This window comes from Symphalangus syndactylus, chromosome 13, assembly GCF_028878055.3.
Source record: "Symphalangus syndactylus isolate Jambi chromosome 13, NHGRI_mSymSyn1-v2.1_pri, whole genome shotgun sequence".
Lineage (NCBI taxonomy): Eukaryota > Metazoa > Chordata > Mammalia > Primates > Hylobatidae > Symphalangus > Symphalangus syndactylus.
Window position 1 is genome coordinate 32,929,424 of NC_072435.2, and position 135,561 is coordinate 33,064,984.

The 135,561-nt window shown below is 43.8% G+C and overlaps 2 protein-coding genes across 4 annotated transcripts; one reads left to right on the plus strand and one right to left on the minus strand.

The window, feature by feature from the left end:
• The first annotated feature begins 2,785 nt into the window (after positions 1–2,785).
• Positions 2,786–61,142, plus strand: ADGRE1 (adhesion G protein-coupled receptor E1). Of its 3 annotated transcripts, XM_055240206.2 has the most exons (21): positions 2,786–2,846; positions 5,741–5,803; positions 13,839–13,982; positions 16,931–17,086; positions 17,210–17,329; positions 20,518–20,664; positions 22,454–22,594; positions 22,680–22,826; positions 25,082–25,170; positions 27,315–27,398; positions 33,096–33,273; positions 35,687–35,806; positions 37,409–37,608; positions 39,408–39,578; positions 42,344–42,538; positions 44,024–44,259; positions 45,938–46,004; positions 53,224–53,315; positions 55,828–55,996; positions 56,121–56,225; positions 58,710–61,142. In XM_055240206.2, the coding sequence occupies exons 1-21, from the start codon at positions 2,816–2,818 to the stop codon at positions 58,713–58,715; spliced, it is 2,661 nt and encodes an 886-aa protein (XP_055096181.1). In that variant the 5' UTR covers positions 2,786–2,815; the 3' UTR covers positions 58,716–61,142. The 3 variants fall into 3 exon arrangements, with proteins under 3 accessions (XP_055096181.1, XP_055096182.1, XP_055096183.1); XM_055240207.2 differs by lacking the exon at positions 42,344–42,538; XM_055240208.2 differs by lacking the exons at positions 16,931–17,086; positions 17,210–17,329; positions 20,518–20,664.
• A 9,594-nt stretch (positions 61,143–70,736) lies between these two features.
• Positions 70,737–118,669, minus strand: LOC129461240 (putative adhesion G protein-coupled receptor E4P). Its single transcript, XM_063615825.1, has 17 exons — positions 118,617–118,669; positions 110,315–110,400; positions 108,168–108,218; positions 105,995–106,117; positions 104,564–104,716; positions 101,602–101,642; positions 100,955–101,090; positions 97,524–97,631; positions 94,780–94,964; positions 92,549–92,713; positions 91,467–91,661; positions 83,959–84,194; positions 80,369–80,435; positions 79,690–79,781; positions 76,316–76,496; positions 73,870–73,965; positions 70,737–72,595 (listed from the first exon to the last, which is right to left on the minus strand). The coding sequence occupies exons 2-17, from the start codon at positions 110,346–110,348 to the stop codon at positions 72,470–72,472; spliced, it is 1,989 nt and encodes a 662-aa protein (XP_063471895.1). The 5' UTR covers positions 110,349–110,400; positions 118,617–118,669; the 3' UTR covers positions 70,737–72,469.
• Positions 118,670–135,561: the final 16,892 nt, after the last annotated feature.

The following is a 135,561-nucleotide window of genomic DNA, read 5'->3' on the forward strand; positions in this document are numbered from 1 at the left end:
AACACGTGGGGCTTTTCTTTCTAAGAATTTGGGGATGCTCTAGGCACCTCCTTTGTAGCTTGCAACAGATGCTATCAGTGGCTGCCCACACCTATAACCTAACGACACATTAATATGCCCTAGCTTGACACTGATACGGGAGCTAGAAAGAAGTTATTTAGGCAGAGAGTGAGGGCAAGAGAGTCCTCGGTAAGGTTTCCCTTTTAATAAAAAGCAGCCCCCAAATCTTTTTTTTTTTTTTTTTTTGAGACAGAGTCTTGCTCTGTCGCTTAGGCTGGAGTACAGTGGCGCAATCTCGGCTCACTGCAAGCTCCGCCTCCCGGATTCAAGCAATTCTCTTGCCTCAGCCTCCCGAGTAGCTGGGATTACAGAGGCGCGCCACCGTGCCTGGCTAATTTTTGTATTATTAGTAGAGACGGGGTTTCACCATGTTGGTCAGGCTGGTCTCAAACTCCTGACCTTGTGATCCACCCGCCTTAGCCTCTCAAAGTGCTGGGATTACAGGCGTGAGCCACCACGCCCAGCCAAATAATTTCTTTTCTAACAAAGAGCAGTCTGAAAAATCAGCCTGCAGACATAGAAAAGCAAGCTGGAAGCTTGGTCGGGTGAATGCCGGCAGCTGTGCCAATGGGAAAAGGCTACCTGGGGGCCAAGCGTGTTCAACATGCAGGCTTGCGCCATCTTCCCTTTTCTTTATCAACCATGTGTATAGTAAAGGAACAGGCAACATAGTCCTGGCCAGGTAGAGACCCCATCTGCATAATAAAATATTAGGGTGGGCAGCCAGCTTCTTTGTACTCTATATAAACGGCACACCCGGTCCAACTAATCTTTGGGCCCTATGGTAAATCAGATATCACCACCTAAAGCTCAGCTATAAAACCCTGTCCATTGCACCTTGAAACTGGAAGACCCACTTGGGAGCCCCCTCTCTCTGCAGGAGACAGAGCTTTTCTCTTTCTTTTGCCTATTAAATCTCTGCTCTTTTTTTTTTTTTCTTTGAGATGGAGTCTTACTCTGTCACCCAGGCTGGAGTGCAATGGCACGATCTCGGCTCACTGCAACCTCTGCCTCCTGGGTTCAAGTGATTCTCTTGCCTCAGCCTCCTGAGTAGCTGGAATTACAGGCATGAGCCACCACGCCTGGCTAATTTTTGTATTTTTAGTAGAGATGGGGTTTCACCATGTTGCCCAGGCTGGTCTCAAACTCCTGATCTTAGGTGATCCACCCATCTCAGCCTCCCAAAGTGCTGGGATTACAGGCATGAGCCACTGTGCTCAGCCTAAACCTCTGCTCTAAAACTAATTTTTTGTGTGTCTGCATTTTATTTTATTTTATTTTAAGACGGAGTCCCACTCTGTTGCCCAGGCTGGAGTGCAGTGGCACGATCTCGGCTCACTGCAGCCTCCGCCTCCTGGATTCAAGCAATTCTCTGCCTCAGCCTCTGGACTAGCTGGGATTACAGGTGCCTAACACCACACCATGCTGGCTAATTTTTTGTATTTTTAGTAGAGACGGGGTTTCACCATCTTGGCCAGGCTGGTCTTGAACTTCTGACCTCGTAATCCACCCTCCTCAGTCTCCCAAAGTGCTGAGATTACAGGTGTGAGCCACGGTGCCCGGCCATGTCTGTATTTTTTATTTCCTTGGCGTGAGGCAACGAACCTTGGGTATTACCCCAGATGTATGACACTGCTTCAATATCTGCCAGTCACTACACTTTGTTATCAGTGGGATTATATCAACTGGAGCCCATTCTATCTGTTCGGAGGCCAGGCCTGAAGTTTCAAGGGGTTGACACCCTCTAGGAGCAAGCCTCAAGTCAACCCATGACTGACAGTAGGTGGGATATAAATACCTTAGCTCCCTCACTCCTCAGTTGGAATAACTGAAGAGTACGTTCCATGCCGCTCCCCAGATGTACCTGGGGAGGTTAAGTTCCACTTTCTCACCATGTAACTTGTTTGAAGACACACCCAGTATTGGCTCTTTGCCTTCCTGTTTCACTTTCTCCTTCTCCAGCCGGTGTTTTCTGGGGCCACCTTCTTGATAAACTACTTTTGCTAAAATCCTTGTCTGGGGGTCTGCTCTTGTGAGACCCTAAGATCTTACCAGAGAGAGGAAGCTGGGAATGGGGTGGAAGTGTTGCTGTATAGTCGTCAGACAGAGGTGAGATCTGAAGGAAAATAAGATGGTTAAAGCTCTTGACTCTGGAGCCAGAGGGTCCTGGGTTCAAATCTCAAGTCTGAGAGATCTTGGACAAGTTATAACTCCTCTGCAAGTCTCAGTTTCCATTTTGTTGGTGAATGGAGGGAGGGAAGGGAATTCCTACTTTACGAGGTTAACATGATAATGGAATTACACTTTGTTGTCAATGTGCCTAGCACAGTGCCTGGTACATGATGGTCGTGATGGCTGTTTTTATACAGGAGACTGGGAAGAGACCCTAAAGGCTGAGATTTGCTTCACTGGAGGCAGGAAGAGGAAGCTCCCTTATTGGGTGCAATGAAAGAAGATGTTGAGAGATGGGAGGTAGATGTTGATGGGAAAGAAAAAGGGAGAGACGGTGGGAAGGAGAGAGAGAGAGAATGATACACGTTAGGCAGATTAACTTCTCTTTATTGTGGAGAAAGGGGGAAATTAGGATTTTCTAGGCTGTCTTTTAGTGGCAGCAACTCAGCAAAAAGGGCTATGATGACTGGGCAGCATTGAGCAACTCTGGCTGCGGCTTCCCCTCTTCCCATGCCTTCTGGTTACTGAAAACCCAGGGTTAGTAGAAAAGTTTCTTCTCTTTGAATGACAGAACCACAGCATAATGCGTGGCTTCAACCTGCTCCTCTTCTGGGGTGAGTGTGAGGCTGAATGGGGGGCTAGGGGAGGCCTGGGTTGGAAATAGGCTTCAGGAGAAATGGGAGGGCCATGGATGGTCCAGCCAAGAGATCATAAGTCCAGGCTGGATACTGCAAACACCTTCATTCGGGGAACCTTTGACAAAATTCCATAGCTCAGGGAAGTCCATCTGTCAGGATAGATTTTTCTCTATAGTCATTCATTTGACCTGAGCACGTCCTGTGTATCAGTTGCTGTTCTATGCACTAGAGGATATAGCAGTGAGAAAAAAAGACTAATTTCCTGCACTCTTGAGGCTGATAGTCTAGTAGGTAGGAGCAGAGAGGAAAGAAGGCACAGATGATCATAGCCCAGTTAGCACTGCTGTAACTTCTTTAAACAGAGTATGTATCTAACTGTGAAAACATTTCTATGACATTGGGTCATTATTAGTCCTATTTTGCAAATGAGAAAACTGAAGCAAAAGAGATAAAATAATTTTCCCAAGGCCACTTAGTCAATAAGGGGTAGAGGCAGGATTTCAAGCCAGGCAGTCTGACTTCAGAGTCTGTAAGCTTTTCCACTACACTATGTTGCTCCAAATAATAAGTAAACATAGGAATTTCAGGCAGTGATAAGTGCTGTGAAAGAAGTTGTTATAGAATGTGGTCGGGAGTTATGTTGGAGGGAGAAGTCTGGGGTTGAGGAGAGGCAATTCGAGCTGAGTCCTGAATAATGAGATAGACCCTTCCTGTGCTCTTATTTCTCTTTCTTCAGGTGTCAGTTTGTCTCAGTCTTGTTTATCTTCCATGTTTCTGGTTTTTCTTCTATGTCTTCTGTGTTTTGGTCATTGGATCAAATTTAGGAATGGAGGATATTGGGGACATATTCTAAGTAGCATGTATGGGTTTCCTCTGCTGTCGTACAATGGATCCCTATTTTACCAAGGAGGAAACTGAGGCACAAAGAGATTAAATAACTTCCTCAAGGCCATGCAATCGTTAATTGGTAAAGCCAGATTTTTAAACCCAAGCATTTTGACCCCAGACTTTGTATGCCTAAACAGTATGCGGAATTACCTCTAAAATAATTAATGAATGAGCAAAAGAATTTTTGTTGGTAATAATAGATAGAATTTGGGAGTTTGGATCTGTGAGACTTGCTGACTGGCAGGCTACATTAGAAGAAATAGGTGGCCTGTGGACATCAAATGTAGGAATGCAGAGTTGTTATTTTGGGGTGTTGGCAATGTTATTAACCATTAACACTCCCTATTCTGCCCTGAAGCTAATCAGCAAAGAGTTGTGATAATGATAGTGATGATAATGATGGTGATGATCGTGATGGTGGTGGTGATAATAGTGATGATGAAGATGGTGATGATGATGGTGATGGTGATGACAGTGATAATGAAGATGACAGTGGTGATGATGGTGTGATAATGACCATGAAGATGGTGATGATGATAATGGTGATGATAGGGATAATGATGATAATGGTGGTGATGATGGTGTGATAATGACGATCAAGATGGTGATGATGGTGATTATGGTGGTGATGGTGATAATGGTGATGATGATGATGGTGATGATGAAGATGATGATGGTGATGATGACAGTGATAATGATGGTGATGATGATGGTGCAGGAGACCTAAATGCTGCAGGGCTGCATTGCCTTTAAACAATAATAAATGGGCAGGGCGAGGTGGCTCACGCTTGTAATCCTAGCACTTTAGGAGGCTGAGGCAGGTGAATCACGAGGTCAGGAGATCGAGTCCATCCTGGCCAACATGGTGAAACCCTGTCTCTACTAAAAATACAAAAATTAGCTGGGCGTGGTGGCACGTGCCTGTAATCCCAGCTATTCGGGAGGCTGAGTCAGGAGAATAGCTTGAACCAGGGAGTTGGAGTTTGCAGTGAGCCGCGCTACTGCACTCCAGCCGGGTGACAGAGCGAGACTGCATCTCAAAAAAAAAAAAAAAAAAAAAAAAAAGAAAGAAAAGAAAAACGAATTGCCCTACCCTCTCATGAAATGTTAATACTATAGATATACTGTATATCTATATATGTATTTTCTGTATATACATATGTATCTTATACATAAAAGAGTAAGCTTAAAAAGATCTCTTCCTGAGAACCAAGTTTGAGTCCTTTGAGGAGATATCATCCCTTTTGAGAATGCATGCTTTAATACATGTTTTTGAAAATCAACTGGAGCTTTTTTTTTAGAGACAGGGTCACCTAGGCTGGAGTGCAGTGGCATGATCTTGGCTCACTGCAGTCTCAATCTCCTGGGCTCAAGCAATCCTTCCACCTCAGCCTCCTGAGTAGCTGGGACTACAAGGTGTCACCACCACACAGCTAATTTAAAAATATATATATATTTTTTGGACAGACAAAGTCTCACTGTGGTGTCCAGACTGGTGTCAAACTGCTGGTCTCAAGTGATCCTCCCAACTTGGCCTCCTGAGTAGCTGGGGCTACAGGCATGTACCACAATGCCCAGATAGCTTTTGTATTTTTTGTAGAGATGGGGTTTTGCCAGATTGCCCAGGCTGGTCTTGAACTCCTGGGCTTAAGCAATCTACCTACCTTGGCCTCCCGAAGGGCTGGGATTACAGGTGTGCACCACAGTGCTTAGCCTGGAACTATTTAATCAAAAATAAAGAGAAGATAAAGACAGACAAAATGAAAAGCAAAAGCAGAGTGCAGAAAACCAGGAACGGTCATTGTTAACTTATGCAAAATAGTGTATGTTTGTTCCTTAACAAGGTTTGTCATCTAGCCTCTTCAAACCTGTTTCTGCGCGGCCAAGCCAGGAGTAATTTTGCAGGTTGAGCCCAAAAGGTTTGTTTTTTGTTTTTTGTTTTTTTTGGTGGTTCATGGTGTTTTTCTTTTCTCTCTTCACAGGATGTTGTGTTATGCACAGCTGGGAAAGGCACACAGGACCCACACTGAAACCAGTGACAAAGGGTAAATTGGCCAGAGAAAATGCAGATGCCTGAAGGGGTGGAGAAAGTTTTCTCCCCAGGAAACATCCCAGGAAGCTGAGCCTCATCCAGATGCTTGCTGGGAGCTAGTTAGCGGCAGGGCAAGGGTTAACATGCAAATCTCCTGATTCTCACTTCAGGCTCTTTCCTTTATGCTTAGAATTGCTGTGTGATCTCAGATAAGTCACATAACCTCTCTGAACTTCAGTTTCCCAAGCTGTGAAATACAGGTAACAATAGGGATGTTGTGAAACTTTAATTCAAAGAGGTAGCTTTGGAAACCACCTGGTATGTAGTATGAGCTTTATAAATGGTAGTGTAGCGAGAGTAGGGATGGAATTTAGTCAAACTACAACTCAATGTGCAAAAAAAATAAGTGACTTCTTTATGTTTTGTTAAATACTCTCATCTTCTATATAAACTCTTGCTGGATAAAGGAAGAAAGAATTGTCAGTTCTTGGTTGTTGATATGGTTTGGCTATGTCCTCACCCAAATCTCACCTTAAATTGTAAGAATCACCTCGTGTCAAGGGCGGGGCCAGTTGGAGATAATTGAATCATGGGGGATGGTTTCCCCCATGCTGTTCTCATGGTAGTGAGTAAGTCTCATGAGATCTGATGGTTTTATAAATGGGAGAGCCCTTGCACAAGCTCTCTTGCCTCCTGCCATGTAAGTAAGACATAATTTTGCTTCTCATGATTGTGAAGCCTCCCCAGCCATGTGGAACAGTGAGTCAAATTAAACCTCTTTCCCTTATAAATTACCTAGTCTTGGGTATGTCTTTATTAGCAGCATGAAAACAGACTAATACAACTGTTCCCAGTGTCTCTGTTTCCTGGTTCTTCTTTGGGCAACTTAGCAACTTAGTCTATATTGTGTTAAGAGCTCATCTTTCACTTTTTTTTTTTTTTTTTTGGAGACAGAGTCTCGCTCTGTCGCCCAGGCTGGAGTGCAGTGGTGCGATCTCAGTTCACTGCAAGCTCCACCTCCCAGGTTCACGCCATTCTCCTGCCTCAGCCTCCCGAGTACAGGCGCACGCCACCACGCCCTGCTAATTTTTTTTGTATTTTTAGTAGACACAGGGTTTCACCGTGTTCGCCAGGATGGTCTCGATCTCCTGACCTCCTGATCCACCCGCCTCAGCCTCCCAAAGTGCTGGGATTACAGGCGTGAGCCTCTGCACTCGGCCATCTTTCACATTTTCTTACCCTTCCCTTGCTCTCTCCAAGATAGCATCCGGGTGTGTGATGCCAAAATAGCAGCTAATGGGATCTTGTAGCCATGAGGTGGGGGAGCAGCTGAGCTCTGGATGGGGTGGTGCATGGTCCCACCTTGGTTGTCTAGCAACCCTCTTGGAAGCTCTGCATCTCCCAGGGATCCATGCAGGAGCTCCTGGTTTCCACGTCCAGGCGATGGGAGATGCAGAAGGGTGTCTTTGGGACACCTCCTAGCCATCTCGCCTCCCTGTTGATTCCAATGCTCTGCTCCCATAGGCGTTGGGTGTGGCAGCTGCAGAAGGCAGGAGGCTTCTCCTGTAGAATTGGAAGCTCCATCTGGCCTCTGTTGAGAGAATTCAACCTCTAGCCTTGATGCCCCTGAATTTACCCATTCCTATCTGAAGGTTTCTGAGGTCACCCCATCTCCACCCAGGTATAGCCCTGATGTGAGTGGGCCAGGGAGCCAGAATCTTCCTGAGTCCTTCTCTCCCCACTCACTCGCTCTCCCTGCTAGCTTTCCGCAGTGTTTTCTCTTCCCATATGGTAGGTACTTTCCTTCCATCATATCCCAAGTCCTCTCTACACCACAGGTCAATGAAAATTCTATCTTCCAGTCCTGCAAGCCTGTCTCTTGATATATATATATATAAAGTGTGTGTGTGTGTATGTGTGTATGTGTGTGTATATAATGTAGTATATATATTTTAATATTAAAAATATGTATTTAAATATATATTAAATATAGCCACTATATATTATTAATATATAAAATATATACATTATATATTAATATATAAATATATAAATACATAAAATATATTTTAGAAATATGATGTAATATACATAATATATATTATATATTATATAATATACATATAAAATATATAATATAATATATAATATATGTTTTATAATAAATATATTATATCTTATTATAATAAATATATTTACATATTATATTAGTATATAATATATAATATATTATATTAGTATATAATATATAATATATTATATTAGTATATAATATATAATATATAATATTAGTATATAATATATAATATATTATATTAGTATATAATATATAATATATTATATTAGTATATAATATATAATATATTATATTAGTATATAATATATAATATATTATATTAGTATATAATATATAATATATTATATTAGTATATAATATATAATATATTATATTAGTATATAATATATAATATATTATATTAGTATATAATATATAATATATTATATTAGTATAAAAATATATATAATACATAAATAATATATTATATATAATATATTATATAGAATATATATTAATAATATATTATATAATATATATTATAATATATTATATATTATATAATATATTATATATAATATATATTCTATATATTATATATAATATATTACTATATTTTTATATTATATATAATATATTACTATATTTTTATATTATATATAATATATTACTATATATTTATATATTATATATAACATATACCAGTGGGAGGTAATTGAATCATGGGGGCAGGTTTTCCCATGCTGTTCTCGTGATGGTGCCTTGTGAATAAGTCTCATGAGATCTGATGGTTTTATAAAGGGTAGTTCCCCTGCACATGCTCTTGCCTGCGGCCATGTAAGACATGCCTTTGCTCTTCCTTCACCTTCCACCATGATTGTGAGGCCTTCCCAGCCAAGCTGAACTGTCAATCAATTAAACCCCTTTCCTTTATAAATCACCCAGTCTTGGGTAGGTCTTTATTAGCAGCATAAGAACAGACAAATACAATCCCAACTTATTTTCTTTTGAAAATTATTTATGTTGTATTTTTTTTAAGACATGAGCTGTCCTTTGTAGAATTTTTTTTTTCTTTTTTTGAGATGGAGTCTCACTCTTGTTGCCCAGGCTGGAGCTCAGTGGGGCAATCTTGGCTCACTGAAACCTCCGCTTCCTGGGTTCATGTGATTCTCTTGCCTCAGCCTCCTGAGTAGCTGGGATTACAGGCACCCACCACCATGCCTGGCTACTTTTTGTATTTTTAGCAGAGATGGGGTTTCACCATGTTGGCCAGGCTGGTCTTGAACTCCTTAGGTGATCCGCCCACCCCAGCCTTCCAAAGTGCTGGGATTACAGGCATGAGCCACTATGCCTGGCCCCTTTGTAGGACTTTTTAAAAAGGGCTTTATTGAGATGGTTGGGAAAATCTTCTCAAGGAAGTGATGTTCCAGTGGACTTAAAGGATGGATGAATTGATGTTACCCAGGCAAAGGGGCAGGGTGGGATAGGGCGTGCCTGGTGGCCAGGACAGTGGGTGCAAAGGTCCTGAGGTTGGAAAGAATTTGGAGGACCCAGCGAAGGTGAGTGTGACTGATGACACAGGGCAGGAGATGAGATGGGGAGGTGGACAGGTACCTAGTCCCACAAGACTGGGTTGTTACTCTGGCCTTGGTAGGTTTCAGTTGTGAGGGAGAGGGCTAGTGGAAGAGGATGATGGGAAACTTACAGCATTAAGAGACCACAAGTGATAAAATGCAGGAAGTCTGCACAGAGAAATATTGCCTCTGCAGATGAAAGAGGAAACTGGAAATGAGAAGAGAGATACCATCTGAGGCCTCATGCAGGGAAGGGAAATAAACAAGGCACATTATAGGAGCAAAGAACTTAGATCTCAAAACCCAGTGTGTAACAAAAACAGGGTGAATAATGTTACAATCACGATAATCCATTCCTTCTGTTTTTACAATACTTTTTAGTTTTTCCATACTCCCAGTTGCTGTTGGCATTATCGTTGGTTCCTGTCTTTTCACTCCTCACATCCAATCCATCGGCAAATTTTGTTAGTGTTGCTTTAAAAAAATCCTGAATTGCATTCCCTCCATTGCTGCCCTCTGGGTTGTATCCACTGACATCTTTCACCTGGACAAGTGCAGTCACCCCCTCCTTGGTCAGTTTATTTCTGATCTTCTATAGTTCGTCTTCCAACCAGTGGCCAGAAGGCTCATGTTAAAACCTTACGTTGTGTCCCTACTCTGCTCGAAATCCTCTCATGACTCCCATCTTGCTTTGACACAAAACCCAACTCCACTATTCACAATAGTCAAAATATGGAATCCACCTCAGTGTCCATCAACAGATGAATGGATGAACACAATGTGGTCTGCATACACAACGGATTGCTATTCGACCGTAAAAAGAATGACATTCCACAATTTGCAGCAATATGGATGAAACTGGAGGTCATTAAGTGAAACAAACCAGGCACAGAAAGACAAATGTCACATGTCCTGACTGATGGGTAGTTGCCCTATTGTGCTACTGAGCGCTAGATCTTATTCCTTCCATCTAACTGTGGTCTTTGTACCAACTAGTCAATCCCTCTTTATCCCCCTTCCCCACTATCCTTTCCAGCCTCTGGTAATTATCATTCTACCCTCTACCTCCATTAGATAATGATGATGATGATTTTTAGCTCCCACATAGGAACGAGAACATGCAATATTTGTCTTTCTGTGCCTGGTTTATTTCACTTAACATAATGTCCTCCAGTCCTCCAGTTCTATCCGTGTTTCTGCAAATGATGGGATTTCATTCTTTCTTTTTTTCTTTTTATTTTTTTGAGATGGAGTTTTGCTCTTGTTGCCCAGGCTGGAGTGCAATGGCGCAATCTTGGATCACCGCAACCTCCGCCTCCCCAGTTCAAGTGATTCTCCTGCCTCAGCCTCCCGAGTAGTTGGGATTACAGGCATGCACCACCACGCCTGGCTAATTTTTTTGTATTTTTAGTAGAGACGGGGCCTTCTTCATGTTGGTCAGGCTGGTCTTGAACTCCCCATCTCAGGTGATCTGCCCACCTCAGCCTCCCAATGTGCTGGGATTACAGGCGTGAGCCATCACGCCCGCCCTATTTCATTATTTCTTATGGCTGAATGATATTCCATTGAGTATGTATACCACATCTTCCTCACCCATTCATCCACTGATAGACACTTAGGTTGATTCCATCTCTTGCATGTACTTCGGATTTTGAAAGGTCTGGCTCAGCTGCTCTCCAGCTGTGTGTCTTTGTGTAAGTCACTCAACCTCTCTGAGTCATGTTTTATTTTCACATATGGGTATTGGGAATGGTGTTCATTGCCTGTGGCTGCTGTAACAAATTGCCACAAACTTGGTGGCTTAAAACAACAAAAAAAACTTACCTATCATTCTGGAGGTCAGAAGTCTGAAATGGGTCCCACTGGGCTAAAATAGAGGCATTGGCAGGGCTGTGTTCCTTCTGGATGCTGTACGGAAGAACTATTTTCTTACCTTTTCCTGTATCTAGGGTCAACCATGTTTCTTGGCTCATGTCCCCTTCCCCCATCTTCAAAGCCAGCGATGGCTGGTCAGCTCTTTCTTACATCACATCACGCTGACAATGCCTTTCTTGGCTTCAGCTTTCACTTATAAAGACTCTTGTGGTTACATTCGTTGCCCTGGATGATCCAAGATAATCTCCCCATCTTGAGATCAGCTTGATTAGCAACCTTAATTCCATCTGCAACCTTAATTCCTCCTTTGCCATGCAGCATAACATATTCACAGGTTTCAGGGATTAGGACGTGGTCCTCTTGGAAGGGTCTGTTATTCTGCCTGCCACAAGAATGACAGCATCAAGTGAGCCTCTTTCCTAGCACCTGGGAGCCTGCTCCCACCTGTGATCTTGTCCTTTTGAAGCTCACAGTGTGGTGGTGAAGGTGGCCATGAAGGAGCAAATCACTGAAACAATCAAGCAGTCACGGTTTTGACGAATTCCATAAAAGAAGAGCTCAGGGAGCTATGGAGGAGTCAGGGAAGGCTTCCTGGAGGAAGTGATGTTAAAGCAAGATCTGAAAAATGAGTGGAAGCTGGCCAGGCAAAGCAGAGGCAGAGGGAACAGCATGTGCAAAGGCCCTGTGGTAGGAAGGCTAGAAATGGAGTGCAAAGAGAAACTGACATGATGAGGCTGAACGATGTGGTTGGGTCTGGTCACTGGGGGCTTTGCAGTTCATGTGGAGTAATTTGAGTTTTATTTCTAAGGAGAACAAAGAGCACTATAGGCAAGGGGTGGAGGTGGAAGATCAAATGTGCATTCAGAGATGACCATGGTGTGGAGTAGAAGATTGTGGAGGACATAGGGTATATAGAAATGTTAAATTCAGAGGAAGATCTGGATCAGGCATAGCCAAGGTGGTGGGGTTAAATGGGTAATTGTCAAATTATATTTGGGAGGGGGGATCAACAGGGCTTGGAGTCTTACTAAATGTGGTGGCTAAACAGGCAAACTGAGGTACAGAGACGTGAAATCACTTGTCCCAAGACTGGATTGGCTAGGATAGAGTGTTGATTGTTTCCATAGAAACAAAATAACTATGAATGAAACAACGCAGATGTTTATTTTTATCCGTCTCATAAATCTCCAACTTGAAGATGGAACAGGGTTGTGGAACAACCCTGCCTAGGAGGTCATTCCATCTCCCAGGTGCCTTTTGCCTTGTTGCCTCTCCAACCTTAGGTATGAGTCTCATCCCCATGGTTGGGAATGGATCACCCCAGTCTGTCCATCTTCCAGCCCGGGTGAAAAGGGAGAAAAAGTGTAGGGTATGCTCTTTCTTTTCAAGGGCATGACCAGACAGTACACACATCACTTCTATTCATTCTCCTTGGCCAGATTTTCACCAGGTGGCCACAGCTAGCTGCAAGAGAAGCTGGGAATGCAGTCCTAAACTGGATGGCTCTATTATTATAAGGAAGAGGGTGGAATGGGTTTGGGGGAACAGCTACCATTCTTGGCTTTGAGGTTTGCTGCTGGAACTTGAACTCAGGTCTGCCTTGTCCCAAAATTTGCACTTTTCACTCTCACACTTTTCTGTCTAGTGCTTGGATGTTCATGGTGTGATCCACGGAGCAACAGAATTGGCATCCTCCGGGCACTTGTTAGAAATGCAAAATCCCTGGCCCCCTTCCCCAGACCTGCTGAATTAGTACCTGATTTTCCAAGATGTTCTTGGAATCCAAGGGGAGGCAGGTGATACTGGTCTGTGGACACTTCGGTTAGCAAGGATCCAGATGAGTGCTTCTCAAACTTCCCTGTGCACACGCATCACCTGGGATCATGTTCAAATGCAGATTCTGATTCAATGGATTTTGCATTTCCATCTAACTCCCAGGCGATGCTTATGTGGCTGACCCACAGACCCTACTCTGAGTAGCAAGGGTCTAGGATCTTTGAGGTACATGATTACATATGATTGGTTGCTGTATCAGTTTCCTAGGGCTGCTTAAAATAACGGAAATTTATTCTCTTGAAGTTCTGGAGTCCAGAAGTGTGAATTCAAGGTATTTGCAGGGCCAGTCTTTCTCCAAAGGCTATAGGGCAGAATCTGTTCCATGCCATTTTTTAAGGCTTTTGTTATTGCTGGCAATCCTTGGTGTTCCTCAGCTTCTAGACATATCACTCTGATCCTGGTTTCCACTGTTGCATGGCATGTCCCTGTGCATGTCTGTGTGTCTCTTCTTTTCTTATAAGGACACCTGTGGCCCACCCTACTCCAGCACTACTTCATCTTAACTTATATCTTAATTACATCTACAAAGACCCAGTTTCCAAATAAGATGAAATTCACAGGTACCAGGGTTTAGGACTTTAATGTATCTTTTGGGAGGAACACAATCCAACCCGTAACAGTCACCTCCATCCTTGTATGCTGGGTTCCCTTGCAGCCTCACTCTAATGCTCTAATCTTGTTTAAACTTTTCTTTATACACTGCCTAGGTAATAACTGTAGAGACAGTACCATGTGCCCAGCTTATGCCACTTGCAGCAACACAGTGGACAGTTACTATTGCACTTGCAAACAAGGCTTCCTGTCCAGCAATGGACAAAATCACTTCAAGGGTCCAGGAGTGCAATGCAAAGGTGAGTTCATGTACCCTCAAACCCTCCAGCATTTGGTAGGAAAATCAAGTCAAAGCTGGCTGGGTACTGAATGTAGGTACTCCCCCAACCCCGCCACTTTTTCTTAAATCTGGTTTCACAATCTATATGTTTTAAGCGGAGCATTAGGCCATTTCTGTTCAAGGTTAATACTGATATGTGGGGGTTTTGTTCCTGTCACAGCATTGCTAGCTAGTATTGCTAGCAAACATGATTTTCTTCCTTTCTTCCTTCCTTGCTTCCTTCCTTCCTTCCTTCCTTTTTCCCCACCCTTCCTCTCTCTGATCATGTAAATAATTCCTGGTCGCTGTAAAATTTCATGGATGGTTGAGTTTCCTCACAATGTGGTGGCTGGATTCCAAGGATAAGCATCCCAAGAGAACAAGGTGGAAGTACATGATATTTTTATGACCTAGTGTCACTTCCACAATAGTCACAAGCATGCTCAGATTAAAGATGGGGATATACCTTCCATTGCTGGACGGAAGAAGTACCAAAGTGAAGCACATATGGGATGGGAGATATTGTTTTACCTTTTTTTTATTGCAAAATACAGTCTTCTATCTAGTATAAGTAAATTTGTAACTCCAATTCTCTGTCTAGATATTGATGAATGTTCTCAAAGCCCCCAGCCCTGTGGTCCTAACTCATCCTGCAAAAACCTGCCTGGGAGGTTCAAGTGCAGCTGTTTAGATGGTTTCTCTTCTCCCACTGGAAATAACTGGATCCCAGGAAAGCCGGGCAATTTCTTCTGTACTGGTAATGCTCTCAGGCTCCCAGGGATGGGTCTTGGGTGGATATCTATCAGTGGGGTGAGTTCATGTATTTCTGAACTGAGGCACCCAATTTCTTACCTGCTCACCCTCTTCCACTGCTTCTCAGATATCAATGAGTGCCTCACCGGCAGGGTCTGCCCTGAGCATTCTGACTGTGTCAACTCCATGGGAAGCTACAATTGCAGCTGTCAAGTTGGATTCATCTCTAGAAACTCCACCTGTGAAGGTATACATGACCATCTCTTTATTATTTACCTACTTAATTAATTAAGGGTCATCTCACTGGAAGACCATATGAGAAAGGGATTTTCTCATGTAGGGATGAGAAAATTGGGGCTCAGAGAGGTAAAAATATATAGTTGCTTATATCTTTTTCTATCCCTTTACTTTGGGCCTGTGGGTGTCTTTACATGTTAGGTAGGCCTCTTGTAGGCAGCACATGGTTGGGTCTTTTAAAAAAATTTTTTATCTGGTTTAACAATTTATATCTTTTAAGTGGAGCATTAGGCCATTTCTGTTCAAGGTTAATATTGATATTTGAGGGTTTTGTTCCTGTCACAGGATTGCTAGCTAGTATTGCTAGCAAACGTGATTTCCTTCCTTCCTTCCTTCCTTCTTTCCTTCCTTCCTTCCTTCCTTCTTTCCTTCCTTCCTTCCTTCCTTCCTTCCTTCCTTCCTTCCTACTTCCCCACCCTTCCTCTCTCTGATCATGTAAATAATTCTTGGTCACTGTAAAATTTCATGGATGATTGAGTTTCCTCACAATATGGTGGCTGGATTCCAAGGATAAGCATCCCAAGAGAATAAGGTGGAAGTACATGATATTTTTATGACCTAGTGTCACTTCCACTATAGTCACAAGCATGCTCAGATTCAAGATGGGGACATACCTTCCATTGCTGGACGGAAGAAGTACCAAAGTGAAGCACATATGGGATGGGAGATATTGTTTTAACATTTTTTTTTTTTTGGCAAAATACAGTCTTCTATCTAGTATAAGCAAATTTGTAACTCCAACTCTCTGTCTAGATATTGATGAATGTTCTCAAAGCCCCCAGCCCTGTGGTCCTAACTCATCCTGCGAAAACCTGCCTGGGAGGTACAAGTGCAGCTGTTTAGATGGTTTCTCTTCTCCCACTGGAAATGACTGGATCCCAGGAAAGCCGGGCAATTTCTCCTGTACTGGTAATGCTCTCAGGCTCCCAGGGATGGGTCTTGGGTGGATATCTATCAGTGGGGTGAGTTCATGTATTTCTGAACTGAGGCACCCAATTTCTTACCTGCTCACCCTCTTCCACTGCTTCTCAGATATCAATGAGTGCCTCACCGGCAGGGTCTGCCCTGAGCATTCTGACTGTGTCAACTCCATGGGAAGCTACAATTGCAGCTGTCAAGTTGGATTCATCTCTAGAAACTCCATCTGTGAAGGTATACATGACCATCTCTTTATTATTTACCTACTTAATTAATTAAGGGTCATCTCACTGGAAGACCATATGAGAAAGGGATTTTCTCATGTAGGGATGAGAAAATTGGGGCTCAGAGAGGTAAAAATATATAGTTGCTTATATCTTTTTCTATCCCTTTACTTTGGGCCTGTGGGTGTCTTTACATGTTAGGTAGCCCTCTTGTAGGCAGCACATGGTTGGGTCTTTTAAAAAAATTTTTTATCTGGTTTAACAATCTATATCTTTTAAGTGGAGCATTAGGCCATTTCTGTTCAAGGTTAATATTGATATTTGAGGGTTTTGTTCCTGTCACAGCATTGCTAGCTAGTATTGCTAGCAAACGTGATTTCCTTCCTTCCTTCCTTCCTACTTCCCCACCCTTCCTCTCTCTGGTCACTGGAAATTTCATGGATGGTTGAGTTTCCTCACAATATGGTGGCTGGATTCCAAGGATAAGCAACCCAAGAGAACAAGGTGGAAGTACATGATATTTTTATGACCTAGTGTCACTTCCACCATAGTCACAAGCATGCTCAGATTCAAGACAGGGACATACATTCCATTGCGTGACAGAAGAAGTACCAAAGTCACATTGAATGAAGCACATATGGGATGGGTGATATTGTTTTAACATTTTTTTTTTTTTTTGCAAAATACAGTCTTCTATCTAGTATAAGCAAATTTGTAACTCCAATTCTCTGTCTAGATATTGATGAATGTTCTCAAAGCCCCCAGCCCTGTGGTCCTAACTCATCCTGCGAAAACCTGTCAGGGAGGTACAAGTGCAGCTGTTTAGATGGTTTCTCTTCTCCCACTGGAAATGACTGGATCCCAGGAAAGCCGGGCAATTTCTCCTGTACTGGTAATGCTCTCAGGCTCCCAGGGATGGGTCTTGGGTGGATATCTTTCAGTGGGGTGAGTTCATGTATTTCTGAACTGAGGCACCCAATTTCTTACCTGCTCACCCTCTTCCACTGCTTCTCAGATATCAATGAGTGCCTCACCGGCAGGGTCTGCCCTGAGCATTCTGACTGTGTCAACTCCATGGGAAGCTACAATTGCAGCTGTCAAGTTGGATTCATCTCTAGAAACTCCACCTGTGAAGGTATACATGACCATCTCTTTATTATTTACCTACTTAATTAATTAAGGGTCATCTCACTGGAAGACCATATGAGAAAGGGATTTTCTCATGTAGGGATGAGAAAATTGGGGCTCAGAGAGGTAAAAATATATAGTTGCCTATATCTTTTTCTATCCCTTTACTTTGGGCCTGTGGGTGTCTTTACATGTTAGGTAGCCCTGTTGTAGGCAGCACATGGTTTGGTCTTTTTTACAAAAATTTTTATCTGGTTTAACAATTTATATCTTTTAAGTGGAGCATTAGGCCGTTTCTGTTAAAGGTTAATATTGATATTTCAGGGCTTTGTTCCTGTCACAGTGTTGCTAGCTACTTGCTTTGTGATCTCAATTGTGTAATTGCTTTATAGGATCTGTGAACTATATGCAAATATTAAGTGGAAGAGCTGAGATTTGAACTCCTGTTAAGGACCTACTATAAGTCAAACAATGGTATCAGAATATAATGGGGTGCACTTGTCTTCAGACCGGTATTTCCCCCAGGGGTCATTGGCAACATCTGGAGATATTTTTGATGGTCCCAACTGGTGATGGTGGGGAGAGGTGCTGTGTATGGCATCTAATGGGAAGAGATCAGAGATGCTGCTAAACATCCTATAATGTATAGAAAGGCCCCCACAACCAAGACTAATCTGACCCTAAATGCCAACAGTGCTGAGGTGGAAAAACCTTATTCTGGGCTGGGCATGGTGGCTCACACCTGTAATACCAGCACTTTGGGAGGTCAAGGCGGATGGATCACTTGAGGTCAGGAGTTCAAGACTAGCCTGGCAAACATGGTGAAACCTCGTCTCTACTAAAAATACAAAAAATTAGCCGGGCATGGTGGCAGGCACCTGTAATCCCAGCTACTCGGGAGGCTGAGGCAGGAGAATTGCTTGAACCTGGGAGGCAGAGGTTGCAGTGAGCTGAGATTGTGCCATTGCACTCTAGCCTGGGCAACAGAGCAAGACTCTGGTTCAAACAAACAACAAAAAAAAGCCAACAACCGCAAGAAGAACGAAACACACAAAACCTATTCTGGGGAGATTCTAAAGTCTAAACTTCAGAACGTTCCCCTAAAAGGTATTTGAATTAATACTTGAAAGTTATCTTTAATCAGCTGGGCACAGTGGCTCCCGCCTGTAATCTCAGCACTTTGGGAGGCCGAGGTGGGCAGATCATGAGGTCAGGAGATGGAGACCATCCTGGCTAACATGGTGAAACCCCATCTCTACTAAAAATACAAAAAAATATAGCTGGGCATGGTGGCGCGTGCCTGTAATCCCAGCTACTCGGGAGGCTGAGGCAGGAGAATGGTGTGAACCCAGGAGGCAGAGCTTGCAGTGAGCCGAGATCACACCACTGCACTCCAGCCTGGGTGACAGAGCGAGACTCCGTCTCAAAAAAAAAAAAAGAAAGTTATCTTTAATCTTTTCTCTCCCTCCACATTAAAGCAGTCATCACATCTTGGGGAATCTACCTGCTAAATACGTTTTGAGACTGGGTGTGGTGGCTCACACCTGTAATACCAGCACTTAGGGAGGCTGAGATGGGAGAATCACTTAAGACCAAGAGTTTGAGACCAGCCTGGGCAACATAGTGAGACCCTGTCTCTACAAAAAAAGAAATTAGAAAATTAGCCAGGTGTGGTGGCACGTGCCTGTGGTCCCAGCTACTCAGGAGGCTGAGGTGGGAGGATCACTTGAAACCAGGAGGTTGAGGCTGTAGTGCACTGTGCTTGCATCACTGCATTCCAGCCTGGATAATGGAGCAAGACCTTGTCTCAAAAATAAATATATAAATAAATATGTGTTGAATTCCTCCTCTTTTCCATCCTTGGTTCTGGCTTGATCATCACTGCAGCAGCCTCCTCTCTAGTCTTGCCTTTTTCAATCTCATTCTCTCCAATCCATCCTCTACACTGCAGCCAGAATGTCCTCACCAAGAGACAAGGGCTCCATCTTCCTGTGTCTAGTGCATTGTTATTCTCCACATTCATTTATGGGATGGTGACTCCATTGAGAAAGGCAAGGAGTGATCAAGCCCTCATTATATCCCCCTGGCTTAGTTTAAGAGATGTTTGAAATCATCTCTGCCTTTGCTACTCCATTTGTAGCGGTGAGCTATCACTGGGTAACAAATTATCTTAAAAAGTAGTGTCTGAAAACAACCACCATATATTTAGCTCTTGATTCCATGAGTTGACATTTTAAGTGGTCTATTCTAGCCAGACCTTTTGGTCTCAGCTGGTCTTGTTCTTGTGTCTGCAGTCGGCTGATCTTGCCTGGGCTTTTGTCTTGTTGCCTCTCCCACCTTAGGTGTGAACCTCATCCCCATGGTTGGGAATGGATCACCCCACTCTGTCCATCTTCCAGCCCAGGTGAAAAGGGAGAAGAAGTGTAGAGTATGCTCTTTCTTTTCAAGGCATGACCAGAAGGTGCACACATCACTTCTATTTATTCTCCTTAGCCAGATTTTCACCATGTAGCCACACCTAGCTGCAAGAGAAGCTGGGAAAGCAGTCCTCAACTGGATTGTTATATTATTACAAGGAGGAGGGAACGGGTCTCACATGTCTGGGGCTCATCTAGGATGATTCATTTCTCTCCCACTTGGTCTTTTGTTCTTCATTAGACTAGTCAGGGGCTTGTTCATATGGCAGAGGTCAGAGGCCCAAGAGAATGAACAGAAACCAACAGGTCTCTTGAGGCTCAGGTTTGGAATTAGCACCTCATTACTTCACTGTCTTCTGTTGGTCAGTGCAAGTCATAATGCCAGCTGTATTTAAGGGGTAGAGAAACAGACTCCACCTCTTAGTGCAAGGTATGGTAAAGTCACATCTCTTACAATCTACATCTTGGGGTGTAAATACAGAGAGAAGTAAAGGACTATGGCTACTTTTGCAATCTCTGATAATTATGTTTTGAAACTATTTGCCACCCTTCTGCTTACATGCAATTGGCTAGAATTTGCTCTCATGGCCATGCCTACTGAAAGAAGGGGCGGGGAAATATGTCCCACTGTGTGCCTGGGAAGAAAGGGGGACATGGATATTGGGGAGCATCAGCCCTGTCTGCTGAAAATCAACACTCAGAGTGCATCTCCTATTTGTAGTCTCTCCTCCTTGCTTTCTCATTTACCTTGACCTGGGTTTTCTCTTCCACTCGTCAGATGTGGATGAATGTGCAGATCCAAGAGCTTGCCCAGAGCATGCAACTTGTAATAACACTGTTGGAAACTACTCTTGTTTCTGCAACCCAGGATTTGAATCCAGCAGTGGCCACTTGAGTTTCCAGGGCCTCAAAGCATCATGTGAAGGTAGGTGAGGGTGTCTTCTGAGAAGTCAGGTCCAAGTCTGTTTGCAAAGACAGCAGTGAGGGGATTAGGGTGGGTCTTGGTTGAGTTTGAGACTTTCATCGGCAAATCTGAAGCCAATAATCATTCATTCACTCATTCATTCACTCATTAAAGAAATACCTCTTGAGCACTTACAGTATATGCAGCACTATTCTAGAGCAGTAAACAGCATCTCCAAATAACATCCCACTGGGCCTTAGGGCTTCCATATAGGAATTTGGAGGAGGGGCACCATTCAGTCCATAGCACCCATGAACAAACAGCCTGTAAGTGACAGAGCCAGGCTATGAACCCAGAATGTCCATGTTCTCAATCCCTCCACTGTGTGCCTCTTTTTTTTTCGTTCGTTTTTTGTTTTTTGTTTTTTGTTTTGGGTTTCTTTTTTTTTTTTTTTTTTGAGATGGAGTCTTGGTCTGTTACCCAGGCTGGAGTGCAGTGGTACAATCTCAGCTCACTGCAACCTCCCCCTCCTGGGTTCAAGCAATTCTCCTGCCTCAGCTTCCCAAGTAGATGGGATTATAGGCATGTGGCACCACGCCCAGCTAATTTTTGTATTTTTAGTAGAGACAAGGTTTCACCATGTTGGCCAGGCTGGTCTCAAACTCCTGACCCCAGGTAATCTGCCTGCCTTGGCCTCTCAAAGTGTTTGGATTACAGGCGTGAGCCACTGCGCCCAGCCTGTTTTTTGTTTTTGAGACAGAGTCTCGCTCTGGTGCCCAGGCTGCAGTGCAGTGGCATGATCTCAGCTTACTGCCACCTCTGCCTCCCAGGTTCAAGCAATTCTTCTGCCTCAGCCTTTTGATTGGCTGGGATTACAGGCGTGTGCCACCATGCCTGGCTAATTTCTGATTTGGGACAGGCAAGCCCCAAAATGGGGTTTAGCTCACAAGGGTTCTTGGCTTTGCCCAGGAAAGAATTCAAGGGCAAGCCAGAGGTAGAAGAAAACAGCTTTATTGAAGAGGCAGTGTTACAGTTCTGTAAGTGTTACAGCTCCCGCAGAGCAGGGCTACCTCATAGGCAGAGAGCAGCAGCTCAGGGCAGTTTTGCAGTCATACTTATACCTACTTTTAATAATATGCAGATTAACAGGTGGTTTATGCAAAAATTTCTAGGGAAGGGGTAGTAACTTTTGGGTCATCGAGTCATTGCCATAGAAAGGGGCAGTAACTCCCCAGTGTTGCCATGGCAATGGTAAACTGACCTAGCACACTGGTGGGCATGTCTTATGGAAAAGCTGCTTCCACTCTGTCCTTGTTTTAGCTAGTCCTCAATTTTGTCCAGTGTCTGAGTCCTTCCTCTGGAGTTGAGTCCTGTTTCCTGCCTCATTACTAGCTTAATATAATAGAAATGTATCACTCTCATAATAATTCAGTATGGATATACCCGGCCAGTGGGCAGCTTTTCTCCACATGGTGATAAAGGAGTTCAATCTCTCTCCATCTTTTGGTTCTTGCATTCCTTAGAGCCTTGGAGTTCCTAGTTTTAGCCAGTTGAGGTGAAAGAGGGAGGAGAGAAGTTACACTCACTTCTTGACCACCTTGGCCCTGAAGTGACATATATCATGGTTCTCATATTCCATGAGTGAAAAGTAGTCACATGACCTCACCTAGATGCAGAGGGTTCTGGGAAATGTAGTCCCTGGCTGGAACGCTATTTTCTAGTGAAACCTGACTCCATATTTTGCAAACGGAAGCGTGATTTTGTTGGTTCATTGGCCAACTTGGCTCCACACCCATTCTGTACCCCACAGATATTGATGAATGCACTGAAATGTGCCCCATCAATTCAACATGCACCAACACTCCTGGGAGCTACTTTTGCACCTGCCACCCTGGCTTTGCACCAAGCAATGGACAGTTGAATTTCACAGACCAAGAAGTGGAATGTAGAGGTGAGCAGAGAGTTTGATGGACAATCCAGAAAAGACATTTCTCTTTGCTCTCATGGGTTTCTTGATATTCTCCAGTTCTTTGCAGATATTGATGAGTGCCGCCAAGATCCATCAACATGTGGTCCTAATTCTATCTGCACCAATGCCCTGGGCTCCTACAACTGTGGCTGCATTGCAGGCTTTCATCCCAATCCAGAAGGCTCCCAGAAAGATGGCAACTTCAGCTGCCAAAGTAATAATCTCTTTGTATGTCTTGGCAATGGAATCTGTTTCTGGCTTTGGTTGGAAATTTCTCACACTACCCAACCTCAGAATCTTCCTCTTAGTGTTGCCTCATCCACATATTCTGTTTCTTTTTCTTCTTCATCCATTTACTCTTTCAACAAATGATTTTTGGAGTACCTATTAATTAATTAATTAGTTAGCTAAACAGGCCCCTGCAGTAGGCACTGAAGATTTGGTCCTGGATATGATAGGCATGATTCTTGTCCTCTTGCAGCTTATAGTCTAGGGAAGGAACCAGAACACACACAGCACACAATTATTTAATTATAACTACGAATGAAACAACAAAAAAAAAGTATGCTTTTTTTTTTTCACCCAGCTGGAGTACAGTGGCACGATCTCAGCTCACTGCAAGCTCCACCTCCCAGGTTCACGCCATTCTCTTGCCTCAGCCTCCTGAGTAGCTGGGACTACAGGCACCCGCCACCATGCCCAGCTATATTTTTTTGTATTTTTAGTAGAGATGGGGTTTCCCCATGTTAGCCGGGATGGTCTCCATCTCCTGACCTCATGATCTGCCCACCTCGGCCTCCCAAAATGCTGGGATTACAGGCGTGAGCCACCGCGCCTGGCCAAAACATAGCGTGCTTTGAAGTGGCTAATACGATATTGATTATGTTCCAAGCAAACAACATTTAAGCAGAAACCTGAAGGAGGAGAAGGACTTCTCTAGAGGAAGAATGGAGATCATGCTGTTCTGGGTTATAGCAGATGCAAAGGTCCTGAGGCTCACACCAAATGAGGACAAGGGGAAGTGGCAGTAGACATATCTGATGAAGTAGACAGAGGTCAGATTCTGCAGGGTCTTGGTGGCTTGTGAAGAAGTTTGAAAGGGCTGGATGCAGTGACATACCTATAAACAGCACTTTGGGAGGCCAAGGTGAGAGGATCACTTGAGGCCAGGAATTCAAGACCAGCCTGGGCAACATTGCAAGACTCTGTCTCTACAAAAGATAATGATAAAAAGTTAGCCAGGTGTAGTAGCATGGGCTTGTAGTCCTAGCTACTCAGGAGGCTGAGGTGGGAGGATTGCTTGAGCCTAGGAGGTTGAGGCTGCAGTGAGCTATGCTCATGCCACTGCACTCAAGCCTGGGTGACAGAGTGAGACCCTGTCTTTTCTTTTTTTTTTCTTTTTTTTCTTTTTAATGGAGTCTCACTCTGTCGCCCAGGCTGGAGTGCAGTGGTGCGATCTCAGCTCACTGCAACCTCCACCTCCCAGGTTCAAACGCTTCTTCTGCCTCAGCCTGCCGAGTAGCTAGGATTACAGGTGCCCACCACCACGCCCAGCTAATTTTTGTATTTTTAGTAGAGACGAGGTTTCACCATGTTGGCCAAGCTGTTCTTGAACTCCTGATCTGGTGATCCGCCCACCTCGGCCTCTCAAAGTGCTGGGATTACAGGGGTGAGCCACCGTGCCCGGCCAACTCTTTCTTTTAAAAAAGAATTTCAGAGTCCTTTCCCCCCCCAAGAATAATAGGGAAACATGAAAGCTTTAAAACTGTTAGATTATGTATTATTTATTACATTAAAAATATGTGTAACTTATTGGAGGCAATGAAGTTTAACAAGCAAATGAATATATCTGATGTATTTCCAAATATAATAAAGATGATATCATCAATGCCGCTGGTTCTCCTATATGTTTCTTCTCCACTTTATCTCCTTGTATCCTCCTTAGAGAGCCGCTTGGAATGTTGTGTTTATTATTTCCCTACTTAAAAAAATATCTTCCCGTGGTATGTACCCCTAAACGATATCTGCCTAGTATTGCTTGTGTTTGGAGCTTTGTAAAAATGATATCATACTACATATGACTATAGATATATGTCTTTTATATGTATGACTTCTCTAATTTGCTCTGTTTCACTCAATAGCAGCCCTCTTAGAGTGTAAGCTGTGCAGGGACATAATATTGAGTGAGAAGTCACACATATAAAAGACATACATCCATAGTCATATGCATGATTGCCTCTAAGAGGCATAATGTTGAGTGAAACAGAGCAAATTAGAAAATTGTGTGTTGTAGTAAACACGTCCTTCATGTTGTAGTGTGTAGTTGTGGTTTGCTCATTTTCCCCCTTGTGTATTAGCATAATAGATGGATTTTAAGTCAGGGAGGGAAGGACATGAAATCAGACTTGAATTTTCATCATATTTTGCTGAGGTTGAAGTTTGGTTTGGTTGCTGTTGTTTTCTTCCTAGGGGTTCTCTTCAAATGTAAGGAAGATGTGATATCCGATAATAAGCAGGTCCAGCAATGCCAAGAGGGAACTGCAGTGAAACCTGCATATGCAAGTATTTTTTAAGATTCCTAGTTTTTGAGGTTTTCTTAGAAGCCATTTAGATAGAATGTTGTTTTTGCAGTTCTAACAAAGGCAAAAGTAATAGTGGCCAAAACCAGACAGCAGTTTATTTTTCTCCTCTGTAACCTGCTGAGTGTAAGCTGTGCAGAGCTCATACCATGGCTCCATTATGCTCTGCCAGCATCAACACAAGACTCCCACTTTGTGGTCCAAGATGGCTGCTCCAGCTCCTGCCCTCACATCTGCATTCCAGCTTGTGGGAAGGGGAGAAGAGGAAGTGAAAAGCACGGTCCTTCTCTTTAAGCGTATGGCCCAGCACCACTTCTGCTTGCACCTAATTGGGTAGAAATTAGTCACATGGTCACACCTAGCTACAAGGGAAGCTGGGAAGAGAGAATATTTGCCTGTCTAAAACTTGAGGATTCTCTTAATAAAAGAACGGGAGAATATATTGGAGTCTTCCTGCCAGTGAAGGTGTTGATGCTGCAACTGAGTAATGTTGGTGTTGGGGTGTTACACAGCCAGCCAGGCCGAAAAGAATTTGGACATCCTGACTGTCTAATGAAGTCATTGCAATGAGTGAAGACTCCATGGCCTCTTTAGAAATCGATGTCACCATTCTAAATATGAGCTTGTAAATTAGCTTTGGGATTCCCACGTGCCTGGACCGCTGTTTTTAAATTGTGGTGAGATACACATAACATAAAATTCACCACTTTAACTATTTTAAAGTGTGCAATTCAGTGGCACTTAGACCATTCACAATGTTATGCAATCATCACCTCAATCTAGTTCTAGAAATTTTTTTTTTTGAGATGGAGTCTTGCTCTGTTGCCCAGGCTGGAGTGCAGTGGGGTGATCTTGGCTCACTGCAACCTCCGCCTCCTGGGTTCAAGCAATTCTTTCTGCCTCAGCCTCCCAAATAGCTGGGACTACAGGCACCCACCACCATGCCTGGTTAATTTTTGTGTTTTTAGTAGAGACGAGGTTTCGCCATGTTGGCCAGACTGGTCTCAAACTCCTGACCTTGGGTGATCCACCTGCCTCAGCCTCCCAAAGTTCTGGGATTACAGGTGTGAGCACTGTGCTCAGCCAAGTTCTGGAATATTTTTATCATTAAGCAGTCACTCCCCATTCTCCCCTCCCACTAGCCCATGGCAAACACTAATCAGCTTTCTGTCTCTGTGGATTTGTCTATTCTTGACATTTCTCAGAAATGGAATCATGCAATATTTGCTCCTTTGTGTCTGGCTTCTTTCACTTAGCATGATATTTTCAAGGTTCTTTAATGCTGTAGTACATATCAGAGAACTCCATTCCTTTTTATGGCTGAATAATATTCCACATGGACCACTGTTCATGCATTTCCTCTTCTTTTAACATCACTGGTTGGCCCCCAAAAATCTGGCCATAAACTGGCCCCCAAACTGGCCATAAACAAAATCTCTGCAGCACTGTGACATGTTCATGATGGCCATAACGCCCGCGCTGGAAGGTTGTGGGTTTACCAGAATGAGCGCAAGGAACACCTGGCCAGCCCAGGGCAGAAAACCGCTTAAAGGGGTTCTTAACCACAAACAATAGCATGAGCCATCTGTGCCTTAAGGACATGCTCCTGCTTTAGATAACTAGCCAGACCCATCCCTTTATTTTGGCCCATCCCTTCGTTTCCCATAAGGGATACTTTTAGTTAATCTAATATCTATAGAAACAATGCTAATCACTGGCTTGCTGTTAATAAATACGTGGGTAAATCTCTGTTCGAGGCTCTCAGCTCTGAAGGCTGTGAGACCCCTGATTTCCCACTTCACACCTCTATATTTCTCTGTGTGTGTCTTTAATTCCTCTAGCGCTGCTGGCTCAGGGTCTCCCCAACTGAGCTGGTTTTGGCAATCACTAAGTAGTTTTGCTATTTGTTTATGTTTGCTTTTTTTATTCGTGGAAGGAAAAGGTGATATGATTCTAATTCTGATCAAGTAATGAGTTTTTATTTCCCTGAGAATTCTAGAGACTCAGGAATTCAGAGCCACCTCATATGATGGGCTTTATGGGCTAATTTGTAGATTACATGCTTGGGGGAATACACCGATTCATGCTCACAAATGCTCTTTTTTTTTTTTTCTGGGATGCAGGTCTCCTTTTGTGCACAAATAAATAACATCTTAAGCATTCTGGACAAAGTGTGTGAAAATAAAACAACTGTAGTTTCTCTGAAGGTAACGATTGGGTCTTTTAAATTGTGTTTTGAGTTTCAAACATCCTGGGCACACTTTGGGTGCAGAAAGATATCTTTATGGCCAGGCGTAATGGCTCACACCCATAATCCCAGCACTTTAGGAGGTTGAGGCGGGTGAATCGAACTCCTGTTCGAGACCAGCCTAGCCAACGTGATGAAACCCTGTCTCTACTACAAATACAAAAATTAGCTGGGCATGGTGATGGGTGCCCATAGTACCAGCTACTCAGGAGGCTGAAGCAGGTGGATTGCTTGAACCCGGGAGGCAGAGGTTGTGGTGAGCCAAGATAGCACCACTGCACTCCAGCCTTGGCAACAGAGTGAGACTCCGTCTCAAAAAAAAAAAGAAAGAAAGAAAGAAAAAGAAAGAAAGAAAGAAAGAAAGGAAGAAAGAAAGAAAGAAAGAAAGAAAGAAAGAAAGAAAGATCTCTTTATAATGAATGGATTGTGAATTAATATTTAATTTTTTATGGCTGTAAGACTTGAAAAATTAGCATACAGTAAAATTACCTTTTTACTTGTATAGTTTGATGAGTTTTCTCACCTGAATAGATTTGTGGAACTACCACTATAATTAGGATGCAGAACAGTAGAACAGTTTAATTATCTCCAAACATTCCCTTGGGCTTCTCCTTTATGGTCAGATACTCCCTCCACCACTAACCTCTACAAATCCCTGATCTAGTCTCTGTCACTGGAGTTTTGTGTTTTGAAAAGTGTTATATAAATGAAACCACATAGTATGTGGTCTTTTGAGACTGGCTTCTTTGACTCAGCATAATGCATTTGAGATGCCTGGATAGTGTGTATATAAACAGTGCCATTTCCTCCTCCTACTACTTCTTCCTTCTTTCTTTTCCTTCCTTTTTACTGTTAATGAGATTCAGCACATTCTCATTGCTGTATAACCATCACCATTATCCATCTCGAGAACTTTCTCATCTTTCCCAAAAAACTCTGCCCCCGGCAGGGTGCGGTGGCTCAGCCTGTAATCCCAGCACTTTGGGAGGCCGAGGCAGGCGGATCATGAGGTCAGGAGATCCAGACCATCCTGGCCAATATGGTGAAACCCCATCTCTACTAAAATACAAAAAAATTATCTGGACATGGTGGCACGCACCTGTAGTCCCAGCTACTCAGGAAGCAGAGGCAGGGGAATCACTTGAACCTGGGAGGTGGAGGTTGCAGTGAGCCTAGATCGTGCCATTGCAGTCCAGCCTGGGCAACAGAGCAAGACTTCATCTCAAAAACAAAACAAAACAAAAACAAAAACAAACAAATAACAACAACAACAAAAATCCCACTCTGTCCCCCCAAAACACTCACTTCCCATCCCCCTCCCCAGCCCCGGCACCCACCATCCTACTTTCTGTCTCTGTGAATCTGGTGACTCTAGAAACCTCCTAGGAGTGACATCACACAGGATTTGTCCTTTTGTGTCTGACTTCTCTCACTGAGTGTGATGTCCTCGAGGTTCGTCCACGTTGTAGCATGGATCAGTGGTTCATTCCTTTTTCATTACCAAGTAATATTCCACTTTATCAATGTATCACCATTTGTTTATCCTTTCATCTTTGAAAGACATTTGGGTTGTTTCCTGTATTTTGGAGATTATTGATGGAGCTGCTATAAACAAACATCCATATATAGTTTGTGTGTGTGCATGTGTATATATATATATATATATATGAGCATAAATTTTAATTTCTCCAGCATAAATACCTAGGAGTTGCTAGGTTATTACAGTTGTTGATATTAAAACCTAGTTTTTCTTTCTTTCTTTCTTTCTTTCTTTCTTTCTTTCTTTCTTTCTTTCTTTCTTTCTTCTTTTTTTTTTTTTTTGAGATGGAGTTTCACTCTTGTTGCCCAGGCTGGAGTGCAATGGCGCAATCTCAGCTCACTGCAAACTCCGCCTCCCGGATTCGAGCAATTCTCCTGCCTCAGGCTCCTGAGTAGCTGTACACGGGATGTGGAACAGATTACAGGCATGTGCCATCACACCCGGCTAATTTTGTATTTTTAATAGAGACGGGGTTTCTCCATGTTGGTCAGGCTGGTCTCGAACTCCCGACTCCGGGTGATCCACCCGCCTTGGCCCCCCAAAATGCTAGGATTACAGGCGTGAGCTGCCATGTCTGGCCAAAACCTAGTTTTTCTTAAGCTTTAAGTTGAACTCATTGACATTGTCATTTTCTTTATAAATCTGGTTATTTTCATCTGAAAATAAGAATAACACTTTTACTTGTAATTTTATTAATTTTAAATTAATACATTTATTCATAAAGTATACATTCCTTCCTAGGGTTTGCAGGTTAAATTCTGATAAATGGTTAACCCTATTTACAAACTTACTTCAATTTCCTCAAATGTTTTATACTATGTTTATAAATATTCCAACTCCCCCCACCCCGTTCCACGCAAATTTCAAGTACCTAGTGAAGAGGATTTACAAATCTAGCAGGCAAAGTCACTTGGGTCCCAAGTGACTCATAAATCCAATTGATCGAATCTATAAATGTAATAATTCAAATTCTTCTAGATATTCAATAAGGTTTATAAGCAGCCACGTTCTCTTAAATTGTTCATATTAAAATAACAAGTCTAATTGCTTTTTGCAATAAAATTATGTGGTTTATTGGTTAGCTTCTCTAATATGTCAAACTGTTCCAACTCTTCTTTTTTTTTTGAGATGGAGTCTTGCTCTGTATCCCAGGCTGGAGTGCAGTGGCGCAATCTTGACTCACTGCAAGCTCCGCCTCCCGAGTTCACGCCATTCTCCTGCCTCAGCCTCCCAAGTAGCTGGGACTACAGGCACCCACCACCACGCCCGGCTAATATTTTGTATCTTTTAGTGGAGACGGGGTTTCACCATGTTGTCCTGGCTGGTCTCGAACTCCTGACCTCAGGTGATCCACCCACCTCAGCCTCCCAAAGTGCTGGGATTACAGGCACGAACCACCATATCCAGCCCCAACTCTTTAAATGGCAGATGTTTCTAGATTGTGCTAAAGATGTCAAAAACTTCTAAATTTAACACAAATCCTACTAATGATGTTTAGTTTGCCTAAAATTTTCTAACTTTCCTGAGGATATAAAATAACTTTCCTAGCTAAGAAGAATAAATTTAACATATCAGAGGGGCGGGATTTGAAGAGATTTCATCAGCTGTAGAATTGAGTCCTATGTTTCCTGGAGATGGTTCTAGTTGAGATGTTTCTGCTATGTCAGTGGGGAGGGGAGTCCCACACCCATACCTTTTGGGGATTACAGAGCTCAGGGCATCCTGTTTCTCTTGGACAAATATCTCTCAAATGTCCCACTTACCCCGTGTTTATTGAAATCCTGTTTTTCCTTTTATCATCTCATTTGGATAGATAGAAATTTGTATTGCTGCTCAAATTTCAGTTTAATTTCCTCTACCATCTGACTGGATTTAATTAATTTAATGCATTTTCCTGCATTTATTAGGTTCTGAATTCCTTTTAGGTTTTTTTTTTTTTTTTTTGCTTGGGTCAGAGTCACATGTGATAGTCCATTTATTGATAATAATCAATAATAAGGGGAATCATATGAATATTACTATTACTATTGTTGTTATTGTTTTTCTTACCTTAATCCTATTCCTCAAACACATCCAGTGTTAAGAGGTAGATAAGTATCTTCCGCTGTCTTTTTACCTTGTAAGCATGTACACACATACACACATAGATACACATACAAATAAACACACACATTACACACATGCACACACACATATACATACAAATACACACATACACATATGCACACATGTACACACACATATACACCTCCCCCACATGCACACCCATGCACACACATATGTACACACATACGCACATATACATATGCACATACACATATAACACATACATACATGCACACATGCACATACAAACACATACACACACACCTCACACACATTTACACACATACACACACCCACACACATTTACACACATACACACATGTATACACACATATATGCATATACCCATACACACAGACATACACAGACATCTACACACAGATACACACATCCACATCCACACACATATACACACTCCTCACACACATACACACGTATATACATATAGGCATATACAAATGTACATACACAAACACACATATATACACACATGTATACGTACATATACACAAACACATACATACATAGGCATACATAGACATACACAGAGATACACACACATGCAGACACATGTACACAACCCAGCACATACACACATATACACACACCCACATATATAAGCACACACACACACACATGCACACACAGTGGCGTCATTTTATTGAGCACTTACTATGAGAGGTTTAGGACAGTGATTAATGATTCAGCCTCTGCTGCCAGAGTCTTGTTTCTCCTTTCAAAAGTCAAAATAATCATAAATAGCCTCTACTTCATAGATATCTTCTACAAATTAAACAAGTTAATATATAAAAAACATTTAGAGCAACACGTGGCTCATAATAAGTGTGTGCTATTTTTATTTCTATATGCCAGAACATAAATACCATAATATAAAATTTTAAATTAAACCAATTGTTTCTAAACCAAATGCAATACTATATACATGATACTCTGTAATTTGCTTTAGCTAACAATGGCTCAGAGACCCTTTTGCTTGTTAATGCCTATAGGTATACTGCAATATTCATTTTAACAGCTGTATGGCTATCTCATTATTTGATTTCATCTTCATTTATTGACCCAGTCTGTAGGGCATTTAGGCTTTCTACAAACTATCCTGAGATGAACATCACTGGACAAGATCCTTGCACAACTTTTAAGTGTTTCTGGAAAGATTAATTCCGGGAAGGGGAATTGCTGTGTCAAAGGGTATATGCAATTTACATGGCTATAGGTACAAACTTATTGCATTGCATAAAGGTTACATCAATTTGTCTTTCTTGCTTGCTTTCTTGCTTTCTTTCGACAAGATCTCACTCCGTCGAAGTGAGAGTGCTGGAGTGCAGTGGAGTGATCACAGCTCACTGCAGCCTTGAACTCCAGGGCTCAAGAGATCCTCCCACTTCAGCCTCCTGAGTCGCTGGGACTAGCGTCATGCACCACCGTGCTTTGCTCTTATTTTAATTTGTTTTTACAGGTGGGGTCTCGTTATGTTGTCCAGGCTGGTCTTGAATTCCTGAACTTCAATTTGTATTTCTTTTTTTTCTTTTTTGAGACGGCCTCTCGCACTGTCACCCAGGCTGGAGTGCAGTGGTGCGATCTCAGCTCACTGCAACCTCTGCCTCCTGAGTTCAAGTGATTCTCCTGCCTCAGCCTCCCGAGTAGCTTGGGTTACAGGCACGTGCCACCATGCCTCGTTAAATTTTTTTGTATTTTTAGTAGAGACAGGGTTTCACTGTGTTCACCAGGCTGGTCTCAAACTGCTGACTTCATGATCTACCCATCTCAGCCTCCCAAAGTGCTGGGCTTACAGGTGTGAGCCACTGCACCCGGGCTGAATTTGTATTTCTAATGGGGCTTCTTGAATCAGAAAAAGGAGCCCGAGTGGATGCCCCTTTTAATTCTCCTTTGGATGGACTCCCAGCCTATTCTTAATCAGAAAAAGGACAGCTGTTATTTCATTAATGAGAGAGAGAGAGAGAGAATGAACAAACACGTCTTTCCTTGCAGAATACAGCTGAGAGCTTTGTCCCTGTGCTTAAACAAATATCCACGCGGACTAAATTCACCAAGGAAGAGACGTCCTCCCTGGCCACAGTCTTCCTAGAGAGTGTGGAAAGCATGACACTGGCATCTTTTTGGAAACCCTCAGCAAATGTCACTCCGGCTGTTCGGACAGAATACTTAGGTAGGAGACACCCTTCGTGGCAAAGTTACACCTAGGTGATGATTTTGAGAGTTGACTTTGGCAATGGGATTTTCCCTGGGTTTCCCACTCATTCTTTCCCCAACTGTTTAAAAACTTTGAATTCACAGCAAAGCAAGTCTAATCATATTAACAACATTGTCCATTCACTGAGCACTTGGCAAAGGCCAGGCACTGTGCTAAGATCATATCATTAATTTATTCTACAAATATTTGCTGATTAGCTGCTATGTGCTGGGCTAAGGTATGACAGTCATAGGCTGTGCTCAAGTACTTCCTGTTTGCCCTGCTGGGCCCATGGTAGAATTGTACTTCCTGGCTACTGTGTGGTTAAGTGGGATTTGGGGACTAGCTCAGGCCAATAAATATGGGAATAGAGTAGTTGCCAGTATGAGACTTTCCAGAACTTTCTTTCCCTCTGCCCATATGAATAGCAGTGCTTCAGGTCACAGCTGCTCCATCTGCTTGGGTCCCAGAATAAAGAAATATAGAACATGGCCTCAAGTCAATTTACAATAGACCCAAAGCATTAATGAGATATAAACACTTGTTATTTTTTAATCCACTAAGACTTAGGGTTGTTTGTTACTGCTGCAAGACTGATCCTTTCCTGACTGATACATACTTGATAGATAACTACTTGGGAATAGTGGGTGCTGCAGATCTTTTACATAAGCACCCCACTCCTGGAAGTAGTTCCAGTATCATTCACATAAACCTACGAAGTTCCAACCTGATGGACACCCAGACGGCCAAGAGGTGGAAATAAAATATTTGGTGGACTCCAACCAGTAGTGAACAAAATTAGCCTCATGAATCTCATATTTTAGTGAGTTGAGTCAGATAATAAACAAACAGATGTCTGGTATACCAAATAGAGGTAGTGCTATTGAGAAAAACTACAGCAGGCTAGGGAGGTTAGAGAGGGTTGGGATTACAGGGAGAGTTGCTATTTTATATAGGGAGATCAGGGTAAGTCTCATTGGGGCAGGGATGTCAGAGAAGAGAGCCACGTAAATATCTGCAGAAAGAGCAAGTGCAGGAATACCTGGAGAATTCAAGGAACAATGAGGTGTGCAGTGTGGCTGAAGATGGCGAGAGCAGTAGGAGAAAGGAAGGGAGATGGAAATGTAGATAAATGTAGAGACTTAAGGTTTTTTTTTTGTTTTTTTTTTTTTGAGACAGGGTCTCACTCTGTCACCTAGGCTGGAGTGCAGTGGTGTGATCATAGCTCACTACAGCTTTGCACTCCCAGGCTCAAGCGATCCTCCTGTCTCAGCCTCCTGAGTAGCTGGGAACTATAGGTGTGCACCACCATGCTTGTCTAGTTTTTAAATTTTTTGGTAGAAGTGAGGTCTTGCTATGTTGCCCACGCTGGTCTTGAACTCCTGAGCTCAAGCGATCCTCCTGCTCGGCCTCTCAAAGTACTAGGATTACAGGCCTGAACCACTGTACCCAGCCAAGATTTTATTTGAAGATGAAAGGACATTGGAAAATTTGGGAACAGGTATGGTATTATCTGGCTTATATTTTACAAGGATACTTCTGGTTCCATTATCTAGTTTATTTTCATGAAGGGCCAATGGATTAGGTCCTGCAATGCTTGTCATGATAGAGATGAGAAATTGGAGGCACAGAGAGGTTAAGTCAATGCCCAAATTTAGGCAGCTAGTGCGTGGCACAGCTGGACCTCCCAGTTACCACCATCTGACTGCAGAACCTGAGCTCTCGTGTACCATGCTAGGCTTGCCCCAATCCCTTATTATTTCTTTTGGTTTTAGAAAACTTATATAAGGCCGGGGGCAGTGGCTCACACCTGTAATCCTAGTGCTTTGGGAGGCCGAGGCGGGCGGATCACAAGGTCAGGAGATCGAGACCATCCTGGCTAACACTGCGAAACCCCATCTCTACTAAAAATACAAAAAAGTAGCTGGGTGTGGTAGTGGGCACCTGCAATCCCAGCTACTTGGGAGGCTGAGGCAGGAGAATGGAGTGAATCCAGGAGGCGGAGCTTGCAGTGAGCCGAGATCGTGCCACTGCACCCCAGCCTGGGCGACAGAGCGAGACTCTGTCTCAAAAAAAAAAAACTTAAGAGTAGAGAGAAGATCATGACTGTTGCCTTCCGTCACCGTTGACTTTGTCCCCATCTTTCCCTGATGCACCCCCTAGGATATGAGAGTTCACTTCTAAGGCTCCAGCTGGGTTACTCATTTATTTGGTGCTATGGTCCCCCTATCATTCATCATGGGACTCAAGATCTTTCCTATGACGAATTGAACTTTCTATTCTTTTCCTTTGCTCGCCACGACGGAGGTGTACCTTTTTTTGGACAGAAACCAAATTCAGGACTGACTTTCTGGGTGAACTCATACGAACTCTCCCTTTCTCTTTTTAGACATTGAGAGCAAAGTTATCAACAAAGAATGCAGTGAAGAGAATGTGACCTTGAACTTGGTAGCCAAGGGGGATAAGATGAAGATCGGGTGTTCCACAATTGAGGAATCTGAATCCACAGGTACAGTTCCTCTCCTGAGAATGCAGGTTATGGTGGATTCCATCAATAAGTATTTATCGATCCCTTTCTAGGTGCCAAGACCAGTGCCAGATAGTTGAGAACCAATGAGGGCAGAAATGGTCCATGCTCTCAGAGAGTTTTCCATGTGCTAGGGAAGTCAAACATTAAATAACCTTATAATACCGGAGTATTGAGACCTTCACTGGCCTATATGATATGTACTGCTCACATTCTGCTGTTGAGCAGTTGAAATTTGTATAAGCCAGGTTGAGAGGTACTGTAAACCTAAAATAAACACTGTATTTTGAAGGTTTGGTGCACAAAAAGAAGGATTAAAACATCTCATTTGTCATTTTTTATATTTAAAATAATTTAAAAATAAAAAATATTTAAAAATTTAAAATATGTAATATTTAAATTTTTTAAATATGCAATATTTAAAATATATTTTAAAATTTTAAAATATCACATTTATATGTTGAAATGATAATATTTGGCTTATACTGCATTAATATATTATTAAAATTAATTTTATCTTTTTTTACTTTTAAAAAATGTGTACTAGAAAATTTAAAATTACATATGTGGTTCATACTATGTTTCTGTTGGACGGTGCTAATCTGTGTCAGGGGTGGCAAACTGTTTCTGTAGAGGGCTCGTTAGTGACTATTTTAAACATTGCAATTAATACAGCCTCTATCACAATGACTTAACTATCATTGTAGTGCAAAAGCACCCATAGACAATATGTATATGAATGTACCTGGGCATATTTCAATAAAACTTTATTTAAAAAAGTAGGTGACAGCCAGATTGGCCCATAGGCCACAGTTTTCCAGCCCTGATCTGATCTATGCACATGATTAATGCCGTGATTAATACTTTCATGTAAAAGCACAGTGTGCAATATGGAAGAGCTATTTAAGCGAAGTCCTGAGGAATAGGTAGAGAAAGTAGGAGAGAGTGTGTTACGGGAAGTATAAGCTATGGCTCCGTGTTGAAAAAAAGCTTGGTATGGTCATGGAACTAAAAGTAGAGTGGGCTGGAGCATCAGGAATGCGGGGGAGAGAGGGAAAAGAATTGAGGGTCGCTGGGCATGGTGGCTCACACCTGTAATCCCAACACTTTGGGAGGTCGAGGTGGGTGGATCACCTGAGGTTGGGAGTTCGAGACCAGCCTGACCAATATGGCGAAATCCCGTCTCTACTAAAAATATAAAAAATGAGCCGGGCGTGGTGGCGGGTGCCTGTAATCCCAGCTACTCAGGAGGCTGAGGCAGGAGAATTGCTTGGCCAGCATGGTCTCGATCCACCTGCCTTGGCCTCCCAAAGTGCTGGGATTATAGGCGTGAGCCACCATGCCCGGCCAGAGGTGTTTTTTTTTAATGGTTCTAGAAGCCCGCTGGTTATTTTAATCTCAGAGCAACACAGTGAGGTGCATGACTCTCTCTCTCTCTCTCTCTCTCTCTCTGTCTCCCTCCCTCCCTCGTGTGTGTGTGTGTGTGTGTGTTTGTGTGTGTGTTTGTGTGTGTGTGTGTTGGGTCTTCCATAATAACAATTGAGCAAACGATTCCCTCCTTTTTTCATTTGGGGAAACCTGCAGGGACCACTGGTGTGGCTTTTGTCTCCTTTGTGGGCATGGAGTCGGTTTTAAATGAGCGCTTCTTCCAAGACCACCAGGCTCCCTTGACCACCTCTGAGATCAAGCTGAAGATGAATTCTCGAGTCACTGGGGGCATCATGGCTGGGGAGAAGAAAGACGGCTTCTCAGATCCAGTCATCTACACTCTGGAGAACATTCAGGTTTGTGAAGAGGTCTCTACTGAGATTCCCGTCTACCTATTGGGAACTCCTCGTCTCTCGATTGCCTTAACTCTCATTTTTTATGGGAAGCTATTGAGGCCGGTAAGCTTCCACAGTTTCTAGTAATTCAAGCCAATTAACAGAAGCCACAGCTAGAGGAATGAGGTCTCCCACTGTTACCAAACAGAACTAGGTCCATTTGCCCATGTGCAACAGAAAGCCAAACACTGAAGCACTGGGTTTTTGTAGAGAGAGAATTTTATTGCAAGGCTGCCAAGCAAGGAGACAAGAGTCTGGCTCAGATCTGTCTTCCCAAGCTGGGAGGCTGGGGCAGGTTTTATAGTCGGTGGGTAATGAGCTGTGATCTGATTGCATCTTACAATGAAGTGATGCAGGGAGGTGTGATCTGATTGGATCCGGCCATGGGGAGTTGCCAGGGCTTGATCTGATTGGATCCTAGATCCTGCTATGTGGTGGTTGCTTCTTTTTTTTTTTTTTTTTTTTTGAGACACAGTCTCACTCTGTCGCCCAGGCTGGAGTGCAGTGGCACAATCTCAACTCACTGCAAGCTCCACCTCCCAGGTTCATGCCAGTCTCCTGCCTCAGCCTCCCGAGTAGCTGGGACTACAGGCGCCCGCCACCACGACCGGCTAATTTTTTGTATTTTTAGTGCAGATGGGGTTTCACCGTGTTAGCCAGCATGGTCTCGATCTCCTGACCCCGTGATCTGCCCACTTTGGCCTCCCAAAGTGCTAGGATTACAGGCATGAGCCACCGTGCCCGCCCTTTTTTTTTTTTTTTTTTTTTTTTTTTGAGATGGAGTTTCACTCTTGTTGCCCAGGCTGAAGTGCAATGGTGCAAACTTGGCTCACTGCAACCCCCGCCTCCTCGGTTCAAGCCATTCTCCCGAGTAGCTGGGATTACAGGTGCCCACCACCATGCCCAGCTAACTTTTTTGTATTTAGTAGAGACGGGGTTTCACCGTGTTGCTCAGGCTGGTCTGGAACTCCTGACCTTAGGTGATCCACCCGCCTCAGCTTCCTAAACTGCTGGGATTACAGGCATGAGCCACCATGCCCACCCTTCTAGTATACATTCTTAAAGCATGTTGTTCTTAAGCTGTTACTAAAAATATTTCTCTGCTTACTTGGTTTTTATATGTTTTTTTCTCCCACTGCACTGTGATCTCCTTGGGGGAAGAGCTGTGTCTGTTTTATTTACTAATGTCTCCCGTAAACAGTACAGATCAAGGCATGTAATAGGTATTCAATAAAAACATGTTGAATGAGGCTGGGTGTGGTGGCTCATGCCTGTAATCCCAACACTTTGGGAGGTCTATGCAGGTGGATCACTTGAGGTCAGGAGTTCGAGACCAGCCTGGCCAGTATGGAGAAATCCCATCTTTACTAAAAATACAAAAATTAGCTGGATATGGTGCACTGCACTCCAGCCTGGGCAACAGAGTGAGACTCTGTCTCACATACACACACACACACACACACAAACCACACATTGAATGAATAAGTGAATGATGAGTGACTTCGCAGAAGGCCTTATTATGGATTTGATGAAAGGAGGAGTTTTCTTCTGGCAACAGGAATGTGAGCTGCCCCATCAGATTGGCCCTCACTGCATAATGAAATCTCAGTATTTTTCCCCATTCCCTCAGAACACACCCTGTGTATTCTTGTTCCCAGTGACTCTTGAGGATGGTCACATTTAATCCATTTGATGGGGATTCTCAGGTGACCAGGGCCTTTGTTTTTTTTTGTTTTTTTTTGTTTTTTTGTTTTTTTTAGCCAAAGCAGAAGTTTGAGAGGCCCATCTGTGTTTCCTGGAGCACCGATGTGGAAGGTGGAAGATGGACATCCTTTGGCTGTGTGATCCTGGAAGCTTCTGAGACATATACCGTCTGCAGCTGTAATCGGATGGCAAATCTTGCCGTTATCATGGCGTCTGGGGAGCTCACGGTCAGTAATGATGATTTGTTCCCTGAGGCAGAGTATCTGCCTCCAAATCCAATGGGAAAATATTGATCAAACATCTGTTGTGTGTCTCCCACGGGGTTGGGTGTTGTGGGATGGAGTCATGGGGACAGAAGGGGTAGGTGATATGCTTTTGCTCCTGCAGAATTTACAGTCTGGTTGGGAGGCCATGAAACTCAAATATACAATGAGAAATAATGACCCTAAATAGGGCCAGGCACTGGAGCAATCACAGATCTTAATGAACACATATCAGGTGTGCTGGGCTCTTTAAGTTAAGTGGTTTCAGACCCATTTCACAGAATGGGTGAAGTGGCCTGTCTAGTCCTGAAGCTAGAAATTGGAGCAGGTGGAATTCAAATGTGTGGAAGTCTCTTTCCGCTAAAACATGCAGGTGGGTCAAGAAGGAATGCTGTAAGAATTCAGAGGTGTTGGCTGGGTGCAGTGGCTCATGCCTGTCATCCCAGCACTTTGGGAAGCCGAGGCGGGCAGATCATGAGGTCAAGAGATCGAGACCATCCTGGCCAGCATGGTGAAACCCCATCTCTACTAAGAATACAAAAATTAGCTGGGCATGGTGGTGCATGCCTGTTGTCCCAGCTACTTGGGAGGCTGAGGCAGGGGAATCGCTTGAACCTGGGAGGCAGAGGTTGCAGTGAGCCGAGATGGCACCACTGCATTCCAGCCTGGCAACAGAGCGAGACTCTGTCACACACACACACACACACACACACACACACACACACAGAATTCTGAGGTGTTTCCAAGATAGCCAATGATAGATCAGGAGGAAACAATATGAAATAAGCCTTGGTGAATGAATAGATTCGGCAGAGAGGAAGGACATCCGCATCAGTGTTGTAGAAAGTATCCTTTCGCCTGGCGCGGTGGCTCACACCTAATCCCAGCACTTTGGGAGGCTGAGGTGGGCAGATCACGAGGTCAGGAGATCGAGACCATCCTGGCTAACATGGTGAAACCCCATCTCTACTAAAAATACAAAAAATTAGCCAGGCGTTGTGGCTGGTGCCTGTAGTCCCAGCTCCTCAGGAGGCTGAGGCGGGAGAATGGCGTGAACCCGGGAGGCGGAGCTTGCAGGGAGCTGAGATCGCGCCACTGCACTCCAGCCTGGGCGACAGAGCCAGACTCCATCTCAAAAAAAAACAAAAAAAGAAAGTATCCTTTCCTATCATGGTAGATCCAAAGTTTAATTCCCTACCAGGGAGGCCATAAGTAAGTGCCATTTCGAGGACCCTGTGGCTTAGGATTTAAGAGAACTGGATCCAGAACAAAACTGACTTAGTTTCAAGTCCTGTCTCTACCACTTTCTAGCCGTGTTTTCTTGGAAAAGTCACTTAACTTCTCTGCACTGAGCCCAGCTCTCTTATCTCAAAAATGAGAACAACAACAACAAAATACTGATAACTAGCATTTATATAGTATGCTTCTGGCACAGTTGTAGTTGAAATGTTTTCATTTAATCCTAAAACAACTCTATAAGGCAGTTACCATTAATATTCTCTTTTTAACAGATGAGGAAACTGAGAGCACAGAGCAGTTAAGTGTCTTGTCCAAAATCACACAACTAGAAATTGGCCAGTTTTCTTTCTTTCTTTTTTTTCTAGACTGAGTCTCACTCTTGTTGCCCAGGCTGGAGTGCAGAGGTGTGATCTCAGCTCACTGCAACCTCTGCCTCCCAGGTTCAAGTGGTTCTCCTGCCTCAGCCTCTCATGTAGCTGGGATTACAGGTGGCCACCACCATGCCTGGCTAATATTTTTTGTTTGTTTGTTTAGTAGAGATGGGGTTTCGCCGTGTTGGCCAGGCTGGTTTCAAGTTCCTGAGCTCAGATGATCCACCTGCCCCAGCCTCCCAAAGTGCTGGGATTACAGGCATGAGCCACTGCGTCCAGCCAATGGTCAGTTTTCTTAACCACTTTGTGACAATATCATAGACAGGTGCTCATAAGATGGTGCCTGGCATATCTTTAACCCACAGAAAGCACTCAGAGACATTTAAAATTAATTTTAAATTAATTATGAATAAATGGCATAGAAGAAGGATTTAGCTTGTCATGTTCCACTCCTGAAGTTGAAGCATTCCTGAATGTCTGCATTATCAGTTGGGATTCAGTACAGGAAGCAAAAACCACCCCAGGTATTTCAAGCAGAAAGGGATTTAACACAGGGAGTTGGGTGCTCACAAAAATCTCCGGGAGGGGATGGAGGAGTTGAAGTCAGGGGGCTGTCACTTCAATTTTGGCTTCAAGATCATCCCCCAATGCAGCTGTAACTCAGAGGTCAGAAATTGCTGCTGTCATTTTGCCACCCCACTCCACCATGAAATTGGGGACTGGACAGTTGAAATGTGGAATTAAGCTCACTCCTGTCTGCAGAAAGCTGATATTTGCCTCCCTTCTGCATTCCAAAACATTCACAGATGTATCTCACTGGAGAACCTAAATTACATCCAGGACCTTAGTTCCGAAGGATTCTGGGAGATGTAGTTTGTGGACATCCAGCCCCAGTAATACATGGAGTAACTCATAGGACAGGACTGGGAATAGGTGCTGGTGGATACCAGTGGATTGCAAAGGATAATGAAGGACAGTATCTAGTTCACTCTGAGCGTTAGAGGGAGAAAAGGCTCCCGAGCTAATTTTGCCCAAGCCAGGGTTTTAGATAACTGTTTTTCCTGCCTGGGGGGATTTTGATCCCATTCTCAGGCCAACTATGGAATTCCTTCCTGACAGATGGACTTCTCCTTGTATGTCATTAGCCATGTGGGCATTATCATCTCCTTGGTGTGCCTCGTCTTGGCCATCGCCACCTTTCTGCTGTGTCGCTCCATCCGAAATCACAACACCTACCTCCACCTGCACCTCTGCGTGTGTCTCCTCTTGGCGAAGACTGTCTTCCTAGCCGGTATACACAAGACTGACAACAAGGTCTACATCGCTCGGGCTGTGTCCCCACCAAGTCCCATCTTCTCCCCACCTGCCTCAGCTCATTCCTACCCAACTCCCTCTATCCCCGTTCCTACCTCAGGGCCTTTGCATATGCTGTGCCCGCTGCCTATAGCACTCACTTCCCAGCTTCTTACCTGCTTGACTCCTTGTGACAGCTCTCAGTTTAAAATTATGTCCCTGATCATGTTATGAATTGTAGTAGTTCCTCCTATTACTTGTTTTTGTTTGTTTGTTTGTTTTTGATACTGACTTTTGCTCTTGTTGCCCAGGCTGGAGTGCAGTGGCACGATCTTGGCTCACTGCAACCTCTGCCTCCTGGATTCACGCCATTCTCCTGCCTCAGCCTCCTGAGTAGCTGGGAATACAGGCATGAGACACTACGCCCTGCTAATTTTTTTGTATTTTTAGTAGAGTCGAGGTTTCGCCATTTTGGCCAGGCTAGTCCTGAACTCCTGACCTCAGATGATCCACTCGCCTCGGTCTCCCAAAGTGCTGGGATTATAGGCTTCAGCCGCCACGCACGGCCCCTCCTGTTACTTTCTAAACCAGAGGTTCTCTCCCTGGGTGCTTTTTCTCCCCAGGGGAGACTTCGCAATGTCTGGAGACATTTTTGGTTGTCACAACTGGAGGAGCGTGCTACTGCTATCCGGTGGGTAAAAGTTAGGGATGCTGCTAAGTATCTTGTAGTGCCCAAGACAGCCCTCCATGGCAGAGAATGATCCTGCAATAATGTTACAAGTGTTGATAATGCTACAGTGTAGAATCTCTACTTCCCTTTTTCTTTTCTTTTTTCTTTCTTTTTTTTATTTTTATTTTTTGAGACAGGATCTTGCTATGTCACCCAGGCTAGAGTGCAGTGGCCGAATCACATCTCCTTATAGCCTCTCAGGCTCAAGCGATCCTCGCACCTTTGCCTCCCAAGTACCTGGGACCACAGGCTTGTGCCACCATGTCTGGCTAATTTTTGTATTTTTGTATAGAGAGGGGGGTTTCATCATGTTGCCCAGTCTGGTCTCAAACTCCTGGGCTCGAGTGATCTGCCTGCCTCTGCCTTCCAAAGTGTTGGGATTACAAGCATGAGCCACCACACCCAGCCAATAAAACTTTATTTACAAGGCAGGCAGCCAGCCCATGGGGTCTAGTTTGCTGAACCCGCCTATTTTCAACCATTTCCTAAAATAGGGTGATCAACAATCAGTTTTCCTAAAACTCTTCCTGTTTTAGAACTGAAAGTCATGCATCTTGGGAAATCTCAGTTCCAGACAAACCAGGACCATGGGTCCCCTTACCAAGAAGTGCTGCTGCCTGTGGTCAAGAACCACTGTGCCTCTCTATCAATGTTTGTGAGATGAATGAGTGAGCTAAGTTTGGGGAATTTCCAGCCGAGGAGTCTCTCTCTTCCTTTCTTCCTCTCGACTTCTCTCTGGGTTGGAGGATCCTGACGTGCATGCTTCTCCCCTCCAGACGGGCTGCGCCATCATTGCGGGCTTCCTTCACTACCTTTTCCTTGCCTGCTTCTTCTGGATGCTGGTGGAGGCTGTGATACTCTTCTTGATGGTCAGAAACCTGAAGGTGGTGAATTACTTCAGCTCTCGCAACATCAAGATGCTGCACATCTGTGCCTTTGGTTATGGGCTGCCGGTGCTGGTGGTGGTGATTTCTGCCAGTGTGCAGCCACAGGGCTATGGAATGCATAATCGGTGAGTGACATCCTCTCTCTTCCTGAAGACCCTGCTGCGAGGGCTTATAGTGATAATGACATGAGCAACAAGAAGAGTAACAACAGTAGCAATAGTTGTGGCTACCATTTATCGAGCTCTTACATTATGTACTGTTGATTTCAGGACCACCATGTGCAGCAGCACAGGTTGTGCACTGCACAAATCCAGGGTCACTACTATTTGAGATTTATGTTCCAGGAAGAGAACATCTGGCTTACCTAACTTGATTATTTTCCTTTTCTTGTGTGTACAACATGGGGGGTGGGGGTGAAAGCGGGAGAGGAATACTTCTGCATGGTGGTGTGTGCCTGTAATCCCAGCTACTCGGGAGGCTGAGGCAGGAGAATCACTTGAACCCGGGAGGCGGAGGTTGCAGTGAGATGAGATCCCACCATTGCACTCCAGCCTGGGGAACAACAGCGAGACTTCATCTCAAAAAAAGGAGGGGGAATATTGGGGTGCTGTTATTGAACATGACGGAATGGTTGTTGTGTTGTAAAAGCAGCTAATGTACACCAGAGACATAATAAAAAGAGGCAATCCTTTCTTCCTCCCTCCTACTCTCCCTCCCTCCCTCCCTCCTCCCTCCCTCCTCTCTTCTTCCCCCCTTCGTATCTCCCTCTCCCTTCCCTCCCTCCCTCCCTCCCTCCCTCCCTCCCTCCTTCCTTCCTTCCTTCCTTCCTTCCTTCCTTCTTTCCTTCCTTCCTTCCTTCCTTCTTTCCTTCCTTCCTTCCCTCCCTACCTCTCTTCCTTCCCTTCCTCCCTCCCTCCCTTCTTTCCTTCCTTCCTTCCCTCCCTACCTCTCTTCCTTCCCTTCCTCCCTCCCTCCCTTCTTTCCTTCCTTCCTTCCTTCCTTCCTTCCTTCCCTTAAATAAACAATTTTATGAAATATCTTGTCTATGCTAGGCTTTGCTCTGAGTGCTGAGTATTCAGAGATGAACAAACACCTAAGGCCCAAATTCTCATGAAACTCATAGTCTAGTAGTGGAAGACAATTTGCAATCACACAAGCAATTAAACAAGGTAACTTATGATAGTGATAGCTGCTATTTTTACAATGCAGTGGGCTCTGCTAGATGGATACCAGGAGTAGAGATAGGATGCCCTATCTAAGGATAGTCAGGAGTGGCTTCTCAGAAGAGGTGACATTTGAGCTGAGATTGATTGATTGATTGATTGATTATTTATTTTGAGACAGAGTTTTGCTCTTGTCGCCCAGGCTGGAGTGCAGTGGCGTGATCTCGGCTTACTGCAACCTCCACCTCCTGGGTTCAAGCGATTCTCCTATCTCAGCCTCCCAAGTAGCTGGGATTACAGGCGTGAGCCCCCACACCCGGCCTGAGCTGAGATTTAAATGATAAGGTGTACCAGTGGAGAGTTCTGCATAGAGGGACATGGGATTACGAAGTTGTGAATTGGGAAATGAGCTCAACCTTGGGCACTAGGTAAACATTTCAGGTACATTTAACCAGGAAGAAGGTCTAAAAGAGGAAGCATGGTGGTCTAAAGGAAACTGAACTGCAACCGGGATCATCCTGAGTGTCATCTGAGCCTCACCGCCCAGTGTTCTCCTCCACTAGGGCATTTGTTGGGACAGGGTTAACTGTAAGGTCAGGACTCTGAGACGAGTGCTGACTCCTCCTATTTCTCTCCATAGCTGCTGGCTGAATACAGAGACAGGGTTCATCTGGAGTTTCTTGGGGCCAGTTTGCACAGTCATAGTGGTAAGCAAATACTACAACAGCCTGGCGAAGTGTGTTCTGAAGGAGGAGCAAGGAGACCTGCGAGATCTGGAATTTCCAGGGGACGTGTGCAGCTGAGAGGGTCACTTATTCTCGTCAAAAGTTCTCCTTTCCAGGCCGGGCGTGGTGGCTCATGCCTGTAATCCCAGCACTTTGGGAGGCTGAGGCAGGTGGATCACCTGAGGTCAGGAGTTCGAGACCAGTCTGGCCGACTTGGCGAAACCCCATCTCTGCTAAAAATACAAAAAATTAGCTGAGTGTGGTGGCGAGCACTTGTAATCTCAGCTACTCAGGAAGCTGAGGCAGGAGAATTGCTTGAACCCAGGAAACACAAAGGTTGCAGTGAGCCAAATTCGTGCCACTGCACTCCAGCCCAGGTGACAGAGGGAGACTCCGTCTCAAAAAAAAAAAAAAATATGAGTTATCGGCCAGGTGCAGTGGCTCACGCCTGTTATCCCAGCACTTTGGGAGGCCCAGGCGGGCAGATCACTTGAGGTCAGGAGTTCAAGACCAGCCTGACCAACATGGAGAGACCCCATCTCTACTAAAAATACAAAATTAGCTGGGTGTGTTGGCACATGCCTGTAATCCCAGCTACTCGGGAGGCTGAGGCAGGAGAAGAGAATTGCTTGAACCAGGGAGGCAGAGGTTACAGTGAGCCGAGATTGCGCCATTGCACTCCAGCCTAGGCAACAAGAGCAAAACTCCATCTCAAAAAAAAAAAAAAAAAAAAAAAAAGAGTTCTCCTTTCCAGTCATTCTTTCTTGAGATTTCGAAGTTAGACAATAATTTCTTTGACTTGGGAATTTTGTTTTTCCTTCTGAAAGGCAAATACCCCTGGGAGGGACCATAATTGTATCCATCTTGTGCACAGGTTCATGAGTCTCTCTGAAGCAGTGTCGTTGTCTGGGGATAATAATATCCAAGGTTCGTTGCCTCATGCTGAGGAAATCAAGGACGCAGACACACACAAGGAGTGAGTTTAAGAGCAGAGGTTTAATAGGCAAAAGAAAGAGAAAGGAGACTAGCTCTCTGTCTCTTGCAAGAGAGAGGGCCTCCTGAATGGGACTTCTGGCCCGCAGCAAAGTGCAACGGATTTTAGACTGGCTTGAGGGGGCGGTGTCTGATTGACATAGGGCCCAAAGATTGGTTGGACCCTGTGTGGCCACCCACCCTGATCTTTTATTATGCAAAGGGGGTCTTTACTTGGCTGGTACCCTGTTGTCTCCTCCTTACTGTCTACATGGTTTACAAAGAAAAGGGAAGACGGAGCTGCCAATTTTTTTTCTTTTTTTTAGACGGACTCTCACTCTGTCACCCACACTGGAGTGCAGTGGTGCAATCTTGGCTCACTGCAACCTCTGCCTCCTGGGTTCAAGCAGTTATTCTACCTCAGCCGCCCGAGTAGCTGGGATTACAGGCACGCACCACCACACCCGGCAATTTTGTATTTTTAATAGAGATGGGTTTCCACCATGTTGGCCAAGCTGGTCTCAAACTCCTGACCTCAGGTAGTTTGCCTGCCTCGGCCTCCCCAAGTGCTGGGATTACAGGCATATGCCACTATGACCAGCTAATTTTTGTATTTTTAGTAGAGATGGGGTTTCACCACGTTGACCAGGCTCCTGACCTCAGTTAATCCACCTGCCTCAGCCTCCCAAAGTGCTGGGATTTCAAGCGTGAGTCTCTGCGCCCAGCCAGAGCTGCCATTTTGAACATGCCTATTCCCCAGGTAACCGCTGTCCTATTGGCACAACTGCCAGCATTCACCCATGCAAGCTTCTAGCTTCCCTTTCTATGTCTATAGCTCGATTCTACCGGCTGCTCTCCGTTAGAAAAGAAAATGATTTGGGAGCTGCTTTTCATTAAAAGGAAAACCTTACCAAGGACTTCCTTACCCTCACGATCTGCCTAAATAAATATTTTTTAACTCCTGTGTCATATCCTAGGCACAGATGTTGAATGAAAGAAAAAGTAAAAAGAAATTAGGAGGAATTGTGGGGGAAGGAGTGAGATGACGGAGGGAAACGGTGGATCGAGGCAAAGGGAGGCCAGGGGATGTTAAACACCCATCTCGTTGCCTCCCAACCTCCATCCAGACTTGACAGCCCTGCCAGATGATGATTCTTCTGACTCTCACTCATTCCCCTATGTCTTTTGTCATATTTTTCGAGGATTAAAATTTTGTTTGTTTTTAATTTTTGTGGGCACAAAGTAAGTGTGTATATTTATGGGGTATATGAAATATTTTTATACAGGCACAGAATGTATAATAATCACACCAGAATCAACAAGGTGTCCGTCCCCTCAACCATTTGTCCTTTGTGTTACACACAATCCAATTATGTTCTTCTGGTTTTTGTTTCGTTTTGTTGTTTGGTTTATTTTTATTTTGAGACAGTCTTGCTCTGTCACCCAGGCTGCAGTGCAATAGCGTGATCTCAGCTCACTGCAGTCTCTGCCTCCCGGGTTCAAGCGATTCTCCTGCCTCAGCCTCCCGAGTAGCTGGGATTACAGGTGCCCGCCACCACGCCTGGCTAATTTTTTGTATTTTTAGTAGAGATGGAGTTTCGCTATGTTTTCCAGGCTGGTCTAGAATTCATGACCTCAGGTGATCCACCCGCCTTGGCCTCCCAAAGTGCTGGGATTACAGGCATGAGCCACTGTGTCTGGCCTCTCCTAGTTATGTTCAAATCTACAATTCGATTATTATTAACTATAGTCACCCTGTTTTGCTAACAAATACTAGATCTTATTCATTCTTTCTATTTTTTTGTACCCATTAACCATCCCCTCTTCCCTGTTCCCCACCCACCCCTCCACTATCCTTCCCAGCTTCTGGTAACTGCTGTTCCACTCTCTAGCTCCATGAGTTCACCTGTTTTAAATGTTTAGCTCCCACAAAGAAGTGAGAACATGTGAAATGTGTCTTTCTGTGCCTGCCTTCATTTGTAATGTTTAATTGACTGATCTAGTTCTTGGGGATGCTTGAAATTATATTCTTCCACAGATGTTTTGTGCTGATATCTATCAGATTTTTTTAATGGGGAGCATGTATTAATTTTCAGGGGTCACCGTAATAAGCTACTGCATGCTGGGTGGCTTGGAACAACAGAGACTTGTTATTTCACAGTTCTGGAGACTTGAAGCCTGAAATCAAGGTATTGGCAGGGCCACGCTCCCCATGACAGCACGAGAGACCCCTCTCAACAGATTTTCCCATTTGATAAGATCACCGGCCAGGCACAGTGGCTCATGCCTGTAATCCCAGCATTTTGGGAGGCCAAGGTGGGTGGATCACCTGAGGTCAGGAGTTCGAGACCAGCCTGGCCAACGTGGCAAAACCCTGTCTCTACTAAAAAATACAAAAAATGAGCCAGGCATGGTGGCAGGCACCGATAGTCCCAGCCTCGAGAGGCTGAGACACAAGAATAACTTGAACCCAGGAGGGGGAGGTTGCAGTGAGCGGAGATAACGTCACTGCACTCCAGCCTGGGTGACAGAGTGAGACTGTCTCAAAAAAAAAAAAAAAAAAGGAACACTAGTCATATTTCAGTCAGATTAGGGTCTGCCCTAATGAGTTCATCTTAACTTGATTATTTCTGTAAAGATTCTATTTCCAAATAAGGTCATATTCTGAGATCTCGGGAGTTAGGGATTCAACATACCTTTTTCTGGAGGCACAATTCAACTCAAACTGGGTACGAACAAGTGGAAACCATTTTTCATAAATGCCTCATCTCACAGCTTCCTGGACTATAAAGATAGTGTAAAATTGAACTCCCAATCCATGGAAGGCCAGAGCTGGGGTTCTTAGCTCTCTGCTCCTCCTTCTCCTCCTCTTTTTCCTCCTCTTCCTCATCTTCCTCCTCCTTGTCCTTGTCCTTTTTTTTTTTTGAGGCAGGGTCTTATTCTGTTGCCCAGGCTGGAGTGCAGTGGTGCAATCATGGCTCACTGCAGGCTCAACCTTTCAGACTCAATTGATCCTCCCGCCTCAGCCACCCAAGTAGCTGGAACTACAGGTGCATGCCACCACGTGGCCCAGGCTGGTCTTGAACTCCTGGGCTCAAGCCATCCTCCCACCTCAGCCTCCCAAAGTGCTGGGATTACAGGCATGAGCCACCGCGCCTGGCCCAGAGTTTTATTTTCTAGTCCACCCTTTCAATGAGAATGGGGTCTTTATTTTATTTGGTGGACTCTACACCTTCTTCAGACCCTAGGGCTTGCCCCTCTGACTCCACAAATGACCATTCAATCTCCAGGGTTTTAGATTCTTGATTTTAGGAAATACCCTTAGGACAGCTACAGCATTCTGGTTCATGACTGCTCTCTCATTTATGGCCTCTGAAGATTTGTTTTTATTTTCTTATAAGCTTAATAGGCTGTCTGTTGGGGCCAGGCACAGTGGCTCACGCCTGTGATCCCAACACTTTGGGAGGCCAAGGTGGGCAGATCACTTGAGGCCAGGAGTTCGAGACCAGCCTGGCCAACATGGTGAAATCCCGTCTCTACTAAAAAAAATACAAAAATCAGCCAAACAAGGTGGCTCACACCTGTAGTCCCAGCTACTGGGGAGGCTGAGGCAGGAGAATCGCTTGAACCCAGGAGGCAGAGGTTACAGTGAGACAAGATGGCGCCACTGCACTCCAGCCTGGGTGACAGAGCAAGACTTGGTCTCAAAAAATAAAATAAAAATAAATAAATAAATAAATTTAAAAGGCCATCTGTTGGGGTTCGTCCAGCATTTTTGGTGTTTTGTAGTGAGAGGGATTTTCAGAGCGAGATTCCTAAAACTCAGAGTTGATCCTGATGCTCTTCTGCGTGAAACTGTTCTATAGCTTCTCCATTGCACTCAGGGTGATGTCCACTCCCTGAGCCTGACACCTCAGATCCTTCACTGCCTGGCCCTACCCAACTTCCCTAGGGTCCCTTTCTGGCTTTTTCCTGCCTGCTCGACCCTCTAGCTGTACCAGCCAACTTTCTACTTCCTTGAAATACGAAGTTCTCCCCTCTAGACCTCTCTCATGGAGGTGGTGGTGATGACGAACAAACCATGTGTGTGAGATGCTTAGTACAATGCCAGGCATTGACCAGAGTGCAGTAAATATTAGGTATGATCAATCATGGAAATAATAATAATGATGATGTTGGCCAGACATGGTGGCTCATGCCTGTAATCCCAGCACTTTGGGAGGCCAAGGCAGGCAGATCACTTCAGGTCAGGAGTTTGAGACCAGCCTGGCCAACATGGTGAAACCCCATCTCTACTAAAAATACAAAAATTATCCAGGTGTGGTGGCCCGTGCCTGTAATCCCAGCCACTCAGGAGGCTGAGGCAGGAGAATTGCTTGAACCTGGGAGACAGAGGTTGCTGTGAACCAAGGTTGCGCCATTGCACTCCAGCCTTGGAGACGAGAGCGAGACTCCGTCGCAATAATAATAATAATGCAATGTTTATCTTACCCATTCCCAAATCTTCAAGGACATTGGGCTTTCTTGGAAGTTCTACTCATCTGGAAAAAACAATTCCCCTGGGGCCGTGGTTCTCCACTGGTGCAGTTTTCCCTCTAAGGGGAAGTTGGCAAAGTGTGAAGACAGTTTTTTTTTTTTTTTTTGAGACAGAGTTTCACTCTTGTTGCCCAGGCTGGAGTACAATGGCATGATCTCGGCTCATTGAAAGCTGCGCCTCCCAGGTTCAAGCGATTCTCCTGCCTCAGCTTCCCCAGTAGCTGGGATTACAGGCGCCCGCCACCACGGCCAGCTAATTTTGTATTTTTAGTGGAGATGGGGTTTCTCCATGTTGGCCAGGCTGGTCTCGAACTCCCGACCTCAGGTGATCCACCCACCTTGGCCTCCGAATATGCTGGGATTACAGGTGTGAGCCACCGCGCCTGGCCAGAAGACATTTTTGGTTGTTACAACTAGAGAGGCGGGTTCTACTGCCATTTAGTGTGTAGAAGCCAGGGATGCTGGTTAACATCCTACCGTGCACAAGGCAGCCCCCTTCTCCCCGCTGCCCCCACGCACCAAGAATGGTCTGACCCAAATGTCAGTATTGCCCTGGGTGAACAGACCCTGCCCCAGGTGTATGTATATCTTGCTCAGGGATGCTTTTGAGGGAGGGCTTTAGAATATAATAAACTCAAGATAATAAACTCCACTCAAGTTTGCAGTCTATGTCCTAACGTACTGGATGCACCTTGGGAAAATAAACAGAGACCGCCCCATTGAGAACCAGCAAAGGCTGTTTATTCCGAGATTTCTGTAGTCCAGCAGTACAAGAGTCAGCTACCATCATCACTTGTGTTGGCTCAGACTCAAAGGCAGGCAGAGAAGTGGGGAAGGTTTATAGAGGAAAAAAAGAGAAGGCTACAGGTAAGGCCTGATTGGAGGCTGTTGCACAGATGGGCAAGCTGTAGGTGGCTAACTAGGAGCAGGGTATCCTGTGTGATTGGTTAGGGGTACCTATTGGCTTCTACCTGTTGGTCCTAAGTTGGAAGTAGGGACAAAAATTAAGGAAGCTGTCAATTATTAACCAAGTCCTGCTGTCCTGGTTCACTTGCTACAGGGGTCATTCTTTGGCTTTCTGGATTGGTTGCTATAAATCGTGGGTCAGAATTCTCCTTTTTTTTTTTTTTCTTTTTTTTTGAGACAGAGTCTTGCTCTGTTGCCAGGCTGGAGTGCAGTGGCACAATCTCAGCTCACTGCAACCTCTGCCTCCCAGGTTCAAGTGATTCTCATGCCTCAGCCTCCCAAGTAGCTGGGATTACAGGTGTGCACCACCACACCTGCCTAATTTAATTTTTGTATTTTTTTTTTTTTTGAGATGGAGTCTCACTCTGTTGCCAGGCTGGAGTGCAGTAGCGCAATCTCAGCTCACTGCAACCTCTGCCTCCCAGGTTCAAGTGATTCCCCTGCCTCAGCCTCCTGAGTAGCTGGGATTACAGGCATCCACCACCATGCATGGCTAATTTTTTTTTTTTTTTTTTTTTTTGTATTTTAGTATAGACAGGGTTTCACCATGTTGGCCAGGCTGGTCTCGAACTCCTGACCTCAAGAGATCCACCCGCCTCGGCCTCCCAAAGTGCTGGGATTACAGACGTGAGCCACCACGCCCGGCCCAGAGTTCTCTTTTTATATGTCTTCTGGCCCTTGTCTATTTGTATATCCAGTCTCTCCATCCTTCTGCTTGACTTTGCAGATCAACTCCATCCTCCTGACCTGGACCTTGTGGATCCTGAGACAGAGGCTTTCCAGTGTTAATGCCGAAGTCTCAACGCTGAAAGACACCAGGTAAAGCCCTCTTTCACCTCCCCTCCTCTTTTAATTTCCTCTTCCTTCTTCCCAGAAAAATTCTTTGAGCACTTTTTGTGTGCTGGGTTCTATGCCCAAGACAGAGGTGATGAGGTCTGTTTAGCATATCACACCATCTAGATCTGGAGTCTTAAAGTCCAGCTCAACTATTTACGAGCTGTGTGACCTTAGGCAAGTTACATAACTTCTCAGAAGCCCATTTGCCTCACCTACAGAATGGGGATATTAACATTGCTTATTTTAGGTGCCTTACAAAGCATTTAGCACAGTTACTAGGAACAGTGAGTGTTTCATATATTACAACTATTAATAAACTTTCTAATTTTTCCCTGTGTATACTTATATGTGCATATTTACAAGAAACTGAATCATGCTATTCGGTTTTTTATGTTTATTTTTCTCTTGAGAATGTCCTGATGATTTCTGACTTAATTAGATATTATTCTACAATATGATTTTCTTGCACAGCGTTTCAGTGTAAATCTGTAGCACACTGTATTTAAGTCATACCATATTCATGGACACTTAATTTGCTTCTATGTGTTTTTGGCTTTGGTTTGTTCTCTGTGTAAACACTACTGCCTTGAGCACCCTTGTAGGTAAATCCGTCCACACTGTGGCTATTTAATTACAACAGTAAACATGAAACTACCCAAATCCAACTGCCTGAAGGGTAGGTTGGACTGTAATGCTTCTAGTACGTGCATCATAAATTGATTTTCAGAAAATTTGTTTCCAATGATGAGAATACCTATTTACTTGCAACATTGTCAACACTGGAGTTTATTGTTTTTGATGTATTTTTTGCTGATTTAATGCATGAAATATTCTATCTCATTATTTTTGTTATACATATTTTATATTAGGGATTTGGGACTTCTTAAATATTTTTATAGATCAATTGTGTTTCCTAACTTCCTCACTCTACTGTCCGTTTTAAGAAATTTCAGCAACCATCGTCTAGGTTTTATTGTCAGGAACCTAATAACATTCTTTGCTTCTTTTTTCTTCAGTATCCAATCCCTTATCCATTTTAAATATGTTCAAAAAGTTAGTACAAAAGTCAAAAAGGAGGCCAGGCGTGGTGGCTCATGCCTGTATTCCCAGCACTTTGGGAGGCTGAGGCGGCTGGATCACGAGGTCAGGAGATCGAGACCATCCTGGCTAACATGGTGAAATCCCGTCTCTACTAAAAATACAAAAAATTAGCCAGGCATGGTGGCAGGCACCTGTAGTCCCAGCTACTTGGGAGGCTGAGGCAGGAGAATAGCTTGAACCCAGGAAGCGGAGCTTGCAGTGAGCCAAGATCATGCCACTGCACTCCAGCCTGGGTGACAGAGCGACGCTCCGTCTCAAAAAAAAAAAAAAAGACGAAAAGGTAAAACAAAGTTGATACATACACATACACATGGCAGAAAATGTAAGCAATAAATTTCACATCAGATGAAATTCACCATTTTAACCATTTTATTTTTTTTATTTTTTATTTTTATTTTTTTGAGACAGAGTCTTGCTCTTTTGCTCAGGCCAGAGTGCAGTGGCGCGATCTCGGCTCACTGCAAGCTCCGCCTCCCGGGTTCACGCCATTTTCCTGCCTCAGCCTCCTAAGTAGCTGGGACTACAGGTGCCCGCCACCGCGCCTGGCTAATTTTTTGTATTTTTAGTAGAGACGGGGGTTTCACCGTGTTAGCCAGGATGGACTCGATCTCCTGACCTCGTGATCCGCCCGCCTCGGCCTCCCAAAGTGCTGGGATTACAGGCGTGAGCCACCGCGCCTGGCCCCATTTTAACCATTTTAAAGCATGTAACTCAGTGGCTTTTAGTACATTCACAGTGTTGTGCAGTGACCACCACTATCTAGTGGCAAATCCTTTTTTTTTTTTTTTTTTTGAGACAGAGTCTCACTCTCGCCCAAGCTGGAGGGCAGTGGCACGGTCTTGGCTCACTGCAACCTCCGCCTCCCGGGTTGAAGCGATTCTCTTGCCTCAGCCTCCTGAGTAGCTGGGATTACAGGCATCCGCTACCATGCCCAGCTAATTTTTGTATTTTTAGTAGAGACGGGTTTTCACCATGTTAGCCAGGCTGGGCTCGAACTCCTGTCCTCAGGTGATCCACCAGCCTCGGCCTCACAAAGTGCTGGGATTACAAACATCCACCACCACACCCAACTAATTTTTGTATTTTTAGTAGAGACGGGTTTTCACCATGTTGGCCAGGCTGGTCTTGAACTTCTGTCCTCAGGTGACCCGCCCACCTTGGCCTCCCAAAGTGCTGGGATTACAGGCTTGAGCCACCGCACCCAGCCTGATTGCATTTTAAATGTCTATAGGATTTGGTTTTCCCACACCTAGGCTTGGAGACCCCACCCTATATTTGTCCACACCTAGGTGGCAAATTGCAGAGTGGCCGCCTCAGACCATTCCTGGAAGCATGGCCTGCAAGGACAATAGCCACGTCCCAGAGCCTTACACGCTGTACACCTTCTCCCCAGGTTATTGACCTTCAAGGCCTTTGCCCAGCTCTTCATCCTGGGCTGCTCCTGGGTGCTGGGCATTTTTCAGATTGGACCTGTGGCAGGTGTCATGGCTTACCTGTTCACCATCATCAACAGCCTGCAGGGAGCCTTCATCTTCCTCATCCACTGTCTGCTCAACCACCAGGTGTGTGGCTGCTGCCCTCCCCATCCCCCTCCTCCCCTACCCCCCTCCCCACCGCATCCCTCCACCCAACATCCCTGTCGCTGGACCATTTCCCTGCATCTGGATGATGTGTCTCCTTCTCCAGGTACGAGAAGAATACAGGAGGTGGCTAATTGGGAAGACGAAGCCCAGCTCCCAGTCCCAGACCTCAAGGATCTTGCTGTCCTCCATGCCATCCACTTCCAAGATGGTGAGAGACTGCATGCTCCCTGCGGGTGCTGGTCAAGGGAGGTGCTGGCCACTCGGTGACACTCAGCTCTGCTATGTGTCGGGTACTGAATGGGAGCTGAGGGTGCCCACTCTAGTTAGATCATAGATGAAGTGTGGAGTTGAAGCCTGGAGATTTATATGTATATATTAGCAGACACACACATTATCTATCTATCTATCTATCTATCATCTATCTATCTATCTATCTATCTATCTATCTATCTATCTATCTATATCTATCACCTATCTATCTGTCTATCATCTCTGTGTCATCTATTTAAATAAAATTTCAAGAATAAATAAGACATACATAATTTATAGCAGAAGATTTACATAGATACATTTGTATATGAATTATGTAACATATATTAAAAATAATACATATTTATATATTATGTTTATAAAGTACATTTATATACACTTATTATATACATATAATGTATAATATTATATACATATAAATGTAAGATGTAAGTTTAAATATAGACACCGGCTGGGTGCAGTGGCTCACACCTGTAATCCCAACACTTTGGGAGGCTGAGGTGGGCAGATTACCTGAGGCCAGGAGTTCGAGACCAACCTGGCCAACATGGCAAAACCCCCGTCTCTATTAAAAATACAAAATTAGCCAGGCGTGGTGGCAGGTGTCTGTAATCCCAGCTACTCATAAGGCTGAGGCAGGAGAATTGCTTGAACCCGAGAGGCGGAGGTTGCAGTGAGCAGAGATTGTGCCATTGCACTTCAGCCTGGGCAAAAAGAGCGAAACTCCGTCTCAAAAAAAAAATTAATATAGATATCTTCACATGTATATTTATATAGAGAAAATTTTTATGTATTATGGATAACATTTATATATGTAGATTTTCAGGAATATTGAAATGTTGGAATGAATATGCAAATGGAGGCAAAGCTGGTTTTCCCACTAGAATGTCTTATTTTTTTCAACAATGTATTCCACGCCCCTAAAATGCTGTCTAGCACACAGTAAGTTCTTAGTGAATATTTCCTGAGTAAATAATAATTCAATAGCTTAGTTTCCTCACTGATAAAATGGGGATAATGGTAATCCTTACCTTGGAAGGTTATACTAAATATTAGATGAACTAGTATGCAACGGGGTTGGAAGAGTGCCTCGGACATAGCGGGATCTCAGGGTCAAGCCTTGCAAAAGTCCAGTGAGGTAGGTATCATTGGTCTATTTTCTTTTTTTTCTTTCTTTTTTCTTTTCTTTTTTTTTTTTTTTTTTTTGAGATGGAGTCTTGCTCTGTAACCCAGGCTGGAGTGCAGTGGTGTGATCTTGGCTCATTGCAACCTCTGCCTCCTGGGTTCAAGCGATTTTCCTGCCTCAGCCTCCCAAGTAGCTGGGATTACAGGTGGCCGCCAGCACACCCGGATAAATTTTGTATTTTTAGTAGAGACAAGGTTTCATGATGTTGGCCAGGTTGGTCTTGAACTCCTGACCTCAGGTGATCCACCTGCCTCAGCCTCCCAAAGTGCTGGGATTACAGGTGTGAGCCACCATGCCCGGCCGGTCTATTTTCATTATGAGGAAACCGAATGTTATAGAGGTTATGTCCGGTGATTTCAGAATGAGCCACAGGAATCGCCCCACTGGAAAAATTGTCCAGATCATGGATGACATATTCTCTTGGCAATACATTTTTAAACATAATGCAGTTTACTATAGTTTTAATGAAAAAGACAGTATAGGTACAGAACATTTTAGAAAACAGTTGTAAGCATTGAAAACAAATAAAATGAAAATTTCCCATTATCCCACCACATAAAGATCCCAGTGAGTTATATTTTTGGATGCAAGCACCTTAGATCCAGTGGCTTAATTAAATAGGGAAATGATTTTCCTTGCAGGAAGTCCAGAATTAGGTGTTGTTAATATTGCTGGTGTTGCTGGTTCTATGCTTAGTGCTGTTGTAAAGTCTCTAAACTAAAAATCTGGGTTTTCCCCAGTTTTCCATTCCACCATCAACATGTTGACATTTTATTGTATTTTCATGGTTGCAATATGGCTGCCACAGCTCCAGACATCATGACTATGTTCAAGTCAAGAAGAAGAGGGATGGACAGGACCAGAAAGCCCTTCTTTAATGTCTCTGTCTTTAACAGTAAACAAAAGCCCAGAAAACCCTCAGATTTCCCTTTACCTAATTGGTCAGAAGTGTATCATGTGACCGCTGATATGGGCAAAAAATTTTGAACCAACAGTTGTTTGGCTTCCTAAAGTCCAGAGTGGGCGCTATCAATGCTGAGGAGGTTGAGAATGGCTTTTGGGTTTTCCAACTCTGCCTGTCACACTAGGGACAATCGCACTTAACATTTTAATGTTTATCCCTCTAGTCTCTGTTACTGTATTTTTAATACTTCTGTCCCTGTAGACATGACCCTTGGAATCACGTTTGTATTAATTCTGCTGCAGACTCTGAGGAAATTCTTTTCTCTCTCACAGGGTTAAAGTCCTTTCTTGCTTTCAAATATGCTCTGGAGCCACAGTTGAGGACAGTAGTTTCCTGCAGGAGCCTACCCTGAAATCTTCTCTTCGCAGCTTAACATGGAAATGAGGATCCCACCAGCCCCAGAACTCTCTGGGGAAGAATGTTGGGGGCCGTCTTCCCATGGTTGTATGCACTGATGAGAAATCAGGCGTTTCTGCTCCAAACGACCATTTTATCTTCGTGCTCTGCAACTCCTTCAATTCCAGAGTTTCTGAGAACAGACCCCAATTAAATGGCATGACCAAGAACACCTGGCTACCATTTTGTTTTCTCCTGCCCTTGTTGGCGCATGGTTCTAAGCGTGCCCCTCCAGCGCCTATCATACGCCTGACACAGAGAACCTCTCAATACATGATTTGTCGCCTGTCTGACTGATTTACCCTAGGATAAAGACTCTTTGTGATTTTAAAGAAATGGTCAGTAAAACTGTAATGAGAGTCCCAGGGAACCAAGATGGCACATAGACAGATAAGCTACTTTGGCACAAACACTTAAAAATAGTTATGTTGGTAAGTAGGGGGATGTTTGATGTAGCAGAATTCTAGCACTTCCTGCAGAGTTGAAGCACTTGGTGACAACAACCTTTGGAAAGTGCTCTGGTTTCCTGGGGTCCTTCAGGTAACCAAGACCTCCCTGTTTTCTGGAAACTTTCTAATGACTTGGCTAGGATTTAGGATTTGCTCTGTCACAGTTATCGCTACCCATCCTTAATTTTTTTTTTTTTTTTTGACAGAGTCTCGCTCTGTTGCCCAGGCCAGAGTGCAGTGGCATGATCTCGGCTCACTGCAAACTCTGCCTCCCGGGTGCAAGTGATTCTCCTGCCTCAGCCTCCCAAGTAGCTGGACTGCAGGCGTGCACCACCACGCCTGGCTAATTTTTGTATTTTTAGTAGAGATGGAGTTTCAGCATGTTAGCCAGGCTGATCTTGAACTCCTAACCTCAGATGATCCACCTGCCTCACCCTCCCAAAGTGCTGGGATTACAGGCATGAGCCACTGTGCCCAGCCACCATCCTTAAATTCTTGAGCTCGGGAGAGAAGATGAAGGTTTAAATGCAGGTATCTTCACTTCTATGGACATTCTAAAACCTTCCAATCCAAAGCGTGGTCCCTGGACCATCAGCATCACCTGAGAGCTTGTTAGAAAAGCAAAGAAGAATCTCAGACCCCACTCCAGACCTCCTAGATCAGAACTTGCATGTTAACAAAATCCCCAGAGGATGAGTATAACCAGGGGTGTCTGAAAAGCACTATTGTAGAACATTCTTCTGTTTGCCATGCTGACAGCAGAGCTTGTCTTTAAAACCAGAGAAAAATGTCTTCCTCTTGACTTGGACCCTTTGCACCTTCTCTTAGAATAACTTCCCTGAAAACTCAATTGATGTCTTCTGTCTCTTTGAGTTGCAGTGTAGTCATCCCCTCTGCTAGGAAGCATTCTTTGAATCTCCTGCAGTAGAATTGGCATTATTTTTGTGTGTGCCAAAAAGCTTCATGCTTTCTCACCCTGTATTATAATTTCTCTTTTTGTTGGGTGTCTCCAACATAGACTGTGAGCTTCGTAAGTACAGGGATTTGCATAAGTAGATTCTCAATAAATATGTTGAATGAATGAATGAATGAATGATTAGAATGATTACTCTTCATTTTGCAGACAGGTGAACTGAAGCTCAGAGAGGTTAAGTGACTATCCCAGGATCACACAGCCACAGAGGCCGTTGAGCTGGGTTTTGAGCTCTTGACCATAAAGCTCCTTCTCCAGATGCTTTATTCCCCTTTTTCTCTTCCTTACATGCCAGGAATACTTAGTTTAGGGTCACAGAGACTAGAATAATATTTACTCTGAGTCACCTAAGCAGTTAGGATTCAATTAGCTCAGTCATATCTTGCACTGGACAATTTGTTAACAACATTAAACTCAGTTGATGGAGGCTCTGTCTTTGTTATTCTTGGCAGTCTAACTTGGGAGGTGGGACACATGTTTGTGAACAAGAGCTCATCTATGGTAAATTAGTCTTCAATGCATGGCTTATCCAGGGTGCTCAATACAGAGGTGACAGTTCTTAGAGATATGGAAGCAAGAGATGGCATTGCTCCTACCCATAGCCAGTTGTCACAGGTCAATGGCATCAATGGGCCTAATGATGGTCTCCAGCTAGCCACATCCCTTTCCTGTAACTCTGTAACTCTCTCCTTTTCTGACTCTGGGGTTGGACTTGAGATTTGCTGCAGCCAACGGAATGTTAGGAAATGTGACTGGAACGTAAGTTTCAAACTCGTACGTGTAATCCTTCTTACCAGTTACACGATTACATCTGCTCACCTTGCTTCCTTACCCCCACCATGTGGACACGCCCAAGCCCACCCGCTGGAGGGACATGAGAAACACCGAATGAAGGGTAAGTCACCGCAGTTACACCGGTGGAGGTTGTCCTCAGCCAGCCACCATGCCAACTTGCTGCTTTAATCACAGGAGACAGCCCAGCCAACATCAGCAGACCTGCTCCGCCAACCCATAAAGAGACTCAAGAGCAGCAAGAAAGTATCAATTTTTAGACACTGAGTTTCAGGAGTGATTTGTTATGAAGCATTTATTTGTAGCAATTGCCGATGGATACAACAACCAAAGTATGGTCATCATTCTGCATTGGACTGCAACAATCTGGAATGTAAAAAGAAAGAATTTTGGTCTCAACTTCTTCTGAGTTATCAGGATAATAAATTCTGTGCTACTTAAATAAAGTTTTTTCCTGATAGAAGATTTGCCTAAGGCTTTGTCTGTCTGTACAACGATGTTACATGTTGGTCTGAAATATACTCACCTTAAGAAGCTCTATATTTCTAAGGTAAGTGGATAAAGGTGTGACCTCCACGCAGGATTTTTTTCGTACTACACACATCAAGCTACACTTGGTACATGTTTTTTTACCCTTGTGGTCTCATATGTCTCCGCTAGAGGGAGAAAGGAGGCAATTTAAAAAAAAAAAAAAAGCGGCCGGGCACAGTGGCTCACGCCTGTAATCCCAACACTTTGGGAGGCCGAGGGGGGCGGATCACGAGGTCAGGAGATCGAGACCATCCTGGCTAACACGGTGAAACCCCGACTCTACTAAAAATACAAAAAAAATTAGCCGGGCGTGGTGGAGGGCGCCTGTAGTCCCAGCTACTAGGGAGGCTGAGGCAGGAGAATGGCGTGAACCTGGGAGGCGGAGCTTGCAGTGAGCCAAGATCGTGCCACTGCACTCCAGCCTGGGCGACAGAGCGAGACTCCATCTCAAAAAAAAAACAACAACAAAAAAACGCATGAGTAGAAGAAATATGTTCTGAAGTTCACTGGTAGAGTAGGGTGACTATTGTTAGCAACACTGTATTGCATATTTCAAAATATCTAGCAGAGAGAACTTGAAATGTTTCCAACAGCTAGAAATGATCAGTAATCAAGATAGTGGACACCCCAAATACCCTGGCTTTATCATTGCGGACTCTGCGTGCACAAAATATCACATGTACCCCATAAATATGTACAGATATTATATATCGAAAACCCTAAATGGCTGCAAATCCCATAAATATAATGTGAAATAACTTTGCTATCTTATAATCCAAATAATTGATTGTGTCCAGAAAATTACAGATCCATTCACTAAAAAAATATTTATTGGCCAGGCGCAGTGGCTCACGCCTGTAATCCCAGCACTTTCGGAGGCCGAAGGAGGTGGATCATGAGACCAGGAGATTGAGACCATCCTGGCTAACATGATGAAACCCCGTCTCTACTAAAAATACAAAAATTAGCTGGGCGTGGTGGCGGGCACCTGTAATCCCAGCTACTCGGGAGGCTGAGGCAGGAGAATCGCTTGAATCCAGAAGGCGGAGGTTGCAGTGAGCCGAGATTGCGCCACTGCACTCCAGCCTGGGTGATAGAGTGAGACTCTTTCCCAAAAAAAAAAAAAAAAAAATGTATTGACCACCTCTATTGTGCTTCCCCCTCAAACACTGAAGTAGTTAAAAACATTGAAACATTGAAAAGTAATTATTTTAGAACCTAAAAAGTATTTTAAATTTAAGTATTTTATAGTCCCCAAACTAGAATTATTAAAATTATACTTTACTGGTTTTAATGGAAGTAAACTCATCAATAACAGTTTTTAAATTGACTTCTGAAAAGAAAAATCATTAAAAAAATATTATTTGGCCATACAAAAGGAGATTCCTGCCATTTGCAACAAGAACGAACCCAGAGGACATTATGCTAAATGAAATAAGCCAGGCACAGAAGGACAAATACTGCACGATCTCATATGTGAAATCTGAGAAAATCAAACACACTGAAAGAATAGAATAATGGTTATGAGGAACAGGGATGAGGTGAGGGAGAAATGGAGAGAAGTAGGTTAAAGGGCACATAGTTGCAGTTATGTAGGAAAAATAAGTTTAGAAATCTAATGTACAGCATAAGAACTATAGTTAATAATATTATGTTGTATTTATTTCATTTATTTGGGTATTTTCTCTATTTTCTTCGTCTAGCTAAAGGTTTGTCAATTTTATCTTTTCAAAAAACCAACTCTTCTTTTCATTGATTTTTTGAATTGCTTTTAGTCCGTATTTTGTTTATTTATGCTCTGAGTCTTATTATTTACTTCCTTTTACCAATTTTTGGCTTACTGTCTTCTTATTCTTCTAATTCCTTGGGGTGCACAGTTGGGTTGTTTATCAGAAAACTTTCTTCTTTTTGAGGTAGGGTGTTTATTGCTATGAACTTTCCTTTTGCTATGTATTAGGGGTTTCTGTATGATATGTTTCCATTTTCATTGGTCTCAAAGTATTTTTAAATTTCCCTTTTAATTTCTTCAATGAGCCATCAGTTATTTAAGAGCATAAGGTCTAATTTCCACATAGCTCTAAGTTTTCCAAGGTTTTTATAGTTGTTGATTTTTAGTTTTATTCCACTGTGGTCCAAAAAGATACTTGATATGCTCTCTATCTTCTTAAATATGTTAAGACTTGTTCTGACCAGGCCCAGTGGCTCACGCCTGTAATCCCAGCACTTTGGGAGGCCCAGGCGGGTGGATCATGAGGTCAGGAGATCGAGACCATCCTGGCTAACACGGTGAAACCCCATCTCTACTAAAAATACACACACACAAAAAAAATTAGCCGTGCATGGTGGCAGACACCTATAGTCCCAGCTACTCAGGAGGCTGAGGCAGGAGAATGGCATGGACCTGGGAGGCAGAGGTTGCAGTGAGCTGAGATTGCGTCACTGCACTCCAGCCTGGGCAACAGAGCAAGAGTCTCAAAAAAAAAAAAAAAAAAAAGACTTGTTCCATGGACACTAACATGATCTATCCTAGAAAATGTTCCACGTATAGCTGAGAAGAAAGTGTACTCTTCAGTGGTTGGTTGAAATGTCCTGTAAATTGTGCTAGACCCATTTGGTCTACAGAATAGTTTAAATCCATGTGTATTTGTTTATTTCTTGACTAGACAGTCTGTCTATTGTGGAAAGTGGGATGTCAAAGTCACCGATGAGTACTGAATTGCAGTCTATCTATCCCTTAGATATAATAACGTTTGCTTTATATATTTGGATGCTTTGGCGCTGGGTGTATATATGTTGATGATGGTGATAGCCTCTTGTTGAACTGCTATATCTTCTTTTTTTTTTTTTTTGAGACAGGGTCTCGCTCTGTCGCCCAGGCTGGAGTGCAGTGGTGCTATCTGGGCTCACTGCAAGCTCCGCCTCATGGGTTCACTGAACTGCTATATCATTAACATTAGGTAATGATCTTCTTTGGTTCTTTTTGTTATAGTTTTTGACTTATCATCAATTTTATCTGGTGTAAGTATGACTACCCCTGCTCACTTTTGGTTTCTCTTTGCATGATATATCTTTATCCATCCCTTCACTTTCAGTCTGTTTGTCTTTAATGTGAGGTGACTCTCTTGTAGGCAGTGTATAGTTTGTTGTTTTAAAAATTTCATTCAGCCACTCAATATATATTTTTTTCTTTTTTTTTTTTTGAGATGGAGTCTTACTCTGTCATCCAGGCTGGAGTGCAGTGGTACAATCTCTGCTCACTGCAACCTCGACTTCCTGGGTTTAAACAATTCTCCTGCCTCAGCCTCCTGAGTAGCTGGGACTACCAGCATGCACCACCACACCCAGCTAATTTTTTTGTATTTTTAGTACAGACGGGGTTTCACCATGTTAGTCAGGCTGGTCTCAAACTCCTGACCTCAGGTGATCCACCCACCTCAGTCTCCAAAGGGCTGGGATTGCAGGTATGAGCCACTGCACCCAGTATTACTCTCTATCTTTTAAGAGGAAATTTAATCCATTTACAGTCAAGCTTATTATTGATTAGTTAGGACTTACTCATGTCATTTTGTTAATTGTTTTCTCATTGTTTTATAGATCCTTTGTTCTTTATTTCCTCTCTTGTTGTTTGCCACTGTGGTTTGGTGGTTTTTCTGTGGTGGTGTTTTGTGTCCCTTCTCTTTCTCATTTGTGTATCTGCTATAGTTTCTTTCTTTGTGGTTACCATGGAGCTAACATAAAGTGTCTTGTAGGTATAATCGACTATTTTAAGGTGATAACAACTTAACTTTGGTTGCATAAGAATAATCTAGGCCTTTTTTTTCCCTCCTCACCTCCAAAAGTTTGTATTTTGATTGCCTTAATTTGTATCTTTAGCTTTTGGGTGTTCCTTAGCTGTTGTAGCTATTGATGTTTTTGACCTTTCTGACTTTAAACCTTCCTACTAGGAGATCAAAAGATTTACATAGCACCATTAGAGCACTGGGATATTCTGAATAGGATTATAAATTTACCTATACTGATGAGTTTTATTCCTTCATACGTTTTCATGATAGTAATTATTTTCTTTTTGTTTTCACTTGTGGCACTCCCTTAAACATTTCTTGTAAGGCTGGCCCAGTGGTAATGAATTCAATCTGTTTTTGTTTATTTGGGAAGGTCTTTACTGCTCCTCCATTTCTGAAGTATAACTTCATCAGATATAGTATTCTTGCCTAACAGTTTTTTTTTCTTTGAGCACCATGAATATGTCATCTCATTCTCTCTAGGTCTACAAGGTTTCTGTTGAGAAATTGGCTGATGGACTAATGAATATTTCCTTGCGTGTGACTTGACATTTTTCTCTTACACCTTTTAGAATTCTCATTTGTGTTTGATTCTTGGCAGTTTGATTATAATGTGCCTTGAAGAAATTTTTTTTTTTTTTTTGAGGCAGAGTCTCTGTCACCCAGGCTGAAGTGCAGCGGCATGATCTTGGCTCACTGCAACCTCTGCCTCCTGGGTTTAAACAATTCTCCCTGCCTCAGGCTCCTGGGTATCTGGGATCACAGGCGACTGCCACCATTCCTGACTAATTTCTGTATTTTTAGTAGAGATGAGGTTTCATCATGTTGACCAGGCTGGTCTTGAACTCCTGACCTCAGGTGATCAGCCCACCTCAGCCTCCCAAAGTGCTGGGATTACAGGTGTGAGCCACCCACCCAGCCAATTATTATTATTTAGTGACAGATCTCACTCCTTCACCCAGGCTGCAGTGCAGTTGGCACAGTCATCACTCACTATGCTTCCAACTCCCGCACTCAAGCGATCCTCCCACCTTAGCCTCCCAAGAAGCTGGAGCTACAGGTGCCCACTACTATGCCTGGCTAATTTTTTAAAAAAATTGTATAGAGATGGGGTAGACAGGCAGTCTCACTCTGTTACCCAGGCTGGCCTTGGAACTCCTGGGCTCAAGCAGTCCTCCTGCTTCAGCCTCTCAAAATGCTGGGATTACATGCATGAGCCACTGCACCTAGCCCCAAATATTTTAAAACTTTTTTTATGAAGGTCTTCATGGTAATCTAGGGTGTTTATGTGTCATAAAGTATTTAATCCCAGTTTGTATCATTTCTAAATTTTCAGTGCTATAAACAACACTGTAATGAACATCTTTGAGCTAAAATTTTAACACTCTACTATATAAGTGACTTTAAAATTAGTAGTGGGTTATAAGTTGGAAGAAATGTATATGTTCCCCTTAGTGTTTGATTAAAGACAAACATTTTTCACTACACAAAGGCTGCCAAAACTTTCCCAAACTGTAAAAAATAAACCATTAGAGGCTGGGCATGGTAGTTCACGCCTGTAATCCCAGCACTTTGGGAGGCTGAGGTGGGTGAATGACTTGAGCCCAGGAGTTCAAGACCAGCCTGGGCAACATGGTGAAACCCTGTCTCTCCCAAAAATACGAAAATTAGCCAGTCTCATAACTGGTCTCTAAATAAATAAATAGATAAAAATTTAAAATAAAATAATTTTAAAAGTAGCCATTAGAAATACAGTAATTTGGCTGGGTGTGGTGGCTCACACCTGTAATCCCAGCACTTTGGGAGGCCAAGGCGGGCGGATCACAAGGTCAGGAGATAGAGACCATCTTGGCTAACATGGTGAAACCCCGTCTCTACTAAAAATACAAAAAATTAGCCAGGCGTGGTGGCGGGCGCCTGTAGTCCCAGCTACTCTGGAGGCTGAGGCTGGAGAATGGTGTGAACCCGGGATGCGGAGGTTGCAGTGAGCTGAGACCACACCCCTACACTCCAGCCTGGGCGACAGAGCGAGACTCCATCTCAAAAAATAAATAAATAAATAAAGCAATATAGTAATTTGAAGTTTACTTAATTTTTGCTCCCAGAAAATTTTTCCATCATCAGTTCTAAGCCATCTGCTTGCCTCCTATTGTGACCTTTCTGTTCCATTTTGCCTAAAGTTATTAACTTTTTAATTGTAATACTTAGTATGTTGGATCAATATCAGATGAGTTCATTGTCTCATTTATCTCTGTAAGTTTACTATCCAGCAGAAGATCGGGGTCACTGATTGGGTTAATAATATTTGTTAAATGAATATATCCAGGAAAGAGAGTGTGCCTATCTACTGCACAGCAACAGAACACTATTCTGATATTCTGTCTCCCGAAGTGATCACTCTTGGTTTTATAAATAACACATTCTGATTTTCAGAATCTTCAAAACAGATCTCTTTTGTTTAATTTTCCAGTAACAATAACACTGTGCTCATTCTATTACTAATATTAATATTTATAAAATGATAATAAGTGATTGAGATCAGGTGTCCTAAAAGCATAGCCTGAGACCAGGATTGTGGTGCCCATGATTTACTGAGGGAGTGCTTGGAGGAGAAAAGTGAGGGAGTCAGGATGGGGTTGGGAAGTTGGAGGGTAAGGCTATGGTCTCAGCTGGAAGTGACTGCAGACCGATGTCTGGGGAGTGCTGGGGCATGAGTCATACCTCAGAGTTGGTGTCACTTTGAGTCAAGGGTCCCAGCCTTATTTATGCCTGTGTCAGTCAATTATTGGCTACATTGCCCCGACAATGGCAGGGCAGCGTGTCACCTCCCAGATGGAGCACTTCCTGTTCAGCTGAAGCCAGTTTCCTGGAGAAGGGGATGGAGGCTGAAAAGGAAATTAGGAACGGGCAGCAACAGTACCAGCTACTCTGCTCATGACCACCAAATATGAAAAAGAAAGCTATGAGTCCCTTAGACACTTGACTGAAGTTCATTGTCATGAGATTTTGAACTGCATTAAAAAAGAGTATTGTTTCTAATGATACTGCAAACTTCTTAGACATTCCAGTAAGCATTTCACTTATTAAAAAAAAAGTTTTTTTGTTTTTTTTTTTGCCACTCACTTAGACTTCTTTTTTTAACATTTATTTTAGGTTCTGGGTTACATGTGCAGGTTAGTTATATAGGTAAGTTGCATGTCACAGGGATTTCGTGTACAGACTTTTTTTAATCATCCAGGTAATAAGCATACTACCTGATTGGTAGTTTTTTGATCCTCTCCCTCCTCCACCTTCCACCCTCAAGAAGGACCTGGTATCTGTTGTTTGTTCTCTTTTTTTTTTTTATTATTTTTTTTGAGACAGAGTCTTGCTCTGTTGCCCAGGCTGGAGTGCAGTGGCATGATCTTGGCTCATCGCAACCTCCGCCTTCTGGGTTCAAACAATTCCCCTGCCTCGGCAGGATACCTGATCCCAGAGAAGTTCGAAGCTAACATAAGATAGAATTCAGTTATTCCCCTAGTTCCTTGTAATTGAATAGAAACATTTTACCAACTTACGTTAATATTATACAATTTTAATCCCTCGATATTGGAACTGCGTCTGACTCACTAACTGAAAACTTTCACATTTTGTGCTATTCACAATAGCACGTTTCAGAGCTATTGTTTTTCTCATTTTTCTTGCTCTAAGTCACCTCAGACATCTGTATTTATTACTGCGACTTTGTCCTTACCTATAAACTAATCCCTAGACCAATGGTTTTCAACTGGGAGCATTTTTGTTCCCAGGTGGCAATGTCTGGAAGCATATATACATACATACATACATATATATATATATATATATTTTTTTTTTTTTTTTTTTTGAGACCGGGTCTCACTCTGTAGCCCAGGCTGGAGTGCAGTGGCACGATCTCAGCTCCCTGCAGCCTCCGCCTCCTGGGTTCAAGCAATCCTCCCACCTCAGCCTCCTGAATAGCTGGGATTACAGGTGTGAGCCACTGCACCCAGCTAATTTTTTTTGTATTTTTAGTAGAGACAGGGTTTCACCATGTTGGCCAGGCTGACCTTGAACTCCTGGTCTCAAGTGATCCACCCACCTCAGCCTCCCAAAGTGCCAGGATTACAGGTGTGAGGCACCGCACCCCCTCTCTGAAGGCATTTTTGATTGTCATGACTGGTGGGGAAGTGTCACTGGCACCTACTGAATAAGGCTAAGCTGCTTCTAAACACCTTACAATGCAAAGAACAGCCCCTTACAAATAAGAAATTATCAGCTGGTGCAGTGGCTCACACCTGTAATCCTAGCACTTTGGGAGGCTGAGGCAGGTGGATCATGAGGTCAAGAGATTGAGACCATCCTGGTCAACATGGTAAAACCCCGTCTCTACTAAAAACAAAAAAATTAGCTGGGCGTGGTGGCATGCGCCTGTAGTCCCAGCTATTCGGGAGGCTGAGGCAGGAGAATCACTTGAACCCGGGAGGCGGAGGTTGCAGTGAGCAAAGATTGCGCCACTGTACTCCAGCCTGGCCAACAAAGCGAGACTCCATCCCAAGAAAATAAATAAATAAATAAATTATCCAGCCCAAAATATCAATAGTGCAGAGTTTGAGACATAATAATTAGGTGGAGGCCAAGAATATTTAATGTATCATTTCTGCCATTCTTGCCTTCACGAATTTTCTAATTCAGGGAGGCAGGATTTACAAACACACATGACATCACTTATGAAACAGCACACCATGTAGAGGGGTAAGTCATGTTGTACAGGCCTGAATAAATTGAGTTTAAAAGATGGATTTATTTGAAAGTCTGAAAAAGAAATTGGTTTTGAAGGAAGCAGAAGCCAGACTGGCTCTTAAAAAAAATGGAAAAGAATGAGAGAGGCAGGAAGGAAAGAAGGCAGCTGACCGGGAGTGGTGGCTCACGCCTGTAATCACAGCACTTCAGGAGGCTGAGGCGGGTGGGTCACCTGAGCTCAGGAGTTCGAGACCAGCCTGGCCAACATGGAGAAACCTTGTCTTTACTAAAAATACAAAATTAGCCGGGTGTAGTGGCACATGCCTGTAATCCCAGCTACTCGGGAGGCTGAGGCAGGAGAATCACTTGAACCCGGGAGGCGGAGTTTGCAGTGAGCCGAGATTGCGCCATTGCACTCCAGTCTGGGCAACGAGAGCAAAACTCCATCAAAAAAAAGAAAAGAAACAGCCTTCAAGTTGGAAGGGAGGAAAAATGGCCAATAGAGGAGTCTGAATTCAAACCTGCAACACCCAGAATACATGGCTTATTTATTCTTTCTTCAACCGCCATGGACCAGAGAGCAATCACAGCATCACTAGGAACTCGGCACAAGGGTTTGTCAGCTGCCCAGGAAGATTGCATTTTACGCAGCCTTTATTCGTGTACATTTGAAATTATGCAAAACAAAAAGTTGCGCTGCATGCACACATTTTGCAACCATGTGAATATCCCTTCATTTTCCCTTTTCCAAAGGAATCACATAACTTCAAAGCCAGCAGGTGGAGTGGATGTACACTATTCTGTTTATATCTATGGAGGAGACATTTGCGTTAATTAAGCAGAAAAGTCCTCAACCCTTTGTCTACAACCCCAGAAGACCTCACATGATTTTCATTTTGTTTTTTTTTTTTGAGACAGAGTACCACGGCCTCCCAGGCTGAAGTGCAGTGGTGCAATCATTGCTCACTACAGCCTCGAATTCCTGGGGCTCAAGCAACCCTAGTGCCTCAGCCTCCTGTGTAGCGGGGACTACAGGAATGTACCACTATGCTTAGCTAATTTTGTAAATTTTTTGTAGATATGGGGTCTCACAATGTTTTCCAGGGCGTCTCAAACTCCTGGCCTCAAACAGTCCTCCTACCTCAGCCTCCCGAAGTGCTGAGATTACAGGCATGAGCCACCGCGCCTGGTTTGAAATTTCTTCAAATAAATGATGATGGCTCTTGCCTATTATAACATTGACAGTCATTAGCATTTAAAATCTTTTTGGAGCTATTCTGTCATAACAATCATCCACACATTTATTAATGTGCTGAAAAACATACCTAAAAACCGGTAACTTTGTAAAAGTAATTAGACATGGTAAAACGAAAAAATGAGTCCGAATGACCCACGTTTTTTGTTTCCAGACATTTGTACTGGGACATGTTCAAGAGGACACTAAGAAAACAAAATGATCTTTAACCCATGTGTACATGTGGGCTCGAAAAGTCTCAGGCAGGCCGGGCTCGGTCGCTCACACCTGTCATCCTAGCACTTTGGGAGGCCAAGGAAGGTGGATTACCTGAGATCAGGAGTTCAAGACCAACCTGGCCAACATGGTGAAACCCTGTCTCTACTAAAAATACAAAAAATGAGCCGGGCGTGGTGGCAGGCGCCTGTAATCCTAGCTGCTCGGGAGGCTGAGGCAGGAGAATCTCTTGAACTCGGGAAGCAGAGGTTGCGGTGAAGGGAGATCACATCACTGCATTCCAGCCTGGGTAACCAGAGCAAAACCCCGTCTCAAAAAAAAATAAATACATAAATAAAAAAGTCTCAGGCAAAAAAAATGGAGAAATGTCAGTGTCTCGGACAAAAGAGCCTGTGCAGTGACAATACACCCCTAAGCTGGGATGATGATGCATTTTCGTATTGCAAAATGCAACACCCTCTTTAATACTGATCCATATGAAAATTGTTGAATTATGTGAATGTGGAGTGTTAATGTAAGATCTTTGGGAGCATAAAATACAGCAAGAGAGGCCAGAAAGGGAACTATGAGCTGAATCCAGATGCCAGTTAGTGAGTTTCTGGCAAGGTGGCAGTAGCTGCAAGAAGAAAATCCACTTCTCCCGCCCACCATCTTTAAAATGCATCCTTCGGACACTTCATTGCACGTGCCACACTACTGGACTCTGGATCTAAGAATTCTCCCAAATGTCTTGTTCTTTCTATGAACATAAAAAGCCAAAATAGGTGAATGAGCCTGGACTTTTCACAGGAAAGCTAGAAATAGTGGCATTTGTCCAATCTATGTGTGACCACAGGGGCGCTGTAGACAAACGGAAAGGTGCAGTAACTTCCGGGTCATTGCCATGGCATTTGCCAGGTCAGTTCACGTTTAGCCAAGCAGCAGAGACGAGATGAACCTGTGGCTGCCGTTGCTTGGTTGAATCTGCAGATAATGTTGCAGTGTCTCCTTTATGAAAGAATTCTGAGGACTTCCCCACTTCTTCCTACTTGCGGGGAAGATAATAAGGAGAAAAGGTGAAAGAGAAATTAACTAAAACTTCTAACTTGCCCAGAGATGACAAGCTAGGATTTCTGTTAGGTCCAAAGCTCAATATCTGACATTACAACTTCCCATCGTCCTCCAAAAAAACTCCACTATCTAATAATGGTTATTTTATTGTATCTTTTCACAAACATTTACAGGGGCTTCCTGTGGTGCCAGGCAGCCTTCTAAGTGCTTATTTGACATCATTTAATCTTCACAATGAGAAGTGCTACCCTAGCTAAGAAGCTCTCTGTCCCAAATAAAGCTCATATCTTTGAAACAGCTCCATGGTCTTAGCATTCAGGCTGCCGCAAGGGGCAAACCCAGTTTCACGAGTCACAGCACTTGGGAATCTGTGGTTTCTGACCAAAAAGAGTCTCTTCCTAGTCCTCCAAATCTAGATAATTTCACAAACCAGAGGTCGTTTTTATCATACACAGCCTTCAAATTTTTGGTCAAGTGCCAGCTTCTTGTAGTCACCTTATTTAAAACTAGAATCCTCCCACCCTGTCATTCCTGGCTGCTCTCCATTGCTCTATTTTTTTCTAAAGCATTTATCACTTTCTAACATACCATAAAATTCACTTTTTGGGGTCTGTTGTCAGTCCCCTCACTCAACTAGCATGTTAGCTCTGTGAGGTCAAGGACTACTGTCAATGGGTCCACTGATCGTTCTCCAGCACCTAAACAGTGCCTGGCACATAGCAGACAATAAATATGTGTTAAATGAATGTTGTTAATAAATTAAACTTTTTTTGTTAAATATCCCTTGGATGTTTGTTGAAGGAAGAAATGAAAAGAGAGAGGAAGAGAAGAAGGGAGTGATAGAAAGAATGAAACAGAGAGAAACGAGAGAGAAGGAGGAAGGGGGAGAAAAAGATAGATGGTATAAAAGAGAGTGAGAAAGAAATAAAATGTAAGGAAGGAGAGGGAAACCAGGAATGAGGGAGAGGAAGAGACTGAGAGAGAGCAAGGAAAAAAGGGAGAAAAGGAAGGAAGGAGGGAAGGAAGGAAGGAGGGAGGGAGGAAGGAAGGAAGGAAGGAAGGAAGGAAGGAAGGAAGGAAGGAAGAAATGGGTGGGTTCTGGTTTTGGTCTCAAAACCCAGAAACTTCAGCTGCATAATACAGGAATCTAATGCAATTTCTCTTTTCTTTCAGATCAAGGAACCAGAAAGCTTCTAGAGGCATGAGACGTCAGATTCCAATAAGGCACTCAGAAGGAGCTGATCTTACCGTTTTGGTTTGGGTAGTAGAGCGAGACATCTCAGTGCTTTCAGTTTCTACCCCTTTCCGCATCCCACTAAACCACTTTTTGTATTCCATTCGAACCTAGAAATTTGAGTAGAGAGGTCCGTGTTACATCCAGAGCTTGGTTTGGGAGAAAGGATACTAAAATGGGAGGCTAAAGATAAAGACACCAAGCCCTACTCTCTAGTTTTCCATATAATCTTGGCCATGCCCATGTTGATTCATTTTATTTAAACTCTAACTTCTCAGTTGTAAAAAAGGTGTGTATTAAATATCAGACACTACAGGACTCAATAGATGATGATGATGATGATGGTGATGAAGGTGACTATTGATGATAGTGCTGGTGGTAATGAAAGTAATTAAGATCATGGTGATGATGATGAAGGTGATGGTAATGGTGATGATGGTGATGATGCAGGTGATAATGATGAAGATGATGATAAAGGTAATGGAATTGATGATGATGAAGGTGATGGTAATGGTGATGATGGTGAAGGTGATGATGAAGATGATGATAAGGTGATGATAGTGATGATGATGGTGAAGGTGATGATGAAGTTGATGATAATGGAATGGATGATGGTAAAAGTAGCAGTGATGATGAAAGTGATCATGATGAGGGTGATGATGCTGATGTTGATGAAGGTGATGGTAGTGAAGGTGATGATGAAGGTCATGGTGATGGTGGTGATAGTAATGATGAAAGTAATGTGAAGGTGATAATGAAGGTGATGGTAATGGTGATGATGGTGATGGTGATGGTGATGATGATGAAGGTGACGGTAATGGTGATGATGGTGATGGTGATGAAGATGATGAAGGTGATGATGGTGAAGGTGATGATTATATAGGTGGTGGTGATGATAGTGATGTTGATAAGGGTGATAATGAAGGTTATGGTAATGGTGATGATGGTGATGATAGTAAAGATGGTGAAGGCATGATAAAGGTAATGAAGGTGGTGATGGTAAAGGTGATTATGATAAAGATGATAATGGTGATAATGATAAAAGTGACTATGGTGATGGTTAGATGATAATGGTGGGGGTGTTGGTGATTATATGATGGTGAAGGTCACCATTTATTGAACACTAGCTATATTCAAAACTCTGTATATGCAATATATCATTTAATTCTTACATAAATGGAGTGAGAGAGACATTTCTCCTACCCACAATTAAAGATGAAGAAGTTGAGACTCTTGCAGATAAATTGATATGCCCAAGGTCACACAGCCAGGACTCAAAACCTTGTCATCTTACTCAGAGCCCTGACGCTAACCATTACAATCACCCATCCTCTGTGATTCCAAGAATTGCCTTCCTCTAACCTCTTTAACATGCTAAAAATGACATTTAAAGATTTAATGCTCAGCATCATTTCACAAGGACAATTAAATTATATTTTACTTCTTCTGTGAGTGAGAAGTACCAAGCATTAAGGCACTGAAAGATTGAAGAGAAATTAATGACATGTTAAGATAGCCTTTTGCCACTAGCGTCTTAACTGCTGGTAGTTTTATTCAACAGCAAAGGGAAAATGCCAGGAAAATTGGTCCTAATTTTCTATGGAGAGTAAAATTGAAATAACACTCACTGAGATCTTAATAACAACACTAACTGAGATCTTAATGTGTGCTAAGGACTATGCTAGGAGTTTGCACTGATTCATTTAAATCTTCAACCCTGTAATGAAGGCATCACCACATTTGCAGATGAGAAAACTACAGATGATGCTCAGAAAGGATAGGCAGTTTACCCAGAGTCACACAGCCACCTACTCAGTGGAAGAACTGGGATTAGACTTGAAGTCTCTTTGAGTTTGTGGTAGATTGTACCACATATTTCAGCATCGCTTCTTGTGGTGCCCCTCACTACAGGAGGATTATTCATCCCCTGCTTGGTGAACTGAGGTATGGCCATGTGACTTGCTTTGACCAATTAAATGAGAGCAGAACAGAGATGCATCACTACTAGGTAGAAGCTTTAAGAGAGCTAAGCTGTGCTTTCCCACAATCTCCTTTTCCTGTGTGATGAAGCCATCAATGTTCTAAAAAGAGGGCCACACCTTCAGCCTGCTCCCCAGAGGAAAGACGATGTGGGTTAAGTCACAGTTATGTAGCACAGGCAAGAAATAAACATTTATTGTTTTAAGTTGCTAAGATTGAGTGTGGGAGGCAAGGGGCTATTTGTTATTGCAGCATAATCCACTTTATCCTGACTGATCCATGCTCTTCAGGATATGTTATGATGCTAAACAGATGAAACCCACAGCATATAGCATACCCCAGCAGTACCTAAACCCTCATCCCCAGATCAAGACAACCCCAAAATACAATTATAAAAGGTCAGGGAAGAGTTAGAACGTGAACAGCCATTCAATTAGACTTTAGGACTAGGCTGATGACAGACAAAATAATTAGCCTTACCTGGCGATTAAGGAGACAGTGTACCACAAAGAGCAACACTCCCTGAAGGGTGTTGATGATGGTGAATGAGTATGCAATGATTGATCCAATCGTCTTCCCTACTTCTTCAACCATAAAAAAACCAAGGCCCCAAGAACAGCCCAGGATAAATAGCTGAGCAATGGCTTTAAATGTCATGACTCTGCAGGGAATAAAAGTAATAATAACTATGATTTACCAGGTATTCAGTACAAGTGCTAACTAAATGCTCTGTGTGCATTCCCTTATTTAAACCTCATGACAGCTTCATGCAGTTAAGTGACACATACAACAAGGTCACACAGCTTGAGGATGAAGCGGAACCCATGACTTCAATCATGGCAAATCACTGAGTATAGTGCTTTTTCCCCACCATTGAAAATAATTTAATTTCTCTGCGTGTCTTCTGCCTAGATTTTTTAGAAGATTTATGGGAAAATGCCTTCTAGAAATTTGTATTAAAAATTTTGAATAATGGTGAATTCCTGACTTTAGAACATAACATAATGTTGGGTTTCTTCACACAAAATATATTGTGTTTCATATAATGGAGTGGGATTGTTGATGGCAGCTGGCTGGGAGAGCTGATGAGTGTGTGTGTGTGTGTGTGTGACCTCACTTTTTACTTTTTGTGTTACCCCCTGGGAATATAAACTCTATGAGGGCAGGGATTTTGGTCTGTTTTACTCACTGCTTTATCTCCAGTCCTTAGAACAATGCCTAGCACATAGTAGATACTCAACAAATATTACGGTTTGTGATAAACTTGCTAATTAGTCCTTCCTGTTCCTGATTTGGTTCCTAGGTTTTCCACAACTGCTATCTAGCTTGGTGATTTTTCTTTTATCCAGCCCTCCTTCCATTTATGCTTACAGAAAGATATATACTTATAGAAAAGACAGAAAACCTACCTATGTCTACATTTAGGAGTCAGCATAATCACTGATATATCAGGATTCTCCCATGACAACTTTCTCTTTGGCCTAAATGGTGCCATATGGCTTCATCCCCACTGACCATAGCCAGTTGCTCCAGAGTACACACCTGACCTATAAGGAGTCAATCAATCCATTTTCCCCCCAGCGAACCAGATTTTCTCTCTTAAGCATTTGAAGTAACAGGCTTGGAGAATGGACCTGTGAGACCCCTTTGGGGTGGCTCTGCCCTGTTCATCAGCTGTGGAAAGTCAGTCTGAAAGGAGAAGAGGACAGAGCCAAGACGCAGGCAAAGGGAACCATAAATATGTGATTTTTTTCTTTGGGATGGAGTCTTGCTCTATTGCCCAGGCTGGAGAGCAGTGGTGCAATCTCGGCTCACTGCAACCTCTGCCTCCCGGGTTCAAGCGATTCTCCTGCCTCAGCCTCCCAAGTAGCTAGGACTACAGGCATGAGCCACCACCACATCTGGATAATTTTTTGTATTTTTAGTAGAGACAGGGTTTCACCATGTTGGCCAGGATGGTCTCGATCTCTTGACCTTGTGATCCACCCACCTCGGCCTCCCAAAGTGCTGGGATTACAGGCATGAACCACCGTGCCCAGCCAGATATGCAATTCGATAGCGCAGTGGTTAATTCTGGAGCTTAGGAGGCAAAGGGACTCAAGTGGATGGGGGCTTCTAACAGATCTGGAACAAGTCTCTCAGCTCCTCTTTCCCAGCCTGCCCTCCTGCCATGATGTCTGAAATTTCTAGAATCCAAGTCCTTCCTATTGAAAGAGCACAATGTTTCCACCATGTCAATACCTTAACCTCGGATTTATTACTTAGGAAATAGACGAGGTAGTTAATCTCTACCCCAAAGTGTGACATTAACCTAGTGTAGCACAACAGGGTAACTGTCTATTCACCAGCAAGAGGAAGAGGTTGGCAGCAGGGCATGGCTGCTGGGGATGAGGTCAGACATGGAGCTTGCTGTTTGCAGTTCTAAGGAAGAAGTGAGCCCTTAGAGGGTAAGGAATTGAGAAATAGAGGGATGGGGAAACATCAAGAAGGGTGGCACTTTGACCCTCAAGAATTGAGGAAACCAAGGTTAAGAAATGTCAGATTCGACTGATAAGTAGAGGAGACTTGAGACAGGGTCTGAAATTAGACAGATAGTCCTTTAATTTTCATGCACATGACTCACCAATGCAAGATCCTTACCCATTCTTGGGTAAAGTGAGCTGTGGGCTCATATGATCAATGAGGATATTAGTAGCATTCACCCCACGGGTTGAAGCTATTAGCATACCATGAAATAATATTGATAAATGTCCAGCATCTATCAAGATTCTATTGAATATTAGTTTTTGTCATCATTATTTTTAATAGTGTGCCCATGAGAATTGAGTTTTAATAGGGTACCCATGAGAATTGAGTTTCTACAACCAAAGAACATGGAGTCCAGGTCGGCATGGTGTGGTTCATGCCTGTAATCCCAGCACTTTGGGAGGCTGAGGCGGGTGGATAGTCTGAGGTCAAGAGTTCGGGACCAGCCTGACCAATATGGCAAAACCTCGTCTCTACTAAAAATACAAAAATTAGCCAGGTGGGGTGGCGTGTGCCTGTAGGCCCAGCTACTCAGAAAGCTGAGACAGGAGAATTGCTTGAACCCAGGAGAATTGCTTGAACCCGGGAGTGGGAGGTTGCAGTGAGCCGAGATTGTGCCGCTGGACTCCAGCCTAGGCGAAAGAGTGAGACTCAGTCTCAAAAAAAAAAAAAAAAAAAAAGAAAAGAAAAGAAAGAAAGAAAAGGAAAGAAAATGGAGTCCAGGGGTATATGGGCTCCTGGTGGAGTGGGAGGAGGATGTTGATACTCTTGGAATTAATTTCATAAGAAGAGTGTGTTATACAAAGGAGGCACTTGATGAATGTTTATTTTTCTTCTTTTTTTTTTTTTTTTGAGACAGAGTCTCGCTCTGTTGCTCAGGATGGAGCACAGTGACATGATCATAGCTCACTGCAGCCTCAACCTCCCCGGCTCAAGTGATTCTCCCTTTGCAGCCTCCCAAATAGCTGGGACTGCAGGCGCATGCCACTATGCCCAGCCAATTTTGTACATTTGTTGTAGAGACAGGGATCTCAATATGTTGCCAGGCTGGTCTGGAGCAGCTAGACTCAAACAATCCTGTCACCTCAGCCTCCTCAAGTGCTGGGATTACAAGTTTGAGTCACTGCACCCAGCATGAATATTTATTGAATAAGGAAATGAAGTTACCTGAAAATCAGTTTCTATTTCTTCTATAAATTGTCCTTCACATACTCTTTATCACGCACCAGGATAATTTATATCATATTTCTGCGTGGGTTGTTTCTTTCCCAAAAGAGTGGTCATGTAGGAATAATGTGTGGGTACCACTGATCCTGATGCCTTCTTACCTGGTGTCCTGAATGGTGGAAACTTCTTTATTGAGGGAGGAAAGTTTGCTTCTCAAAATCCACAGAACTTGGAAGTAGAACACCAGGTTTATCTGTGGGAACCACATGAAAAAAGTGACTTGGAATTTTCTTTTGGAGCCATTTTATACAATCTAATTTGAGGAGGACCTAAGAATCTTTTCCCGAAAGACACAGGTTTTATAAAGATGGTATGCACATATATTCTGGTTTATTACATGCAACACACAGCATATACCCTGTAGCATTTGGTGCTTGATTAGGTGACTATCCAATTTATCATTCAAACTAGGACACTTTGAAAGTGGAAAGGTGCTGCTATTAATGTCTCTACCAGGGAACAGGTGTCATCAGAAAGTTTCTGGCAAACAGGAAACCATGTCACCCTGTGTAGAGATGCCAACAATTAAATATTTGTTGAATGGAATGAATAAAAGCATTTTGAAAAGAAGTCCCAGGAGAGATGACATTATTACACAAAGCAACAAGTGAGCCAGGAGGAATCCAAGGAAAGAAAAGTGAAGACAGTACTTGCAGGAAGAGGGGCTGATCATATTAAGCTGTATTTCTTATCTTCATCTCATTTCCCCTTAGATAAGAAAAACATTTTGTATGCTTGGTCAACCCAACGCGGGCGCACCCATAAATAATTATCACCTACCAAGATAATGACTGCCACTGGCCCCATGAAGCTCCAGATGAATCCTTTATCAAGCTTGAGCCAACAGCTGTTGAGAGAGAGAGAAGCATTAGCTGCCTCTTCCTTGGGAGAAGGCAGAGAGCTTGAATACAGGCTCCTGGGGCAAGATGTGAACAGGGTCGGGAGTTACTTCGCTCAGAATCCTGAATTTTAGATGGAGTCAGATGTGAGTTCTCATTTGATGCAGATGCATGCTCTGAGGCTGAGTTTTTTCAAGTGTGTAATAGAGCTAATCAAAGTACTGGAAAGATTAAATGATGACTGTAGCTCTCTACTGAGGCTTGAAGTCAGGGAATGTCAGTTCTCTGGCTTTGTTGTTCTCCTTCTAAATAGTGTTGGTCATTCTAGGTCTTTTGCCTCCTTTATCTAAACTTCAGAATCAGTTTGTCAATATCCACAAAATAATTTTCTGGGACCTTAATTTGGAGTGTGTTGGATCTATAGATCAAGTTGGGAAGAACTGCCATCTTGACAATGTTGAGTCTTCTTATCCATGAACATAGAATATCTCTCTATTTGGATATCCTTTGACTTTTTTTTATCAGAATTTTGTCACTGCCTTCATATAGAACTTGTAGGAAAGATTAAATAAGATAATGTGCTTAAAGTTTTTGAGTGCAGTTCCTAGCAATGAGTTAACAGTAATAAATGTAGTTAGCAAGTTGATAATGATTGCTATAATGAGAAAGAGAGTAAAAACAATAACTACAGCTATAAAAAACTAACTCTAATTAAGCATATTCCGTACACCAGGTACTCTGTTGTCCAAATAATTTGTATTCTTTCTTGGCTTATGATGGCAAAGGCAGCATACCTTATTTTTAAAAGGAAGCTGAGAGCCTGAATCTCCAACATTCAGTAGGGAGAAAAGCTTCCAAAGTTAAGTTCTATCCGAAGGGTTGCCAATTATGGCCCATGCGTCAGATCCAGCCCGCCACTTGCTTTCACAGGTTTTATTGAAAGACAGTCATACTCATTCAGTTATATATTGTTAATGCTGCTTTCACACTACATGGGCAACATTGAGTAGTCACCTCAGAGACCCTGTGGCCAGCAAAGTCAAACATATTTACTATCTGGCCTTTTATTGAAAATGTTGGTTCCAAATCTTTGCTATTGTGAATGGTGCCACAATAAACATACGTGTGCATGTGTCTTTATAGCAGCATGATTTATAATCCTTTGAGTATATACCCAGTAATGGGATGGCTGGGTCAAATGGTATTTCTAGTTCTAGATCCTTGAGGAATCGCCCCACTGTCTTCCACAATGGCAACCCAAATGTCCATCAATGATAGACTGGATTAAGAAAATGTGGCACATATACACCATGGAATACTATGCAGCCATAAAAAAGGAGAGTTCATGTCCTTTGTAGGGACATAGATGAAGCTGGAAACCATCATTCTCAGCAAACTATCGCAAGGACAGAAAACCAAATACCACAATGTTCTCACTCATAGGTGGGAATTGAACAATGAAAACACTTGGACACAGGGTGGGGAGCATCACACACTGGGACTTGTCGTGGGGTTGGGGTAGGGGGGAGGGATAGCATTAGGAGATATACCTAATGTAAATGATGAGTTAATGGGTGCAGCACACCAACATGGCACATGTATACATATGTAACAAACCTGCACGTTGTGCACATGTACCCTAGAACTTAAAATATAATAATAAAAAAACACCAAATTTCCATCTTCCATAATAGAAAAAAATCAAAAGGGAGTACTTAAAATTGTAAAAAAAAAAAAAAAAAAAGAAAAAGAAAGTGTTGGTCAACTCCTCTACTGTTCTATCTCCAGCATTCTGGCAGGACATAGAGTTCAAGCTGGAAACAAAGCATCTCTTTGACTTTAAGAGGGACAACACTGGGAAGCCGAGGCAGGCAGATCACCTGAGGTCTGGAGTTCAAGACCAGCCTGGCCAACATGGTGAAACCCCGTCTCCACTAAAAAATACAAAAATTAGCCGGGCATGATGGTGGGTGCCTGTAATCCCAGCTACTCAGGAGGCCGAGACGGAAGAATTGTTTGAACCCGGGAGGCAGTGGTTGCAGTGAGCTGAGATCACGCCACTGCACTTCAGCCTGGGCAGGTGAGCAAGACTCCATCGCAAAAAAAAAAAAGGGACAACAGTAACATACATGATGTTTTAGTGTATGCACAACCTACTTCCTAACCCAAGCACCATTAACAAAATATTAACTTCTTCAACTAACTGTTGTGTGCTGAGTTTTGCAAGCTTCATTAGTGAAGCAATAAAACATGGCTATTAAGACTATTTCCTTGAAAATTCTGACTGACTCGCCTTGCAGCTCTGACTTCGGGGAAGTTTATGAAATGCACTCAGGCCCAGGTGTCCTGTGTGTAAGAAAATAAACTGCTGATGTCATAGGGTCATGGTGAGAATGGCATGAGCTACTGCATAGAGGAAGCACCATTTTTGATGCACCATAGGGCTTTGATAGTTTTAATATTGGTGTTATTCTTCACATCTTGGAGATTCATCTCAGCACGTTCCACCTACTCTTTCAGAATCCAAGAGAACGTGTAGCTCATGGGTTCTTAATATAGGGCTCTGAATTTGCTTTTTTTTTTTTTTTTTTTTTTTTTTTTTTGAGATGGAGTTTTGCTCTTGTTGCCCAGGCTGGAGTGCCATGGTGCAATCTCGGCTCACTGCAACCTCCGCCTCCCGGGTTCAAGCGATTCTCCTGCCTTAGCCTCCTGAGTAGCTGAATTACAGGCACCCACCAAAATGCCCAGCTAATTTTTTGTATTTTTAGTAGAGACAGGGTTTCACCATGTTGGCCAGGCTGGTCTTGAACTCCTGACCTCAGGTGATCTGCCCACCTCGGCCTCCCAAAGTGCTGGGATTACAGGTGTGAGCCACTGCGCCTGGCCGGAATTTGCTATTCCTGTCCCTGAATTAGCTGAAGGTTTATTCAAATTTTTGTTTATATGCACATTTCTCTGAGGAAAAGGGCTTTGGTTTTCAACAAAATTCTCAAAAGGATCCAACCTCAAAGATGCTGAGAACCACTGCTCCAGGGATTTTCAAGAGAAAATAGAATTCAGGCTTAAGGAAGGACTGGTTTGAAGTATAATTGGCAATTAAAAGATGGACTAAGGGCTAAGCGCAAAGGCTCACGCCTGTAATCCCAGCACCTTGGGAGGCCGAGGCACGTGGATCAACTGAGGTCAGGAGTTCGAGACCAGCCTAGCCAACATGGTGAAACCCTGTCTCAACTAAAAATACAAAAATTAGCCAGGCATGGTGGCAGGCTCCTGTAGTCTCAGCTACTTGGGAGGCTGAGGCAGGAGAATCACTTGAACCAGGGAGATGGAGGTTGCAGTGAGCCAAGACCTCACCATTGCACTCCAGCCTGGGCAAGAAGAGCAAAACTCTGTCTCAAAACAAACAAACAAACAAACAAACAAAAAAACAAAACAAAACAAAAAGATGGACTAAGAAAACATTTTGATTTTAAGTCATCCAGGAGCCATGGCCATTGCTACTACCATCATAAAGACACACATTATGCTTACTGAGTAAATGTTCCATAATTCTGGGGTCCAACTATTGCTGACACAACAATAATTACAGCTGGGATCCCGTAGCCTACAGGGCACATGAACCTCTTCTTGAATCTGCCCGTGCTGGTGTAGTTGGCCACCCTGAGGTTCCTGACGGTGAGGAAGAGGTGCAGCCCTTCCAGGAGCATCCAGGTGAAGCAAGCCAGGTAGAGGAAGTGCAGCAGCCCTGCAATGATGGAGCACAGCACCTGGAGGGAACAGAAGAATTAGGGGTGTGCAGCAGATGTGGTCTGTACCTGATTATACGCTCAGCACTTAGCATTTCCTGGATGTGGCCTGGAATTTCTATTTGAGCACCTGTAACATTTTGCCTAGGGGCTACACATTTTCTGAGGACTTCTGCCAGCCATTGAAGTCTCTTTACATCATGCATAGAGCAGGGTAGAAACCCAAGGAATACATGTCGTGGGAACAGCCCCCAAATGTATAATAAACAAAAATTGGTAGAATCTACCAATCTAAGACATGTGCTCTACACTGCCCCCTGGAGATCCTCGGTGGAATTGAGCTCCAAATGTCCATAGTGGAAACATCTATTGGCTAGGTGCGGTGGCTCACGCCTGTAATCCCCAGGATTTTGGGAGGCCGAGGTGGGTGGATCACCTGAGGTCAGGAGTTTGAGACCAGCCTGGCCAACATGGTGAAATCTCATCTCATCTCTACTAAAAATACAAAAATTAGCCAGATGTGGTGGCGCATGCCTGTAATCCCAGCTACTTGGGAGGCTGAGGCAGGAGAATCGCTTGAGCCTGGGAGGCAGAGGTTGCGGTGAGCTGAGATCACGCCATTGCACTCCAGCCTGGGTGAAAAGAGCGAGACTTCGTCTCAAAAAAAAAAAAAAAAAAATTTCATGTGCTGATGTTCTAATCCCCAGTATCACAGAAGGTGAGTGTACTTGGAGACAGGGCTCTTCAAGAGGTCGTTAAGTTAAAATAAGTTCAGATATGTGCACCCTAATCCAATACGAGTTATGTACATCTAAAAATAGGAGATTAGGCCAAGGAGGGTGGATCACCTGAGGTTGGGAGTTCAAGACCAGCCTGACCAACATGGAGAAACCCCATCTCTACTAAAAATACAAAAATCAGCCAGACGTGGTGGCTCACGCCTGTAATCCCAGCTACTCTAGAGGCTGAGACAGGAGAATCGCTTGAACCCGGGAGGCGTAAGTTGCGATGAGCTGAGATTGTGCCATTGCACTCCAGCCTGGGCAACAACAGCAAAACTCCATCTTAAAAAATAATAATAAATAAATAAAAATTTAAAAACAGGAGATTAGAGTGCAGACACACACAAAGGGATGACCAAGTGAGAACACAGAGAGAAGACGGCCATCAATAAGCCGAGGAGAGGGGCCTCAAAAAAAGCCAACACTGCTGACATCTTGATCTCAGACCATGAACCTCCAGAATTGGAAGAAATTTAACTTCCATTGTTTAAATCACCCCGTTTGTGGTACCTTGTTATGGCAGCCAGAGCAAACCAATATACTTTTATAGAAGTCATGCTTCGTGATTTCTCATAATTCTCCAGATGTGTTCACAGACACAAAATTTTCCACTCCATGTGCAGAATAAGGCTTCCATTTCTAATCGTGATAACATAACGAGGACGGGATTTACCCTCCCACGTTACACAACTAAATGCTAAATGACATGCATGACATTATGAGTTACAGATATTGGAGAATAGGATTGAATATCTATGTTTACAGTGATCTCTAAAAGGAGGGAAAGGCCGGACAAGGTGGCTTATGCTTGTAATCCCAGCACTTTGGGAGGCCAAGGCATGTATCACCTGAGGTCAGGAGTTCGAGACCAGCCTGGCCAACATGGTGAAACCCCGCTTCTACTAAAAATACAAAAAAAAAAAAATTAGCTGGGCATAGAGGCAGGCACGAGTAATCCCAGCTACTTGGGAGACTGAGGCAGGAGAATCACTTGAACCCAGGAGATGGAGGTTGCAGTGAGCGGGGGCTGCATCATTGCACTCCAGCCTGGACAACAAGAACAAAACTTTATCTCAAAAAAAAAAAAAAAAGAATTTATGAGGCAAAATACAAAAATACCACAGGGTAGGGAGCTACAGTGGGGTTGGGAAGGGGGGAAGGGGAGAGATTGGCAGAGGGTTTGATTACTTATCAGCAAATGCTTGCAAGGAGACTAAGCAAAACTAGGAGAAGGCTCCTAAAAAGGAGTAGGCAGAACAATCTTCTGAGTTCACACAGAACTGGAAATAGCTTGTTCCTATCGTCCCAGTGGTTTGTTCTTCCTATTACCCAATTTTACCTGAAGTGTTCTGTGTGAGGGGAGTCTGCTATACAGATTCCCTGTATGTTAGAGCAGATTTTCTATAAACAGCCTCTCTGTATGTTAGAGTAGACTCTCCTAACATCCAGAATTTCAGGTAAAATTATCAGGAGAGTATTATATCATTAATGGGGCCAAATGAGCCCTAGACGAAACAGAATTCCATGACCACTCTATCCAGTCTTAGAATCAAGACTTGAATGTATCAAACTGTTTCCGAGTCATTTAATTATGTCCCCTCAAACGCCTAAAACTGTTTAAAGAATTTTTTTGAAAAGATACAGCACTAATAATTTAAAATTCACCAAGAATGGCATTCAAACAAAAAATAGCAGGCATGCAACAAAGCAGGTAAATCCAATCAGGTAATATACACACATCCTACTATTTTTGTCTCTCCAGAAACCTTGACTAACACAACCTCTTAACTACCAAATCCAGCAGTCTCTCTACTTGGCATTTCTGTTTGTTTTTGTTTGTTTGTTTTGGTTTTTTTTTTTTTTTTTTTTTTGAGACAGAGTCTTGCTCTGTTGCCCAGGCTAGAGTGTAGTGGCATGATCTCGGCTCACTGGAACCTCCACCTCCCAGGTTCAAGCGATTCTCCTGCCTCAGTCTCCCGAGTAGCTGGGACTACAGGCATGCGCCACCACGTCCGGCTAATTTTTGTATTTTTAGTAGAGACAGAGTTTCACCATGTTGGCCAGGCTGGTCTGGAACTCCTGACATCGTGATCACCTGCCTTGGCCTCTCAAAGTGCTGGGATTACAGGCGTGAGCCACCGCGCCCATCCATCTACTTGGCCTTTCAGCAGAAGCTGATCAACCTAGTTGGCACTTCCTGTCATTCAATGTCCTGGACACTCATCTATCCAGGAATTCTCACCTGCTTATCTTTGAGTCTTCTCGTATATCTTGTGTATCATCCTCCTCCCAATCTTTAGATTACAGGCGTGAGCCACCATGCCTGGCCTGAATTTGCTTTTCCTGTCCCTGAATTAACTGAAGTTTTATTCAAATGTTTGTGTATATGTACATTTGTCTGGGAAAAAGGGCTTTAGCTTTCAACAAAATTCTCAGAGGGATCCAATCTCAGAGATGCTGAGAACCATTGCTCTAGGATTTTCAAGAGAAAATAGAATTCAGGCTTAAAGAAGGACTGGTTTGAAGTATAATTGGCAATTAAAAGGTGGACTAGGCTGGTGTGACTTTTTTTTTTTTTTTTTTTGAGACGGAGTCTCGCTCTGTCGCCCAGGCTGGAGTGCAGTGGCGCAATCTCGGCTCACTGCAAGCTCCGCCTCCCAGGTTCTAAGCCTCTGTGTCCCCATCCGGAATGTGGAAACTGTGGCTCCTACCTCCTGGCCGTCCCTACCTCATAGATGTTTGCAGAGGTCCTGGCACCTGTGAAGACCCTCCTTACCGAGTGGCCTCCATTCTGAGAGCGTGGCTTCAAGGACTCTGGAGAGAATTATGGACAGACCATGTGCGGAGCTCTCCTCCTCCTGTCCCAGCGCCCCCTCTTTCTCTTCCTCCTCCTCCTCCCTCTGCCCCCTGCTTCCTCCTCCATAGAGCTTTATTCTTAATACATTTTACATATCACTGATCATTATTTCTGTAGCTTGAAGTGTCTCCTTCGTGTAGAAAACTCCAATATCCCTTTCTCCTGCTTCAATCTCTCCTGGGCTCAAAATTCCTATTGCCAATTTTCTATTGTATGTCTCAATTCCAGTGTCTGACCGGCACCTCTAACTAACAGATTTAAACCCGAATTCATTCTATTTCTTGCTCCAAGTCTGTTCCTCTTTCTCGCCATCCATCTACCCAACCTCCCAAATGGGAAACCTCTAATTCATCCTTATTTCTGCTTTCTCACACACGCATCACTTCCACATCTATTTGGGCCTCAAGTCTACCAACTCCCCTTACAAACATTTCTAAAATCTGGCCCACTTCCTCTAGCGGGTTCATATTTTTATTTATTTTATTTTATTTTTGGAGATAGAGTCTCCCTCTGTCACCCAGGCTGGAGTGCAGTGGCATGATCTCCGCTCACTGCAACCCTCACCTCCCAGGTTCAAGCAATTATCCTGCCTCAGCCTCCCAAGTAGCTGGGATTACAAGTGCCCGCCACCACGCCCAGCTAATTTTTTGTATTTTTAGTAGAGACGGGGTTTCACTATGTTGGCCAGGCTGGTCTTGAACTCCTGACCTAGTGATTCACCCACCTCGGCCTCCCAAAGTGCTGGGATTACAGGTGTGAACCACCTTCCCCGGCCCATATTTTTATTAACTCCCACTTAGACTATTCATAGCCCTATTGGTATTCTTTCTGCTGCTAGCTTCATCTCACTCCAGTTATCTTTACCTTCAACTTTTGCTGTCCTGAGAAGTATTTTCTGTCATTCCCAGCTTGAAGCCCTTTCCACTGCTGCCTTGAGCAGGGTTAGGAAATCAGTGGCTTTGGGCCAGTTCTGGCCCAGTATCTGTTTTTATAAATAAAGCTTTATTAGCACATGGCCACACACATTCATTTACTTTTATCTGTGGCTGCTTTTTTTTTTTTTCTTTTGAGACAAAATCTCACTCTGTTGCCCAGGCTGGAGTGCAGTGGCACAACCTCGGCTCACTGCAAGCTCCGCCTCCCCAGGTTCAAGCGATTCTCCTGCCTCAGCCTCCTGAGTAGCTGGGATTACAGGTGCCCACCACCACGTCTGGCTAATTTTTTGTATTTTTAGTAGAGGTGGGGTTTCACCGTGTTAGCCAGGCTGGTCTCAAACTCCTGACCTCAGGTGATCCACCCACCTCGGCCTCCCATAGTGCTTGGATTAGGCGTGAGACACCGCACCCGGCCTCAGCCCATGTTTCTAAGCTGTGAACTCTACGGGGAAAGTAACCGAGGTAGTTCCCCTAATCCCCTCATTATTAATGTATTTGCAACACAATGCCTGACACACAGTAGGTATTTTAAGAATCTCCATCAAATGAATAAATAGGTGGCTCAAGCCTGTAATCCCAGCACTTTGGGAGGCCGAGGCGAGTGGATCACAAGGTCAGGAGATCGAGACCATCCTGGCTAACACAGTGAAACCCCGTCTCTACTAAAAATACAAAAAAAAAAAAATTAGCCGGGCGTGTTGGCGGGCGCCTGTAGTCCCAGCTACTCGGGAGGCTGAGGCAGGAGAATGGCATGAACCCGGGAGGCGGAGCTTACAGTGAGCCGAGATCACGCCACTGCACTCCAGCCTGGGCAACAGAACGAGACTCTGTCTCAAAAAAAAAAATAAATAAATAAATAAATAAATAAATAAATAAATAAATAAAATAAGAGGTAGGATTTTAGAGCATTATATAAAAGCATATATTTTCAAGATGACTAAGTCAACTCCATCTTAACCACAGTATTATTTTTACAGTTTTTAAAAACATTATTTGAAAATTTTATCAGAGAAGTAATTAGTAACTTCTGAGCACTTAACTATGGGTGAACACTGATCAAATTGCTTTGTAAGTATTAACTCATATTATTGTCTCAATACCCTGAGACAAAAAAATTTTAAGGGCCAAATTTTAAGCTTTACAGTCAAATCTCTATTGCAATTACACCATTCTGCCGTTGTAGCATAAAAGCAGCCACAGACAGTATGTAAATGAATAGATGAGGCTGTGTTTTAACAAAACTTTATTTACAAGAACAGAAGGTAGGCCAGATTTGGCCTGAGGACTGTGTCTTCCCAACCTCTGCCTATTTTCAAATCAAACACCAAGAGGTTAAAATCTGGCCCCCAAATCTCACAGCTAGTAAAAAAATTGGATTTGAACCTAAACTATTTCCAGAAAATGTACTTACTCTTAACCATAAAACTGTATACTATTTCTCAGGAAAAAAATTTAAATATAAACAGAGTGCTTTTGTAACTTTCTAGCTGTGTGATCATAGTGTTTTAGGGTTAACAGGGGACTTAGAGAACCATCTAGCTTTAAATCTTCCTGGATAATATGATGGCCAGGATCATGATAAAGATAAAAGTGAACATTGTTCTCTGAGTGATTAATTCATAATCTTTTATGTTTTATGTTGCTAAGTTCTTACTAAATCCTATGACTAGGCCCCTGTTTCGCAGAGGAAGTTTAAAAAGGGGAAGCCACAAGAGATCTGTTGTAAAACATGGTGATCATAGTTACATGGTAGCAATGTATGTATTCTTAAAAACTGCTAAAAGAATAGGTTGTTAGTGTTCTTATCACACACACACACACACAGTAAAGCTGAGTATGTGAGGTAATGCAAATGTTAATTAGATCAATTGAGCCATTCTACAACGTATACATATTTCAGAACATGCTGTACAGAAAAAAATATATCATACATATAATTTGTATTTTTCAGTTTAAAAAGTAAATTTAAATAAATTAATTAAAAGGGGAAGTCACTTCAACAGGTCTTACAGCAACTAAGGTGAAGAGCTGCGATTCAAGTGCAGATCAGTGCAGCAAACCCACTGCCCACTAAAAACGTAAGCCTCTTCCTCACCCTCAAATCCAGAGTATAGGTTTGTCACTAGGAAATGGCTTCCCAGACAGAGACCACATTTCCCAACTGCCCTTACGGTTATGTGTTATCATGTGATCATGTGACTGAGTCCTAGCCAATAGAATGTGAGGGGAAGTGATGCACTACTTCGTGATGTGGCACATATTAACCACCCCCTGGGGGACTCAGCCATGTTCTTTTCCCCCTCCCGGTCGGCTGAAATGTGAACACCAGGATGACCTTAGGAGCGGTGTATGGAAAATGACAGAGCCTCCCTCAGCCTGAGGGTGCAGGATAGACACTCTTCAGACCTGTTTGCTCACCCTCTACTGATACATAAGGAAAAAATAACTCCTACTGTGGCAAGCCTGTGACATTCTGGAGTTGATCCTAACAACCGCTAATGTTACCCTATTTAATACCATCAGCCTGACACTCCATCACTTTGCTAAATGGCCCCTCAGAGGCCATTATTCCAACTTATATAGGAGGACAACTGAAATGGAGCTCATACTTTTCCTCTCTACGCCATCACTGCTGACTAATGCCTTGCTCTCCATCTTCTTGTGGGACAAGATGGCTGGATTCATTATGACAATGAGGTAATTTGGGTAAATTACCTACCTCAGGCTCAGTTCTGTTGATGCCCGTCAGGAACAGGAGGTGGGCCAGGAAGAGGCAGAGGGAGAGCTGTAGATGGAGGGAGGTGCTGGTGTTCTGGATGGGCCGGCACAGGAGGAAGGTGAGGATGGCCAGGAAGAGGCACAGCAGAGAGATGGTCAGCCCCACCTGGGTGATCACGGTCAGCACAGGGTCCTCCTGCAAAACACCAAAGGGGAAATCCATTATAGTGTCCAATGGTGTTGTTATGTTCCTGAGGTAGTGTCAGATGGGCTTCCTAGTTCAGTCCCTGAAACAATTGACTTTACCTCTCTGAGACTTAGTGTTCTCATCTTCAATAACACTCATCATGCAGGAATGTTAAAAACCGAAACAACTAGACCAGTGCTGGATACAGCTCTTAACAAATGACTAATGGGAGTTAGTGTATAAATACCCCAGCTCCCTTGCTGCTCAGATAGAATGACCCAGAGATGTGAGTTCTACACTGACTCCCAGAGTCCCCCAGAGGAAATAAAGTCCAGTTACCTATGGTGGTAACTGGCTTGATAATGCTGTCTGCACTAACATCTGTCTTACTTCCATCTCACTGTCTCAGTCCCCCACTAGTGTTTCCTGTAATCCCCTTTCAAGTAAGCTACTACCATTTGGCTCCTTGTCTTAGAATCTTTTTTCTTTTTGTTATTTTTTCTTTTTTTCTTTTCTTTTTTTTTTTTTTTTTTACATGGAGTCTTCATCTGTCACCAAGGCTGGAGTACAGTGGCACAATCTCCACTCACTGCAACTTCTGCTTCCTGGGTTCACCCAATTCTCCTCCCTCAGCCTCCTGAGTAGCTGGGATTACAGGTGTGCACCACCATGCCCGGCTAATTTTGTATTTTTAGCAGAGACGGGGTTTCATCATGTTAGCCAGGCTGGTCTCAAACTCCTGACCTCAAATGATCCACCTGACTCAGCCCCTCAAAGTGCTGAGATTACAGGCATGAGACACTGTGCCCGGCCTTTAGAATCTTTTTGTAAGAAATGCAGAGGATGACTCACAGCTTCTGGGACATACACAGGTTCACAGGAATTAATCTTGGTACCTTGGGGGCAAGAGCCACGAGGACGGCAAAGCTGGACAGATGGAAGCACTTGCATTTGGTATAAGAACCATTGCTGTACACATGAGAGCAGCCCTCCGTGGACCAGCTGCCTCCCTCCAGTCCCTCCCAGTAGACACAGATGTGTTTTGTTCTCTTGTCACCAGGCTGGAAAGAGAATAGTATGAAAGTGGGTCTCTTCCTGGTTTTATTTTTATTTTATTTTATTTTGGGACGGAGTCTTGCTCTGTCGCCCAGGCTGGAGTGCAGTGGTGCAATCTCAGCTCACTGCAACCTCTGCCTCCCGAGTTCAAGCAATTCTCCTGCCTCAGCCTCCGAAGTAGCTGGGACTACAGGTGCACACTACCATGCCTGGCTAATTTTTGTATTTTTAGTAGAGGTGGTGTTTTGCCATGTTGGCCAGGCTGGTCTTGAACTCCTGGCCTCAAGTGACCCGCCTGCCTCGGCCTCCCAAAATGCTGGGATTACAGGCATGAGCCAACGTGCCCAGCCTATTATTTCAACTTTACAGGTTAATCACAATGCACAGTATTGGAAACTGGATCGGAAATACGCTTATAGGGGAGGAGTTTCACATCACCACGCCTGTGGTGGGTTATTCTCCATCTATTCTGCCCTTCTCTGGTCAGCTCAGCACCCTGGGGTTGACCCTCTGAATGGCTTCGCCAGCTTCCTTGCTATTTATAGAACCAAAGAGAGGCATTGGTGAGACTCACTGGGTGAGAGAAGAGAGAGAAATAAAGTATTTCTTCCCTGTGCACTTTCTGCTTTAAGCCATATCCATTTTCTGCAGAGCGATCCCTCATTCCTGCCTCCAGCTTCCATTGAGCTCAAGAAAGCTTCTCCTCCATTGCCTTTTGGCTTCAACGTGAGAATGGCACCTCACTGTGGCAAGCTCTGGATGCCTCAACACTTCATTTCTTCCCAAGCTTTATTGAAGTGTGATTGACAAAGAAAAATTTATACGTTTTGATAGATGTATACATTTTTAAATGATTACCACAATGAAGCTAACACATCCAACACTTCACGTATTTGTGTGTGTGTGTGTGTGTGGTGAATACACTTGCGATGCACTCTCTCAGCAGATCTGAAGTGTACAATACATTATTAAGTGTAGTTACATTGAGTGTTGTACATCAGGCTGGGCGCGGTGGCTCACGCCTGTAATCCCAACACTTTGGGAGGCTGAGGCGCGCAGATCGCCTGAGGTCAGGAATTTGAGACTAGTCTGGCCAACATGGTGAAACTTGGTCTCTACTAAAAATACAAAAATTAGCCAGGCATGATGGCAGGTGTCTATAATCCCAGCTACTTGGGAGCCTGAGGCGGGAGAATCATTTGAACTCAGGAGGCAGCGGTTGCAGTGAGCCGAGATCGCGCCATTGCATTTCAGCCTGGGCGACAGAGCAAGACTCTGTCTCTTAAAAAAAAAAAAAAAAGAAAAAACTATTGGCCAGGCACGGTGTCTCACACCTGTAATCCCAGCACTTTGGGAGGCCGAGGCAGACAGATTACCTGAGGTCAGGAGTTCATGACCAGCTTGGCCAACATGGTGAAACCCCTCTCCACTAAAAATACAAAAATTAGCTGGGCGTAGTGGCACACTCCTGTAATCCCAGCTACTCGGGAGGTTGAGGCAGGAGAATTGCTTCAGCTGGGGAGACAGAGGTTGCAATGAGCCAAGATGGCACCACTGCACTCCAGCCTGGCCAACAGAGCGAGACTCTGTCTCAAAAAAAAAAAAAAAAAAAAATCTTCATCTGTTGACAGATACTTAGGCTGTTTCCGCATCTCGGCCAGTGTGAATAATACTGCAATAAACATGGGAGTGCAGTTATCTCTTTGAGATCCTGTTTTAATTCTTTTGGCCACATACCCAGAAGTAGAATCGCTGGAACAGACGATAATTCTGTTTATAACTTTTTGAGAAGCCTCTGTACTGTTTTCCATAATGGCTGTACCAAATTACATTTTCATCAGCAGATCTACAAGCGTTCCCCCCCTTTTTTTTTTTTTTTTGCCACATACTGATATTTTAAGTTTTTGGTAATAGCCATCCTCACCGTGGTGAAGCCAAATCTCACTGAAGATGCCTCAGCATGTCTCGTGTGTTCTCTCACTTCTGAATTCCATTTCCTACTTGGGAAGCTGACCGCACCTGCTCACCCTTTAAGGTACTGCATGGAGACCAAGTCCTGGGTGTTTCTCACCTGATTATGGTGAAAAGTCAGGAACACAGGTTCAGACAGGGAAATTTTTTCCTTCAAACCGATGGTGCCACTCACAACATGAGAGTTCAGTTTCACTTCCTGCATCCCTTTTCTTTTACTAAAAAAGGATGCATTCAGAATACCCCCAAGAGATTGATACGTGATAAGGGCAACTGCAGTGCTCTCTGAGAAAAAAATGGAAAAGAAATACCGTTAGTGGCCATCCATAGTTTGGAGGGAAAGTACAGTACTGTCTAATGTGAGGGTCATAGGGCAGGCAACGAATGGCTAAAACTGCCCTTGGAAATCCGTTAAATGCCGTTCAATACACTGTGTCGCTTGGGGTGCAGCATTTTTGTCTATATAATATGTATTATAATGCCCCACACATTATAAGCAATATATGTGCAAACTATGCTCTTCAGAGTCCTAAAAATATATACGAGCCCTTGAGCATTACAACCAGAGTTGTGAGGCAAGATGCTTGTCCTCAGAAGGGCACATGGAACTCAGGCAGGCTAAGAAAACCACACTCTCTCAGCCTTCACCTCAAGCTCAGTCTGGGGTACCTAATTTAGTGGAAAGGTATGCAGAATGACACGCTGTATTTAATTAATTCACTCCTTTTCTCTCTCTCTCATCTTATCACCCTTCCTCTCCCTGTCTTCCTTTTCCTCCTCCCCTTTTCATGAAGCCACAGTTTAATGTATAGAGGTTCAGGCCGGGCATGGTGGCTCACACCTATAATCCCAGTACTTTGGGAGGCTGAGGCAGGGAATCTGAGGTCAGGATTTTGAGACCAGCCTGCCCAACGTGGCAAAATCCCATCTCTACTAAAAATACAAAAATTAGCCAGGTGTGGTGGTGGGCGCCTGTAATCCCAGTTACTCGGGAGGCTGAGGCAGGAGAATTGCTGGAACGCAGGAGGGGAAGGTTGCAGTGAGCTGAGATGGTGCTACTGCACTCCAGCCTGGGTGACAGAGTGAGAATCCGACTCCAAAAAAAAAAAAAATCATGGAGGTTCGGTGCACACAGGATGCCCGTATGATGTGGGTGTTCCCCAAATTGCAGTTATCCACGTGCTACCATCCCATTTTTGACCAAAGCTGTTTATCATCTGTATTTCTATTTGCTCCGTTTAAAAAATCTAACTCGGTCGGGCATGGTGGCTCACACCTGTAATCCCAGCACTTTGGGAGGCCGACGCAGGCAGATCATCTGAGGTCAGGAGTTCGAGACCACTTTGGCCAACACAGTGAAACCCCGTCTCAACTATAAATACAAAAATTAGCCGGGTGTGGTGGCATGTGCTTATAATCCCAGCTACTTGGGAGGCTGAGGCAGGAGAATTGCTTGAACTCGGGAGGCAGAGGCTGCAGTGAGCCGAGATTGTGCCACTACACTCCAGCCTGGGCGACAGAGTGAGAGTCATCTCAACAACAACAACAAAAATCAACTCATTTTTAGATCCCTTCCCTCCCTTTCCCTACTCTACAGCTCCCGGTAAGGAGTGAAGATTAATGAATAACCAGGAATTTTTTGGAGGAAATGCAGCAGATATTTCATTTTTAAGGTAACCAGGTTTTTCTCTTTGAAATAGTTCATATGCATTCATTCATTTATGTTTCATGGAAATATTTATTTATCCTCTACTGTGTGCCAGACATTCTAGGAATTATTATACAGCAGTGAACAAAACAGACAAAACCCCTGTCATCAGAGAGCTGATGTCATAGTGAGAGTGATCAGCCACCAACAAATAAATAAAAGAAAAAATACATAGTGCAGGAGCTTTGCAGAGACTTCAGGTGATGAGATAAAGCGTGGGTGAAACACTATGCCATGAAGGTAAAACCCAGCCTGCCACCTGCTTTTGTAAATAAAGTTTTATTGACACACAGCCACACTCCTTCACTGACACATCATCAATGGCTGCTTTCACACTCTGATGGCAGAGTTGAGTAGTTATGACAAAGGTCATCTGGAACAAAAAGCCTAACGTATTTACTCTCTGGACCTTGTAGAGAACATTTGTTTTCCAATCTGTGGTAAAGAACAAGACTGGGTGGCTCTTTTAAAAAGGGTGTTCATAAATGCTTCTCAAGGAAGTGTTCAAGGCAATCTGATGCCATTGAGTGTTACCTTTTCAGACCATCACATGGAAACAGAGCATGCATCAGCCAGTCCCCCCCCCCTTTTTTTTTTTGAGACAGAATCTCACTCTGTCACCCAAGCTGGAGTGCAATGGCACGATCTCAGCTCATTGCAACCTCCACCTTCTGGGTTCAAGCAATTCTGCTTCATCCTCCCGAGTAGGTGGGATTACAGTCATGCACCACCATGCCTGGCTAATTTTTGTGTTTTTAGCAGAGACGGGGTTTCTCCATGTTGGCCAGGCTGGTCTCAAACTCCTGACCTTGTGATCCACCTGCCTCACCCTCCCAAAGTGCTGGGATTACAGGTGTGAGCCACTGTGCCCGGCCCAGCCAGTCCCTTTTAAGGAGGCATTTCAAGGAATCCTTATGCAAACCTTTGTGTATGTCACAAAGTACACACCCCATATGACAGCCCGACTTCTCTTTGCAAAATGCCTAGTTAGTGGTCAAGGAAGATCTTTTTATTCCACCATGTAGAATCTCCCTACCTTAAAAGCTTTGTGAATTCTCACCCCAGGGTTTAATCACCTAGAAATAAAACAATCGTGTAGAATTTGGAGTCAAGATAATTCATCAGAGATACAGTACCTCTCAGGGTTCCTTTTAAAGCATCAGCACAGTTGATATCCATGGTGTTATTTCCAGCTTCCAGAAAAGCGTTCTCCCTTGTCTCATTGCACCTCTTGGTTTCATAGACTGAAAACATTAAGAAAGTCAGTCCTGTTCCCAAGTCTCATGGCTAAATAATTTGCTGAAGAACTCCCTTTTCTGGAAGACCTCCTACTGGTGATTCCATCTCCCCTATGCAAGGTTGGCCACATGGCACTTTCTTCCCATCTTTGGCTGGTAGAAATGGAGTGGCCAAAATGGCCTTAGCAACACACTGGCCACAACCCAAGAGAAGAGAGGAGAAGGGCATGCTTCCCAGAACTGGTACTCTGATAGGCAAGCTAAGCAGTTTCCACAGGACACTTAATGGTACTGGAGTGCCTAGTTAGGGGGGAATGCAATCTTTATAAGCAAGAGTAGCTAAGCATTTAAATGTTTTCCAAAAAAAAAAAAAAAAAGTAGTCACTAGGAACAGAACTTCTGCATTTGAGAAGAATCCTATAAACCTATAAACACAAGAGCTGATCATTTTGTGAGGTCAACCTCAGCATTTTGGGGTATACAGAGTTTGTCTCTGAACAAATGAGAAAGCTGTCCTAGGGGCTATGGCAGACTGCTTATTATCTGTGATCACCATTTACCTATTCTTTCTTTGGATCTAGAACTACTAAATTTAAGCTGAAGACAAGCCATTTTCCAGCTTCCCTTGCAGCTAGGCAGAGCCATGCAACTATTTTCAGGCCAATGGATCAAAGAACAGAATGGCATGCGTCAAGGGAAACAGGCATCCTTTCAACTTCTCTTTTCCCCTTTTCATTGGCTGGTAAAAGGGTGTGATAGTAGAACAACTCTCTTATATCACAAAGTGAAGGTGAATGATGAAGGCAGCAGAGCATAGAGCTGCCACGGTACTGCTACATCAGCCCTGACTCACTTATGCTCAAACTATTCAAGAAATAATGGTTAAGCTGCTGTTTACCATGGTTATACCACCAGATTTGGTATGTTAATTCAGACCCTAAGTTCACATGAAATATTTGCCAAAATAGGCCATCAATCAAGTCTCAACGAATTCAAAAGGATTGAAATCCTACATAATGTGTGCTCAGACAACTCATCAAAAAGAGTATATATCACAACTATTTTTTCCTGGTAAGCTGGTTTAACATATGTACATCAATCAATAGGGTTCATCTCATTAACAGAATGAAATATAAAAACCATCTCAATTGATGATAAAATGATCATCTCAATTGAGGTAGGAAAAAGCATTTGACAAAGTTCAACATCCTTTCTTGATTAAAACCCACAATAAATTAAATGAGGCCATTAACACAAGGAAACCTTAAAAAGCTACAGATATTTGGTAATTCAGCAACACACTTCTAAATAAACCATGAGTTAAATGATAAATTACATAGGAAATGTTTTAATATTTTGATCTAAATGATAATGAAAGCCCAGTATATGAAAACTTGCAGGATGCAGCTAAAGCAGTGCTTAGAGGGAAATATAGAGCTCTAATTTATACCTAAGTTTTAAGCTTTAAATGCATATATTGGGAAAGGAGAATGATTTAAAATTAGTAATCTAAATTACCAAGTCAACAACTTAGAAAATGAAGAGCAAGTTCCACCCAAAGAAAGTAAAAGGAAAGAAATAATAAATAACAAAAAATCAAAGAAAAAGGAAATAGAGTAATAATATAAATAATCAACAAAGCCAAAAATTGGTTCTTTGAAATGATTAACAGATACAAAGGTCAGGAAGAAACCACAGTTCCTGACATAGAGTTCCTAAAACCCTTAGAGTTTCCTAAACAACAGGAACACTAGGAAAATCTTTTGTTCTGATATTTGGTCTTGGACTCAAGTTGCTGACATATAGCCCCTAAGACCATTGTAATTTCCTGAGTGACAGAAGCATGTGACTCAACTCTGAAATCCTTTGTACTTTCTTGGTTATAGAAACATCTTTTATTCTAATGTGGTGACTCTTAGCCAGCTCCTGGATAGCCTCAGGATGGGGGTGGTTGCCAAGGAAACCAATGGTGAGATTAAAGCGTTGGAACTTTCAGTTTCACCCCCATCCCAGATACAGGAAGAGGAGGGGGGCTGAATGTTGAGTTGATATCAATGGCCAATGATGTACCCAATCGTGCCTAACTAATGAAGCCTCCATACAAATCCAAAAGATTTGTTCAGCTGTCTAGGAGATTCTAGATAGCTGAACATGTGTGGGTCCCTGGGGTGGCACCTCTAAAGAGGGCTTGGAAGCTCTGCACCTCTTCTCCCATACTTTGCCCTGTGCATCTCTTCCATCTGGCTGTTCATCTGTATCACACACACACATATAATATATATAAATATATATTTATATTTTAAATATATATATATATTTTTATTTTAAATATATATATATATATATATTTTTTTTGAGATGGACTTTCTCTCTGCTGCCCAGGCTTGAGTGCAATGGTGCGATCTCAGCTCATTGCAACCTCCGCCTCCTGGTTTCAAGTGATTCTCCTGCCTCAGCCTCCTGGGGAGCTGGGATTACAGAAGTGCACCACTATGCCTAGCTAATTTTCGTTTTTTTTGTTTTGTTTTGTTTTGTTTTGGTAGAGACGGGGTTTTGCCATGTTGGCCAGGCTGGTCTTGAACTCCTGACCTCAGGTGATCCACTTGCTTCGGCCTCCCAAAGTGGCGTGACCCACCACATCCAGTCCATTTGTAATATATTTTTAATAAATGGATAAATGTAAGTAAAGTGCTTTCCTGAATTAAGCAAGTCACTCTAGCAAATTACTCAAACCCAAGAAGGGGTCATGGGACTCTAATTTATAGCCTGTCAGTTGGACGTACAGGTTACAACCTAGAACTTGAGATTGGCATTTGAGGGGAAGAACACTTTTGTGGGACTAAGCTTGCAGCCGGTGGGATCTGACACTCTCTTTGGTAGATAATGTCAGATAATGTCATAATTGAATTATAGAACACCCAGCTGGGGTCCACTGAAGAACTGTGTGGTCAGTGTGGAAAAGGAGCCCACACATATTTTGGTGACCAGAGATGAAGTATTCTGTGTTCTTGTTACTGTATGAGAGCAGAGTAGGAAAATAACCGAGGTTTTTTCTATCCCCTAGCCATGGTGGCATAGCGAATATGCTCTTGAATACTTTCCATCATACCAAGGGAAGTTGAAAAGAAGAAGAGAGCTGGTTTATTCTCTTGTCCCTTGAATTTGCATTTTTGAAAATGGAGTCCTTCTCATGTAGAATGTTGGTGTAGAGGGTCTGTGATCCTGAGAGCCCACAGATTTCATCATTCAGAAACCCTGACAAAGCCAGGACCCAGACCTCTTTATGGTCTTTATGGAGGGTCATAAAGACGCTACTCAGCCTCTCTTACCTACATCAAATTCAGAAATTTGACCCTTTCCTGGAGAAGCAAAACTCGTATTCCAGATGCCCAACTCCACGCTTTGAATTAGTTGAGTAGCCCTTCTTGCAAAGTCCTCTCTGCTTCCATTTCTTCTCAGATTTTCCTTCCAAAAAAATTAAGCTAATTAGATTGACTCTTACTGAAATGTAAGAAATAGGGAATATACACAAGTGTTGGAGTGGGGAGCCCAGAAGGCAACAATATTTATTAAGGTGCTACAAGGTGCATGTGGCATTGAGAATCTAGGTGCTTGATGTAGGTCTTTGAATGACAGCTGAGGCACTTTCCCCCTACCCTTGTATTTCTCTATCTCTATGGACATGTGGCACCAGGCACTTCTTGATTGTGGGAGGCTGTCCCAGGCACTGTAGGATGTTGAGCTGTATCCCTGGTCTCCATCCACCAGACGCCAGTCACACACATCACCCCCAAGGTATGACAACCAAAAGTGTCCCCAGACATTGACAGATGACCTTGGGACAGAGGACAAAATTACCCCTGGATAGAACTACGCTACCTTAAAAATCACAGGAAGACATGTTAATGTTTGGGTAGGAGAATGACATAGTTATATGTACCAGCTGTTTCCCAAATCCAGGCTTCACTCCACTCACCCAGATATCCACGTTTGACTGTGTCGTCCCTCGACTGTTCTCTGTGAAAGAAAAGATGTCATTGAAAGAGATATGGGAGAAAATACACCCTGCTTACATCCCTTCTTCCAATCACCCTCAAGTTGAGTCTTTCCCTAATGCTTCTGCAGCCCATTCTAATTCCCCTCTAAGAAGCCTAAAAAGTGTTGCACAGTAGAATTATAAAAGAGAATTAGAATGGGGCTTCCAGTTTCATATTGAGTTAATGCAAAAGTAATGGCCATCTTTGCCATTGAAAGTAATGGCAAAAACCGCCATTACTTTTGCACCAACCTATGACTTTAGTCAACACTGTTTATTGAGCACCTACTCAAAACCAGGCACAACGCTGAAATATATGGATATAGGCTAGGAAAAGAAACCAAGGTGTCCCCTTGTGGAATCTGAAGTCTGGCAGGAAAGTCATTAAGCAAGTTATCATCAATAAATAATTAAGCAATTGCAAGGGATGCTCAATAAATAGAACATGACATGTGGACAAAAAGATGGGAACTGTAGACACTGGGGACTACTAGAGGGAGAGGGTGGGAGGCTGATGACTGAAAAGCTACCCATCAGGTACTATGCCCACTACCTGGGTGATGGGAACATTCATACACCAAACCCCAGAGACATGCAATTTACCCACGCAACAAACCTGCACATATACCACCCCGAAACCTAAAATAAAATAAAACAGGACTTCCCAAAATCAATCAATCAATAATAAATAGGACACAATGGTGTGGGAGTATATAGCAGAGGGTCCCAACACATCAGGGTGACATGGAAGAAATCAGTGTTAATTGAGTTAATATTATAGAAGCAGTTGCCTACACATCACAGTATATAAAGTGCCTTCATATATATTATCTCATTTCAAGGAACACTGAAGGTTGTAGAAAAGGCATATACAGCATAATAGCCAGTATTAACTGATCCGTCCTAGGTGCCTAGGACTGTTAAATATTTCACATACATTAATAATGAGTAGGGGCCAGGTGCAGTGGCTCACGCCTGTAATCCTAGCACTTTGGGAGGCCGAGGCGGGTGGATCATTTGAGGTCAGCAGTTCAAGGCCAGTGCGGGCAACATGGTGAAACCCTGTCTCTACCAAAAATGCAAAAATTAGCCAGGTGTGGTGGCACATGCCTGTGGTCCCAGCTACTCAGGAGGCTGAGGTGGGAGGATTGCTTGAGCCTGGGAGGCAGAGGTTGCAGTCAGCCAAGATCACACTACTACACTCCCGCCTGGGTAACAGAGTGAGACCCCATCTCAAAAATAATAATAATGAATAGGTAAGGTGTATTAATTTGCTAGGGTTGCCATAATATAGTGACACAAATTGGGTGGCTTAAAGCAATAGAAATGTATTGTCTCACAGTTCTGGAGGCCAGAAGTCCAAATTAAGGTGCCAGCAAGACCATGCTCCCTCTGAAGGCTCCAGGGAAACACCTTGCCCTGCCTCTTCTAGCCTCTGGTGGTTGCCATCAATCTCTGACATTCCTTGCCCTTTGGCAGCATAACTCCAATCTTCACCTCTGTCTTCACATGGCCATCTTCCCTGTGTGTGTGTCTCTGTGTCCAAATATGTTTCATCTTATAAGGACACCAGTCATGTAGGATTCAGGGTCCACTCTGATCTAGTATGACTGCATCTTGACTTATTACATCTACAAATACCCTATTTCCAGATAAGATCACATTCACAGATTCCAGGTGGAATCAATTTGGGGAGAACACTATTCAGCCCGTAAGAAGGATTCAGAAATGGCTCCAAATAATCCCTGCTTCTTGGCATTCACATCCTTGGGTAATCTTCCCTTGACTGTGGACTGGACTAAGTGCCTCATTTCTAAGGAACAGAATACGGCAAACGTTACAGGATGTCACTTCTGAGAGTGGGTTATAAAAGACTATGACTCCTGTCTTATTCATGCCCTCTTTCTGGCTATTCTAATGTGTTTGCTATAACAAAGCAAGCTGTAGAGACCCACATATCTAGGAACTAAAGGCTGCCTCCCACCAACCACCGGAAAGGAACTGAGGGTTTCAGTCCAATAGCTCTCAAGAAACTAAATTCTCCCAGCAACCTTGTGAGTAGCTTGGAAGCAGAACCTGCCCCAGTCGAGTCTCCAGATGAAACCACAGCCTGGACAAAAACCTCAGTTGCAAATGTGATAGACCCAGAAGCAAAAGACCCAGCTAAGCCATGCTTAGTTCCTTAACCCAAAGAAACTATGAAACGATACATATGTGTTGTTTTAGGCCATTAAATTTAGGGGTAACTTGTTATGCAGCAACACATAACTGACACAATAGATACTATTGATATTACTACTCCCATTTAAAGATGAGGTATGTAGAAATCAAGTCATTAACTGAAAGCCAGATGGTAAGTGGAAGATTTAGCACTTAAATCCAATCTCTCTTACCCAAAACGTGAAATAATACTGGAATTAAACAAATAAATAAATTGTGGATAGTGAGAGACAGGTTTCTCATTGTTGGAGAAGGAAGCTACAAATAAGGAAAGAGGGAAGGTTCCAACAAGCCTTGATGTTGAACTGGAACCAGAGGTATCAGTGTGAATTCGTCAGATTTAGTAGATAGGTAGATAGACATAAAAAATGAATTTAAGGTGAGTGAGAGATGAATAAATAGAGAAATTCAGAAAAAATTTAGAGGTGTTTTTTTGGAAACTCAGGAAAGAGACCTGTATTGGACACATACATTTGGAAGCATCTATACAGAGATGGTTATTGATGCCAAGACTTGGATGACACCACCTTGGAAAATATCATCAAAGACAACAAAGGAATGACGGACGAGGGTTAGAATGGAGTTTGCACTCTTACCCTGGCCTGAAATTAGAGAACCTCTCAGAGTCTCCCCCAAGTCCCCATCATTTTTCATAGTGGAAATAGGATTTGGAGGTTCTTACCATAACAATCTGGATGATCATAATCTATAATACTAGCCAGCACGTTGAAGATAGGATATTTTACCAAACAGCTACAGATGTAACCTCCAATTTTATTTCTACAATATGCTTTATACTTGCACTTTGCCAGCCCGGTCTCACATTCATTAATATCTGTGAATCAAGAGAAAGTGTTGCTTTCATTTTCATAGAATTATACCATTTCCCTTGCCCATGAAATCTTTATAGCCCAACAATTGTCCATCAATGTTCTCCCTAAGTTAATTTATAAATCCAATGCAATTCCAATTTTAGAAACATCTACATGTATTTTACGGGGTGAGAGACAAGTTGTTACTATCATGAAGGTGCAGCCAGAAAAAACTACAAGGTAGGAACCAGACATTAAAACAAAGTATAAAGCTGCAACTAAACAAAGAGGTACTGATGCATGCATAAATAAAAATAGACTAATGAAATAGACTAGAAGTCCAGACATAGACCCAAGTACCTATGGAGCTTTAGGTGGCTTGGACGGGAGCAGTGGCTCACGCCTGTAATCCCAGCACTTTGGGAGGCTGAGGTGGGCAGATCACTTGAGGTCAGGAGTTCGAGACCAGCCTGGCCAACATGGTGAAACCCTGTCTCTACTAAAAATACAAAAATTTGCTGGGCGTGGTGGTGCGTGCCTGTAATCCCAGCTACTCAGGAGGCTGAAGCAGGAGAATCGCTTGAACCCGGGAGGCAGAGGTTGCAGTGAGCTGAGATTGCACCATTGCATTCCAGCCTGGGTGACAGAGTGAGACTCTGACTCAAAAAAAAAATAATAATAATAAGGCGGGGCATGGTGGCTCACACCTGTAATCCCAGCACTTTGGAAGGCTGAGGCGGGCAGATCACGAGGTCAGGAGATCAAGACCATCCTGGCGAACACGGTGAAACCCCATCTCTACTAAAAACACAAAAAATTAGCCAGGCATGGTGGTGGGCACCTGTAATCCCAGCTACTCAGGAGGCTGAGGCAGGAGAATGGTGTGAACCCAGGAGGCGGAGCTTGCAGTGAGTCGAGATCACGCCACTGCACTCCAGCCTGGGCAACACAGTGAGACTCTGTCTCAAAAAAAAAAAAAAAATCATGGCTTATGCAATGTTTATGTGTCTCGCCTCTCCCAACCACATCAGCCTTCCCTGCTGAATGGACCAGAGCTGAGGTTTAAGCAAGGGACCCACAGACAGAAGGTGCTCTGGACCACAGGCTTATACTTGTGCTCTCCATCTGAAGGACTCAGGGACAAGCACACCTGGCCAGTGGCTGTACTTTGTCAAATAGTCTGCTGAAGAGATATGAGTTTTATTTGGGCTATGGGTTTACGTGTTTTGGGCAGAGGACACATGGAACAGAATAGTTATCACTAATGAGAGATTAAATGAAAACCCCATTAATATTTTTACCTTCACACTTCTCAGAGGAATCATGAAAGTATGTCCTGCCAGACCTGGCCTGAAAGCCATCTTCACAAGTACAGTGGGTGCTGTTGTGGCAGTTGGCATATTTAGGGCATGGTGGACAGGAAGCTGCAGAGAGAATCCATTCATTCATCTAAGAAATATTCAGTATGCATCTACCATGTACCGATGCTGTGGTGAGAAGAATGTCATCTTAGGAATAGCTCTGTCGGCATCCTTTTGGCACCCAGCCCATTGCTGAACACAGCGGAACACAGTGCCCACCCATGTCCCACTTCTGCCACCAGCACCACTTTTGCCAGATAGGTGAACCTCCAAATGCCAGCACCTGTGTTTCTTTCCTTGTGGGCTCACCCTGGCTACCAAAATTCTCTTTGTTCATCACATGGCAGGCTAACAATGACTTTCCTAAGTAGCTCCCTTTATCAATGATTGATAGAAAATAGTGCATTTAAAAAAAAAAGCCAATTTCATTATTATTTAAAAAAAACAGAAAATAACAAGTGTTGGTGAGAATGCAGAGAAAATGGAACCCTGGTGCACTGCTGGTAGAAATGTAAAATGATGCAGTGTCAATGAGAAACAGTATGGCAATTCCTCAAAAAATTCTAAATCAGAATTACCATATGATCTTACCATATGATCCAGCAATCACACTTCTGGGAATATACTCAAAGGAATCAAAAGCAGTGTATAGAAGAGATATTCGTCCACTCATATTCATGTCAGCATTATTCATAATAGCCAAATGTTGTATGTAACCCAGGTGCCCATGAATGAATAAATGAATGAACAAAATGTGGTCCATCCACACAGTAGTATGTTATTCAGCCTTTAGAAAGAAGGAAATTCTGGCCGGGCATGTTGGCTCACATGCCTGTAATCCCAGCACTTTGGGAGGTCAAGGTGGGTGGATCACCTGAGGTCGGGAGTTCAAGACCAGCCTGACCAACATGGTGAAACCTCGTCTCTACTAAATGCAAAATAAATAAATAAATAAATTAGCCGGGAATGGTGGTGCATGCCTATAATCCCAGCTACTTGGAAGGCTGAGGCAGGAGAATCACTTGAACCTGGGAGGCAGAGGTTGCAGTGAGCCAAGATTGCACCACTGCACTCCAGCCTGGGCAACAAGAGTGAAACTCAGTCTCAAAGAAAAAAAAAGGAATGAAATACTGACACATGCTACACCATAAATGAACCTTGAGGACATTATGTTCCATGAAATAAGCCAGGACAAAGCGTCAAATAATGTACGATTCCACTCCTATGAGATGCCCAGAGTCGCTGGATTCATAGAGACAGAAAGTAGAATGGTGGGTGCCAGGGCCTTGGGGAGGAGGAATGGGGAGTTCGTGTTTCATAGAGACAGGGTTTCAGTTCTGCAACTAGAAAGAACACCGTGGGTGGATGGTGGTGATGGTTGCACAACAGTGCAAATGTTGAATGGCATTGACATGTACCCTTGACAATGGTTAAAAAGCTACATTTTACGTTGTGTACATTTTACCACAATTTAGACATAATCATAATCAATAGCTTCCTTACCCATTGAGAGGTATAACTGAGGTGTCTGCTCCATGCCATACCCAACAGCTGCCTCCAGGGATTAAACTCCAGCTGCCCGCATGTAACTTGCTTGATAAAGATCCTATATGAGCTCCTCCCCTTCCTATGCCACTGCCCACTCCCAGCTGGTGCCTCCTAGGATTCCCTCCCAGAACAACGAGTTGCTCTCAGGGTCTGCTTCTGGGGGAACCCAAGCAATGACTTGTGGTGAAGGCGAAGTATTTCCTGGAATGACTCAAGACACAGGTTTGGGGAAAGAAAGAGGAGAGTCTAGCGTCCACCAGCCACGTGACCTTGAGGCAGCCACTTCTCTGGAGGACCCTTGATGAAGTGGGGACAATGTCCATGCTGTCTTTGTGGGAGTGTCATGGAGATTAACTGAGATGGCACCGTGACGTGCTTTGCTATGTAAATGCAGATGATGGTGATGATGGAGACGGGAGAACAGCTCTTGGGATCTCCAAGGAGCCAGAAGAAAGTGCCAGAGACTCCACGCTCTGTCTCTTGAAAAAAGCTCCTTCCCTTCTCTGAAGGAAGCTTCCAGATCCCAATTTCCTTTCCCCTGGCCTTTGGCTATGAATAGACTCACCTCCAGAATTCTTGGCTTCTGATCCTGGCAGAGCCAGTAAGACAGTGAGACCTGGAACAGAGAAAGGAGGGGATCATTCAGACGGGGATCCCCTGGACTCTGCTTGGCTGAAGGCTAGGTGAGTTAGGGGCAACTAACCCTAACTCTTTGCCCAGTCACACATGCAAGCTTCACCATAGCGTCTTCCAGGCAGGTTATAAACACAAGAGTCACAGATTTGGACATCATATCCTTCTGAAGTATGAGAAGTGCATCTGATTGCAGCTGTGTTTCCCAATTTCAGAAAACCCAGTAGCGAATTCAGCTTCTTCTCTACGTCCTAGCACCAAAAGACCGAGTTGGCAATCTCCTTTCTATCAGTCCAGACCTCGAACCGCACACTGTCCAAGAAAAATATAATGGAAACCCCACAGGTCCTTTTAAATTTTCCATTACCGACAATTGTTTGTGTTTTGAGACAGAGTTTTGCTCTGTCGCCCAGGCTGGAGTGCAGTGGCACGATCTCAGCTCACTGTAACCTCCGCCTCGTGGGTTCAAGCGATTCTCCCGCCTCAGCCTCCCAAGTAGTTGGGATTACAGGCACCCGCCACCATGCCCGGCTAATTTTTGTATTTTTAGTAGAGATGGGGTTTCACCATGTTGACCAGGCTGGTCTCAAACTCCTGACCTTGTGATCCGCCCACCTCGGCCTCCCAAAGTGCTGGGATTACAGCCATGAGCCACCACGCCTGGCTGACATGGCCATTTTTATGAGCCAAAACACTCAACACCAATTTTCCTGTGAATGATTTTATTTTTTCAGAGAGAAATATCACTTGATTCCCATAGGGTAGGGGTCAGCAAACTGGACCTATGAGTTGAGATGACTTTTGTATTTTTTACATAAAACATTTTAAGTGGATGGAAAAAATCAAAAGAAGAATAATACTTAATGGCCATGAAAACGATGTGAATTTTAGGTGCCTATGTCTGTAAATAAAGTTTTATTGACACGCAGCCACATCCATTCATTTACACGAGGTCTATGGATGCTTTAGGGCTGGAATAGCTCAGTTGAGTAGTTAAGGCAGAGACCATATGGCCCACAAAGCTGAAATTCAAATTATCTGTCCCTTTACAGAAAAAAAATGTGCTCGCCCCTTACGTAGAGTATGGAACATCACTTACCTGTAAGGTCTCTTAACAAACCTTCCATCCTTAAACTGGATCTGATGCCTCCTATGCAGATTTCTTTTTCTCATCTCTAAGACCCTAAAACCCAGAGGATGGGGCGGGAAGGTCTAGGCTGTAACTTACTGAGCTATGATGCTCCAAGTGCGGACCCACTTGGTGTCAATCCATGTAGCAGATACTCGAAGTGACCCTTTAGCCTACCCCAGAGAGGGTTCCTATGAATACAGATGACTTTCTTTTTCTTTCTTTCTTTTTTTTTTTTTTTTTTTTTTGAGACAGAGTCTCACTCTGTCATCCAGGGCTGGAGTGCAGTGGTGGAATCTCGGCTCACTGCAACCTTTGCCTTCCGGGTTCAAGTGATTCTCCTGCCTCAGCCTCCAGAGTAGCTAGGATTACGGGTGTCCGCCACCACCCCCGGCTAATTTTTTTTGTATTTTTAGTAGAGACAGGGTTTCACCATGTTGGCCAGGCTGCTTTCAAACTCCTGACCTTAAGTGATTCAACCGCCTTGGCCTCCTAAAGTGCTAGGATTACAGGCATGAGCCACCGTGCCCAGCCGCAGATGACTTTCTGTCTCTCTGCAAGAGTGCATTTTTCTGCACCCAACCGGGGAGTAGGCCAGAAATGTGGGAATTACACTTCTTTCTTGGAGGTCCCTAGCAGGACAGCACTCCGCGACCTGCAGCGGTAACTCCCTCACTAACACGCCCTTCAGCAGCTCTTCACCCTTCCTTGTGTGGCTTCCCCATGCCCTCCTTTCCTGGGATCCCCTCCCAAATAAACGATTTACACACACAAGTCCTTGTTTCCGTTCCGCTTTGGGGCAGCCCAGCCTGACTGACTCAAGAGGAGAGCTTCTTCTAGGACAGGCACACGCAGTTATTGCTGGAGAAAATGCCAAATTTGAGGGAGCAAATCAAGAGAGGACACCAGGGGCATGAGGAGAAGGAAAGGGAGTTCTTTGTTCCACTTACCTGAGAGCAGGACCAGGAGGCACCTGCTCCCCATAGCACTGAGACGCTGGGAACAGTCTCTCTCAAGCAGGACGTGGTCAGAGTGCCTGGAATGAATAAACCTCATGAAATACAATTTCTGATGGTCCCAAGTTCAGAAGCCACGTGGCCAATGCTTACCAAAATGTAAGGCTGAGGCAGGATTGCTTGAAACCAGGAGGCAGAGGTAGCAGTGAGCCGAGATCGCATCACTGCACTCCAGCCTGGGCGACAGAGCAAGACTCCGTCTCAAAACCAACAAACCAACCAACAAACAAAAAAACCCCTTTCATCTCTCCCTCTCGTTTGACCCAATAATTCTGCCTCTGGGTAACTCTCTTAAGGAAAAGACCCTGCGAGGAGGATCATAGCGTATTTGGTTATAGGGAACAAGTTTATCACCTAACAAATGCTAAAAAAAATGATGCATCTGATGAAATACCCGGCTGGAATTTAAAATCCTGTTCTATCGCAATCAGCAAGATTGAGACTGGAAAACTCCACAGGACAAACTACTCACTTTTTATTTCTTTTTTTTTTTACATTGCTGTCATTGATTTGTTTATATTTAATTTTTTAATTCATAATTATATATGCTTATGGGCTATAATATGTTTTGACATTGTGGAATGATTTTTTTTTTTTTGAGATGGATTCTTGCTCTGTTGCCCAGGCTGGAGGGCAGTGGCGCGATCTCAGCTCACTGCAAGCTCTGCCTCCCGGGTTCACGCCATTTTCCTGCCTCAGCCTCCCGAGTAGCTGGGACTACAGGCGCCCGCCACCATGCCAGGCTAATTTTTTGTATTTTTAGTAGAGACGGGGTTTCACCATGTTAGCCAGGATGGTCTCGATCTCCTGACCTCGTGATCCGCCCGCCTTGGCCTCCCAAAGTGCTGGGATGACTGCACCTGGCTGACATTGTGGAATGATTAAATCAAGACAATTAACATATGTATCACCTCACATACCTATTGTTTTTTGGTATGAGAACTTTTAAAATCTACTCTTTTAGCCATTTTGAAATATACAATATAGGCCGGGAACAGTGGCTCACGCCTTTAATCCCAGAACTTTGGGAGAACGAGGTGGGCAGATCACCTGAGGTCAGGAGTCAAAGACCAGCCTGGTCAACATTGTGAAACCCCATCTCTACTAACAATACAAAAATTAGCCAGGTGTGGTGGCAGGTGCCTGTAATCTCAGCTACTGGGGAGGCTGAGGCAGGAGAATCACTTGAACCTGGGAGGTAGAGGTTGCAGTGAGCAAAGACTGTGCCACTGCACTCTAGCCTGGGTGACAGAGCAAGACTCCATCTCAAAAAATAAAAAATAAAAGAAAGAAGTATGTACACATGTATTTATATAATATATTTATATAAATTTAAATATATATAAATATAAATACATATATTTAATATATATTTATATAAAAGGTTACTATCTCCTCTGTTTTAGGAAAATGTTAGCATTCTATATACAATTATCTATATATGCATGTATGTGTATTTATATGTGTATATACAAAATCATGCATACAAATGTACAAACATATAAATGCATCAAATGCATGTATATATGTATGATAATTTTGTATTTGCATAAAATATTCCTGGAAGGTACCTAAGAAACTCATAGCATCGGTTGCTTTTGAAAACAAATGTATGATAGGCTTAATACCTAGGTGATGGATTGATAGGTGCAGCAAACCACTATGGCACATGTTTACCTATGTAACAAATTCACACGTCCTGCACATATATCCTGGAACTTAAAATAAAGTAAAATTTATTTATTTATTTACTTATTTATTTTGAGATGGAGTCTCACTCTGTTGCCCAGGCTGGAGTGCAATGGCCCTATCTCGGCTCACTGCAACTTCCGCCTCCCGGGTTCAAGCGGTTCTCCTACCTCAGCCTCCCCAGTAGCTAGGATAATAGGCACCTGCCACCACGCCTGGCTAATTTTTTGTGTTTTTAGTAGAGACAGGGTTTCGCCACGTTGGCCAGGCTGGTCCTCCTTGGCCTCCCAAAATGCTGGGATTACAGGCGTGAGCCACTGCGCTCAGCCTAAAATAAAATAAGATATTTTAAAAAGAGAGAAAGAAAGCAAGTGGCTGGGAAGCCGAGGCAAGGAGACTTTTCAGTTTACCCTCTTCTATCTTTTGAATTTTGAGCCAAGTGAAGATCTTTTCTGTTCAAAACATAAATCATTTCTAACAGAGAAAATAGTGGAAGTACTAGACGTCACTATAAATGAGCCTTTCTTACCGTGTCGCCCAGGCTGGAATGCAATGGCACGATCTCGTCTCACTGCAACCTCCGCCTCCTGGGTTCAAGCAATTCCCCTGTCTCAGCCTCCCGAGTAGCTGGGATTACAGGCTCCCGCCACTACGCCTGGCTAATTTTTGTATTTTTTAAGTACAGACAGGGTTTCACCGTGTTGGTCAGGCTGGTCTCGAACTCCTGACCTCAGGTGATCCACCCACCTGGGCCTCCCAAAGTGCTGGGATTATAGGCATGAGCCACCAAGCCAGGCCTAAATGAGTCTTTCAAAGAAGACTTTAAGGAGCATTTTAGTAAGCGTTTGCCTATGGATATCAATTTAAAATGCAGAAAGCACTCTCCTAAGGTAATGTCGTTGGCCAATTGGGGTTTAAGATAAAACCTCCAGTGCACATTAGCAAAGATGATGTGCTCTGCAGATCTGTTAAGCCTTTCAAAGGCGCTGCCAATGATGATGGAGGCACTGATGGAGAAGATGCTTTAAGTAGTTTGCAGAAAAGTTTCACAAAATGTAAGCAGGAAGGCAAACAACAATTATGTGCAATGCAAACAATCTGATATCACATGCAAACATAATGTCATAGGAAGCTATTAGAACAACACAGGGCTGGGCGCGGTGGGTCACACCTATAATTCCAGCACTTTGGAGGGCACAGGCGGGCAGATCACTTGAGGTCAGGAGTTTGAGACCAGCCTGACCAACATGGTGAAACCCCATCTCTATTAAAAACACAAAATTATCCAGGCAATGTGGTGAGTGCCTGTAATCCCAGCTACTTGGGAGGCTGAGATATGAGAATCACTTGAACCTAGGAGGTGGAGGCTGCAGTGAGCTGAGATCAAACCACTGCATTCCAGCCTGGGTGACACAGCAAGACTCCATCTCAAAATAAATAAATAAATAAATAAATAAATAAATAAACAACCATAGAAAGTGATTATGACGTAGCATTAGGATCAAAAGGAGGTTATATGATTCTGTCATTACACATTGTATGCATGTATCAAAATATATCATGTGTAGCTCATAAATATGTGCCACTATGATGTATCAATACAAAATGTAGGTTATAAAGAAAGTATATAACATGTAAGAGAATTGTAAATGTTAATAGAAGAATGTCAGTATGAGTGATTTTAAATTTCTCTTTATTCAGCTGTAATTCTAAATTATGTACATTGCCCTAGCAATAAAAATAATATAATGAAGCGTTTTAATAAAAGAGGAAACAAAATTATTATTATTATTATTATTATTATTATTATTATTATTATTTGAGCCAGGGTCTCACTCTGTCGCCCAGGCTGGAGTACAGTGGCGCAATCTTGGCTCACCGCAACCTCCGCCTCCCAGGTTCAAGCGATTCTCCTGCCTCAGCCTCCCAAGCAGCTGGGATTACAGGCACCTACCATCACACCCAGCTAATTTTTGTATTTTTAGTAGAGAGGGGGTTTCACCATGTTGGCCAGGCGGGTCTCGAACTCCTGACCTCAAGTGATCCACCCACCTCGTTATCCCAAAGTGTTGCGCCCGGCCACAAAATTACTTTAAAAACTGTTCTTGGGAGGTCTATACTCCTGCTTTGATATATTCATGCTGCTTTGATCTCTGAGTTTGGAATCTGTTGGGGCTGCCTGTGTGTTTATGTGACAGTTCTCCCTCCATGCTTCACTCACAGTTACTTGCTGGCCATACACAGTTAGATGGCTTTAGAATTTGGTGCACAGGCAAACCTGGGTTTGAATCCCAAATCTACAACTACTAGTTAAGTGGCCCTGAGGTTGTGACTTTATCTCCAAGCCTCTCGTCTGCAAAATGTAGCTAAGAAAGAGCACATATTTTACAGTTTCATGCTGATCCAGTGAGACGACCCTTCATCCCTGCTGGCACATGGTAAGTCCTGAATAAAGCTACCTGTGAAGAGAAGTGGGAAGGATGATGGTGGTGGTGGTAGTGGTGGTGGTGGTCATGGTGGATGTGATAGTAGTGGTCATGATGGTAATGGTGGTGATGATAGTGAAGATCATAATGATGGTGGAGGTAGTGATGAAGGTGGCATTTGCGGTGATGGTACTGACAGTGGTTATGATGGTGGACATGATAGTAATGGTGATAGTAATGGTGGCAAAAGTGGTGGTGATGGTGATGGTGGTGATAGTGATGGTGATGATAGTGATGGTGATGGTGGTAATAATGGTGGTGGTGATGATGGTGGTGATGGTGACAGTGGTGATGGTGGTGATGGTGATCGTGATGGTGGTGGTGGTGATAGTGATGGTGATGGTGGTAATAATAGTGGTGATGGTGGTGGTGGTGATGGTGACGGTGGTGATGGTGGTGATGGTGATCGTGATGGTGGTGGTGGTAATAATGGTGATGGTGGTGATGGGATGGTGGCAATGGTGATGGTGGTAATAATGGTGATGGTGGTGATGGTGATGGTGGTGATAGTGATGGTGATGGTGGTAATAATAGTGGTGTGGTGATAACGATGGTGGTGATGGTGATGGTGGTGATGGTGACGGTGGTGATGGTGATGGTGATGGTGGTGGTGGTAATAATGGTGATGGTGGTGATGGTGATAGTAGCAATGGTGATGGTGATGGGATAGTGGCAATGGTGATGGTGGTAATAATGGTGATGGTGGTGATGGTGATAATGATGGTGGTGATGGTAATGGTGGTGATGATGATGGTGGTGATGATGGTGATGATGATGGTGGTAATGATGGTGATGATGGTAATGATGGTGGTGATGGTAATGGTGGTGGCGATGATGGTGATGGCGATGGTGGTGGTGGTAATCATGGTGATGGTGGTGATGATAGTGGCGATGGTGATGGTGGTGGTGGTAATAATGGTGATGGTGATAATGATGGTGGTGATGGTAATGGTGGTGGTGGTGGTGGTGATGGTAATGGTGGTGGTGGTAACAATGGTGATGGTGGTGATGGTAATGGTGGTGGTGGTAACAATGGTAATGGTGATGGTGGTAATGATGGTGGTGATGGTAATGGTGGTGGTGGTGATGGTGGTGATGGCGATGGTGGTGGTCGTAACAGTGGTGATGATGATGGTGGTAATGGTGGTAATGGTAATGGTGGTGGTGATGATGGTGGTGATGGTGATGGTGGTGGTCGTAACAGTGGTGATGGTGGTGGTGGTAATGATGGTGGTGATGATAATGGTGGTGGTGTTGATAATGGTGGTGGTGTTGATGGTAATGGTGGTGGTGGTGATGGTGGTGATGGTAATGGTGGCGGTAGTAACAATGGTGATGGTGATGGTGATAATGATGGTGGTAATGGTAATGGTGGTGGTGATGGTGGTGATGGCAATGGTGGTGGTCGTAACAGTGGTGATGGTGGTGGTGGTAATGGTGGTGGTGTTGATGATGGTCTTGGTGGTGGTGATGCTGGTGGTAGTAATGGTGATAGTGGTGATGATGATGATAGTGATGGTGGTGCTGATAGTGATGGTGATGATAGTGGTGGTGATGGCAGTGATGGTAATAATGAAAGGGGACTGCATGGTTGTGGTGATGGTGGCAAGGATGGTGGAAGTGACAGTAATGCTGATGGTGATGATGGTGATGACAGAGGTCATGGAGCTCTCTCATGTCCCTTCCCTGACCCCAGTTGTAATCACAACTTTGCATGCTAAGGATTGACCTTTTACCCAGTGGTAATGAGAATTAACAAGGGTCCTGTGAAGTCCCCACAGGAACACAGTAGTGGCCTAAGAAGGCCCATCCTATGGAACCCCCTATTCCTAAGCAGGCCAGCTGCACATTATGCATTAGAATCTTGCTTGCAAATCAAATTTTGCTGCAGATGCTTCTCTCATCCCTTCCATTACTGCCTCCTAAAATCACTTATGGAACTTCTACTATGGGCCAAGTGCCTTAAGAACTTTGTGGCTATTATCTTATTGAAAGCTACAACCATCTTGTGATGTAGGTCTTTTTTTTTTTTTGAGACGGAGTCTCTCTCTGTCACCCAGTGGCGCGAGCTCAGCTCACTGCAACCTCTGCCTCCCGGGTTCAAGCAATTCTCCTGCCTCAGCCTCCCGAGTAGCTGGGACTACAGGTGCGCACCACCATGCCTGGCTAATTTTTGTATTTTTAGTAGAGATGGGTTTTCACCATGTTGGCCAGGCTGGTCTGGAACTCCTAACCTCAGGTGATCCACCCGCCTTGGCCTCCCAAAGTGCTGGGATTACAGGTGTGAGCCACCACACCCAGCTGTGATGTAGGTCTTATAATTGTCTCCTCAGTCTTTTTTTTTTTTTTTTTTTTTTTTTGAGACGGAGTCTTTCTCTGTCCCCCAGGCTGGAGTGCGGTGGCGTGATCTCGGCTCACCGCAACCTCCACCTCCTGGGTTCACGCCATTCTCCTGCCTCAGCCTCCCAAGTAGCTGGGACCACAGGCGCCCGCCAGCATGCCCGGCTAATTTTTTTGTATTTTTTAGTAGAGACGGGGTTTCACCGTGTTAGCCAGGATGGTCTCGATCTCCTGACCTCGTGATCCACCCGCCTTGGCCTCCCAAAGTGCTGGGATTACAGGCTTGAGCCACCGCGCCCGGCCTGTTATCTCCTCAGTCTTCAGATGAGGAAATTGAGGTTCAAAACAATGATATCATTTGCTCAAGATTGTGCTGCTAGGAAAATACAAAGCTAAGACTTGGACAGTGTCAGCTTGAGTCCAAAGCCCATGCACAACCACCTCACCAAGGTCATAAACTCCGATGTCTCCCAGGATCTAGACATGCGACATAAATACTTAAGGCCATTGGTGGGAAGTAATAAGGACTGTGGGGAACTGGAGACCAAAGGCTATCTAGAGACACCCACGCCCACTTTTTCCTTAAATACAGAACCAGGAGACCAACCACTTTCAATCTCTGCAGTAGACAATACTACTTCACTGAAATCAATTTCTGTCGTGGGAATCTTGTGTCCCATTGGTGGAGTTATACTTGATTACTTTCTGGATACCTTTCCTCTTTCAACATTTGTCTTCTTTTTAGAGTCATGTTTCTCCACCCTTCAAAACGTCTACTCTAAAATATAACTGGAAAATTCTCAATGAAAAGAACCCCTATTCAGATAAGGGCATTTCTTTGCTGAGGCCTGATTTGAAACAAATTTAACTGAAGTGAGTATTTTGAAAGGAAAAAGGTGGTAAGATTTTTCACAACAGCCGAGGCCTCAGGGAGGCTGATTTGGAGGGGATTTTTGGCCATAACCAATTGTAAGAAAAGAATTTCACATCAGAGAGAAAGAGAGGCAGACACAGAGAACTGAGCCAAGGATCACACACAAAGAACCTCACTATTTGCAGCAACTGATATTTTATAATTATAGTTCTTTTCATTTCTGCTTGTTGCCTTGGTGGTCATTACCCACTAAAGACGACCAGCCTCCTCCTGTGGATCACAACCAGCTGGTTGAAAAAGTTGACATGTAAATCTCTCTGCTTTGATCATGAATAAAGGACAAAACCCTTCCACCATGATAATGACAATGACTGTGAGGCTGGCATTTTAAACACATGTGCTGATGTGTATATTATGGGTGTCAGGTGTGTGAAAAAGCTGTTAATTCACCCTACAGACTTAGGAAACTCGCTCATCTTTTTAGATCTTGTTTTCCTTGTTTTTCATAACGTGTTCGTTGTAAGCTATGTCCGTCTTAGAGTCTTCTTGAATCTTGATCATTTTAGTTCACCTGAAGCCCCTTTACACACCATTGCCCCCTTCTTTGTGCGTGATAAGGCATCCCAGCAGGTTTCAGACTATCACATAACAACACACACACTCCTTGCCCAAGCAGAAGTGGAAAAATGAATGTCAGATAGAAGCCGACACAGCAGCTTTCAAGAAAGAAAGTAACCGGACATGTAATGAGGCCTCCTTGAAAATGTTTCCAGAACCAGAATATTTTTCTTAGATTCATAATCACAAGTAAAACATTTCCTGTTTTCTATAGGAAGATACTACTTACCCTAAAGATGAAAAGTCCTTGCCTCTCACTTAGTCTGGTAGCTTCTCACAACTGACAGAAGAGGAAGTACATCGCTCTTTATCTTGAGCTCTGGTTTCTCAAAGAGTCTTGTGGGTGGAAAAGGAGGCTGCGTTGTTGTTTGGGGAGTTTGCATAATGCAGGGTCTATTAGTTCTCTTTCCATTGCCGTAATTTAAGTGGTACATTATCATGGTGGACCATATCAGAGTGCCTCAGAAAATGAATGGGGAAATGATGATGGTGATCAGTGGGAAATGGAGAGGGATAATGGAGAGTGAAGCCAACTTCCAAGGATATAGGTTCAACTTCAAAGAGGTCCTTTTAGTTTAATTTTCACTACCAGAGTTGAAGGCCAGAGTGCGGAAAGGAGTCAGTGTATCTTTGTATTGCTGAATTTCCTATTCCAGTTGACCAACTTGGGAAAATGACTCATCCATATTCTTGGTCTTTGGGATGGTACCATTTAACAGAATTACACTGATAGACTTGGCTGATAAGATTTTCAACTGGTTTCATTAGGGTGGTATTCTGAAATTGTTGTCTCATTTGTATTAGAAGAATCTTCATGGTTGGGCGTGGTAACTCACACCTGTAATCCCAGCATTTTGGGAGGCTGAGGCGGGCGGATCATGAGGTCAGGAGATTGAGACCATCCTGGCTAACACGGTGAAACCCCATCTCTACTAAAAATACAAAAAATTAGCCAGGCATGGTGGCGGGCGCCTGTAGTCCCAGCTACTCAGGAGGCTGAGGCAGGAGAATGGCGTGAACCTGGGAGGCGGCGGAGCTTGCAGTGAGCGGAGATCGTGCCACTGCACTCCAGCCTAGGTGACAGAGCGAGAATCTATCTCAAAAAAAAAAAAAAAAAAAGAAGAAGAATCTTCGTAAGACCCAGCATGAATATGGCAAATATGCCCTAATTTGGCAAGTCCAAATACACATCAAGCAATTTACTCCTTGTCTTATTTTATTACGTATATGAAACGTGGTCTTATTATCCCTAACGTTAACACCTTCATATTTCTGTTTTCCATTTATTTTTATAAATTCGTAAGAGTAAATGCAATAAATTATGCGAATAATAACATAGATATGGCTGTATAGCTGGGCTGGTAATCACCTCCTCCATGTACCACTCAAAATGTTTGCTGCATCATCTTTTTTTTTTTTTTTTTGAGATGGAGTTTCTTTTGCTCTTGTCACCCAGGCTGGAGTGCAATGGCACAATCTTGGCTCACTGCAACCTCTGCCTCCCGGGTTCAAGCGATTCTCCTGCCTCAGCCTCCCCAGTAGCTGGGATTACAGGCACACACTGCCATGCCCAGCTAATTTTTGTGTTTTTAGTAGAGACGGGATTTCCTCCATGTTGGCCAGGCTGGTCTCGAACTCCTAACCTTAGGTGATCCACCCGCATCGGCCTCCCAAAGTGTTGGGATTACAGGCGTGAGCCACCGTGCCCGGCCTGCTGCATCATCTTTTAAATGACAAATGAAAGACGGATTAAGCCTGCCATTGTCAGCTGTACTGAAGAGAAAATTGTCTGAATGTAAAACTGAAATGCCTAAACCCAAAGGAAGTCCCTGAAATTCTGAGCATTCTGTGTGCTCATAGCCCAATTCTGCACGCAGTAGATTGCACCATGGGATGGAAGAATTCTCCATATTTAAGTATAGTCTCTGGCTCTAATCTTGGCCACGTGACTGGCTTTGGCCAATGAAACAACAGCTAACAGGATGCAAAAAAAAAAAAAAAAAAAATGCTAGCCTGCTGGAGTGTAAGAGGCCATGCTGAAGAAACCAAGGCTTGATAGCCAATAATTCATCACTTTGGTTGCCAATCTGCCAATCACCACATGTGTGGGTAAGGCTGTGTTAGATCATCTATTCAACCAGCATACCCACCAACTGACCACAAACACATATGAATGGAACCAACAAGCCAGCCCAGATCTGAAGAATGACCACAGAATCATGAATTAAATGAAATAGTCGTTATTTTAAGGAAAAAATTTTCAGTGTGGAGAGGATGGTTTGTTATACACCTAAGGCCAACTGAGACACGTCCTGGAATAAGTTATTTGCACTCACGTTGTCAGACATGGTATTATTTAACTTTACCTCCCATCCACAGCTGATTGGAACATGGATTGGTCCATATGGCAAACAACAACTTACGAGATGGCCAAGAAGATAAGTGTACCCTCAAACAGTTCTGTATATTGAATATTGACTGACCAATCCATTCTGCCTGTGTCTCTCTTGAGGGATCCGAACAAGTCCCAGAAAGGGATACAGACAGCAGCGTGACTCATGAGCCGCAATGAACAAATTAAGAAACAACAAAAGCAGAAGCCATTGAATAGGAGAATCTGTTGATGACCTTCCTCTCCAATCTCTATGTTGGGTATCTCACTTTGCCTCGGTAGAGCAGTACAGTACACCGTCACCATCACAGAAACCAGCCCATTTCAAAACCCAAGGAGCAAATGTTCGGTCTAGGAACATTTGATATATCCTGGTCATTTCCCAAACTTTAACAAGCATTTAAGAATTCACTTTGGGCAATTGTGAAAAACACCTGTTCTCCATCCTTCTGCAACTGGCCCTGTGCATCGAGAGGTTTCCCTGTATGTTCTGGATCATGAGGCACTTGTGTGCTCTGCTGTGAAGCTGGATTTGACCAGTGTTAGCCCTGGAAGAAGAAAAGAGAGCTGGTGCAGCTAGAGATAGGGTGTTTACTTCTCCAGCTTCCTCTTCCCCACCAGCATTGCACATTTGGGCAGAGGTTGGGTTTTGCTGCTGCAGGCTAAAGCCCTTTCCAGGTTCTTATAAATGCTCCCTCCCTTCATGCCTTCAAGCCAACGAGTGGTAAGAGATCACCCACATTGCTAATCCCAGGGTGCCCCACCATCCTCTGTTGATTTCCCTTAGCCCCACCCTCACCTAAATAAACAGTCCTTTCATTAAACCCTCCTCATTTAACTCATTTGAGTGGGCAGCTGTTTCTCCCCATGCCACCAATTAATACACACTTCGGTCCTGATTCTGCTTATTCTAGCTTTCTTATCAACTGTCATAGAAGAGGAAACCCTTATTTCAAGAAAAGAAGAAAACACCATTCTTTGACCAACATGTGGAACTGAATCACAAAACACAAATATCACCTCCTCCTTTGCCAATCATTTAAAAGGAATTGTTTCTCAGCAAACTTCCCATGCCTTGAAATAGTGGTGTTCAGTATGTGAATTGGCTGGAAATATGGCGTAGCTGGTCCACTTGGAAAGAATGGGATATAGGAATCAGAGCTTAGAAACTGGGCTCTATCAGAATGGCAGCCCAGACTTGATGCCAAAAAAGTCGTGTTCAGTGGCTCATACATATGATCTTTCTTGCCGGTTCACTGGACACCAATGGAATGATGCCCTTAGATAATATTGTCACCTTTGTTTCTAACAAACCTCTTATGCTAAGTGTGCTTGGTGCCTGAGATGGTATTAAAACACGGCCCCACACTTCCTGACATTATTTTCTGGAGAACTGAAGTCTATGTCTCGTCTTCTTGTATCTGGGCTTTGTAACTTCTTAACTAATAGAACTGACAATAGAAAATAACTCTAGGCATCTTACAGGACCAGATCTTATTTTAAGACACTGGTAGCTTCCTTTTTTTTTTTTTTTTTTTTTTTTTTTGAGACAGAGTCTTGCTCTGTCGCCCAGACTAGAGTGCAGTGGCGTGATCTTGGCTCACTGCAACCTCTGCCTCCCGGGTTCAAGCAATTCTCCTGCTTCAGCCTTCCAAGCAGCTGAGATTACACACTTGCCACCACCTCTGGCTAATTGTTGTATATTTTTAGTAGAGACGGGATTTCACCACGTTGGCCAGGCTGGTCTCAAACTCCTGACCTCATGATCCACCAGCCTCAGCCTCCCAAAGTGCTGGGATTACAGGCGTGAGCCACCGCACCCAGCCTATGACGTTATTTATAAAACCAAGAGTGCACATGTACCCTAGAACTTAAATTATAAAAAACAAACAAACAAACAAACAAAAAACCAAGAGCGATCACTTCCGGAGACAGAATGTCAGAATAATGTTCTGTTGCTGTGCAGTAGATTGACACACGGTCTTTCCCAGATGTACTCATTCAACAAATATTACAAACCCAATCAGTGACCCCAATCTCCTGCTAAGTAATACACTTTCAGAGATGAATCAGACAAGGAACTCGTCTGATTATGATCTAACATGCTGAGTATTACAAATAAAAGATCAATAATAACTTTGGACACAATGAAACAGAAATGTTAAGTCAGGAGGTAACCGATGACTTTGAACTGATGATGGAAAGCTTTTCTATGAGCAAAAATTAAATAAACTTCAAATTAGCCGGGCACAGGGGCTCACGCTTGTAGTCCCAGCACTTTGGGACACTGAGGTAGGTAGATCACTTGAGGTCAGGAGTTTGAGACCAGCCTGGCCAACGTGGTGAAACCCCATCTACTAAAAATACAAAAATTAGCCATGTGTGGTGGTGGACACCTGTAATCCCAGCTACTCAGGAGGCTGAGGCAGGAGAATGGCTTGAGCCCACAAGACGGAGGCTACAGTGAGCTGAGATCATGCCACTGCACTCCAGCCTGGGCGACAGAACGCGACTTGGTCTCAAAAAGGAAAAAAGAAACCCTGTCCCTGTTAATAACTCAAAAAATAGCTGGGCATGGTGGCAGGTGCCTGTAATTCCAGCTACTTGGGAGGTTGAGGCAGGAGAATTGCTTGAACCCGGGAGGCGAGGTTGCAGTGAGCTGAGATTGCGCCACTGCACTCCAGCCTGGGCGACAGAGTGAAACTGTGTCTCAAAAATATAAAATAAAATAAAATAAACTTGAAATTACTAATTACTATATTTATTTTAGAGATACAGACGGGGTCTTGCTCTGTTGCCCAGGCTAGAGTGAAGTGGCATGATCAAGACTCACTGCAGCCTTGACATCCTGGGATCAAGCAATCCTCTCACCTCAGCCTCCTAAGTAGCTGAGATCACAGGTGTCCACCACCATACCTGGCTACTTTTTTGGGGAGGGGAGTAGAGACAGAGTCTTGCTATGTTCCCTGGGCTGGTTGTGAACTCCTGGGCTCAAGCAATCCTCCCTCTTTGGACTCCCAAAGTGCTGAGATTATAGGTATCAGCCACTGTGCCTGGCCAAATTACTATATTTCTAATGATGTATTTTTTACAATTTGGGAAACTTTGGGCAACTTCTGTGTCATCATAGATATGTTTCTTTTTCTTTTCTTTTTTTTTTTTTTTTTTTTAATTGAGACAGAGTCTCGCTCTGTTGCCAGGCTGGAGTGCAGTGGCATGATCTCAGCTCCCTACAACCTCTGCCTCCCAAGTTCAAGTGATTCTCCTGCCTCAGCCTCCTGAGTAGCTGGGACTACAGGCACGCACCACCACTCTCAGCTAATTTTTGTATTTTTGGTAGAGGAAGGGTTTCACCACGTTGGCCAGGATGGTCTCTATTTCTTGACCTTGTGATCCTCCTGCCTCGGCCTCCCAAAGTGCTGGGATTACAGGCGTGAGCCACCGTGCCCGGCCCATAAATGTTTTTCTTCAATCAGACAATAAAAGAGACATATAAATTTCCTCTCACTGATAACACCCTACTGATTTTAAAAGCACTCTAATAGTAGAGTGTTAAAATTATAGCTTGAAAATGTTTTTAAGGCTGAATAATATCGTTAATGGGCCAGGCATGGTGGCTCATACCTATAATCCCAGCACTTTGGGAGACCAAGGTGGGCGGATCACCTGAGGTCAGGAGTTCAAGACCAGCCTGGTCAACATGGTGAAACCCTGTCTTTACTAAAAATACAAAAATTAGTTGGGCGTGGTGGCGCATACCTGTAGTCCCAGGTACTTGGGAGGCTGAGGCAGGAGAATCGCGTGAACCTGGGAGGCAGAGGTTGCAATGAGCTGAGATCATGCCACTGCACTCCAGCCTGGGTGTCAGAGTGAGACTCCATCTCAAAAAAAAAAAAAAAAGAATATATATATATATATATATATATATAGAAATACAGAAATATATTTAAATATAAATATATAATATAAATATATATTATATTTAGTTCATGGTTCATTTTCTTCCCAGAAGTTGATTTTAAAAATATTATCGATGAATTTGCATTAAAACCAGGAAAGAGCTGGGCATGGTGGTGTGCATCTGTATTCTCAGCTACTCAGGAGGCTGAGGTGGGAGAATGGTTTGAGCCCAGGAGGTCAAGGCTGCAGTGACCCAAGATCGCGCCACTGCACTCTAGCCTGGGAGACAGAGCAAAAACGTGACTCCAAAAATAATAAAAAATAAAAAATAAATCTTACAAAAATTTAAAAAAAAACAGGAAATTAAAATTTTAATAATTTTGGTTTGGGGATACATAAAACATTTATACAATGTTTTAAATTCTAATACACTTTCCAATTTTCAGTATTTATTCAACTTATGTTCTGGGAGGATAAGCGTGTTGTACGTGGTCAATAAATCTTTGAGTAAATGGATCTGTATTTTCTTACACATCATAAATTATTCGGATTATAAGAGGGTAAATTTATTTCATGTTATATGTATGGGATTACAGAACCATGCAGTTTTTACTGCGTCTCCTTTCTCCCCCTAGTGGAGACAAATGATACCACAGGGATAACAGAACAGCAAGTGCAGTTTGATGATAGTAAGAAAAATCCTTGTTGTGGAGGTCACAGCTTTAACTACTTACCTTAAACACAGAGTTTTCTGGCCAGGCGCGGTGGCTCACGCCTGTAATCCCAACACTTTAGGAGACCGAGGCAGGCGGATCACCTGAGGTCAAGAGTGCGAGGCCAGCCTGACCAAAATGGAGAATCCCTGTCTCTACTAAAAATACAGAATTAGCCGGGCATGGTGGCGCATGCCTGTAATCCCAGCTACTTGGGAGGCTGAAGCAAGAGAATTGATTGAACCTGAGAGGCAAAGGTTGCAGTGAGCCAAGATCGCGCCACTGCACTCTAGCCTGGATGGCAGAACCAGACTCTGTCAAAAAAAAAAAAAAAAAAGGAAACACAGAGTTGGCTAAGGCGACTATATCTTATTTATTTATTTACCTTTTTCCAGTAGAAGTTTAATATTCATTAGAGGAGTTTTTTTCAGGTGATGGGGGAGAATGGCGGCAAGTAGTAGGATCTGCTGAAGGCAGGAGCTTCACTGTGATGATGGAGCCCCACACCTCGGGTTTCCTGCAGCCCAGGATCTGATAGCAGGCCACGGTACCATCATATATTTTTCCTACAAGGATGGGACGTGGTTGGCCTCATCTCCCGGAGACACCAGGAGCGCTTTCCAGACTCTGGGTGATCAGGGTGCAGCTCCCAGTATGGCCTTAGTTAGTGTCTCCTCCTGACCCATGTTAACGCATGGGCGCCCCATGATGAGGGCTAGTGAGGGCCTCTACCTGGAGTCAACGGCCAGAATTGTGTTTATGAGGCGTTCTAGTTCTATGGAAATGAGAAACGGGATCGCCTGTCATCGTTCACAGAGTATTAGTGTCTTCCTCAGCCCCACAAAAGTCTGCCCAACAGATGGCAGTCCCCGGCCACCATAGTGTAGACAGTGACTCCCAGGCTCCACACGCCCACCGGGGTACGTCGTACTTTTGCCTCCGGGAACAGTTCCAAGGCTGCGTAAGAGGAGTTCCCACCTAAGGGGCTCAGCTTTCAGCCTACGGTGAATCTGGTATCAAAGCCAGAGTCTGTTGTTTCCATGTTGTGCTGAGCCTCCTCAGGGAAGTTCTCTGGCTTCAGATCCCTGTGGAGAATTTCCTTCTGGAAGCCTCACTGCATGGAATATCCTATTTGCTGGAACTTGCCTAAGGCCTCTTCCCCCTTCAAGTAGGAGAATTCGAGGGTGAAGTCGGATAGCTCTCCCGAGCTGGCTTAATCCATGACTAGCAACAGCCTGTTCTCGGTGCCAGCCACATGAGTCTGATGATCTTCGGGTGATTAAGGGCCTTCATCATATGGACCCTGCAGTACAGACCTTGGGGGCTGCAGGAGCCCTGCTGCCCTGTTGGGGTGACCTCCACAGCCATCTTGGTCCCAGTGAGAATGTGCTGGGCCAGCTGCCTTGACCTCTGCAAAGCTGCCCTGGCTGATGACCTTGAGGAACCTATGATCAACAGTAAGGGACTCCTCGGAGGCAGAAGTGGTCCCAAGGCCCTGCAGCATGGTGACCTCCCAGCTACACATCTCAGCTAGGAATGCCAACTGAGAATACTACCCCTACAAACTTTGCTAACGAGAAGCAAGAATGACACGACTGGAGGTGTCTGCTGACATGAGGGTGACCTCTGGTCACCTCCATGCCAGGGACAACGTTCGAGGCCAACTCTACTGTGGCTGCACCCAGGAACCGGATGATGTCATCAGGAATCATCTCTCCCGGCCTCTTGGCTCTGCTGACTTCCCTCTGAGTTGATGTCCTTCTCAGGTGGGCTCTTCCTCCAAGGTGACAAGATGGCACCCACAGCCCCAGCAGCCTAACGGAAATAGATCTCCTCCCGGACGTTTCCAAGACAGCGACCTGACCTTTGCCACTGAGTGTGTCACATGAGCAGGCCTTAGCCAATCACTGTGGCCAAAGAAGATGGGATCAGCCCATTGGCCAGGTTGAGGTCATGTGGCCACTGTCTCCATGGAAACTTGGGAGCTGCTCAGCTGTTTTCAGTTGGGAGACACTGTGGTGGCTGAGAGAGCAGGTTCAGGCTCGAAAGGTCACTACAACTGGATATGCAACTGCAAAAGAATGACTTTGGACACCTACCGCACAGGATATATAAAAAATGAATGAAACAACAGCTAACAAGGGGCCAGAAAGTGCTAGTCTCCTGGAGTATATGATACACAAAAATCAGCTCAAAATCGATCAGTGTCATAAATGGAAACGTTGAAACTAGAAAGCTATTAGAAGCAAACAAAGGGTAATTTTTTATGACCCCATCTAAGGTCATGAAAACCCACAGTGATTTTAGAGATGACACCAAATTACAAGCAAAAAAACAAAAAGCAGATACATTCCAGTTCACTATTTTGTACACTCTGTGAGTTTTAACGAATGTGTAATAACCTGTATCCATCATTACTGTGTCATACAGAATGGTTTCACTGCCCTGAAAATCCCCTGTACTCCACGGCCTCAGAGGTCTGGCGCTGTGAGCCTCATCATTGATGTTTTGGGTGGTGGGGAATGTAGGTGTTTTTCAGTTACTATCCTCTGCTTTAGGTCAGAAAAGAGAGGAATTCCCCACCTAGCCCCATGTTTTCATAAAAGCATAAATAATGAAGGAACCCAAGTTTGCAGGTGAAGAAATGAGTCGTCGGGATATATTGATCCATGGGATTACCATAGTAAAAATAACTAAGAAGTAAGGAAGGAGATCACATTTTAGAACCCAACAGTGCAGCTTCAATTCTGCATGGATCTTGAGCTACTCATTTGGACTTTGTGAATTCAGTGTGAATGTTGCTTCCCAGGCAATGGGGGACGCATGCACTTGCAGGTGCTCGTACACACGGGATTGGCGTGCAGATGTGTGCGGGCCGCACAGGGAATGTTCTGCAGCTGCCCTGGGCCCAGGGTGTGTGAGGCTGCCCCCGTGCCATGTTGAACTTTAAAGGGTGTGATGCATGATGCCGGAATGTTGTTGGCTGAGTCCAGACTGGCATGAGCCCTTCTGATCCTGCTACCTCACACCTTGCCTGGCATCATCCCAAAAGGCGTTTGTGCAAATGGCTTATTGACACGGGCTCCCGGGACCAAATCCACCCAAGAGGAGGGGGTCCCTGGGACCTTGCTATCTGTGGACTTGGATGAAATCATAGTGCCTGGGGGTGGAGAGGATGACCCTCAAGTATGTTTTCCAACTCGTGTTTTTCTTCTAGATGCAGAGCTCCAGGGTACAGAGGATTCCAGATTCTTACAGGGGACTGGAGGAGGCTTGGCTGAAAGGAGTCAGGGCTGAGAGGGTGGGGGAGAGATTTGAGCAGTTTCTCCACTTCACAGCAATAATTCCCCCCCACCCCCACCACACCCCACCACACACACACACACACACACACACACACACATACGATGTATGCATACACCTGTCTGGTGCTGCAAGTTCCCCTTTTGCTCAGACATAGGATTTTGCAGACACTTCTAAGGAAACAAAGATGTTCCCTTTTATTTTTGTCTACTTGCTCCTGAAGTTTCTCCTCCATGTGTGCAATATGACTGATGCCAACTGCTTTCTTTCTTTCTTTTTTCTTTTCTTCTCTCTCTTCATTTTTTTTTTGAGATGGAATTTCACTCTTGTTGCCCAGGCTGGAGTGCAGTGGTGTGGTCTCCGCTCACTGCCACCTCTGCCTCCCGGGTTCAAGCGATTCTCCTGCCTCAGCCTCCTGAGTAGCTGGGATTACAGGTGCCCACCATCACACCTGGCTAATTTTTGTATTTTTAGTAGAGACGGGGTTTCACCATGTTGGCCAAGCTGGTCTCGAACTCCTGACCTCAGGTGATCGACCCCCCTCAGCCTCCCAAAGTGCTGGGAATATAGGCATGAGCCACTGCATCCAGCCTATTTTTTACATTTTAAATCAGGCAATTATAATATATCAAACACCTATATTCCAATCACCCAGAATGGACAATTACTGACATTTGATTATAGTCACTTTGAGTCTTTTAAAAATAACATTTGACAAACAAGTAGTCTCCCACTGGCTCCCCAAACAATCCAGTTTCTCTCCTCCCTGTTTCCCAGGGCAGGCAAATATCATTATTTATTCGGTGTATATACTTCTATTCTGAATTTCATACACATACATTATATACATCCAAATACATATTAATAATATTTAAGCATGTAATAATATACAAAGCACATATATCTGTTAACATTACCTAGCATTGTTTAGTGCATTTACGTTTTTACATATATACAAAATATGTATGCTTATTATGTTTGATCCTATTTTTTGGTTAACTTGTTCTTTAAAGATTAATCCAGCTGGGCCTGAGGCGGGCAGATCACCTGAAGTAAGGAGTTCGAGACCAGTCTGGCAAACCTGGTGAAACCCTGTCTCTACTAAAAATACAAAATTAGCTGGGCGTGGTGGTGGGCGCCTGTAATCTCAGCTACTCGGGAGGCTGAGACAGGAGAATTGCCTGAACCCAGGAGGCAGAAGTTGCAGAGAGTCAAGATGTGCCACTGCACTCCAGCCTGGGAGACAGAGCAAGACCATTAAAAAAAAAAAGAAGAAGAAGAAGAAGAAAGAAAAAGAATCCTCTGGTGCTGGGAATCTAATGCCCTATATTATAATTCATAGCCAAACACAGAGTAATTACTTGTTTGCACCCAGCGTTCTAACCACAGGAAGGGAATGGGGGAAGTGGGTTTTCGCAAGCACATGCCTTGAGGTGCACACCTCCACAGAGCTAAGCAATCTAGTCTGGGAGATAATACTCATACATGCCCAGGAAATGAGGAACAACCAGATAGTACATAATTAAAACACCATATTTTATGATGCAGATGATTTAAGAAATGTGGGAGGCTGGATGCAGTGGCTCACGCCTGTAATCCCGCACTTTGGGAGGCCAAGGCAGGTGGATCACCTGAGGTCAGGAGTTCAAGACCAGCCTGGCCAACATAGTGAAACCCCGCCTCTACTAAAAATATAAAAATTAGCCAGGCATGGTGGCGGGCACCTGCAATCCCAGCTACTCTGGAGGCTGAGGCAGGGGAATCACCTGAACCCAGGAGGGAGAGGTTGCTGTGAGCCGAGATCATGCCACTGCACTCCAGTCTGGGGAACAAGAGTGAAACCCCATCACACAAAAAGAAAGAAAAGGAAGGAAGGATGGAAGGAAGGTAGGAAGGAAGGGAAGGGAAGGGAAGGGAAGGGAAGGGAAGGGAAGGGAAGGGAAGGGAAAGGAAAGGAAAAGAAAAGAAAAGGAAAGAAAAGAAAGAAGGGATGAGTCATATTGCACACATGGAGGAGAAGCTTCAGGAGCAAGAAGACAAAAATTAAAGGGAACATCTTTGTTTCCTTAGAAGTGTCTGCAAAACCCTAAGTCTGAGCAAAGGGGGAACTTGCAGCACCAGACAGGTGCACGCATATATCGTGTGTGTATGTGTATGTGTGTGTGGTGGGGGGCGGTAATTATTGCTGTGAAATGGAGAAACTACTCAAATCTCTCCCCCACCCTCGCAGCCCTGACTCCAGTCCCCTGTAAGAATCTGGAATCCTCTATGCCCTGGGGCTCTGCATCTAGGGTCCTGCATCTAGACGAAAAACACGAGTTGGAAGACATGTTTGAGGGTCATCCTCTCCAACCCCAGGCACTATGATTTCCATCCAAGTCCACAGATAGCAAGTTCCCAGGGACCCCCTCCTCTTGGGTGGATTTAGTCCCAAGCCCATGTCAATAAGCCATCTGCACAAACGCCATTTGGGATGACGCCAGGCAAGGTGTGAGGTAACAGGATCAGAAGGGCTCATGCCAGTCAGGACTCAGCCGACAACATTCCGGCATCACACCTTTTGAAGTTCAACGTGGCACGGGGGCAGCCTCACACACCCTGGGCCCAGGGCAGCTGCAGAACATTCCCTGTGCGGCCCGCACACATCTGCACGCCAATCCCGTGTGTACGAGCCCCTGCAAGTGCATACGTCCCCCATTGCCTGGGAAGCAGCATTCTCACTGAATTCACAAAGTCCAAATGAGTAGCTCAAGATCCATGCAGAATTGAAGCTGCATTGTTGGGTTCCAAAATGTGATCTCCTTCCTTATTTCTTAGTTATTTTTACTATGGTAATCCCACGGATCAATATATCCCGACGATTCATTTCTTCACCTGCAGTATTGGGTTCCTTCATTACTTACGGTTTTATGAAAACATGGGGCTAGGTGGGGAATTCGTCTCTTTTCTGACCTAAAGCAGAGGATAGTAACTGAAAAACACCTACATTCCCCACCACCTAAAACATCAATGACGAAGCTCACACCACCAGACCTCTATCTAAAGCCGTGGAGTACAGGGGATTTTCAGGGCAGTGAAACCATTCTGTATGACACAGTAATGATGGATACAGGTTATTACACATTTGTTAAAACTGATAGAGTGTACAAAATAAAGAGTGAACTGGAATGTATCTGCTTTGTTTTTTTCTTGTACTTTTGGTGTCATCTCTAAAATCACTGTGGGTTTTCATGACCTTAGATATGGATCATAAAAAATTACCCTCTGTTTGCTTCTAAAAGCTTTCTAGTTTCAAGGTTTCTCTTTACGACACTAATCGATTTTGAGTTGATTTTTGTGTATCATACACTGCATTAGACTAGCACTTTCTGGCCCCTTGTTAACTGTTGTTTCATTAATTTTTCTGTATCCTGTGAGGTAGGAGTCCAAAGTCATTCTGCAGTTGGATATCCAGTTGTAGTGACCTTTCGAGCCTGAACCTGCTCTCTCAGCCATCACAGGGTCTCCCAACTGAAAACAGCTGAGCAGCTCCCAAGTTTCCATGGAGACAGTGGCCACATGACCTCAACCTGGCCAATCAGCAGATCTCATCCTCTTTGGCCACAGTGATTGGCTAAGGCCTGCTCATGTGACACACTCAGTGGCAAAGGTCAGGTCGTTGTCTTGGAAACGTCCGGGAGGAGAAGATCTATTTCCGTTAGGCTGCTGGGGCTGTGAGTGCCATCTTGTCACCTTGAAGGAAGAGCCCACCTGAGAATGACATCAACTCAGAGGGAAGTCAGCAGAGCCAAGAGGCCGGGAGAGATGATTCCTGATGACATCATCCGGTTCCTGGGTGCAGCCACGGTAGAGTTGGCCTGGAACGTTGTCCCTGGCATGGAGGTGACCAGAGGTCACCCTCACATGTCAGCAGACACCTCCAGCCGTGTCATTCTTGCTTCTCGTTAGCAAAGTTTGTAGGGGTAGTATTCTCAGTTGGCATTCCTAGCTGAGATATGTAGCTGAGAGGTCACCATGCTGTGGGGCCTTGGGACCACTTCTGCCTCCAAGGAGTCCCTTAATGATGATCATAGGTTCCTCAAGGTCATCAGCCAGGGCAGCTTTGCAGAGGTCAAGGCAGCTGGCCCAGCACATTCTCACTGGGACCAAGATGGCTGTGGAGGTCAACCCAACAGGGCAGCAGGGCTCCTGCAGCCCCCAAGGTCTGTACTGCAGGGTCCATATGATGAAGGCCCTTAATCACCCGAAGATCATCAGACTCACGTGGCTGGCACCGAGAACAGGCTGTTGCTAGTCATGGATTAAGCCAGCTCGGGAGAGCTATCTGACTTCACCCTCGAATTCTCCTACTTGAAGGGGGAAGAGGCCTGAGGCAAGTTCCAGCAAATAGGATATTCCATGCAGTGAGGCTTCCAGAAGGAAATTCTCCACAGGGATCTGAAGCCAGAGAACTTCCCTGAGGAGGCTCAGCACAACATGGAAACAACAGACTCTGGCTTTGATACCAGATTCACCGTAGGCTGAAAGCTGAGCCCCTTAGGTGGGAACTCCTCTTACGCAGCCTGGGAACTGTTCCTGGAGGCAAAAGTACCATGGACTCCGGTGGGCGTGTGGAGCCTGGGAGTCACTGTCTACACTGTGGTGGCTGAGGACTGCCATCTGTCGGGCAGACTTTTGTGGGGCTGAGGATGACACTAATACTCTGTGAACGATGACAGGCGATCCCGTTTCTCATTTCCATAGAACTAGAACGTCTCATAAACACAATTCTGGCTGTTGACTCCAGGTAGAGGCCCTCACTAGACCACATCATGGGGCGCCCATGCATTAACATGGGCCAGGAGGAGACACTAACTAAGGCCATACTGGGAGCTGCACCCCGATCACCCGGAGTCTGGAAAGCGCTTGTGGTGTCCCCGGGAGATGAGGCCAACCACGTCCCATCCTTGTAGGAACAAAAATGTAGGAACAAAAATTTTTAGTAGAGATGGGGTTTCTCCATGTTGGTCAGGCTGGTCTCGAACTCCTGATCTCAGGTGATCCACCCGGCTCGGCCTCCCCAAGTGCTGGGATTACAGGCGTGAGCCACTGTGCCCGGCCCACAGCATGGATTTTTCTTACTATAAACATCAAGCTACACTTGCCAGTCTTTTACCCCTGTGGTCTCATTTGTCTCCGCTAGAGGGAGAAAGGAGACTCAATAAAAACTGCATGGTTCACGGCAGGGCATGGTGCCTCATGCTTGTAATCCCAGCGCTTTGGGAGGCCCAGGCGGGTGGATCACTTGACGTCAGGAGTTCGAGACCAGACGAGCCTGGCCAACACGGTGAAACCCTGTCTCTACTACTACTACTACTACTAATAATAATAATACAAAAATTAGCCGGACGTGGTGGTGGGCACCTGTGAGCCCAGCTACTCAGGAGGCTGAGGCAGGAGAATGACTTGAACCCGGGAGGCAGAGGTTACAGTGATCTGAAATCACACCATTCCACTCCAGCCTTGGGCGACAGTCCATCTCAAAAAGGAAAAAAAAACCGGCATGTTTCTCTGTTCTCATAAATATACTGCAAAATAACTTTGCCCTCTTATAATCTGAATGATTTATGATGTCCAAAAAACAGATTCATTCACTCAGGAAATATTTATTGACCACCTACAACATGCCATTTCCCCAGAACATTAAGGCAGTTCAAAAAATATTGAAAAATGGAAAAGTAAGCATATTAGAACATAAAACATTGTTTAAATATTTATCCCCAAACTATTAAAAATTTTAATTTCCTGTTCTCAAATGTTTGTAAAACCTTTTTTATTTTTTAATATTTTTGGAGTCAAGGTCTTGCTCTGTCACTCAGACTGGAGTGTAGTGGTACGATTATAGCTCACTGCAGCCTCAACCTCCTGGGCTCAAGCGATCCTCCCACCTCAGCCTCCAGAGTAGCTGGGATGCCAGCCAATCCACATTCTGAATACTACTCTTTCAGGGCATGGGAAGTTTGCTGAGAAACAATTCCTTTTACATGACTGACAAAGGAGGAAATGATGTTTGTGTTTTGTGCTTGAGTTCCACATGTTGGTCAAAGAATGGATGATCTAAGATGGTGTTACTCACTCATCTTGTGGTTGGAAGTTGGCAACCAGAGTGATGAATTGTTGACTGCCAAGCCTTATTTCTCTCGCACATGGCCTCTTACACTCCAGCTGGCCAGCAATTTTTGACATCCAGTTAATTGTTGTTTCATTAAGTTTTGTGTACCACATGAGGTAGGGGTCTCACTTCATTCTTTTTCATTTGGATATCCAGTTGTAAGAGCACCATTTGTTAAAAATACTGTTTTTTCACTTTGGGAGGCTGAGGCTGAGGCTGGTGGATCACTTGAGATCAGGAGTCCAAGACCAGCCTGGTCAACATGGTGAAACCCCTTCTGTACTAAAAATACAAAAATTAGCCAGGCATGGTGGCATGCCCCTGTAATCCCAGCTACTCGGGAGGCTAAGGCACATGAATCACTTGAACCGAAGAGGCGGAGGGTTCAGTAAGCCGAGATTGCGCCACTGCTCTCCAGCCTGGGTGACAGAGTGAGACTCTGTCTTTTCCCTATTGAATGGTCTTCGTGCCCTTGTCAAAAACCAGTTAGCTATAGATATGGGTTTATTTCTGGACTCTCGATTATACCCCATTGTTCTGTGACCCTATCCTTATTTCAATATCACACCTATGATTACAGAATTTTTGTATTAAGTTTGGTAATTGGAAAACATGGGCTTTCCAACTTTGTTTTTCTTCGACAAGATTGTTTCAAACCTTGGAATTCTATATATTAATAAATTATAGGATAGTTTCTCCATTTCTGCAAAAAGGG

Coding starts and splice junctions, on each gene's coding strand:
- ADGRE1 (XM_055240206.2), top strand. CDS start 2,816: ATGCGTGGCTTCAACCTGCTCCTCTTCTGGG. Junction 44,260..45,937: donor GGCTATGGAATGCATAATCG/GTGAGTGACATC, acceptor TTCTCTCCATAG/CTGCTGGCTGAATACAGAGA. Junction 53,316..55,827: donor TCAACGCTGAAAGACACCAG/GTAAAGCCCTCT, acceptor CCTTCTCCCCAG/GTTATTGACCTTCAAGGCCT.
- LOC129461240 (XM_063615825.1), bottom strand. CDS start 110,348: ATGGGGAGCAGGTGCCTCCTGGTCCTGCTCTCAG. Junction 94,965..97,523: donor TTTAAAAGGAACCCTGAGAG/GTACTGTATCTC, acceptor TTTTTTTCTCAG/AGAGCACTGCAGTTGCCCTT. Junction 91,662..92,548: donor TCGTGGCTCTTGCCCCCAAG/GTACCAAGATTA, acceptor GGTGTTTTGCAG/GAGGACCCTGTGCTGACCGT.